This window comes from Coenobita brevimanus, chromosome 78 (assembly GCF_032717465.1).
Source record: "Coenobita brevimanus isolate Jiangsu-jjx chromosome 78, ASM3271746v2, whole genome shotgun sequence".
In the NCBI taxonomy this organism is placed as follows: domain Eukaryota; kingdom Metazoa; phylum Arthropoda; class Malacostraca; order Decapoda; family Coenobitidae; genus Coenobita; species Coenobita brevimanus.
The window spans coordinates 4,280,674-4,403,894 of NC_137031.1; the positions used below are offsets into that span (position 1 = coordinate 4,280,674).

General features: G+C 42.2%; 1 protein-coding gene across 1 annotated transcript; it reads left to right on the forward strand.

Moving 5' to 3' along the window:
- The first annotated feature begins 60,680 nt into the window (after positions 1-60,680).
- LOC145408641 (organic cation transporter protein-like) lies at positions 60,681-121,569 on the forward strand. Its single transcript, XM_080279326.1, has 12 exons — positions 60,681-60,768; positions 71,417-71,555; positions 95,875-95,986; positions 104,372-104,475; positions 108,266-108,420; positions 109,288-109,456; positions 111,073-111,220; positions 111,425-111,519; positions 112,028-112,287; positions 119,506-119,690; positions 121,220-121,368; positions 121,479-121,569. The coding sequence occupies exons 1-12, from the start codon at positions 60,681-60,683 to the stop codon at positions 121,567-121,569; spliced, it is 1,695 nt and encodes a 564-aa protein (XP_080135452.1).
- Positions 121,570-123,221: the final 1,652 nt, after the last annotated feature.

Here is a 123,221-nt window from a genome sequence, read left to right on the forward strand (position 1 = left end):
CCTATGCCAGTTTTAACTACTCCAGTGTACTATCAAGGTCACTTATTTCTTTACCTCCCTGACGAGATGGAAGTGGATGACATGGCTGGAAAAAGGTCAGGTGAGCAGACATTGGCGTTACATCAGCTGTACAGACACACACATATACATACACACTACTGAACCCTCATTACCCATTAGCCTGGCCATACATCAACCCTGCCTTCAAGCTCCTTCTGGCCAGGGGGTAACGAGACTAGTGGTCTTATAGTACCGGTGAAGGGAAGCAATATAGTGTTTGTTCCATATTTGTCTGTGGAGGTTAATGTTTTTTTTCTACTTGTGGTTTTCCTTTAAGACTGCACTGACTTTAGACTTATGTTGCTAGAATCAATTAATGTAGCCAATCAACCCATCACCTTGTCAAACATAAACATAAAACAATATTATGTCCTCAACCAAGAGACCATTTTCTCAGTCTCTCAAATCAATGTCATTCTGTGCTATAATCTTTCTGTTTTTACCAACAAAATCCATGCTCCTTTTTTTAGTTTATGTTATGGGCATTTTTTTCTCTCCCACTTTTTCTCCTCTGAATGAGAACAAAAATTTTTAAAGGAAAACATTCCAATACGCTGATTGAGCTGAAGCAATTCCGTGTTGATATATTGTATACACACACACACACACACACACACACACACACTCACACACACACACACACACACAACATATATATATAAATATATATATATATATATATATATATATATATATATATATATATGTATATATATGTATATATATATATATATATATATATATATATATATATATATATATATATATATATATATATATATATATATATATATATATATATATATGTGTCCCTCTAATATCCGAACACCCAATATCCGAACATCCCCACTAACCGGACATAATCGTCCTGGGATCCAATATTCCCAAAATGGGCCAAAAACCGCAAAAAATTAAAAAAAAATCTGACTTTTTTCCCTCCCGTAATTTGAAATTGCCACCTGGCGCCAAACATCTGTTACACCATGGTCCCTTCACCCCTTCCTTCCTTCCCCCTCCCCCCTCCCCTGTCAGAGTTGCCATTTGGTATTTTTCATTACCAAGTGTGGGCCAATTTGGTAATGAAATATTCGTTTGGTAATGAATCAGAATAATGCATTACCAAATGGATTTTTCACATGTATGAGGATACACAGGATGGAGATGGTGATTGTTTGCTCTCTCTGATTAATCTGCTACCCTACATAGCGTGAAAATAATCAACATGGTGTTAATTATAAGGAGAGTGATTACATCTATTTCCACTTGTATATATAATTAGAGAAGAATAAATGCTAGCTTTACGAATTTGGTAATGAAAAGTTAAATTTGGTAATGAAAGTTGAGGAGATTGGTAATGTGGCCATTGCGATCTGGCAACTCTGTTACCCCGCCATCATCAACAGTCACAGCCTAACTCCGATCGAGAGCAAATGCTCATAGCAGTGCAAGCCATAGGTACTTGTTTTTTGTGAATAAACAGTGAATAAACTGCAATACCTCGCCACTAGAACACAGGAATTTACAGTGTTGTGCAGTGTTAAGAAATTAGAATTTAGAGTGCAGAGGATTAGCTGTGGACTGCAAACTGCCGGTTCAAACCAGTCCAGGAGCCAGGGACTTGTAAGTACCCAGAATGTTTAATATTGTATAAACTCACCTCTAAAACCTCATTTTATGGTTCTTTTGCATTTATTTCAATCTTTTATGTGCCTTATTGGTATGATTTGGGTCTTAAATAGGTGCTATGCATGTCCAGAGGGAGTTGTATAGGTGTTTCTCTGAGTTAGGGTCCATAAGTATAAGTCCATAAGCTGGGGCCCAATATCCGGACAGGACCACTATCCGGACCTGCCTATGGCTCTATTACGTTGGATATTGGAGGGATTATATATATATATATATATATATATATATATATATATATATATATATATATATATATATACATAAATATATAAAATGTGTGTGTGTGTGTGTGTGTATATATATATATATATATATATATATATATATATATATATATATATATACAAGCACCATACATATTGCTTGTAACAGGCAGGTGGATTGGTAAGTTGGTCACTGATAAAACCTATGAGCAACGATAACAACTCCGTAATAACTTTTCACAACAAAACAACACCAGGGAACACCACCACCTGTGTCACTGGACGAGGGAGAAAGCAAAGGAATACGTGAAATGGTGAAGACGAAAAGCAATACGGCTGATAATATAACTGTTTCAGTTTCTATGTCACCAGAAAATTTGTTTTAGCATTTTTTCACTCACTATCCCTATGCACTTCTGTATGTACTCATTTGTTACACTGCCTTCAGTAAGAACGCCACTGGAGAGGGACATCTTCACGCGATGACACCGTATAAATGAACTGCTTCAATACCCAGTTTTGCAAATGTTCATCTTCCTCCATGTCTCCCGAAAGAAGGATGGTGGACTGGAGGAGGAGTGCAGCTTCAGCTCTCTGTCTCTAACATGGTTTTCACAGGTTCTCTCAGTTCGTCAACTTGCTTCCAGCGGTTTGGTACAGTTCCGATTACCTTAACCCCACGTTGTGCACATACCCAAGATTAATTACTGTTAAATAATTGAGTTACCCGAAAGACGAGTTTGTAAGGAACTGCTCGACTGGTGGAAGCCTGTGAAGCTTGGAAGGATTTCTTGATGAGTCGAGATTTTTATTAGTTGCTCTACAGACCGATGTATTAAAATGTTACAATACTGCAGTGGAGTCTGACATGAACAGCTAATCTCCAGCAATTGTACAACCAAATTGATAGTTTATGTTACCTGTTTAGCATACTGTTAGTTCTCTGAGTTGTTACAATATTTTTTAGTTTTGCGGAGAAGTTTCCATAAAGCTTTCCACAAATCCTTATATTAGCACATCGCCCTTAATTCTTCGAATATATATTTTATTTATTGTTATGAATACTACAATTTTCAGATGTAGATACTAAATAAGATTCAAAGAGAAGTACCTGCAGTGGCTCGGATTTTAACCCGCCCCATCCCGACGTTTTTGGATCTTTTTTGGGGGGGCTCAAACATCCGCTTATGGTGAAAAACATCGAAAATTCATAAAGAAATCGCTCACCTGAGGTTTAAAATACCGGATTTAGGTGTGAGTACTTCCTTACCTGACTGGGTTTTCTAACAGGCTGGCACCAAAGAAAACGAGTTCTATGGGAGGGTAACTATTTTATCCACTCATAAACAGTATTTATTTATTTACTTGGTACGAATTTATATATAGTACAAGAGTATATTGGTTTTCAAACAGTAATATAGGCATTATAAGCATTGTCTCACTCACTATCTCATCACCATTCATGACCTTTTTTCCCCCACATTACCTGATCATCATTTCTGACTGTTTCTTCCTCTAATGCTATGTAAACTATGTCCTCCACATTGTCATTGATTGGGGAATCACTCTGGCCCTGAATGTCTTTATTGGCCAGGTCACTGGTAACAGGTGAATTGCCGAGACAATGACGTGCAGGGCGGGGGGGAGAGGTTATGCGGTGTAAGGCATTGTTCCTGCTTGGCATCTTGTAGAGGAATAGAGGAAGGTGTCCCGTGTATACGTCCCAAAAATCACTCGCGAAATCACTCGCGAAAATTGAAAATTGTGCAAATTAGGGACCTTGCAATGTTGCCGCGTTAATTCACGTCGCCGGGACGGTGCGAGTTAAAGTACACGTCTCATGATGCTATGCGAGTTCTGTGAATCTAGGAAGTTGTGGCGGACATTTAAGCTGGGTGCTAATAGCATCTCCTTCCCTGTGTCTGCACATGTTCACAGTCTGTCTGTTCTACCAGTGACATACAAACACAAACTAACATAGTCAAAACAACACATCTAATTTCACATGCATCACACTCATGACAGGTACCCCTTCCTCATTCGAACTTTGCCAGCATGGAGAAGGTCAGTTCCGCCTATCAGTCTCTCATCAGGGAAGTCCTTTCCTGTAGCGGTCATAGCATGCACTGTGGCAGTTAGAGGAGATTGGAAAGGGAGATGGGAATGATGTAGAAGAGTAAAGACTAGACTATGGATGGTTGAGTGCAAGTGGAAACATAGGCAACGCAACGCTGTTACAACCTTTCAACTGACCAAGCTAATACCCTCCACCTCCCTGCACACCTAACCAAGTGCATAAAGGCCCTCACCCCCCACCCCTCCCCAAACTTTTCATTTAAAGATAGGCGTACGGAGAACGCCTTATGGACACATAACCTGGGCCCTTCGGATTCCTTACGTGGGTTGCATTGAAATGAAAAATTATTTTCTTTATTTTTAATTATTAAGAAAAACACTTCTTAAGACACAGCACTCTATGTACCAAAAGGCACCAGTTTACTGTAAGACATATGACTATGTGAAATTTCATGACTCTATAATGAATACTTTCTGAGTTCTGGCCCGGAAATGAAATCTCTACGCCCAGCCAGCCGCCCTGCCGCCCAGCTCTATGGATGGACACCTATTGATCCCAGTGATATCAACACCCTCCTTTGACTTTGTCAAGTGGAGGGTAAAAACGTGATGTAGAGAACGAGAGATTTTTTTTTCTTTTTCTGGCAGTTACTGAACATGTGGACAGAAAAGTTGTGTGATACAAGTAGGAGATGCAGTGAATGGCAAGGTCAGGAGGAGAAGGGATATGAGCGGAGAAAGAAATATGTTAAATGGAGGGTTTGTTCTGAAGTCAAGTATTAGGACACGGAAAGGTCTCAGTTACGGTTGGTTTGTGGATGTGTGGAGAGAAATATTGTGAGCAGGACAGATAGTAATGGAAGGGACCTGGAATACTGAATATTACCAGGAATACAAATGAGTGCTCAAGGAGTGGAAGGCATCAATGAGGGAACATTAGAAAGGAAAATGTACGATTTAAATAATATCTACCTGTTGAGTTGTATGGAAAAACTTTGGCATTGATCTAAATATGGAACAAAAATGATTAAAGAAGAGTTAGTATGGGAACAAGAAGATGGTACTGATGAGGGCAGAATGTCACTGAATTATGTTTATGCCATTGATTGATATGCAGAGAACTTTAATGATGAAGGTAGATGATTGGTTTGTAGTCTTCATGAATATGGAAAGCGTGCAATAGGAAAAAAGTCATGACTTACACTTGCTCTATTCCTCGATCACGTCAGTTTTTATGCAAGTGTTGACAGGTATGATTATATCGGGTAGGATTAGAGGATGAATACCAACTATATATAACTGGCATGTGTACTGTACATGGTGTTTCATATGTTATCAGTGTGATATAAAAGCATTACTGAAGGTGATAACCCACCAACCATGTACTCTGAGACTGATTAGTTCCATTGATGTCCTGATTTTATATGGGCTGAATAAAACTGTTCATAGTTAGCTACAGTGTGATAGTATTCTTTATTCTCTAACAAAACTGTGAACAAGAGAGTTGTTATTCTATTGAGTACAGTAAAATGAAAGACTGACTAAGAGAGTGTATGTAGGTGAGGTGGAGGGAGGGAGAGAGAGGGGCAGACCAAGATGAGGTGGAGGGATGGAGTTGAGAGGTATATGAGGGAGGGGGGGGTGAGTTGGGGGAAGGGTAGTCAAATGGTGGGTGACAGAGCGACTTGGAGGCGTTTTGTCTGCGGCCACCCTTTGCGGGATTAGGGCGTCGGGCTATAGATACATAGATAGACAGTAAAACTGCCTGACGTTGGCCGAGATAAATAACAAAATAGGTATTTGGCAACTAAAGAATCGAGACAACAAGGTATGGACTAGACCGGCCTTCTGTCAAACTTCGCCTGCTGTCTAGATGGGAATGTGTGTGTGTGTGTGTGTGTGTGTGTGTGTGTGTGTGTGTGTGTGTGTGTGTGTGTGTGTGTGTGTTAGAGAGAGAGGAGGGTTAAGGAAAGCATAGCTAGGGAAGAGATAATATTGAGGATAATGAAGGAAGGGTGAGTCAGAGATTGAGCGCCGAGGAACATGTGAAGCAACACTTGCCGGCACTTACTACGAGTAATTGGATGTGTAAGCTGGAAAGAGAGTAAAAGTTCTACACGAAGGTACTTTATTTACAGTAAGCCCATAGCATATTTTCTCTCTCTCTCTCTCTCTCTTGCCTTGGAAATATATAGGCTGGTCCATAATGGACTAATCGTTAGCGCCTGGAAAGAAGTTACCAATTAAGCAGCTGTATGGTTCCTGTGTAACAATAAGTCCCAGTATTTATTACTACGTTTTCATTATGTACATATCGTTAATACTGTACAGTGGTTCACAAATGTACCGGTGCACACTTTGTGGGAAATAATCTGACACAACAGACGATGACTATTGCAAAATCCCTGATAAGTCTGCCCCATATTTATATACTTGCTTTATTAAGGATGACATATACAGAGTGGTCGATGTATAACGCTCCTCTTCCACTCCGCCGGGAGATTCCTTGTGTTTTGTTGGGACGGCTCGGGCAGTGTTTACCCTACATCATTTATCAATTTCCTACGCCAGCTGTCACACCCACGCCCGCACAAGCAGACTGAGCCGTCCCTGCAACACGTAAGATATGATTATGTGATTTTCTAATGAAACCCTGTACCAAGTCAGTGCAGTTAACATATGCACATTAAGATGATATTAGATTAATTGCCTCGCAACTTTATGAGATATATTGATCATTTAGGATATCATCAAACCTCACTTGCCTGATGCTCTCATTTAATCGACTGCACATTCTTACCTGTGTTTTTGACGCCAGGTATGTGGCACGTGTTTACTTTTATCTTACACTTACACCTCGCCACAACCATGTCGGATAACCTAGTGCAGCTGTAGACCCAGGTTCATCTGAAAATGAATCCGGTGAACTGCAGGCTGAATCTGCTCTTCTTCTGTAATCCACCACCCTCCTTTCGGGGGAATGGGAGAGAATTAATGAACATTTGTATAGCTGGGCAGCTCCACCACCCGCCAGCATCGGCTGCACAACATGGAGGCGCCCCTCTCCAGTATCTACAACACCCACATCCACACAACGTAGAGCCATCGTCCTACCCGCACAACTAAATCCATCCCAACCCGCCCTGCACACTCCTGTCCACTCCTAACTCTTTTGCATCGAATATTTACTTAAGAGATTGTGACTTAACCTTTCCCCCATCAGTGATCTCTTACACAGTACCAGCCATTACTTGGTGTGCTATAACAAGGTAACCATTTCCTTTCATCTCCACATAACTAACTTTTTTATTTTTATTTTATTTTTTTACTCCCATTTTATCTATACCTTCTTAGTCGACCTACGACGTCCATCTTCACAGGATGTGCTTCTTCAATCATACCCGTCATCATTCTTGTCCATCTCACCCACTGCTCTCTGCTCAGCTCATTCATTTTTGCTCAGGGGTTATGTATATAATATAAAACGCTGTCCGCCGACCTGCAACGCACCTCTTCACAAAGATACACTTCCTCCTTCGTGCAACACAACCCTATACCACCCCAGCCTATCCCGCCCACTCTTCTCCTCTAACTCCACCAGGCATGAAATACTTGAAATTTCTTATGATAAAAGCCACAGTCATCACTCCTTACTACAACAACCTCCACCTTCACCACTGCCTACCACAATCACCATCATCACTGCCTGCTGCCCCAACCACCATCATCACTTCCTGCCGCCACAGCCCACTATCATCACTGCCTACTACCACAACCACCATCATCACTGCCCGCCACCACAGCCACCATCATCACTGCCTACTACCACAACCATCATCCATGCCTACTACCACAACAATCATCATTGCCTACTACCACAACCCACTAACATCACTGCCTATTTACCGCAACCATAATCACTGCCTATTACAACAACGCACCCTCACCACTGCTTACGATCACAACCCACTATTACCATTGCCTACTGCCGCAACCATCATCATCACTGCCTACCGCCACAACCATCCCTCTTATCACTTTGTACTCCTTCAACCACCTCTGTCATCCCTACAAACTACAGCGACCTCCAGTAGCCCATTATCATCGTTGCTAACTACCACAACCACAACTATCATCACTCGATACTATCACACCTATAGTCGCGGCGCGCGACTCTGAGGTTGTTATTATCGTGCCCCGGCAACCTACTCCTCAACAGTGCGTCCCATTTCGTGTATAATATGAGACGCAAGTGATTCGTGTATAATATGTTCGTGTATAATAATACTCGTGTATAATATATTCGTGAATAATAATATGATTCTTGTATACTATGATACGAAATCGGACGCACTTTTGAATGGTAGGTTTCCAGGGTACGATAATGACAACCTCAGTCGTGTGCCGCGACTATAGTACTAATATCACTACAACATTTTCCTATTTTAATTCACAAGAATAAGTGTAACTTTTCACCTGTGCTGATATTCGTTCATAATGCACCAAATCAGGTTAAGTTCGCCACATCTTCATCTTGGTTGACCGATCACCGTTGGTGGCAATAGGGTAAGTATGTAAGATTATTTACCACATGTTCATATGCACATTCAGAAACCCATGATGAATTATACAGTACTAGCGATATAGTAAATATGATTTAGACAAGTTTAGTTACAAATTTTACGAGTAGTTAGGTATTGATTGATAATGTACACTTATCACTGCGTTGCCAGAACCCCAATGGCAAGGAGCCCATGATGACAAGGAGATTCAGCTTTGTCGATCTGTCCGTCACTGGAGGCAATTTTCCCATGATCAGCGGTGGCAGTATTGTACGTGCTCAGATGGCCATTCGGGAGCGCTAAAGCATGTACTCCATGATCACCAAAAGGATCGAATTGGTCCGAAAATCAGTATTGGAGGCAATTAGTCCAGCCATTGAGGTGCGACTGATTTCTCTCTCTCTCTCTCTCTCTCTCTCTCTCTCTCTCTCTCTCTCTCTCTCACACACACACACACACACACACACACACACACACACACACACACACATTTACTCACTCACATGGACATACACGTTCACTCACCCACATAGAGACACACATTCTCACATATTCAGGAAACACACACACACACACACACACACACACACACACACACACACACATGTACACACATACAAATACAAACACACAACACACACTCACACACAACATTTAAGAAATTCCTTAGTTCTGTTGTTAGACGTGTACCATCTTCTTATATTATTAACTTGTGCGTATAAAGGGCTACTAAAGGCTTAGGAAAGCAGGACAAATTATACTGCACAGATTATTAAATCAGAGAGAGAGAGAGAGACAGACAGACAGACAGACAGACAGACAGACAGACAGAGACAGAGAGAGAGAAGGGGGGATATCTAAGTAGGACATAACAGTGACAGAGGCCTGCATTACTGGTTTAAAGGCTGATAGTAAGCGAGTGACCCAGGCGTGAAGATGGTATGGGTGAGAATGGGGAAAATCAGTGTGAGTGGGGAGGTGAAGATGAGAGTGGTGGAGGTGAGGGTGAGAGTGATGGAGGTGAGAGTGAGAGTGGTGGAGATGAGGGTGAATGATGAAGATGAGGGTGAGATTGGTGAAAGTGAGGGTGGGAGAAGAGGGTACGGTGTGAGTGACGGGTATGAGTGAGAGTATTGGAGGTGAGGGTGAGTTGTGGAGGTGAGGGTGAGAGTGGTGGAGGTGAGGGTGACAGTGGTGAAGAGGTTGAGAGGTGGAGGGGAGGGTGAGTGTAGTGATAAGGTGCAGGTCAACATGAAGGTGATGGAGGTGAGGATGAATTGTGTTGAGAGCGAGTGGTGATAAGGATGAGTGGTGATAAGGATGAGTGGTGATGAGGATGAGTGGTGATAAGGATGAGTGGTGGTGGTGAGAGCTGATGAAGATGAGCAATGATGAGGGTAAGGGTGGTCGTGGTAAAAATGACAGAATGAGAGTGGATGGGTGTGTACGTGAGAATCGATGGGTGTGTGCGTGAGAGGGGGTGCGTTTTTGAGTGAGAGTGGACGGGTGTGGGAGTGAGAGTGAATGGGTGAGGGGTTGAGAGTGGACGGGTATGGGGGTGAGAGTGGGCAAGTGTGGGGCTGAGAATGGGCAGGTGTGGGGTTGAGAGTGGGTGGGTGTGGGGGTGAGAGTGGATGGGTGTGGGGGTGAGAGTGGGTGGGTGTGGGGTTGAGAGTAAGCAGGTGTGGGGTTGAGAGTGGGTGGGTATGGGAGTGAGAATGGGCGGGTGTGGGGGTGAGAGTGGGCAGGTATGAAGTGTTAGAAAGTGACAATGGAAGGTAGGAAAAAGACCACGAAGGGCCATGAAGAAGAAAAGATTATTGGACTGAGAGCTGGAAGAATAGCAGTCATGAAGGAGAATAAAGAGTTTGGCAGAACAAAATTAATGTAGCAGAGAGAGAGAGAGAGAGAGAGAGAGAGAGAGAGAAAGAGAGAGATTCTGTGGATACTGAGACACCTAAGATGAATGTGAATATACCAAAGAATAAGAAAAAAATGTCAGGAGTGATCAGGAATACAGAGAAGAGTAAGACAGAGAGAAGAAAAATAATATTTTTGCTGGATTTTTTTTCTCTCTCTCTGGGTCCTCGTCTCTCACTCAGCTGTACAAAATCATCTGGTCTCAGCTAGAAGGAGAATAACATTCCTTTCCTGACCGTATATTTGTTAATGGTGACAGTATTACCTCTCTTCGTTTTTATAGCGCACACTAACCCAGACCAAATAATCTGTTGTGAGGCTTAATAGAATACAAAGGTTTTTCTTGTCATGAGAAGGTTAAGAATAGACAGCGTTCAAACTGACGAGAAAAAGTAAACATTCAAAATAAATAAATATGTATTTTGGAAAGAAATAATGGAAAAAGGGTTGTTGTCGTGTTAACCTAGTCTGTCTAAACAAGCAAACCCATAACCAGGAAGCATGCAAACAACCAACCGACGAGCACATAGTGCCCATTTAAATGGGCGTAAATTAGGCAATTATTATTTTCCTATTCTATCATAGTTTGCCATTTAATTTCAGTTTTCATTGTTTCATCCTTTAGAGAAAACGTTACTCTTTTGTCCTGCACCACCAGTTTTTCATTGTGGCTGTAAACAAATGCAGGTGGAGAGGGAAAAGAAGCCTCTTTGAGAAACTTCCTCCAAAATGTCTGGCAATAGGTAAGTTTTACAGCACTGCTACATAACTGTACTTCATTTTCTTACAGTAGTGGTATTTTAAAATAGGCAAAAGTTAATTTCGATGATATTAGATCATTTTGCATATCTAACTTGCATCTAGTCACTTTTATATGGTCTAGAAATTTGATGCCCATCCAAATGGGCATCATGGAGCCCAAGGACAAAGGCCTTCACTAAAAATGAGTATCATATCAAACCAGGATACATACTTAATGATATATTTTGCTTATATATGTAGCATTTATATTAGCTAGGTACTCTAAGTTATATGCACCTCTTATGTATTCAGGATGTTTTATTTTATTCTTTGCTGATATTAGATTTTAATCATATATTCTAAAACTATATTGCAAAATAATGTGTGAACACCTTTGTTTATCTGACTTTGTGTATTCACTCTTATTTGTAGGTTTCTCAAGAATGTTGAAGATGCAGTTGCATACTTATACTCAATACCTGATGAGGAAGGTGCTACTGGTATTGACATAACACTGGAGCCCCATGATGATAGTGCAGAGTCAGATGCGGATGATCCAAGTGAGGATGTGGTTGATGTTGGGGAAGAAAATGTAAATCTACTGGGAGCAAAACTTTTAGCAAAGCCTCCTCATATAGAGTTTACAAACAGAAATTCCCGAGCTGAGCCTTGTTCATCATGGAACAAGCCAATAATCGTTAATGAGGATCCCCAACCAAGTAAGTCTATGGAAAATGATGGAGTTAAGAAGCCTCCAAAGAAGAAACAGAAAGTGACAAAGCCTGCATATATATGGAGAAAATGTGAGATTGCAGACAATATTAATAATTGTGAATCAGTGCCAGAGCTGCATAAACCCTTCATTTTGAACAGGTGGGCAGATGAAGGATTAGCTCCGGTTGACATTTTCAAGGTGATGTGGAATGACCAGATAATGGAAATTATCCAGACGGAAACTAACTGTTACCATCTCGTTAAATTTGGAAAGGAGTTAGGAGTTACAGTATAAGAGCTCTACCAAGTCTTTGGCATATTCCTTTTGTCTGAATATAACACTGTTCCTAATCAAAGGTTGTTCTGGTCAAGACAAGCAGATACTCGGAACATTGCTGTCATCCAGAGTGAAATATCCATCAACAGATTTGGAGAGATTGTTCAGAGCTTGCACTTGGTGGACAACCCTAAAAAAACTGAAAATGATAGGGATATTAAAAATTCGACCACTGTTTGACCACTTCAGCAAGATTTTTATGGAACTAGCTCAGCCACTTCCAATGACATGGGCAATTGATGAAGCAATGGAGCCTTATTATGGCCATCATGGGTTCAAACAATTCATTCGGGGAAAACCTGTGCAATTTGGCTACAAGTTCTGGTGTCTGCTCTTCTGAGGGTTTACTCATTTCGTTCCAACTCTACGAAGGAAAGGATTCTGAGCATAAGGTAGGGCTGACCATTGGTGAGTCGGCTGTGGAAACTTTGGTTAAGGGTGCTGTTCCTACAGAGAGTAATGGATACATTGACAACTTCTTTACAACTGTCCCGTTACTTCAATCATTCAGGGAGGCCAAAGTCAACCTTACAGGAACCATTCAAAAAGACAGAGTTAGAGATGTGGTTCTGTCTGATGTGAAGAAGAAAGAGAAGGGATATACAGAGTTGTTCAGAGACAAAGAAAAGGGTGTTGCTATTTGTCACTGGAATGATAATAATGATGGTAGGATGGCAACCAACAAAACTGACAATGGAGCTCTGTCTATGAGTAAATGCAAGTGCTGGTCAAGAAAGAAGAACGAAGTAATAGTTATCCCACAACCTGTGATGATTCAACAATACAACAAAGGAATGGGAGGAGTAGACTTGTTTGACCAGTTTCGAGGAAAGTACAGGGTTTCATTCCGAACGAAGTAATAGTTATCCCACAACCTGTGATGATTCAACAATACAACAAAGGAATGGGAGGAGTAGACTTGTTTGACCAGTTTCGAGGAAAGTACAGGGTTTCATTCCGGAAGCGTGCTTGGTACTTTCCCCTTTTCAGATTTCTACTAAATGCATCAGTTGTAAATGCTTGGCTTCTCTACAGAAAGATACACAAGGTCACAGAACTTGATTTTTTGAGAGAAATTGTCAATGTCCTCCTAAATCCTTCTGAAAATCTTCGCAAATTTGTGTAACGAAAAACCCCTGATGTTGTGCGGTATGATGGAAAAGACCATCATATTGTGATGGGTGACACACAGCGTAGGTGTGGACTATGTAAAAAAGAATGTCAAGCCAAAGTGCACAAAGTGTGATGTAGCTCTGCATATTCAGTGCTGGGTCCCCTATCATACAAAAAAATAAGTGTCAAACAAATGATCAGAAAGCATAGAACCCCATGAATATCTAGTATATTACGGTACTCTGTAGTTTGTATTACTTACTATATATTCAGAGAGAGAAAGAGAGAGAGAGAGAGAGTGTCTAATCAGGTTTTGGTTTTGATACGTGAAAAATGTAGGAAGGAGCTTATTTTAATGATGAAAAATTATGATTTTTTAAAACTGAATGTAGAATTTTGGCAACAACAGCAAATAAAAAACAAAAAACAAGCAAGAGTGCTTAATAATCCTTTGTAATATAAAATAATTTTGTTCATGAAAGAGAATGGTGCCCAGTTAAGTAAGCTGGCTCAGCCAGGCCCTCCATGGTGCCCACTTAAATGAGCAGGTTAGATTTCTGCTAAATATGGATAAAATAATTTTTCCTTTGTGTATAGATATCCATTTTATGCCTTAATCTCATAAATATTGAAAAATAAAATAATTATGCAAAAAACAAAAGGTACCATGCTTTCCTGGGTTAAGGGTCGTCCTGTGCAGGGAAGAGATGTTCCCGTGCGACTGACAGCTCTTCGCTACAGAGGGGATCAGTGGTTAGTGTGAAAGTTTAATTCCTGGACAGACTCTGCGTTTGTCTTCACCCAGTTATCAAGGGCACTTTAGCAGTCCCCACGTTACCTCGTTATTTGACTATGTGTTTTCCACCCAGCTTTGTAAATGGTTTACTGAGTTCCAGGAACCCATTTGACTTTGTCAGTGAGTGTCGACCACCTGAAGTGGAAAGATCATTAATAAAAGGTGATTGGAATAATCTGAGAAACTGGAAGAGATGAGTGCAGGCAAAAAGAGAATGATAGGCATGAAGAAAGACATAGCCAGCACTATATCATGTGAGTGAATGATGGTCGCCCCCACCTACCACCTTGGAATAAGGGTGATGTGATAAAAGAAAATGCAGTCTGTCCACGGTGAGAGCCAGTAGATAAGAGATGAAAATTAGAGGTGGACGCAACAGTGTAGAAGAGTGTGAGTTTTGTGTGTCACAATAAGAACACGATTTTGCTAACTAGGCCTATCTGTACTGTGCTACCACCATTTCTGAAGCCAAAGTGGCTCGAGCGAAGCGAGTTTGTCCTGTGGTCAGCACTTGCCTCATATCTACAGTAGGTTAAAACACACATGAAAAGAGATAGCTACAGTATATATATCAAGTGGATGGTGTTTGTATGTCCTTTTATATGTCTGCACATGTCCACACATTTTTTTTTTATATACTATTGTTTATACGGGCTCCAACACACAGTCAATACAGCTTATTAAATCCATCTACATCACTCTTACTGCAGACACCATTTCCCTACTCGTACTTCGTCTGCGTGGGGAAGGTTTGATTCCTGCTGCTATCTTTCCTCAGTCCGAGAAGGAGTTCCATTTCGAAAATGGACTTCATGTAGGCTGTTACAGTTAATACAGTCCTATGAGGACACTAAACCCCGGTTTCTTAAGACGATACTGTGAGTATTAACATCATCATTAGCATCTAACCGTTATTTTCAGCTTGAGGATGAGGTGAGGCCCATAATAAATAATAGAAACAGTAAAAAAAAGTAATAATAATAATTTTAATAATAATAATAATAATAAAGTTGAGGATAAAAAAAATGGCAATTGATTACAGAACCAAAGTGGGGGAGGAGTTTGAATCAGTGAATTGGAATGAAATGAAATTGGACAGCTTGTGGAATGCATATAGGGACTGCTTTGTTAGAAATGCTAAAGTAGTGTGTGTGGTGTGGCAAGAGTAACAACAGAGAAAAAAGGTATGACATGGTGGGATGATTAGGTTAAGAGAGCAGTGTAGGAAAAAAGGAAGAAGTGGCTAAAGTGGTTACAGGACAGGGATTTCAGTTGAAATAAGAACTGAATATATTGAGAGCAAGAAGCACGTAAAGAGACTAATGAACAGGAAAATTAGGAGGTAAATCATGATCCAGGAAGAAAAATGAATGCAAAGTACTCCGAAAACAGGAAGTTATTCTGGACAGAGGTACGGAAATGTAGACGTGAAAGCAAAATGTGATGGTGTGAAGGATGTAGGTGGGAGATTATTAACCCATGGGGATGAAGTAAGGACAAGATGGAAAGAATAATTTGAAAGCCTGATGAATGGGAATAGAGAGTGCAGAGTGGCTGCAAATATGATTGATTTTGGGGGTGTGCAGAGAAGGAATGCAGTACCAGGAGATGTGACCCTCACACAAGTGAAGAATGCTGTGAAGCGGCTGAAAAATAGGAAAGCAGCAGGGGTTGATGAGGTGTATGCAGAGATGATTAAGTGTAGTGGAAAGAGTGGAATGAAGTGCTTGTTGGAGGTATGTAAGAAGGCATGGATGAGTGAAACTATGCCACCAGAGTGTAAAAAGGATGTGATTGTACCCCTGTACAAAACTAAAGGTGAGCAAAGTGAGTGCAAGAATTACAGTGGCATAAGTTTATTTAGTGCGGTCGGGAAGGTATATGGAAGAATAATTATAGAGAAAGTAAGAGAGATATCCGAAGTCTTAGTGAGTGATGAACAGGATGGCTTTAGAGGTGGCAGAGGATGTGTGAATCAAATATTTGCAGTGAGACAGATAGCAGAGAAGGCTTGTGAGAAGGACCATAAGGTGTTTCTGGCATTCATGGATCTGGTAACACCATATGACAAAGTAGATGGAGAATGATTGTGAAAGGTTTTGCGAATGTATGATGTAGATGTTAAGCTGCTAAGTGCCGTCAAGAGTATTTATGATCGTAGTGAAGCATGTGTAAGGTTTAATGGGCCTCTAAGTGAATGGTTCACAATCAGTGTGGGCGTGCGACAAGGTTGTGTGATGTACCCATGGTTGTTCAATATGTATATGACTGTATGGGGTGATGAGAGAAGTAAAGACACGGGTATAGGAGAGAGGGATGTCGTTGGTAATGAATGGTGGTGGATGGAATATCTCAAATTTGTTGTATGCTGATGATGCAGTACTACTTGCAAATACCGGACAAGAATTTGGTAGGGTAGTGCAGAGTTTTGCTAACGTCTGTGAGCGTCGTGCCTTGAGAGTAAATATAGAAAAAATAAAGTGATTGTTACTGACAGAGAAGGTGACTCCCAGTGCGATGTTACAGTAAATGGAAAGTGACTGGAATTGGTGAGGTCTGGTGAGGTCCGGATGATGATGATGATGATCATGAAGGTGATGATGATGATAATAATAAAGATAAAATTTGAATGATCATCAGTGGTAGCAGTAATACTTTCAACAAGGTCAGAACCAATACAAACACCATTATAATACTTTTTTACATCAGCACATAAATTCCTCACAATTACCCGGCTGAAATCATCGCCAATCCTCCGTGATATTTTTTTTGGTTACATTTCCTAACACTATGCGTCCAGTTGAACGCCTTTTAATCTGACTTATGTCTCAATGTACATTTCAGTCAAGGTTTACAATGATTAGCTTTTGATTTACGAGTAATTTTAGGATCAGTTCCCAAGTCGGATTTTTTCTTTTCCTATCTGATGGAAATGGGCAGCCCCCACAACTTACATACTGAGTTGTGGTTGCATGAAACTCAGCGAGTCTTGGTTATCAGGCAGCAATGAGTTTCTCTGGATACTGGTTAAATCGGTCCTCCTGCCTGACTACGCTTCGCCATCATCAGAACTGAAAGCATTTACTTTTTTGTTTTTGTTTTTTCTGGCCTACCAACCATTGGGGCCGAAGCCCCGGGTCATTAAAGCCGGATATACTGTATATATATATATATATATATATATATATATATATATATATATATATATATATATATATATATATATATATATATATATATATATATATATACACACAAACACTTCCATGCATACATACAGACACAGTTTCATGCAAACGTACATATATATATAATAATTTTTATTTTATTTTTTTGTATTTTTATTTTTTCAATTTTTCCTTGGTTTTATATTTTTTATACCTTATATTATAGAGAAAAACTAATCTAAAGACCCTAAAACTAATCACCTAACAGACAAATCGCTAACCTATACTAAATCCTACAGAGACAAATAGCTAGACCTACACTAATGGTAAAAATACCTCAACTAACAGAACACCATCGACTGCAGATATGTAATGCCTTTCTACATGACATACCTGCACTTATCACCTGGTGACTGTCAGTCGAGGCACAACCTAATGTAGGGGACATCAATATATGAAAGGGAACCAGACAAGTCAGGAACATTTCCATAAACGTCAGCTGTCGGCCCTAATTAGAATAACTTAAGCAAGATGGTATAATGTATTTACATAATTTGTACAAAAAGTGAAGAACCTCGCCTAACAGACCACCATCGACTGCAACTGCCCAATACCTTTCTATATTGAACACTTTCACTCATCACCTGGTGACTGTCAGTCGAGGAACGGGGTTTAATGTAGGGGACATCAATATTAGAAATAGATCAGTGGGAAGGAGGAACTATTTCAAATATGTCAACTGTCAACCCTAATTAATAGTACAATATATACATAATTACAGTCGATAAAAATCAAAACAACATAGTAAAAAATTCACATCACTCTGATCAGTCCGGTCTCTCTCAAGAAAGCCATCAATTTATCAATCATAACAATGTCCCCATCACCCAAGATGGTGGAAAGGGTGAAGGGGACGTCTACTGTGCCGCAGTAATTTATAAGTGAAGCACGTTCATGAATAAATCGCCGACAGCACAGGATGATATGACTGATAGATAACACCGCATTACAGATGTCACAGTGCGGTGGGAAGCGTCTTTCCATATATGGTTTCATGTGAGTTAAAACGGTGGCATTGAGCCGTATTCTCGCCAATACTTTTTCTTCCAGGCGACTGGGGCGGTTGGCGGTGTCTCAGTCGCCCAACGTGCGGCTTACGAGTTGGAATATTTAGTCTGGTCCACTGACCTTGCCACAGAAGATTCATTGATTTCTTTGTGAGAGAGAGACTCGACCGTAGATCACGAGGAACGTCCCGAATCTCCTAGAGCTCTACAGCCGACTTTGCAAGTAATTCAGCCTGCTCATTGCCGTAGATACGACAATGACCAGGCACCCAGATCAGCGTGAATGACTTGTTGCATGAATGCAACTTATTAACGATGCGGCCCTGGACCTCGTGAGAGTCCGTAGTGCAAGATGTAATTGCCTGAAGGGCTGATTTTGAATCCGAAAATATGACAAATGAGTCATGCCTAGAATTGAGAGCATAGTCTATGGCTTTGTCAATAGCAAAAAGTTCGGAGGTAAACACAGATGTGTGAGTCGGCAACCGATACCTGAGGGCACATTCAGTCGACCACACACTTGCACCCACACATTCACTCAACTTGGAGCCGTCAGTGTACAAGTGATGGGACCCCAAGTGACGAATGATGATGTTACGAAACAAGTGGTGGACCTCCGCCTCTGGCACCTTGGCCTTTGGTGCTGGGAGCCATGTAACATCAACAGTAAAGCCAGGTGCTCGCAAGGCGCAATGTTTTTTAACACCAACTTGTCACAGTCACTGGGGTCCACACCAAGCTCCTGAGTCAGTAAGTGGAGGCCAACGGCAAGTGGCCGACGCACCCCCCCACAGAAGGTGGTGGTATTGACGCAGGGGGGGTACAGGCCACATTGCCGATATTACTTTTCCTAAATGTTCGAAGTCCATAGGACCAAGCCAGGTGGTCACGGCGAATATGGAGGGGAGGCACATTCGCCTCCACTTCCATACGAGCTACACAGGTACACCAGATGGCTCTAAGAAACATTCGCAAAGATTTATTCTGTAGCACATCCAATCCTTTCAGCGTGGCATTGGACGCTGAGCCATACACCTGTGCGCCATAGTCTAGCTTTGATCGTATGAGGGACTTATACACCATTAATAAAGATTTTCTGTTGGCACCCCATGTAGTACCCGCTAGGTACTTCAGGACATTTACTGGCTTATTGCAAAAAGCAAGCAAAGTATTAACATGAATTTTAAAGTTGAAACAACGATCAAAATGAATTCCCAAAAACTTTATAGAATTTTGAAAAGGTACCGCCTGATTATCCAAAGTTAAGCACAAATTAGGTACGTTATGAGTTGTAAAAACTACAGCGGCACACTTACGGATGGAAAACTTAAATCCCCACTGTAAGGCCCATTGGTGGACAGAGTCAAGGGCTGCTTGAAGCCGCCCAGCTGAAAATTGTGCATTACGGGAGGAGTGCCATATTGCACAATCGTCAGCATACTGTAGAGTGAATATTTAAGATTCCTGGGGATGGGAGCTGATGACAGAATATCATTGATCATAATACTAAATAAAGTAGGACTAAGCACACTTCCCTGTGGCATCCCGTTTTCCTGGACAAATATATCCAATGTTACGTTACGGGGCAATTTGACAGAGAAAGTCCTGTCCCCTAAGAAATTTGAAATAAAAATAGGTAAATTTCTTCTTAAACCATAAGCATAGATCTTCATTAGTATACCGTGTCGCCATGTCATGTCATAGGCTTTATGGATGTCCAAGAACACCCCTATCATGAATTCTTTATTGGCAAATGACTCTGAAATACAATGCTCCAAATTCATTAAATGGTCTAGTGAACTTCTGTATTTACAGAAGCCACATTGTTGATCATTTAACAAATTCTTTGACTCTAAAACAAAAAGAAGTCTGTTGTTTACCATTCTTTCCATGACCTTACATAGAGAAGAAGTCAACACAATAGGACGAAATGAAGTGGGATTCATAAGACGACCAGGCTCTTTGGGTATCGGTATGACGTGCGCAAAGTGCCATGAGTTTGGGAATGTTCACGACACCCAAATCTCATTGTACAATGCTAACATCTTAATCAGGTTGTCCTGATTAAGATACTGGATCATACCGTACATGATGGTGTCTGGTCCAGGGCTGGTGTCTTTACAGGATTTAAGGGCAAGGAGCAGTTCATCTAGTGTAAACTCTTGGTTGTACGGGAAGTCTACGTCTTCTGTGGCAAAGTCAATGACTTGTAGCTCAGCTGTGCATTGATGATGTTGGAAACGCATAATTGACTGAGCTACTTACATGAGAAAAACTCCTGGCGAGGATGTTAGCAACGTCTACGGGCTCGTTATAGATGGTATTATTGACCTGCAGGGTGGTAATAGGGAAGTATGGGCCTTTATTATTTAATATTCTTATGGAGGACCAGACTTTACTTAATATTGTTGTACGAGTCACCGTGGACACAAAGGACCGCCAGTAGTCACGTTTGGCCCTTCTTATTATTCTCCTTGCATCAGCCTGTGCCTGTTTGTATGCAATAAAATTTTTCTCAGTGGGCTGACTATCAAAAATCCTGTATCTCCTATTGCTTTTTCTTAATGCTTGTCGGCAATCCGGCGTCCATCACTGTGCTCTATGCTTCGCATGAACTGTAGAAGTCTTGGGAATAGCAGCCTCAGCTGCATGTAATATGGAAGTAGTTACATTTTCGACCTTAATATCTATGGTCTCCCCAGATATATCTAAATTGACGATCCTTGAGAAGGATCCCCAATCTGTTTTCTTATACTTAAATTTTGGAGGTGAAGGGTCCGAAACAATGTCGCTTGTATAAGAAAGACAGATGAGTAAATGATCACTTCCCAAGGAGTCGTCATAAGGGTCCCATGAGAAATCTTGATGTATACCAGGGGAGGCCAGAGATATGTCAATGGCCGAAAAGTTACCAGTACGATCATCTACACCAGTCGCTCTACCATTGTTCAGAAGACAGAGGTTGGACTGTAGTATTAGGTTGGCTACTTGCTCCCCACGACCATCGATCCTCAAGCTACCCCATTGATAGCGATGGGCTTTAAAGTCGCCCAACATTAATTTATTCTCAGGTAGATGTTCAACTAGTGAATTTAAAGCATCACTATCAATGGGGCCATGTGGAGGACAGTACAGAGAGCAAATAGAAAGATTCGTGTTATTAAATTTTACTCTGCACGCGACCGCTTCCAGAGTAGAATTTAGAATCACTTCCATTTGTGGGTGTGATTTGTGTGTGTGTATGACGACTCCGTGACCTTCATATCTTCTATACGAGTGGTAGTGTTTTAACTGTGGAGGATCAGGGTGATCCTCCAGGCGCATCTCCTGTAAACAAATAACGTCTGGCCTGTGTATTGACAGCAAGATTGCTATATTTGGTAACTTATTCCTGACACCTTTACAATTCCACTGTAATACAGTGAAAGCGACACTTTAAGATTTATGAGGGTGGCCAGTGCTCTTAGTTTTTTTATACCGCCCGCCACCAGGCGAGTAGCTACCGGGGGACCTTTCCTGGTGCTTGCTCGTGGAGGTCTCCATATTCTCGTCAATAACAAGGCTCACAGAATCCACCGAGGAAGTGCTATTCTCTCTCTCCCTCGCTGGACCAGGAATGGGAAGGACATGAGGACGTGACTGTTTGGTGAGGGTGGTCAAGTTAATCTTGTCAGACTTGTCACACTTCTGTTTAGGCCGCACTGACTGCGAAGGAGCAGTGGCAGCCTGAGAGTATGAAGTGGCAACAGGGATGTCTGTCAGAGAGTTGGAATGTACAGGAGGCTTAGACTGAGAGGTAGGGCGTGGGGCATGAGGAGCGAATGTAAGGTTAGTCTGTGTCTCCACGGTGCACATCACAGGACGGGACACAACCGCCGATGCATTAGGTTTGGGAGTTGCATGCAACTCCTTCACCTTCTTCCTAGCATCATAAAAGGATATGCCCTCCATCGCTTTCACTGTGCAGACCTCTTTCTCCTCCTTCCACTTGGGACAAACCCGAGAGGAAGTAGGGTGAGCACCCTGGCAGTGAAAGCAACATTCATTCTCTGATGTACAGTGTTCAGCAGAATGGCCTACGGCCACGCACTTGCCACATACTAGGTTAGATCGACAAGCCTAATCATGGTGTCCATAGGTCTGACATTTTGCTCAACGAAGGGGGTTCAGGATGTATGGTCTGACATTGAAAATTTCGTATCCAACTTTCACATTGGCTGGAAGAGATACTTTACCAAAAGTCAAAACAACTGTTGCAGTCTTCGTTCTTATGCCTTCCGAGAATCTGGTAATAAACCTTTCCTCAATTACATCTTGCTGAGCAAGTTCCTGTACAATTTATTCTTCCTCCATAAGCGCAAGATCCCTGCAGGTGATAACACCCTTGCAGGAATTCATGGAGTGGGAGATCGTAGTTTGGACATCATAACTGTGGAACTTCCTCAGTTTCAGCAAATCCTTTAACTGGGTTGAATTTCTTGTCTTTACCAGGAGATCTCCACTAGCAAGTTTTTTTACTTGTTCCACCTCACCTGCACACCCATCAATCACCTTCTTGATGATGAAGGGATTGAGGCTGGACAGGGGAGTGGAACCAACTGCATGGATCATGACAAACAATGCATTATTTACATTTATGTCTTGTGGTTTACGTGTCTGGGGCCGTTCAGTCTCGGGGCAGTCTGTCCGTGCAGCAGTCGGGGGTTGGTCAGGACTACCTCCCCCCCTGAAGGGGGGGGGGAGGCAGTAGGGGCGTCCACCATAGTTACCACTTCCCCCTTTAGGGGGAAGTGGGAAGATGGAGAACAACGAGCAAGGGACTAATGACCGGGGTCCAAACACCTAAGTCTGAGGTTGCCCTCTCAAACCACTCCAGGGAGGCCCAACCGTGTTTATTCACGCCCCAGAGCGATCAGTGGGGGGGACCCTCCGTGGGCGAGTAAGCAAAGGTAAACTCAGAAAAAGACACAAACACATATTGTATCTCTAAATAGGGAGAGGAGAAAAATGAGTACTACCTACCCTAACTTTATTTTAAAAACGCCCTAGTGGCGAACAAAATCAAAGCTAATGCCGGTGAGGCAACCCTGCAGCTAGAGGAGAGCTCAGAAACACGTCTTCCCTCTCCTCGACCATTCATCAAAGTCCCAAGCAGTAACAGATCTTCGTTGGGTTAAAAAGTAAAGACTGTACAAAGAAATAACTGAATCTGAGGCTTCGGTTTGCAGTCGTGGCATCTCAACTGCTATGCACATAAAGGATGAGCCTAGACTCAAGATCATATGCTGGAATCACCGATAACGAAATTTTAATAATGAGTGGCTCTGTCTGTCTGCTGATCTATGTGTTTCGCCTAGTTCCAGAAGAGATGGGAGTAAATAACTGAAGACTTCACATGTAATTACATAAAATATGATCCGAGTTTTTCCCTGTGCTTATCTATCTTCTTAAGTAATGGTAAAATATCCATCAAACTAATGCACAGACCAAGCTTGACCTGCAGGTGAGCCTAAGTTACTTTGGTTTGTGATTCTAAATGTGTATCTTTGCATCTGCCTGCGAAGGTAATGGAGCAGTTCTCTTCAGCGTTATTGCAGTGGCCAAGTTTGATCTGATAAAAGATAGATTTTTTTCCTGCGCACCTATCCATACCAGTACGCATATTATCCTCCTGAATCCAGTTGCATCTTATACTTCATTCTTGCTAACTACTAACGATGTTTGGTTCAGAAACGTCATTTGGATGTAAAGGCATTAATGAAGACTATATAATATAAACCCTCCAGTCCGAAAGCTCACCCAGGCTCGTCAAAGTCGTGAAGAGGTAGCAGGATTAACCCCTCCTGTCCAACAGATGTTGTCACGAGCACTCCCCACAGGGGGGCATTCCCAATAGAAATCGACAAAATCGTCTATCTTTAAACCTTCATATCGCTGTTAATACTTAACCAATTGCAACAAATTAGGTTTCATATTACTCAACAATCCTTCGAATTCATGTTGATGGCATCAGATGGTCCTTAAAGTGCAGATACGGAGAGTGAGTGAGTGGGGAATGAGGGCAATTTTTGATGTTTTTTTGCCGGTGTCCACATGTGTGCCATAGGTTCGGTAACACAGCAAAGGCTTACGCTAGCCCACCACACTGATATCACTTTGATGACACTTCCAGGTCACCGAAATACACTAGAAACACTGTTTCTGTGAATATTTTTCCATAATCGGTCGTACTGGGTTAATGAAGACCAGTCACAGTAGCAATGACCATGAACTCACACTGGTCATCTTCCTTGTTACCAGTGCTGGGCAGGTGCGCAAACACTTGCGCAAAGTTCAATTGCTCACCGTTGCGTTCCGGTGAATATCGTTTGCGCATTGCGCACCGCACGAGACCATGCCCAATATTTAGCTTTCATACATGAAAAGGCAGGTGCACAAGTGCAAATTTAGCTGCGCTTGCACAACTAAATTTGTGCTTTCACACCAGTCCTGTCCTGTGGATTGTGCACTGTTCAATACAAGGGTCACGTGGTCTTGGGAGCTTCCCGTATGTCTAAGCAAGGGATGAGGGAGGCTCAGGTGGGTTGCAAGGGTTCGGGGGAAGGCGGGAGGGACGGAGGGTAGTAGCATTTCTTTAAATGCTTCAACAGAGAAATTGTATTTTAATATTTTTAAAATTATTATTATTAGTAAATAATAATAAATTAAAAATACATTATTTATTAAGAGTAGTATATGCTACTCCTTACAAAAAATTATTAAAACATTATTTAATTCGAATATCCACAGCCTAATAATTTATTAAGCTGTGGATATTTGATTTAAATAATTTGTTTTAATGATTTTTGTAAGAAATTACACATGCTATTGTATATCTATAGTGAAATATTAAATAAAACGGCTTGCGAAAATGAAGATAAAAGTAACACTGGCAACATCATATTTCCCTGTCCCTCCACTTCGCAGCCCGCTCACTCCTCTGTTTGAACTTCCACAAGTGAAAAAGTACTGTGATACCAACTCCAATGTATGGAAGTGAAGCTCTGACCTTGTTGGAGGAAGAGAAGTCAAGAGTGAGAGCTGTGGAAATAAATGAGTTATTTGAGAGGAACATGTGGAGTTACATGGAGAGACAGACTGACAAATAAGGAAGTGAAGGATCGTTGTGATGTGGATGTGGATATGATAAGAAGAGTTAGGAGAAACACACTGAGGTGGTTTGGTCATATGGAGGGGATGGAGAGTGAGAAACGAAAGAGGAGAGTGTATGTGAGTGAGGTGGAGGGGGGAAGAGAGAGGGGGAGGCCAAGGATGAGATGGAGGGATGGAGTGAAGTATATGAGAGAGGGGGATGTGAGCTGGGAGCAGGGCAGTGAAATGGCGGGGTACAGGGTGACATGGAGGCGATTTGTTGCTTGTTTGTGGCCAGTGGCCACCCCTTACGGATTTAAGGCAGTTAATAGATAGATAGAATAATAACAAATAAAAGTATGCTAATATATTTAAATATCTCAATATTTTCCAGTAATTCCCACAAATATATGCAAATGGTAGTAGTAGTAGTAGTAGTAGTTGTTCCCTAGGCAGTCTGGCCGAACAGCCCCAAGTCCCTTAGGAAGGCCATGGCCGAGACCGGGCTTTCCCACGCGCTGTCAAAGAGTGTATGTTGTGTTGTTGGCGTAGGTGATTGTGTGCAATGCAGTCTTCCATAATGTGCTTAATAGTATGGGATGCTGTGCTGCATCCTGGACAGGCCTCAACGACGGAGTCATCCAGCCTCTTCTGGTAGCTTAAGAGGGCTGGATGGTGCCCACATCTCAGCCTGGGCAGGTGGACCCTGTCCTCACGAGGAAGATAGGATTCAGAAGGGTGGATGTCAGGAGGCCGTGCATGCAGCTGTGTGTTGTCTTTAAGTGACTGAATGGAGCGGTGAGTGATCTGAGTGTGGATATGCTTCTGGAAGCTGATCTGAGGTGGGCGAGGGGGTAGAGATGACAGTATTTGGGTACGGTATCGTGTGCAAATGGTTTGCGCTAGTGCTTAGTGACATTGCACAAGCTAAATATTAGATTGCGCACTTGCGCAAATTACAAATAATTGAAAATAGTAATAAAAGTAAGTATGCTATTTTATTTAAATATCTCAATATTTTACGGTAATTCCCACATATATATATATATATATATATATATATATATATATATATATATATATATATATATATATATATATATATATATATATATATATATATGCAAATGGTTTGTGCATGCGCTTTGCGACATTGTGCAGGCTAAATATTTCTCAGATTGCACACTTGTGCTTGCAGAAGGTAGTGATCTGTGGTTTGTGCATTGAGCTTGTGCAAGGTCCTACTTAGTTTGCGCTGCTCACCACCGCTCGTTACAGACAGACAGACAGACAGACAGACTCTCTCTCTCTCTCTCTCTCTCACACACACACACACACACACACACACACACACACACACACACACACACACACACGGAAATGTATGTTTGGCTAGGATTGATGCTCGATTCTGGCATTGGTGATCGAGTAGAAGTCTGGGTATTGCAACTCCTAGAAATTTTACTAGTACTACAAAAAATACAAGTACAACTACCACTACAACAACTACTACTAATACTGCAACTACAACTACTACAAATACTACTACCACTACCACAACTACTACTAATATAACTACCACATCTACTACTATTACTACCACACCTACAACACATACTACCACTACAAGTACTACTGCAAAAAAAAAAAAAAAATGTGAACCAAGTACCGGTAGTCATTGACATACTGCCCACAAACGGAAATATCACTGTGACTTTCTCTTTCCTTTGAGTTATAATTTTTCATCATAAATATGTATAAACAAATGATTCCCAAATATTATAAGGCTGCGAGTTTATCATGAAACATACTTTCCGCCTCCATTATTCACATAAATATACACAGAGCAGTGAAATCATATTATCTCTTTCAACAAAAAAAGACATACTGGCATGTACAAAACTAACTTATTCATAATATCCAGACTCCTACCACTCGGTCCTTGCGTGGAAATCAAAGAAACAGTCAGTACACTGTGCAACCTCACATTCAGCACACCACCACTTCGTCATACGGCGTTGCTGTGGTCGGCGTGATGAATTGGCACAAACATAGCAACGCCGGAACTTCTTTGCCTGCAGTTGAGTGAGGTAATATTTCCATGAAATGCCTGCTGAGGTAGTCCCTGCACTGCAGGCTGTCAGGCAGTTGCTGTACTCTGCGCCTACGTTTCACGGAAGGATTGACCTGTCCATACCTCTCCAGAAGGCCATAAATCATATCCTTCTCGAACAGTCTGAGGGATGTGCTAGTCTGTGTAACATCCTTTTACAAAATGAAGGCATTCAGTACACATATGTCCAGAACATGTAGAAATGCCTTCTTATACCACTTACAGCACCTCCTCAGATAGTTGATTGTGCCGATCTGCATATCTGATTTATCGACGAGTCACATGTTCACATTATAGTCCAGAACAGCATCAGACCTGAAGACTGGCTGCCTCGTTCTTCTGTCGACCCTGACTGTGTCAATCAACTTACCCTCATGGACCACCGAGAGAACATTCACCTTTTTCTTATCATGCCAGTGAATTGCCAGGAGTTTACCTGATTGCAAGGTCCTGCACTCCCCCTTCATGGCGCCTTTGGGAAAGGATGGCCAATGCTTCCTCTTTGCATGGACAGTGCCACACAATCTAATTTGATGTTCTTGTAGGTACTTTGCAAGACCTGGTGTCGTGTAATAATTATCAGCGTAAAGGATATGATTGCCACCGAGATACCTGTCCATTAGTTTCTTGACCACAGAGCCAGTGAAACCATGGGGATCATCCTTTGACAACACCGCATCACACACTGTATACGCAATGATATCAAGCACGTACCCAGTCTTGCAATCACACAAGACAAAGAACTTTATTCCAAAACGATGTCTCTTAGATGGAATGTACTAAATGAAGGCAAGACGTCCCCTGAACAAAACAAGCGACTCATTGATAAAAACTTTCTGAAATGGCCTGAAAAATGATCAGAATTTCTCCTTCATCATCTCTAGAATCGACCAAATTTTCCGCAGTCTATCGTTCAGATGTGGGATCATATTCGTGGAAAAATGTAAATACCTCAAGATGTCAAGATATCAGCCACGTGGCATATACTTACTGAATACTGGTGTCGTAGCAATATTGTCCACGAACCAGTAATCGTGTATGTTATGTTTCCTAACATGAGGCATCAACACTGTCAATGCTATCCAGACATATATTTTGCTAACACTTGTTGCAGTCCATTCCTTCATTTTCGCACTCTCTCTCACGTGCTAGGTTTCAGCCCAACTGCAGCAGAAATCCCTGAAACTGTTCACTTCTTTCACAATGAACTCCATTACTGCTGTTGTGAAAAAAGCAAGGAAGAACTTCACTGCAGAAGAAGCTCTGTTACAGAGAAATTCTGGCTGCACACTTGCATTTGTGTCATCAAAAACAGGAATTTCAGGCTGAAACACCATCCCTTCCTGCCACACAAAGGTTTCAAACCTACCAGTCTATGGTCCCTGCCTTGCCTGCCGTGCACGTGGCCTGCTCCATGCCCTGCCATGGCCCCTAGCATGGCGGCGTGGTGGCGATTCTGCCAACTCACTACTAGATGAGGCAGGTGATGATGCTGGTGATGGTGATCATGTTGGTGAAAGGTGAAGGCTGGGAGGTGCCTACCGGTGTGCACCTGCACCAACATAACCAGATGGGCCAGGCTGTGGTGAAGTGCCACATGGTGAGGCAGGTTGGGATGGCACACCACGTGGTGAGGCAGGCTGGCATGGTGAGGCACGTGGTGAGCCCTGAAGTGAGGCAGGTAAGTGTGGTGATGCAGGGGATAAGGCAGGTCAGTGTGGTGAGGCACATGGTGAGGCAGGTCGGCATGACAAGGCAGGTGGTGAGGCCTGAAGTGAGGCAGGCCGGCGTGGTGATGCACGTGGTGAGGCAGGTCGGCATGGTGATGCAGGTCAGCGTGGTGAGGCACATGGTGAAGCCTGGAGTGATGCAGGTCTGCGTGGTGATGCATAAAGTGATGCAGGCTATGTGGGTGAACGTGGTGGTGATAGTGTATGGGTGGAAAATTCCACCCTATGCCGCTCTAGTGCCCGGCGGCTCAGCCTGTGGTGTTTTCTCCTCCCAACAGCCTCTTCGCTTCCTTCACTCCCTACCTCCCCCGCCACTTTCTCCACTGTGTGTATATCACCCTCTGCAGGACCATCAACTACATCTGCTCCTTCATCGCCAGAAAAGGCTGATGATCTTGCAGACAGAAAATATCGCTGCACAGTGGAGAATTCACAGTCACTCTCCTCCTCTGACATGTATTTTCCCATACTCAACTTGGCTAAATCTGGTTCTTCAGAGGAGTAGTCACTTTCCCCACTCACAATTAGCGATAATGGTACATTTAACTCCCTCCCTGTTGCACTATCACTTAGGCCTTTCCTCTGAGGGCCTTTGGACTTCATAGGAGTGAAAGTTGGAGGGCGTGGGTGGGCGGCTGAGGGTTGGGACAAGGGAATGTCTTCATGCATAGGCCTATCCATCACGGAGGTATGCAGTCAACTGGAGCGTGACTGGGATGCATGTGGGGGGTTGCCAGCAGGTGCAGGTGGTGAAAATAATCAGCTGAGTATTCAAACAATGGCGGAAATTACTAGATCAGGTATACATGACCCCCAGATGGCCCTGGGAGGACATGTATACATGTCACCCGGACAGGATGGGTTAAAATACAGAATGCATCAACGGACTGATTGGTTTAATATCTATTTTGATCATACACATTCATAGTCAAGACGCATATCAAACCCCATGGACGTTGGATAATTTTACTTTTTTTTTTGTAATTAGTTTCATTTATAACACCACTCTCATGACAATACTTCTATTATCATTAGTAGAATCATTGTCTTTTGCCACTGGGTGTAATAAGGTTAAATGCTGGAGGCAAATATATGTGGCAATTTAAAATGAATCACAGAGTATACACTTAAAGCAGATATGCTTACTGTTAGTAGATGGGGGCACGAGGGTACAAATGAGGTGTTTTATCAATACAAATGTACAACCATTCTGAGAACATCCATTTTATGACATGTATGCTATCCCAGAGGATTTCACTCAGTTTTCTATATATTTTTGAACTGAACGAGTTAGATTAGTTGACTTAAATGTACTATATTAAAAAAGATGGATGCAGGTGCTTTAAGCCAAAAGAATAATTCCACCAAAATGAAGGGCTTAAGGTGAAAATAAGCAAAAGGCAGACCTTTTGGTTGCTGGCCACTGACATTGACGCGTAAATATTTTCCTCGTCAAGGTTTTTTTTTTTTTTTTATGCGAGGAAGAAGGAACCAAAGGCCATGAGCCTGCAGTAACAGTTCCCTCCAAGAGAAAAACAAAATACAATAGAGAGCCAAATTCAAGATCCGATCATTTTGAGATGCCTGGACACACTGCGTTTGAAAGACTGGAGATCATAGGCAGCTGGAAATACAGACAGAGGGAGACAGTTCCAGAGCTGACCTGTTGCATAAATGAAAGACTGGGAGTAACGGTTAACTCTTGCATTAGAGAGTTGGACAGAAAAGGGATGAGAGTTTGCTGCCAGTCGGGTGCTACGCGCCTGTCGTAGAGGTGGAGGAGTGCAAGCAGACAGTTCAAAGGAGCAGTGACCATTAAAGTAGCGATAGAAAAGAGATAAAGATGCAACAGTGCGGCGAAGAGACAGAGGTTGAAGGGAGTCAGTAAGAGGAGGAGAGTTTGAGACGAAAAGCCTTTGACTCCACCCTATTGAGAAGAGCTGTATGTGGGGAGCCTCCCTACACATGAGAGTTGTACTCTACACAGAGGCGGATAAAACCCCTGTATAGAGTCAACAATTATGCAGGGGTAAAGAAAGAGCGGAGTCGGCTTAGCACACCCAATCTCTTGGAAGCAGATTTTACCAGAGATGTAATATGATCTTTCCAAGATAAGTCCCGAGTAAATGAAACCCCAAGCATGTTCAAGGATGATGCAGGATTAGGCTGAATATTATTAAACATTAGTGGGTATACCTGTGGAAGATTTTGTCGGGTTGATAGGTGTAAGAACTGAGTCTTAGATGCATTAAAGACAACCATATTATTTTTACCTCAGTCAGAGATACGAGCCAAGTCAGACATTAGGTGTGCCATAACCTCATCCCTTGTTTCTTGAAGTAACTGTTGAGATGGGCGTTGCGGGAACCGAATGGAAAGTTGAAGGGTGGAGTCATCAGCGTATGAGTGGATAGGGTTAGATGTACAGCTTAGAAGATCATTGATGAATAAAAGGAAGAGAGTTGGTGATAGGACAGAGCCCTGAGGAACACCACTGTTGATAGAACAATGGCCGTCTACAACAGCGGCTATAGAACGACCAGAAAGGAAGCTAGCGATGAAGGCACAGATAGAAGGATAGAAACCGTAGGAGGGCAGTTTGGAAATTAAAGATTTATGCCAGACTCGATCGAAAGCCTTTGAGATGTCAAGTGCAATGGCAAAGCTTTCACCAAAGTCCCGAAAGGAGGATGACCAGGAGTCTGAAAGGTAGGTGTGAAGATCACCAGTGGAGCATCCCTGACGGAACCCATACTGACGATCGGAAAGAAGGTTGTGATAGGAAAGATGCCTTAAAATTTTTCTATTAAGAATTGACTAGAAAACTTTTGAAATACAGGACGTTAAAGCAATTGGACGATAGTTGGAGGGTTGGGAGTGGTCACCCTTCTTTGGGACTGGCTGAATGAGAGCAAACTTCCAGCAAGAAGGAAAGGTACAAGTTGACAGACAAAGGCGAAAGAGTTTGCCTAGGCAGGGTGTAAGCACAGAAGCACAGTTCTTGAGAACAACAGGAGGGACCCCATCAGGCCCATATGCCTTGTTAATACTGAGGCCAGTGATGGCAGAAAATACATCAACTGAAGAAATTTTAATGTCAGCCATGAGGAAGTCAGAGGGGGGAAGTGATGGAGGAACAGCACTGGAATCGTCTAAGGTGGAACTGGAGGAGAAAGTCTGTGTGAAGAGATCTGCTTTATCAGTAGAAGAAATAGCTACAGAACCATCAGAGTAGAAAAGAGGAGGGAAGGATGATGAGGTAAAGTTGTTAGAAAGATTTTTGGCAAGGTGCCAGAAGGAGCGGGAAGAATTCGAGGTGGAGAGTTGAGAGCATTTAGTATGGATGAAATTATTTTTAGTAGAGCGAAGAACAGATTTAGCGCGATTCCGGGCAGAAACGTAAAGATGATGTGATTCAGGGGTGGGTTGGCTCCGGTACCTTTTGTAGGCCCTTTCCTTGTTGCGGACAGCATTAGAACAAGCGTGATTAAACCAAGGCTTTCTTGCGTTAGTCAAAGGATATGAGAAAGGAATGTATGCTTCCATGCCCGAGAGAATAACCTCCGTAATGTGCAAGGCACATTCAGATGGCTCACGGTCATGGAAGCAATAATCATTCCAAGGAAAATCAAAGAAGTACTGCCTGAGAGCCTCCCAGTCCGCGGCTCCAAAATGCCACAGACGACGTTTCCCTGGAGGGTCCACAGGCCGTACCGGAGTGATAGGACAGGTTAAGGTAATAAGGTTGTGATCAGAGGAGCCCAACGGAGAGAAAAGATTAACAAAGTAAGCAGAAGGATTAGTTGTGAGGAAGAGGTCAAGTATGTTGGAGCTCTCTCCAAGGAGGTCAGGGATACGGGTAGGGTGCTGTACAAGCTGCTCTAGGTCATTAAGGATAGAAAAGATGTAGGCTTGTTCACCAGGTGGATCCGTGAAAGGAGAGGAGAGCCAAAGGTGGTGGTGAACATTGAAATCTCCAAGAATGGAGATTTCAGAGAAAGGAGAAATGGACAGAATGTGTTCCATCGTAGAAGTAAGATAGTCAAAGAATTTTTGATAGTCAGTAGAATTAGGGGATAAGTAAACAGCACAGATATATTTAGTCAGAGAATGACAGGAAAGCCGAAGCCAGAGTGTGGAGAATTCAGAAGAATCAAGTTCAGGAACACGAGAGCAAGATAAGTCGTTGCGTATGTATACACAACAGCCACCTTTGGCTTTGAAATGAGTATAGAGAAAGTAGGAGGATACAGAAAAGGGTTTGCTGTCAGTTGCCTCAGACAGCTGAGTCTCCGTTAGAAAAAGAAGGTGAGGTTTAGAGGAGGAGAGGTGGTGCTCAACAGAGAGTAAGTTAGATGAAAGGCCGCAAATGTTGCAGAAATGAAGAAGAAGAGAGTCAGACAGTGGTTCCAGGCACCTCGAGTCGTCACCGGGAGAGGGGCAGATGGCGGGGGCATTTATGGTCCCCCCCCCCCCTGGGGACTCCGAGGCTTGATGAATCGACGCCATTTTTGGTGAATTTTGAATAGGAAGTGTAGTGTGTACTGTGCATGTAGTTTGGTGAAGATAGTTAGAGAAATTTGTACTGGAGAGCATGCTGGCCTACTCTCTGTGTAACTGAGACACTGAAAAAGTTCAGCAAAAGGGGATGGTCAGGAATTAGTCCTGAGGGCTGATGAAACGGGAGCTCCAGCACTCCCTGTCATCAGCTTTCCATGCAAAGGAACTCAAATATCGCAATACCTTTACGAGATATGCTATAGTAACTACTGGCGATGGAGAAATGTGGATACTTCAGTACAACGATAAACTTATACAGTACAGCATGTTAATGGTGTGCTACTGTCCCGTCACCATTGTCTTAATAGCACAGGAGACTTCTTAGCAATGTCCTTTTAGTGATTTATTATCCATTGCACACCTTCTCATTATCTTTTTTATAATCTATGTATTTGTACTATCGACATAGATTGCCTCAGTAAAGTCTATCTATCTATCTATTGCCAGACGCCTCAATCCCATTCGGGGTGGCCACAAACAAATTGCTTCCACGTCGCCCTGTCCCTCGCCATTTCACTACCCCGCTCCCAACTCACACCTCCCTCTCTCATATACCTCTCCACACCATCCCTCCATCTCATCCTCGGCCTCCCCCTCCCTCTTCCCCCCTCCACCTCACTCACATACACTGTCTTTGTCAGTCTTTCACCCTCCATCCTCTCCACATGCCGAACCCACCTCAGTGTATTCCTCCTAATGCTTCCTATCACATCCACATCCACACCACAACGTTCCTTTATATTCTCATTTGTCAGCCTGTCCCTCCATGTGACTCCACAGGCTCCTCTTAAATAACTCATTTCCACTGCTCTCACTCTTGTTCCAGCAACGTCCAAGCTTCAATTCCATACGTTAGAGTTGGTATCACAATACTGTCATGTAGTAACTTTTTCACTTCCATGGTCACTTCCCTGCTTCTTATCACTGCTTTCAAGGAACCAGCAACCTTTCTTCCCTGCTGTACTCTTTCAAGCACTTCACCCTCCAAACCTCCATCCTTACTCATCACACTACCCAAGTACTTAAACGTACTCACATTTTCCAATTCCTCACCATCCAACCTCGCTGTACATTCACTGACTTCACCTCTCTCAAAGACCATCACTTTACTCTTCCCTACATTCACCTCTAGATTCCGTTTCTTACACACTCTCCCAAACTCATCCACCAAGCCTTGCAGCTCTCCTTCGTCTTCACTCAACAACACAGTATCATCTGCAAACAACAGTACAGGGAGTAACGTACAGTTGGATAAATTGGTGTAATATGCAAAAAGTCACCAAGGAAGAGATGACGTGAAAGGACTTTTTTTTTAAGTGGCATTTTCTAAAGCAATGATGTTGCTTTAAAAATTACAAATTATTTTTCTGTGTGTATTAAATCTCTCTATTTCACTGCTGAATGTACTCTGTACTGTGAGGCGGAGACTAGTAAGAGCTAATAACCAAAAGTGAATCATAAATGTTAGTCAAAAACTAGAGGCTGGTCAACACCATGTATCCTGTCAGTTTTACTCTGGGTGGCAGGAAATTTCACAGCCCCACTTTTTAAAATATATTTTATATAATCTTATTTCCTTCAGCTTTTTTAAAAATCTTATCGTACCTTACAAATGCAAAATATGTCAACATTAGGATTGAATCACAAAAGTACTTGATGTAGTATTATCAGTATTCACAAAAGAAAAGGTGTTACGAATCTCCAGTGCCAACTAGAACATGACCCTCAGGGTCACGGTGACAGAGTATGTCCCCAGAAGCGCTCATAAAAAATATTCTCAGCATAATTATGTGGGAAGTACACCCGCGAACCAAAGTTTCGGTACCCCCCTCGGTGGAAGCAAGTGGAAGTCAAGGTTAGAGAGAGGGCAGGTGAACGGACAACCGTGAGTGGTACTTTGGAACTGAGCTACGAGGCGAATAGTGAGAAACCTAATGACACTGGATTCGAAACATTTCCATGCTATTCACCTGCAAAACATTATGCGTTCGTAACATACATACTGTAAAATATAACATAGACTACTGTGTTATCATGGTGTCCTGTGATACTGACCCATCTGTTTCGGATCCTCATCACACAAATAAAGCATCGAGCCAGTTGTATATAAGTTGCAACTTGTCAATATAACTGCAGTCATAATTTTTGTGAATGTTAGCCCTGGATTATCTATAGCTATAATAAAGAATGATTGTGAATTTAATGTTGATTTTCACAGTAGTTGTGCAGATGGTTATAAATGTAGTAATTATTTTATGTGGACGACTAAACCACATTGTGATGGACGGCGGAGAGCATTCGCCAATAATTAACTATAACCAGATGAAATTAGATGCAAACAACACAAAATATTATGAGATAATGAAGACACAGCTGTGGTATCCTGCTCCGCCCTGTTATCAAGGCCTTAACTGTGGCTTCACCTCTTACGTGCATTATTTTCCTTCAGTTTCTGCCTCTTTTATTACTCTTACTTCCCGGTATCCTCTTACTGCGAGTCGTCATATTCCTTGGAGGGTTTCTTGTCGTCCGGTCCTATAACCCCTACTGTATTACATTATTCCTCGCATCATCACTCCCAGACAAACAACGTTAGCCCAAGACTGCTGAATCTGTTAATACTATTATTGCCACTGCCACTACTACTGTAATCCCCCTTTTCCTATTGTGTCTAATATCCCTCACAGTAAAACTACTGCTGCTCCTATTACTACTCCACTATAAATCTGTATAATAATAAATATGATTGTCCTTATGTCTGTGTATCTGTTAATCATAATTATTGTCCCTGTCCCACCGTCGACAACTCGTCACTGACCCGGCACCGCTACTCCAGTTCCCACCACCATGTATTCTACTCCTCCCCCACTCCGACACCACATTACCCTTCACCTCATCCTTGGGCCACCAGGCCTGTTGTTCACCCTTTACCGGTGACTATACGTGGCATGAATTAATAATAAAAAGGAAGGCATTTGAGAGCTAAACGGTAATCGCCCTCTAAAATTTCTGTTTGTCAAGTCCAAACTTTAGGCAATATTTTGATACCATGAAGGTTTTATGTTGATAGCTCAAGCCATTCATGAGATTTAACGGTGCTAAAGGCAGGCAATAAAAACTAGTTGACCTTTAGCAGTTAGTTTGGTGACCTTGACTCTGACCCCGAGTTGCCATTTTCGAACTCCTCCAAGATTTTGGCCATATCTTGATAAGCTGAAGGCTTCATGTTGATAGCTCAAGCCGTTCATGAGATATAATAGGAACACACGCACACACACACACACACACACACACACACACACACACACAGATGCAGTTAAAAACATGATCGCTCAGCCTTCTAAAGGTTGGCGATAATAATATAATAATAACAACAACATCGTAGATGTGTACTGTAGTGTTCCTAACATTACACTTGATAACTGCAGACCCAAACGTGCCTATATTACGAAGCACTGATATATTAACTACAAAACCGACCACAGACCGTTCTTATCATTACCACTGCACCTTCCTTATAGCACTTCACCATGGTAATACAACCCACTGTAGTCCTTTGTGAGATCGCTACACGTCTTTGGGAAAAATAACAGTGCACAACATGCCTACAAACCACTAAAATAAGCATATGATGTTTCACTGACATCCATCAAATAGCCTAGGAGAAGTTAGTGGACAAACAAACAAACGACTGGACACAGACAGACAGAAGCAGAATGTCTCGCATCGGTATGTAACGACCTGACAAAACTCTTGTGATCCTGCATTGCAGGTGTCATCACAGTAATAATAATAATAATAATAATAATAATAATTAATCACATGTTATTAGGCACGATACTGAGAAGGACACACACTGGAATAGCATGTGTCGACGCAATGCAGAATCTGTTTGCCATGACAGAAGGTTGGGTTGCGGTCAAACATTAATTTAGTATTACTATAACCCTACCATTACAGCATATTATGGCACTGTTTGGTTTTATATGTCACAGCTGTTTTCACTTGTTTTATCAGGGAGATTATGGTGTTTGTCCTCCTCTGTATCATGGATATTAACATGTGATTACTACTACTACTACTACTACTACTACTATTACTATTACTACTACTACGATTATTATTATTATTATTATTATTATTATAACTATGATGACACCTACAAAGCAGGATCGTAATAGTTTTGTCAGGTTGTCATATACCGATGCAGGACATTCGGCCTCAGTCTATGTCCAGCCGAGTGTTTGTCCGCTAACTTCTAGGCAATTTAATGAATGTCAGTGAAACGTCACAGGTGTATTTTAATGGGTTGTAGGCATGTTGTGCGCTGTTTTTATTCCCAAACATGTGTAGTGATCCCACAAAGGACTTCAGTGGGTTGTATTACTATGGTGAAGTGCTACAGGTAAGGTCCAGTGCCAATGATAGGAACGGTCTGTGGTCGGTTCTGTGGTTAATATATCAGAGCTCCGTAATATAGGCACGTTTGGGTCTACAACTTTTATAATTATGTAATGTTCGGAATACTGCAGATGTATGTTGTTGCTGTCAATTTTATAATTATTCTTATTAATGCATGCCACGTATATTCACCGGTAAAAGGTGAACAACAGGCCTGGTGGCCCAAGAAGGAGGTGAGGGGTAAAATGGTTCGGAGTGGGGGAGGAATAGAGCTATTGGCGGGTGGGAGAGAGGGGGGTGGGGTGCAACTGGGGTAGCTGTGCGGGGTAAGTGACGAGTTGTCGACGGTGGGACAGGGACAATATGATTAACAGATACACAGACATAAGGGCAATTATATTTATTATTATACAGGTTTATAGTGGAGTAGTAATAGGAGTAGCAGTAGTAGTACTATGAGGGGAATTGCAGTAGACACAATGGGGAAAGGGGGAATAGTAGTGGCAGTGGCAATAATGGTATTAACAGATTCAGCAGTCTTGGGCTAACGTTGTTTGTTTGGAAGTGATGATGCGAGGAATAATGTAATACAGTAGGGGTTATAGGACCGGACGACAAGAAACCCTCCAAGGAATATGGCGACTCGCAGTAAGAGGATACCGGGAAGTAAGAGTAATAAAAGAGGCAGAGACTGAAGGAAAATAATGCACGTATGAGGTGAAGCCACAGTTAAGGCCTTGATAACAGGGCGGAGCAGGATACCACAGCTGTGTCTTCGTTGTCTCATAATATTTTGTGTTGTCTGCATCTAATTTCATCTGGTTATGGTAAATTATTGGCGAATGCTCTCCGCCGTCCATCACAATGTGGTTTAGTCGTCCACATAAGATAATTACTACATTTATAACCATCTGCACAACTACTGTGAATATCAACATTAAATTCACAATCATTCTTTATTATAGCTATAGACAATCCAGGGATAACATTCAAAAAAATTATGACTGCAGTTATAATGATAAGTTGCAACTTATATACAACTGGCTCGATGCTTTATTTGTGTGATGAGGATCCGAAACAGATGGGTCAGTATCACAGGACACCATGATAACACAGTAGTCTATGTTATATGTTACAGTATGTATGTTACGAACGCATAATGTTTTGCAGGTGAATAGCATGGAAATGTTTCGAATCCAGTGTCATTAGGTTTCTCACTATTCGCCTCGTAGCTCAGTTCCAAAGTACCACTCACGGTTGTCCGTTCACCTGCCCTCTCTCTAACCCTGACTTCCACTTGCTTCCACCGAGGGGGGTACCGAAACTTTGGTTCGCGGGTGTACCTGCATAAATATTACAGAATGCCCTCGCTGCAAAACAGGTAACTAAAAAGATAAAGAAAATGGGCAACATGGAGTTGATTTGTTTGTGGCCACCCCTTACAGGATTAATATGCATCTCTCTATAGATGGATAGATATGTGGGAGGCAGCAGCACTGATTCAGCTGTGGGTGACATTAGCAGGAGAAAGGTAAAAATATTATGGTACTTGCCTACCACACACACACACACACACACACACACACACACACATGGAGGTAAACTGATTACTTTCATTGTGCTAATAGACCTTTTCCACGCAACGTCATGAGTCATGTGACTTTTGTTTACGGCACCATATTGGACGGCAAATTGTCATATGTCTAGAGAGAGAGAATTGCAGAATCCAAAATTGTATTCCACTGTTGTGCCTTTGGCTGTAAGACAAGGCAGAAAACTGGAAGTGGGGTAACCTTCTACCAGTTTCTAGCCAATGAGGAAAGGAGAGAGAAGTGGATAGCTGCCATGAAGAGGGAGAATTGGCAGCTGACGGCCTACTCCCGGTTCTGTTACAACCATTTCATATCAGGTGAGCCGATGATTTGTGATTAGATACAGGCGTATTTACCATTCTTAGCAGTTGCAGGTGTCGTGGGATATCTTAATTGTGTTAATGTCAGAGCATAAGACCCAAACGGCCATGAGTGTGCGCGGGAAAAGAGGGGAAAGGTCCATGTCACAGGCATTGTTTTGATATTATTCCAGAGTTTCACCTAAACTAAATCTAACATAGTAGTGATGATCAAGAATGTTAGATGCGTAAGTAAAACCAATTAAATTACAGGTTAGGTCATACTTGAAGTTAGGTTAAGTTAGGTAAGGAGGTTAGGTTACGTTTGGTTAGGTTAACACATATATTTTTATTCAATGTTTTTCACTGTGATTTATTTGAAACTGATATTTGTGTCATGGTGGATGCTTTTAATAATAGTGCAGTACAGAATATTGTTCGAGACTTCAGTATAAAACTTAAATACCACTGTGAGCCTGTGTGCTAAACAATGTTGCAATTAAAACTGAAGCAGAATTACTAGTACTACTATATATATATATATATATATATATATATATATATATATATATATATATATATATATATATATATATATTTAAAGAATGTTGCTCCACAGAAAGCAAAACTTTCAATATATGCTCCAATTAAATGTACATATTCCACTTAGTACAAAAATACTTTAATTACAAAAAAGAGGATAAATAATGTACTTATATCAACAGCCCCCTGTATTTTTCTTTTACGAGGTATGTACCTACTAAGATTTTTTTTTAAATATAAAATGTAAAATCATAAAAACTATATTGTTGAAGTCTTTTAGTTTTATGTTGTGGTACTCATAAACATGAAATTAATAACCTTAATTTATATTTGTGCCAGTGTTATGTTTCAGTTGTAATGTAAAAGTTAACTTCAAGAGTAGTTTTGACAGTTTTGGCCTATACCATCAATTATGCATTTTATGTAAAATTACTTAACCCCAGAATGCTTACGTTGTTATCCTCACAGTACTGCTTTCGCTGGGAGATTTTTTTTTTTTTCGACATTTTCTTTCAGTTTAGTCTATTTTAGTCTCTGTACACTTTAGTCTCTTTGATATAATCATACAGTAATTATACACCTGAAAAAAAAAAATAAAAAAAGGTAACACAAATGCTTTTGTCGGGTAAAAAACACTTATTCCACATTATACCAGTGAAACACCTTCTTTATCAATTTAGACTCTTTTAGATTGTTTTCACCCTTTAGTCTGTTTGATTTAATCAGAAACTAATTATACACCTGGAAAAAAAGGAAAACACAAAAATAAAAAAAATGTAACACAAATGCTTTTGTCGGGTAAAAAACACTTTAAACCCAAATATCATGGTGATAAATGCGAGATGAAACCACACCGCTACCTATGTAGGTAGGGGATACGGTGGATTGAAGGTATAGGGAAGGACAGCTCCAAAGCTCTTATCATAACAAAATAGCAAATAAATAAATCGCCGAACAGGGAAATTAACCCGACGTAAGAATTCTAGGGTTAAGACATCAATCTATAGGCTGTGTGTATGTTTCTAGGTCTATAATTACTGAAATTTCCAAAATAAGTAAATTTTCCTGGTGAATTTCCAGAATTACACCCGTCACCTTGAAGCTTAAAGTTTTCATTTTTAAATGTTTTATAGTGTGATTAATTTGAATCTGATATTCATTTCTTTTGGAAGTTTTTTTTTTTATTCCAAACCAAGCTAACCCAATCAACTTAACCTACCCTGACCTAACTTAGGACCTAACTTTAAGATTAAGAAGAGAGGATAACTGCAGTAGGCCAATAGCCCCACGCTAGACAGCTCCCACAAGAGTGTGACTAATTTCCCCTGCCTGCAATAGCCCATGCAAGGCAGCTCTTACAGGAGTGTGACTACAAGAATGACAAATTTTGTACGCAACCCATACCTGTCATACGCTTATCTAGCCTATGCTTGCAACTTTCTAAATAGGGGGCAGCCGCAGCAACTAGGGTACATCACAGGGAAACCAAGTCATCAACTACTCGATTCCCAGTCAGTGTAATACAATCCCTACCCCCTTGGCCCCACGTGAATAATTTGCTGAACACCAAGTCGATTTACATGTACTATACGTCAATCCGAGCCATCTACATTACATATACACAATATGACATGTCTGTTTACCTTGAAGGATGCCCCGGTGAACTTTGATGGAGTGTTTGCTAAATAGTGATAGCGATCGCCATAACTGAGATCTGGTTTCGGTCCCCAATCATTGAAACAGATGAATTTCTCCCCAGATTTGGTGTAAAAATCTAGCCTCAAACAATTTATCTTGTTCCTGTATAGATCTTGGTGGCTTTGATTCAGATTTCTGTATATATCTGACAGTTTCATCCCTGACAGCCCTGTCTGGACAGCCATTATTGCGACTCTGCAAGGAGTTTGCCGTCCAATATGGAGTCGTAAACAAAATCATATAATTTCTGTGACGTCACTGGAAAAGGTCTATATGCATACAGTTGAGCTTTCGTTCATCAATTAGCCAAATTCCTGAAGTTCATGGAAGAAAATTTTTATGTTCTTGCATACTCAAAGTTTTCTAATACAAACAACGAGAGGGAAAAAATATACCTGAAATATTTCGACCTGATAGCAGCTCCACAAAAACTAAAATGCGTAGTACTTAATCCAGACACGACACTGGTAACCCAGCCTGCTTCTAGCGCCCAGTGCCATGTATCATGTTATGTTGCCAAGATCAACTATACTTCAACCCTTACACCGCGGGCTTGTTTCGCTTTGACTTGCGGCTCCCACGGGCATATTCGAGCTCCGACAGACTCTAAAAAAATATTTGCCAAAAATTAGTTATTAGTCCTAGATTATTAAAATCACATATACTTATGGTACATACCTTCAGCTTTCTCCTTGGCTGTTTGTTGAGCCTTCGTCGAGTACCGTAGGACTTGTGGAGACCTCTGAAGTTGGGTAACGAAGTCTCCACTTTACACTTCCCGACAACTAGTAATATGATTACCACAGCCTGATATTATCACTAGAATCTATGATTCTCAAATAGTTTGGAATCCATACTTCCCAAAAAAAACACTGTGAAAGCAATGAAAATTACGAGGTCGTATGACCATCCCACTTCCGATCGTTTGCCGCTAGTGTTGTCTATTATTCATAATAACACTCACAGTTTATATTTCTGTTACTATATAACACTTATATATATCTACAGTCTTTATCCATAAGTTTCCTTCAGTAATAGTAGTTTAATGTCACTGTAGGGATTCAATTTCTTTCAGTAAAATACGTAGCATTCACTTTCTCGTCCTGTATACTAGCATTGAGAGTGAATGTCACTTTCACCTTCACTCTCATAACTCATAGTATTCATACATGCTAGAGTGAAACTTTCACTTTCATTACTCCTAGTATATTCGTATTCTTATCATACCACTCATTTACATTTCTATTTACGTTCTCTACTTTATTTACATTAGTTACATTTCTATTTTATTTACATTGTGTTATGCACTGTCACTTGAAGTAACTTATAAAACTATTTTCCACTGTTCACTTATATTTACATTCATTGCTTTCTTGCTGTTTACACATTATATACACTTTATTTACAATTCCACTTGCACTGTTTTACTCAATAAAAAGATCATAGTCACTCTCTAGCAATTGTCAGCCCGTTAACTCTTTCCACACGAGGTGTAGTAGGGGGTAAAGGTCACAGGGCCCTTTGCATGGGGCTTTAAAGCGACGGAAGTTAGCAGGAGCAAATCAGACATACTCCCACTCAGTGTTGCCGGCGAGGTTCGGCCGCAAACCATTCTCTCCTAACAGCAACCATAGAAAAGTAACACTTTTATGGGAAACAAAAAAAAATCTGCTTTGGACATTATCGTACCTTGCATTCTATTTTACGTATATATTGTAGGATATGTAATGCTAACAATCAACAACTGAGTTATATACTTTATACAGTGGTATGTATATAAGTATTTACATACGGTTATTATACAATGATACAATGTACACGTTTAACCATTCTCTCGTCAAAGCTACCATAGAAAATTAACAATTTTATGGGTAACCAAAAAATTATGCTTTGAACATTATCGTACCTTGTATTCTATTTTACATATACAATGTTGGCTATGTAATCCCAACAATCAACGAGTTACTTTATACAATGATATGTATAGAAGTATTTACACAGGGCTATATACAATGATACAATTTACACATTTGCATCGTGCTGCACACTCTCGCTCATATCGTGTGTTGGGCTGAATGCAACACATCCACCTCTAGCACGTGCTGTTTTAGATGTTAATACAATATTTGCTTGTGTCCGAAGAGAGTTTATTCCGAACTTTAGTTTTATTGATATTTACCTTTGAGAAAATTCTCTCAGCATCTGCATTACTCGTAGGTAATGACAATATTCTCAGAGCAAACACAGGAAGGGATTGAAATATCGGTGTTCCCTCGTCACTCTTCACAGTTGTAAGCCATTCAAAAAACACCTCTGGGTTATTCTGTGTTTTCACATTTTCAGGGACATTCAGATCTGGGAGATTCCTCCACTCATCATCGAGTTGTTGCACATCACCCTGATATACTCGAGGGAGCTCCTGCACTAAATCTGAGAGAGATGGTGTATCCTTCAAGACATTTTTATCAACACATTTTGTGACGCTTAGCTGTGAGCACATTTCCAACATTTTAGAGTCAAATGGAAATCTCTTCTTTATTTCCATGCAAGCTGTTATTAGAAACGTCCTACAGCGACTTCGCACATCAGAGATCAGCGTAGTGTTCCCTCGGTGTTCAGGTGACTGGAATAGTCTATGTAGTTCAGCACCTAAGTATATGTTGGTCTAATTGTGCAAAGTGTTTCTCCTCACATGAATCAATGAATACTATGTCTCGTGCAGAATTTATTATCTCTTGTTTATAATAACACCTAAGTATGTCCTTGTACAGAGTTTTGCAAGAGTCGTACAATTTTTGAACTGTTGACTGTCTTCTGGAACATGAGGTTCATCTGTGTAAACTTAGGCAGTACGAATGACAGGAATATGAAGTACATAAACACAAAAGGATCTCTTAGGGCTTCATATATAGAAGATGAAGCTGAGAGCCTGTCCTCAAGGTGCTTTTGTGAAAAGTACAGTGTGAGGGGCTGCCATTGTTCCACCACACGATTTATAGCCATCTGCAATGACAACCATCGTGTTTGTGCAACGTGCAGTAATTTGTGTGACTTAACGTCACAGAACGACTGGAATCCTTGAAATTCATTTTTTCTCTTTGCACTGTGAGAAAAATATGTGTGTATGTTTCTAATTAGATCTTCACATACACGAGGTAGGGTCTTTGCTGCCTGTGATGCGCACATGTGTACCGAGTGACATATACAGCTGAGAATTGTCACACCTGGAGCAGCCTCACGAAGACGGCTAGAAAATGAATTGTATGTACCCATGATATTGCTTGCACCATCCGCGGCAAATCCTATCAGATTGTCAATTGGTATGGAGTGTTCCTCAAAAAAGTTCATTAGCAACTGAAACAGATGCTCTCCAGTTGATCCCATTGCCTTCTCTTTGGTGCTATCTGTTGTGTCATTATATACAGGCAACAAATCAAGAAATCGTGTTTCAATTTTGCCTGTTCCTTTGTTGAACATTTTAGTCACAACTGCACAGCTCTTACAAATGCCGATATCTGTTGTTTCGTCAATTATCACAGAAAACTTGTTTTCTTTCATATCATCAATTACCTGGTTTTGAGATACCTTACTTATGTCATTAAGTACACGTGTGGCTTTGGTTCTTTTTAGTGATAATTTGTGTGAAATTTATGAGTCAGGGAATATATCTTTCAAAAGTGATGTGAGGTGATCAATGGAACTTATAGCAATATTATGTTCAGCCAAAAATGCTGTCAACTTAATTTCAGCACGAGTCACAGAATCATCACAATCATTAGCAGGAGAAGGCTGGTCTGTTGAGGCCGTTTGAAGTGCAGGAGCCTCTGTGTGACGCCGTGATGTTCTGTGACGTTTTAGAGCAGAGATTTCGGTGACCATGGTGGATCTACAAAAGACACAGTAGGCCTTATACTCATCATCATCCACCTTCCTGATCCAGTCCCTAAAGTGTTCATCTCGTAGCCACTCTTCTCGAAACTTCCGTTTTCGCATTGTCACATTCAGGCCGGATATTTCGCAGCTGCTGTAAAACAGGTTGATTTGCATTAAGTTTCCCATTGACAAATCCATCGATAACTCGTAAAAGAATGGCCACCACGAAGTATTATGTATGAGAATGACCTTACCACCTGTGACCATACAACCATGTTATCATGTCTTATTCCATAACTTGGCATATGGGGTTATTAGAATGAATCTCACGTTGTGAATGGAGTCAGATTACAAAAGCATAAAAGGGTAAAAAATGGGGGTGCCTCATACACGTAAGGTTCAGCAAAGGAACAGTAATTATTGAGAACTGTTACACCAGTATAACAGCATACATATAACAAGGGTAGGGGCAAGCTATATTACGTCTAACATTAACACTAATTAACTTACTCTACTATTTGTAGTCCGAGATGAGTGCTGAACATCCGTCACTCATTACTGCCTCTATAGAATAGAATTTAAAGATGTTATGGTACTGCTCATCACAGTAGGAAAATGTTCATCCCACTTATATGCCACTATAGAATAGTATTATTTACACAATGTCTGCATTAATAACCAAATCTTTCTTTTATGTGGAGATGCGGGAGTTTAAGCCGCTCCCGCGGCTGCGGCTTTCTTGGCCGCGTTCAATCGAGGCAATTGTGACCGCAGAGTGTTTGGGCCGCATAGCAGACGAAAAAGCCGCCCTTCGGCAACACTGCTTCCACTTTCAAAGTGAACTGATAATGGTGGCCTCCTGCCGCCTGGCTAGGGTAGGTCCAATACTACTAACTTCAGTCCTATGAGACCTGCTAATATATAGCAATGAAATGATTGGCAGGAAACCAAGACAATACATAATAAATTAGGTAGTTCCAGGTGAATGTAAATATCACTTAGGCTTCTCCCTTCCCTCCTTATATGTATATTTATTACGAAAATAGATTATACGGCATATTTCAAGGGGATATAAACAGCGAAAATTAGCGAACGAGTGCACGTGAGGTATTGTCAGGTGATAATTAGACAATTCCAGGTGTATGGCACTATCACTTACCTTACTTCTTTTTTGTATATATTATTTGGTATAAGAATAGGGCATAGGGCTTATTTCAATGGATGAAATCAGTGGAAAATTCCAGGGAAGATTTACTTAGCGTAGAATACAGTGTGGTGGCCTGCAATAATTAGGTAGTTCCAGGTGAATGTAAATATCACTTAGGCTTCTCCCTTCCTTTCTTATATATATTTTTATTACAAAAACAGATTATACAGCATATTTCAAGGGGAAATAAACAGCGAAAATTAGCGAACGAGTGCACGTGAGGTGTTGTCAGGTGATACTTAGCCATTTCTAGGTGTATGGCACTCTCACTTACCTTATTTCTTTCTTGTATATATTATTTGGTATAAGAATAGGGTATAGGGCTTATTTCAATGGATGAAATCAGTGAAAAATTCCAGGGAAGATTTACTTAGCGTAGCACGGCCGGGCAGGCGAGAGGATAGGGTAATGGAGGGGAGGTAGGGAGGGGAGTCAAGAACGGGGAGAAATGGCTAAATTGTCAACAATGGATGGGAGTACAGATGAGATTAGGAGTGCTGACTAGTGTTGGACATTGGCAGTACTGATAGATGATACAAGCCACCACTTCAAAGCCTGGGCGAATTCAAAATAACACAGAATCACAAAAGTGTCGCCCTGCGGTATGATCCCTTGCTCCCAAGCATCACGAAAGTGACGCCCCGCGGTTAAGGGGTTAATCAATTGCCGTCTAGGATTTCTTTTGTCGGAACAAAGTCATCTGGTTTAGCCTTCACAAAGTTTGTAAATATGAATAAAAAAGACACAAATATGAATAATCGTGTTGATTTTAGGCACTGTATTATACTTCCTCTTATCAATACCACAAATACTATTCGTTATTACTGCAAAGTTTTGCTGCAGTTTACCTTACGGCGACTGTAACTGATATTTTGTTCAGCGTCTTCCACCCTCTGAAAGACATAACGAAATGTACCATCGTTCAGGCAGTTGTGTCTTTATTGTACCATATATAAGATATATAGTGGAGTTCTGTTAAGTCATACTTGAATCGTAAAACAACTGAAATCGCGCAGTCCCTGACCTTTTATTCAAATTCTCACTCATCAAGTCTGAGACTTTGTTATTTATACCCCGGGATATCAGTGAATGTTATAGAAACTTTGCTCCCCATATGTGCGATTTATAGCTGCCAGTGTACCAAGAGACGCTGTGAGTTTGTACTGCCTCTCACAGTCATCCCACCATTAGAGTACTGCTTGCCCACGCCTATCTTGAGCTTAGGGAATACCATACAGTATGATACATTGTAAGTCCGGATTTTGGGTGGGGGGGGGGTACGTTGGGGAGTAAGCCCCTCTCTAACTGTGGTAGACAAATAATTACTTATCTTAGAAGAAAATGATTATATACCAAAATGTATCCAATAAACATCTTATTGAAGTTGCGTTTTCCATGTACTGTAATTGTACTTCAATGATTAATGCAAGAAAAATATAAATGCACTTTGATTCTTTTAATTGTTTTAATGCAGAGTGGTAATGTTACAAAGACCCCCCCCCCCCATTTTCATCGTGTTGGATGTGGTCCTGTACTGGCGACAACAAGGAAGCTTTTATGGCATATCTGTGAGCTTATGGAGAACCAATGAAACCACTTACAGTCCAAGTGACAGTGGATTATCTCCCCTTGACACAGTGGGATTCAAGTCGGTGATATTAGAATAAGAATCTCAGTAACACCTCCCAGCCCCACCTTCTCCTGCAGTTGTTACTGAGAAAGAGAAATTTCCTGGGGACTGACAGTGTGAAACCACTACCTTCACCGAACTGTGTGAGTTTCTTTTCTGGGGAACCAGCCATGTGACTGTTGATCTTAGCTGCAACTTATCTTGACTGACCTCTGTGTTGGAGCTTGGAGAATCAGTGATAAGGATCAGCCAGTGCTGAATCATGAGGACGTAAATGAGACAGAGCCAAACTCAGGTGGTGAGGATCACCCCCCATAGAAGGCAGTAGCCAATCCTATTAGAATGACCTGTCATAACTGCCCCCCTTAGAAGTTGATTGGAATTAGAGTGCTGCCGTCAGAGGGGTCAGTGAAGGAAAAGAGGGTGGCTGCTAGGATTATACCAAGAGTGGCTAGTGGTGGAGGAGTCACTTCTCTCAATTCCAGACTCCAGCAAATCCCTCTTTTAGTTTAGAGTGTAGTGTATGAAGTACCCCAAGACATGAAGTCTTAAGATTTTGTATCTAACTAACTGTACATAGCAGCCTAGAAAGTATCTGATTCCTTGCACAGTCTCTGCTTCTGCCTGAATCATCACAAGACTCTGAGGCCAGAATAATAATAACAGTACCAGCAAAAACAATAGTCTCCACCTGTGTAGTACGTGGTGACTAATAATACCAGAGAAAACAGTCTCCACCTATGTAGTAGGTGAAAACTAATAATAAAATGAAATAAACTCTTAGAAATCAGTCTGCCCAGTTTCATCTACTGTCCTCCAGACAGTCACTAGACTCCTGCTGCTGTTTCTTACAATGACCTTGACCCCATTGGGGAGATTTGAATTTCTTTCTATCAGCAATGGCCCATACCAGGACACATAACTTGGGACCTACAGATTCCTTGCACAGTGTCCAGTTCTTCTTGAATCATCGCAAGACTCTGAGGCCAGAATAATAATAATAATAATAATAATAACAGTGAAAACAGTAGTCTCTATCAATGTAGTAGGTGAAGACAAATATTACCAGTGAAAACAATAGTCTCCATCTATGCGATAGGTGGAGACAAATAATAATGTTAATAATACCATAGGTGATGATGTCCAGCTCTAAGCAGACCAAGCTTTGAGTTTCAACACTAAAAGTTATTTATGTATGGAGGGATCCCAGTTCAATTTTCCATCCAAGAATCATCCCCCTGGCTTAATAATCTTCGGAACCCTAGCATTCCGCACAAGGTCGTAATTTTAGCACTTTTCATATTTTCTGCACTTGATGACATTTCACCCCTGACGTGGTGGACATAGGTCATGCATGTGTGAAGCACACTTGTAGTACTCATTAACATCTATCAGCATGCAAAGTTTCATTCGATTCCATCCACCCACTGGAGCTAGTGACTGGAAGTAAGTTTTCGACACAATGTCATTTTTGTATGGAGGTACTCCAGTGCAAAATTCCACCCAAGAATCATTGCCCTGGCTTGATAATCTTCGGAGCCTTATCATTTCATGCAAGCATGTTCGTAATTTTAACTATTTTCTCCGTTTTCACAATTGATGACCTTTGCCCTCTGACCTGGCCAATGCAGCATATAAGTGTACAGTAGAAATTTGTAGTACTAGTTAGTGGCAATAAGCATGAAAACATTCATTCATTTCGATCGTTTCACTTGGGAACTACGGGGACATTTTTGAAAACTGGTACTGGTTGCTAGTGATGCTGCGGCCAATCTTTGCAAAGTTGTCACATGCAAACTGGAGGAGAGAAAGGAAAAATGGATGGCACACTTCTGATAGGGAACAACCTCAAGATTACACCTAAAGGAGTCAGAGCTTTCTACTCCCATTAGTAATGTTTCTACAGTTCAAACGGCGAAAAGTATGATAAAAGCAAGTCTTCAGCCATTGCCAGGCAACGAGTAGTTGCCTAGTAACCAAAACCTTGCGGACACAACTAGGTCATAGGCTGGTCGATGTATCCAAGTTTGGTTGGAAGCAGTTAATTCTGAAGGGTAGAAGTGCCTGTCACAAACAAGAGAGAAAGAACAGAAGAATACAAGAAAGAAAGAAAGATAGAAAAAGTGACCTACAGCAAGGGCAGCATGGGCTGGCCAGTAAACAATCCGTGAATGGACTGAAAACTTTAAATTTATAGTTAACATATTTTAACTTTACGGAATTTTTCGTCCGTAGCCCAGTGGCAAAATAAGACATAACTAAAACCCTACATCCTTTCCATAGTATTTCTTCGTGACCAGCACCGTATTCCAGTGTTACTACTCTAGCCACAGCACAGTATTCAAGACTGAGGGATGGCAATTTTATGCCTCCTGAAAGTGAACAGAGTATAGATAATCTGTAAACCCTTCACCCTGATGACTCAAGATTATACTACAGAATATGTCTCCTTAGTTATAATGTGAAAGATATACGGCCTTTTATAGAGAACATTAATTTTATGGGATTATTCATCAAAGAAATCTTGAGGATTTAGGGGACAGTCGCTGATATCTGCATTTATGTTCCACTTGGTCCTATTGCAAAGTTGCGAAGTATCTGAGTCGGTAGAGAGGTGGCCTGCAGTCTTTAATGGACCCAGGCTCGAATGCCGGCTGGGACAAGGAACATTTTAAGAATTTGAATTTCACAAAGCAGACTTTACTGACCTGCTGTACAAGAAGACCCACCGACATGTCGCAAAAAGACCCCCACTAATACCAATACACCAGTCCTGTATGAAGCAGCCCTAACATGTATTTAGTATGGACGGTGGGTATTAGCACCGAAGTGGTGACATGTGGAGGTGTATGGTATGTATGACTATTGGGCCTTGGGAACAGGCTGTGAACCCTATGCCCAGAATCAGACACACACACACACACACACACACACACACACACACACACACACACACACACACACACACACACACACACACACAAATTTCCACCAATATTCTTCCTAGCACCCCTCTTATCGCTTTATCTCTCATCTTCCGTTCTTCAATTATCCCTAGCCTAGATTTCCCTATTCCATTCCATTGTTCTTTACGTTTATGTTGGCATATACGACTTCGTAGCATCTCTGCCCAAGTGATTTATTTCTCCTGTTAATATTATTTTGTATGTTTGTTGATATCTATTAAATATCGACATTAGTCTGCATCCATAACATACAAGAGGATATTAAGGGCTATTGAGATGTAACAGGCAAAACTAATTTCTTGAAAAGAGATGTAACGCGGAAACTCCTAGGCTACAGAGAATTTGGGCCACTGTGACTTGTAACTTCAGAATGATCTTTCACCTCCATCGATTTTTGCTACACTCACAGAGGTGTCTGGGATATGTCTGAGGTGTCTTTGGGATGTGTCTGGGGTGCGTTTGGGGTGTGTCTGGGGTGCGTTTGGGGTGTGCTTAGGGTGTGTCTGGTGTGTTTCTGGGGTGTGTTTGGAGAGTGTTTGGGATGTGTCTGGTGTGTTTCTGGGATGTGTTAGAAGTGTGTGTGGGGTGTGTCTGGGATGTGTTTGAGGTGTGTCTGGGATGAGTTTGGGGTGTGTATGAGGCGATTCTGGGGTGTGTTTGGGGTGTGTCTGGGGTGTGTCTGAGGTGTGTCTGGGGTGTTTCTGGGGTGTGTTTGATGTGTGTTTCGGGTGTGTCTGGGTTATGTTTTGGGATGTGTCCTGGGTGTGGTGTATATCTGGGGTGTATCCTGGGTGTGGTGTATATCTGGGGTGTATCCTGGGTGTGGTGTATATCTGGGGTGTATCCTGGGTGTGGTGTATATCTGGGGTGTATCCTGGGTGTGGTGTATATCTGGGGTGTATCTGGGGCGTGTCTGGGGTGTGCTTTGGGATGTGTCTGGGGTTTGTCTTGGGTGTGCTTTGGATATGTTTTATGGTGAGTGTGGTGTGTCTGAGGTGTGCTTTGGGGTGTGTCTGGGGTGTGTTGGGAGTGTCCTTTGGATATGTTTTGGGATGTGAGTGTGGTGTGCACCTGGGTTGTGTTTGGAATGCTTTTTCGGGTGTGTCTTGGTTGTGGTTGGTGTGTGTTAGAGCTGCGTTTGCTGTGCATCTGCGGTGTGTCTTGGGTGTATTTGGAGTGTGTTTTGGGATGTGTGGGATGTGTCTGGAGTTTATTTGGGATTTGGCTGGGGTTTGAGGTGTGTCTGGGTTTTGTTTGGGATGTGTCGTGAGTTTGAGATGTGTCTGGGGTTTGTTTGGGGTGTGCCTGGGGTTTGTTTGGGGTGTGCCTGGGGTTTGTTTGGGGTGTGCCTGGGGTTTGTTTGGGGTGTGCCTGGGGTTTGTTTGGGGTGTGCCTGGGGTTTGTTCGGGGTGTGTCTGGAGTTCGTTTGTGATGTGTCTGGAGTTTGTTTGGGGTGTGTGTGGGGTTTGTTTGGGGTGTGTCTGGGGTTTGTTTGGGATGTGTGTGGGGTTTGTTTGGGGTGTGTCTGGGGTTTGTTTGGGGTGTGTCTGGGGTTTGTTTGGCGTGTGTCTGGATTTTGTTTGGGGTGTGTGTGGGGTTTGTTTGGGGGTGTGTGGGGTTTGTTTGGGGTGTGTGTGGGGTTTGTTTGGTATGTGTGTGGGGTTTGTTTGGTGTGTCCGGAGTTTGTTTGGGATGTGTCTGGGGTTTGTTTGGGAAATGTCTGGAGTTTGTTTTGGGTATGTTTGAGGGGAGAGTCCAAAGACAGGACACCTTTTGGGATGTGCTGGGGTGGATGACTCCGTTTGGGTGGATGTGGTTATCAGAGGTATCCTTTGTGTTGTTTATCAGTCGTTTCCACTGCTCCATCCCTAGTACTGTTCCCATCCCCTTCTCTGTTTATCATACCTACCCGTATCCAAACGCCTCTTCCTGCCCCTTCTATACTTTTTGCCAGCTGTCCTCCCACTCACTGCACGTCCCTGCCCAATACCTGGCTCTAAGCGTCACAAGTGTTCTATTCATTACCCACTTCCTCCTCATTGCTGCGTTGATACTCCGACTTTTTTTTTATATTAACAGAACAGAGGAAGGGAAAACAAACAAATAAAATAAAATAATTTATACACCACATTACTGGTGTCCTCCATTCATAAAAAATCTGTAACAGTTTGACATGAACAGCAGTAGGTTGAAGTTTGGGGGGAAACAACGATCTGGGGAAGCAAGTTCCAATGAGATGCAGTTCGAGGAAAAAAGGACTTCTGATAGCCGGAAGTTCTGCAATATGGCTGTGTGGCAGTCCAGTCATGAGCAGTAATAGATGCCCGTGTAGCACGGGGGAAGGCGTGGAGAGGTGGCACAATAGATGCAACTTCGTCTGAGCATTTCCCACTAAAGTATCTGTAAAATATTGCAAGGGAGTCAACATTCCTTCTTACCTATAGGGAAGGTAGTTTATTTGTAACAGCAAAGTTATTAGTAGTTTTAACAGCTTTCTTCCGAATTTTGTCTAGTCGTTTTGGTGCAACCTCGCCACATCCATTCCACAAGGGTGAGCAATATTCCAGTTGCGACCACGCGTGACCCTTATAAACTATACACCAGTCCTGTATGAGACAGCCCTAGCATGTATTCAATATGGATGGTGGGTGTCAGCGCCGAAGTGGTGACATGTAGAGGTGTATGGCATGTAGAAGGACTGCTGGGCCTCGATAGCAGGCTGTGAAGCCTATGCCTAAAGTCGGACAGATAAATAAATAAATATACCCATATATATATATATATATATATAGCTTGCTTAGTTCCTCTCCTAGGCTTTTTCAAAAAGTATTATTTAACTTATTCTCATACTTTCCGTTCATTTTGCGCTCCTCTGATATACTTATTATTCCTTTTCACTTCTTTTATCTGCTTATCCCTCTTCAGTTCTTTTTACCCTTTTCACTTCATTTCTGTTCCATTCTCACGTCTCTCCACAACCAAACATTCCCTCTGCTTAGGGGTCATCATTAATCTTTTTTTTTCTTTTTATAATTGTAGGTGCTTGACTCCACAAGTGTTACCGACTCTACAACTGTGACTTTCAGAGAGTCACCGATAATCGTATAAGATAAACATTAAATAAATGTTGCAAAGCTATGGTCTGTGTTGAAGGGGAGCCAATGAGAGGCTGGGTAATGCAGAGAGAATCTTTTTGGTTGGCCAGGTAGAGCACTGTAGCATATGACAGAGAGAGAGAGAGAGAGAGAGAGAGAGAGAGATGCTGGTGCAGTGGAGTGAAAGATGGTGGACTGCAGGAGAAGGTTAGCTTAAGCCCATATTCCACCGGGTCCCACAAAGGAAGGTGAACACGGGAGACCACGGGGCTTATCTTGTCTCACTTGTGTTGGGAACCGACAGGACGAAAAAGGCCCGGAACCACTGATCTATGAGAAGAGCAATACACCAAGGCCAATTTCCTCGTCGGTTAAGGAAGCTCCCTAACACTTTTTCCTAAGCAATTTATTTTGATTATTACACCATATATTCCTATCCTGTATTACTGTATATAAATCCATCCAACATCGCCGTACAATGCATAAACGATGTGCAAAAGGATATTAACCACCCATATCCAAGAATAAGTCACCAAAGAAGAGGTGCTCTGGTGTCTCGTTCACAGTCACCAGGCAGAACACAATTGCCATGGCCAAGCTAGCACCTTTAGGGGTTGGTGGTTGTTATTACCTTGCCCGGATGGAGTCCGCCGAGGTACTGTTTTTGGTTGAGTTTGTTTTTTTGTTTCATTGTTTGTTAGCAACATTACGGAGAAACGATTGAATTGAATTACATAAAACTTTCAGGATATGTGGGCCCTGGTTCCAAAAGAAAATGATAAACTTTTGGAGGTAATCAATTGACCCTGGAAGGTCAAAATCAAGGTCACGGGTTTTCAAAGGGCTACAACTTGGAACCGGTTGAAGATAGATATATTTTTTATTAAGAACATACAGGAACTCGTAATATCGGCTTTCATTTGGAACCAAGACCTTCAGCCTTGAGTGACCTTGGAAGGTCAAACTCAAGATCACGGATATTCAGGGGGCCATAACTTGAAACTCGCTGAAGATAGATATTTGCTATTATCAACAGATGGCCGGGAGCCATCTGAGTGTGCCATGCGCATTACGGAGGTTATTCTCTCGGGTTTGGAAGCATACATTCCTTTCTCATATCCTTTGACTAAATAAAAAAAGCCGTGGTTTAATCACGCTTGTTCTAATGCTGTCCACAACAAGGATAAGGCCTATAAAAGGTACTGGAGCCAACCCACCCCTGAATCTCATCTTTATGTTTCTGCCCTGAACTGTGCTAAGTCTGTTCTTTGCTAAAAATATTATTTCATCCGTATTAAATGCTCTCAACTCTCCAACTCGAATTCTTCCCGTTCCTTCTGGCACCTTGCCAAAAACCTTTCTAACAAGTTTAGCTCATCATCCTTCCCTCCTCTTTTCTACTCTGATGGCTCTGTAGCTATTCCTTCTACTGATAAAGCAGATCTCTTCGCTCAGACTTCTCCAATTCCACCTTAGACGATTCCGGTGCTGTTCCTCCATCACTTCCCCCCTCTGACTTCCTCATGGCTGAAATTATTATTTTTTTTTTTCACCTGATGAATTTTCGGCCATCACTGGCCTTAATACTACCAAGGCATATGCGCCTGATGGGTTCCCTTTTTTGTCTTCAAGAACTGTGCTTCTGTGCTTACACCCTGCATAGGTAAACTCTTTTGCCTTTGTCTATCAACTTGTATCTTTCCTTCTTGCTGGAAGTTTGCTCTCGTTCAGGCAGTCCCAAAGAAGGGCAACCATTCCCAACCCACTAACTATCACCCAATTGCTTTAACATCCTGTGTCTCAAAGGTTTTCGAGTCTATTTTTAACAGAAAAATTTTAAAGCATCTTTCATATCACAATCTTCTCTCTGATCGTCAGTATGGGTTCTATGAGGGACGCTTCACTGGCAGTCTTCTCACCTACCTTTCAGACTCATGGTCATCCTCCTTTCGGGACACTGGCGACAGCTTTGCCATTACATCTGACATCTCAAAGGCTTTCCATTGAGTCTAGCATAAATCTTTAATTTCCAAACTGCCCTCTTACGGTTGCCATCCTTCTATCTGTGAGTTCATCTATAACTTCCTTTCTGGTCGTTCTGTAGCTGCTGTTGTAGACGGCCACCGTTCTTCTTCTAGATCTGTTTATAGTGGTGTTCTTCAGGGCTCTGTCCTATCACCAACTCTCATCCTTTTATTCATCAAAAATCTTCTAAGCTGTACATCTAACCCTATCCGCTCGTACACTGATGATTCCACCCTTCACCTTTCCATTTGCTTCCCGCAGCGTCCATCTCAGCAGTTACATCAACAAACAAAGGATGAAGCTATGGCACACTTAATGTCTGACTTGGTTAGTATCTCCGACTAGGGTAAAAGTAATGTCGTTGTTTTTAATGCATCAAAGGCTCAGTTCTTATACCTATTAACCCAACATAATCTTTCACAGCAGTACCCACTAATGTTTCATAACATCCAGATCAATCATGTATCATCCTTAAATATACCTGGGGTTTCATTCTCTCGGGATAAATTTTGGAAAGATCATATTTATTACATCCCTTGTAAAATCTGCATCCAAGAAATTAGGTGTGCTAAGCTGACTCCATACCTTTTTTACCCCCTGCACAGTTTTTGACTTTATACACGGGTTTTGTTCGTCCCTGTGTTGAGTACAAGTCTCATGTGTGGGGAGGCTCCACACATACAGCTATTCTTAATAGGGCGGAATCAAAAGCTTTTCGTCTCATTAACTCTCCTCCTCCTACTGGCTCCCTTTACCTCTGTCTCTTTGCCGCAGTGTTGCATCTTTATCTCTTTTCTTTCGCTGCCTCAATGGTCACTGCTCCTCTGAACTGTCTGCTTGCATCCTTCCACCCCTACTACAGGTGCATAACACCCGTCTTGCAACAAACTCTCGACCCTTTTCTGTACAACTCTGTAATGCTGTAGTTAAAGGTTAACTCCAGTCCTTCATTTTTGCAACAGGTCAGCTCTGGAACCGTCCGCCTCTGTGTGTATTTCCTACTTCCTATGATCTCCAGTCTTTCAAATGCAATGTGTCCAGGCATCTCGAAATGAACGGACCTTGAATTTGGCTCTTGTATTTTTTTTTTTTTTTTAAGGAAAAGTTTGTGGGCTCCTGGCCTTTGGCTCCTTTTTCCTTGCATTAAAAATATATATATATTTATAGGAAGTCCCATATAGGTTTTTAATTGGTACCATGACCTTTGACCATAAGTGACCCTGAAAGGTCAAACTCAAGGTCATGGGTATTCAGGGGGCTGTAACTCGAAACTCCTTGAAAATAGAGATATTTACTATTATCAAGATACAGGTAGTTTCATATGGACTTTCATTTGGCAGCATGACCTTTGACCTTGAGTGATCTTGAAAGGTCAAATGCAAGATCAGGGATTTTCAGTTGGTCTAACTTGAAAATATTTGCCCTATTACCTTAGACTTTAATTGTATACTGACGCCAACTGGCAGTAACGATAAAGTATTTAATAGTAAGAAAATAAAATGCTGTCGGGCAAGGTTTGTTGTGCCTGGCACTACTTGTTATTGTTTTGGTCGTTGTTTTTGTTGTTTTGGTGGTTATTATTGTATTGCAGGTTATTCTTGTTTTGGTGGTTGTTTTTGTTGTTTTGGTGGTTGTTATTGTCTTCGTGAATATTCTTTTTGTTAAGGTGGTAGTTATTCTTGTTTTGGTGGTTATCATTGTTTTTTTTGGTGGTTGTTATTGTCTTGGTTGATATTCTTGTAGTTTTGATGGTTGTTAGTGTTGTTTTGGTGGTGGTTTTTGTCGTTTTGGTGGATATTATTGTTGTTTTGGTGTTTTTCTTTTTGTTTTGGTTTATGTTATTGTTGTATTGATGGTATTGGTATGCGGGGGTGCTCACCATCCACTCACTCAATGTTGTACTGCTCTCGGGTGACTGCCCTTTCCTCTCCTCCTTCATTCCTTCCTTGCTCTTCTGTCTTTCTTTCCTTCTCTCTTTCCTCTTCCTTCTGTCCATGGATGACTCTACTCTGAGTGACAAGCCAAATGGTTTTCTGTACACCAGAAAACCATTTACTACACTGAGCAGTATCGATTGAACCAAACTGTGACGCCTTGTGGTTTGGTGGGTAATTAAGGGGCACCAACCGGATTGATCCTGTGTAGGTTTATGTCTAAGGGGTGGTTGGAATTTATTGCTCACGTAATGCAACTCAGGGATGTGTGAGGTTGGTCAGTCTAATCTTGTGTCAGGACCAACTTGCCTAGCCCCGGACTTCTACGCTCCTCATGGGGCAACAGAGGATTAGATGATGTATGTATGCTTATCCGCCCCTGTGTGGACTACAACTCTCATGTTTGGGGAGGTTCCCCACATACAACTCTTCTCAATAGGGTGGAGTTAAAGGCTTTTCGTCTCATTAACTCTCCTCCTCTTACTGACTCCCTTCAACATCTGTCTCTTCGCCGCACTGCTGCATCGTTATCTCTTTGCTATTGCTACTTCAATGGTCACTGTTCCTCTAAACTGTCTGCTTGCATTCCTCCACCTCTGCGACGGGTGCGTAGCACCAGTCTAGCAGCAAACTCTCATCCCATTTCTGTCCAACTCTCTAATGCAAGAGTTAACCGTTACTCCCAGTCCATCATTTATGCAACAGGTCAGCTCAGGAACTGTCTCCTTCTGTCTATATATCCTGCTTCTTATGATCTCCAGTCTTTCAAACGCAGCGTGTCCAGGCATCTCGAAATGATCGGATCTTGAATTTGGCTCTCTCTTGTATTTTGTTTTTCTCTTGGAAGGAACAGTTATTGCGGGCTCGTGGCCTTTGGTTCCTTCTTCCTCGCATTAAAAAAAAATGTATGTATTAGTGGTTGTTATTATTGTTCTGGCTGCTGTTATTGTTATCATGATTACTGCTGTTTTGATTGTTTTTGTTATGGTGGTTATTGTTTTTAGTGGTTGTTTTTGTTGTTTCAATGGCTGTTATTGTTTTGGTGTTTTTTTTTTTTTTGTCTTGGGGGTTGTTGCTGTTGTTATGGCAGTTGTTATTGTTGTTTCGGTGACATATTGTTGTTTTGGTGATTGTTATTGTTGTTTTGGTAGTTGTTCGTGTTTTTATGGTGGCTATTGTTGCTTTGGTGGTTGTTTTTGTTCTTTTGGTGATTGTTTTTGTTGTTCTGGTGTTGCTTTTTTGTTGTTATGGTGGCTGTTCTTGTTTTGATGTCTATTATTGTTGTTTTGGTCCTTGTGATTCCTTTTTTGATCATTGTTCTTGTTTACATTTTTCTTGTCATTTGGTGATCATTCTTGTTGCTTCGGCGATCATGCTACTAACCTCTCATGACCTCAGGTGGTGACCCCGTGACGTAGAGGGCGACGCAGAAGTGGGCAGGATGATGACCACGGACAAATTTGATGATCTCCTTACCAAACTGGGCACGGGATGGTGGAATGTTATGTTCATCTTCGCTACTGGATATTGTGAGTATTATAGGTATGTTTGTCTGTTCATCTGTCTGTCTTTCTGTTAATCTGTTTATCTGTCTGTTCAGACATATATATCTGTCTATCTTTCTGTCTTTCTCCCTGTCTTTCTGCATGTCAAGCAGCCAAGTTTGTTGATCAGTCAGTTAATCAAATAAACAATCAATAAATCATTCAACAATATCTGTCTATCTATCTATCTAATTATCTTTCATTCTATCTACCTATCCAGTCACACATTAGACCCTTAACATAATATTTCTCCCTTATTAATCCATGCATTATATAGCTTATATATATATATATATATATATATATATATATATATATATATATATTTATGGTAAAGTGTGCTTTTTCGTACACGGGAGAGAGGGTTCGCGACCCGCCAGGTTAATAAACTTTGGACGCGTTCTCCCGGCCATGTACTGCTTTGGCGGACACCATGGGTGCTGTGGTTGAACCAATGTCGCATACTGTAAAGTACGTTTGCACCCAGTCGGCTTGCGCGGGCCGATTACACTTGGTTCACAGACTACACACACATCCAAAGCCACTAAAACACTACAATCACACTTACAAGCACTTCTCTCCCTACATACAATCTCTACCAGACAACCTAAGCCACTTGGTAGAGATACATAAGCTGTATTGTCCCTGCTTCGGTCGGGATAGGCCGGTCCTGCAGTGGATACTCAAGCAGCTGATGATGATGATATATATATATATATATATATATATATATATATATATATATATATATATATATATATATATATATATATATATATATATATATATATATATATATATATATAAAATCATCATCATCATCATCATCATCAGCCATTACAAGTCCACTGCTGAACAAAGACTTCCCTCAATCTTCTCCGCGAATTCCTTGACTGAGCCAATCTTTGCCACTTTTTCCCTGCAAATTTATCTATCTCATCTCTCTACCTCCTGTCTGGCCTTTTCCTGCTACGCTTACCATCTCTTGGTGTCCAGTCAGTCAACCTCTTACTCCATCGATTATCCCTTGTTCTTGCTACATGGCCTGCCCACCTCCATTTCTGTTCTTTTATAACTTCTATAATATCTTTGACTTTAGTCTGCTGTCTGACCCAAGTTGATCTTTTCCTGTCTCTTAAAGATATTCCCAACATTAACCTTTCCATTGCTCTCTGAGAACTAATTAATTTATTTTCCATTGATTTTGTCAGTTTCCAAGTCTCACAACCATACATCATAGCTGGAATTATACATTCGTTATATACTTTTCGTTTCATACAAACTGGCAAGTTATTTTTCATAATGTCTCTATGTTTACCGAAAGCTTTCCATCCAATTGCAATGCGTCTTTTTATTTCTCTATCATTATCTTTCGTTAATTTTAGTATTTGTCCCAGGTAATTGTACTCTTCAACTTCTTCAAGAATTTCTCCACTTATTCTTATGACGCTCTTTGGTGTTTGAGGATTAAACATTACTTTAGTTTTACTCCGGTTCATCTTTAGCCCTACTTTGAGACTTCTCTGTTCAGGTCATTTAGCATTTCTTGCAATGTCTCTGCTTTTTCTGAGATTAGGACAATGTCATCTGCAAATCTTAAATGGTTTAGCTTTTCTCCATCTATGTTTACTCCTTTGTTTTCCCAGTCTAGCTTTCTGAAAATACTTTCTAGGCATGCTGTAAATAACTTTGGTGAAATTGTATCTCCCTGACGCACGCCCTTCTCAATCTTAATTTTCTCCTAGTCCTTATGTAATTTAACTGTAGCAGTTCCCTCTTTATATATGTTTTCGAGCAGTTTTACAATGTTCTGATTCACTCCTTGTTCTCGCTATGAATTTATAATTGCTATGTGCTCCACTGAGTCGAAAGCCTTTTCGTAATCAACAAAACCTAAGCACAGTGGTTTATTATATTCTGTAGTTTTCTCAATTAGCTGATTCATTGTGTGCAGATGATCAGTAGTCGAGTATCCACTTCGGAATCCTGCCTGTTCACGAGGTTGGTTTTCCTCCAAATTTGTAGCTATTCTGTTTGTAAGGACTTTAGTGAAAAGTTTGTAAATGACTGATAGCAAACTAGTTACTAAGGTCTTTTGAGTCGCCTTTTTTATGAAGTAGAATAACAATTGCATTACACCATGTTTTGGGAATTTTCTTCTGTTTTATACATTGGGTAAATAAGTGAGCAAGCCTATTTTGTACTTCTGCTCCTGCATCCAACAGTAAATCTTCTACTATTCCATCTTCTCCCGGAGCCTTCCCTCTTCTCATATTTTTAAGAGAAATATTTACTTCGTCTGGTGTTACCTCAAGTATTTCACTTGTGTCAACAGAAATGTTAGCTATTGGTACTACTGTCTTTGATGCATACAGTTCTTTGTAAAATTCTTCAATTCTCTGCATTTAATCTCTGCATTTAATGGCTTCACCGTTTTTGTCTTTTAGTGATGTAACTTGTTGCTTTCCAAGTGCCATTTTGTTTCAGACTTTTTCCTTTTTCGATGGTTTCTTTGATTTGATCCATGTTTCTCTTTCTTTTTTCTTCTCTTTGTCTTTTGTTGATAAGCTTGTTTAATTCCGCTCATTCTATTTCATCTTTCTTTGTTTTTACTTTCATTACCTTTCTTTTTTTCATAAGCTCAAGTGTCTTCTCTGAATACTTCCCGGCTTTGGTTGTATTAGGTTTTCCTACTACCTCCGCTGATTCTTTTAGCACTTTTGTTAGTTTGTCATTCAGGTCATCAAAGTCACATTCAGCATTACTGAGAGCCTGAAATCTGTTCCTTATTTCCAACTGAAAAGCTGATTTTTTTTTTTTTTGCTGACTTTTCTTGGGCATATCTTTTTGTCTTCAATCATCTACTTTCTTTCACTTTTGAAATTGAATCTTGCTGTGCAACACACCATTCTATGGTCACTTCCAATATTTACTTTGTTGACAACTGTGACATTTGTGATTGTGTTATTCTTATTTGCTATAATGAAGTCGATTTCATTCTTTGTTTCTCCATTTGGGCTTCTCCAGGTCCACTTTCTCCCTCTTCTTTTGTGAAAGAATGTGTTCATTATTCTCATGTTAAACATTTCTGCAAAGTTTACCAACATTTCTCCTCTTTCGTTCCTTTCTCCCACTCCAAATTTTCCCATACATGCTTCTCCATTTTTTGATTTTCCAACTTTTGCATTGAAGTCTCCCATGAGTATAGTACAGGTGGTCTTTTCTTCTTCCATAATCTGAGAGATGTCATCACTGAATGTTTCAATTTCTTCATCTGAGCTCTGAGAAGTTGGTGCATATACTTGTATCACTTTCAGGGTACATTTTTTCCACAGTCTAATTACAACCACTGCTCCTCTGTCAGATGCACTGCTGAATTTAACAATGTTGTCTGCAAGATTTCTGTTAATTAGAAATCCTACACCACTAACTCTTTCATTTTCCCTTCCTCTGTGGTAAAATAGGTGGCCACTGTCATTTAGCTGAATTACTTTTTCTTCTTTTCTCTGGGTCTCACTCAAACCTACAATATCCCAACTAATGTTTTCCAGTTCAGCTATTAAGTTATTAAGTTTGTAATCTTCAGCAAGGCTTCTTACATTGTATGCATAGATCTTCATGGATTTAAGAGTGTTTAATATCCCAGTCTCTATCTTGTCAACACAGTGCTTACTCACTTTCGGTGGCACACTGCCCATAAGCACAGGAGGCAGTGAGGTTGGACCTTTAATAGACGATGATCCAACAGGAACGCCCATCAAATACTTTGCAATATAACTCATGTTTGGTTGGGAGGATTGTGGCAAATAATCTCACCTCCCTGCCACATAGTTTCCGGTGAGATGTAATTTTTTCTGCCACCTTATTCGTTATATTCGGTGGAGCCCTATATATCTATAGGGGGGCCCATGGTCCGTGCCGTCGAAGATTGTACCTTGTATATCTACAAGGCCTTCCCCTATCTGCCACCCGTGGACGCGCCAGGTAGCAATGAGATCCTGCCCCTGGATATATATATATATATATATATATATATATATATATATATATATATATATATATATATATATATATATTGTTACATAGCCTATGATTTCATCATCCTTTGTGTAATTTTAACGCACAGTATGCTGCATGTTTGATCACGAGCGTGTTCTGCCTCAGTCCCCCCTTTCTACCGTTATAGTAGAGTAAGTCGTCCTTTCTGTTGTTCAGAGCAGGATTGGCAGCTCTTTGTCCCCTATGGCTTCATTTGCGCGTCCTTCTTACAAGATGTATCAAGCTCTGCTGGCCCCTATATAATGAGCTCAGTCTCTGCATTATTGCCACTTAGATCTACTCCTCATTTTGCTCACATCTCTGTCCTCCCCTGTACAGTTGTTATTATTGTGAGTGCTCAGGAAGTCTCCAACCATCTAGCAGCTGTGTGTAATTTGAGTATAACTGTTGTTGCATTTTTTCTTGTACTGTGTAGCATAGGTTAATTCTTAGGCCTAGTAAGGTTTTTGTAATTTATGTAAGGTTCTTATTGTCAGCCATCATTAATAATATTTTGTATCTGTAATAATATATCTGGCATTCACTGAGTATTATCTGGTATCTCATTTTAACAGGGCTGACTTAGATAAATTTACTCATGCTAATTTCGTGTTAATAGAGGCTATTGCAGTTAACCATATATTTAACCTGTTTTTTGCCATTACATTATCCTTATGAGTCCTGAATGTTTTGTTGTTAGTTTGAGCATTGAACTTTAACTTGTGATTTTACCAAACTTTTTTATTTTGAACCTGGACCTTTACGGGACAGTAGTGATTATTAGTAATCTCACTTAAAGTGTACATTATCTTTCTCTGTTCCGTAACATAAATTTGGCGACCTCTTATCAGGATATTCAGGATATTATCATAAGGATATTGCTTGATATTTTGTGACTGTGATTTATTCATGATGTCTACTATTACTACACTTGATGAAGCCAAAGATTTTTGTCAAATGTGCAAACAGTGTGTGATGTAGAAAACAGAACAAAGAATGAACTTAAGCTTGTTGCTCAACAATTGGGAATTGCAGTTCACTCTCATCATTCTAAAGATCAAATTGTTGGCATGATTAATAAAAGCTTGTTTTATGTAACTCCTCCAAATGAGCAAACGCAGATTGATAGCTAAGTTACAGCTAGCCCTGCAGGAGGCTCGTGTTAAGAAGGCTGAATTTCAAGCACGTGCTAAGGAGGCTGAGTCTCAGGCTAAGGAGGCGGAGTCTCAGGCTCGTATTCAGAAGGCACAGATACAGGCACAAATTGAACTTGCCAGGATTCAGGCAGACCATGAGTATGGCATGAAACAAGGTGGAACTGGATCATCTAGCTCTGATGATTTTGATGTGGCTAAAAATGTTAAACTTGTCCCTCCTTTTAATGAATCTGATTTAACAAAGTATTTTCAGTTGTTTGAGAGGGTAGCTACAGGTTTTAATTGGCCCAAAAAGTATTGGCCAGTACTCCTTCGAACTGTTCTCACCGGTAAAGCTCAAGTAACTTATGCATCTTTGCCTCAGGATCAATCTGATAATTATGATGTAGTTAAGAGCTTGATTCTTAAGGCCTATGAGCTTGTTCCTGAAGCCTATAGAGTAAAATTTAGGACAACTTTCAAGCAAGATAAGCAATCCCATGTTGAGTATGCAATAATGAAAGAAGATCTGTTAGAGCAGTGGTTAAATTCTAAGAATGTGGATTCTGATTTTGGTAAATTTAAGCAGATGATTTTGCTGGAGGACTTCAAGATGTGTATTTATAAAGATGTAAGCCTATATCTTGATGAGAAAAGAATAGATAATTTGTCTAATGCTGCAGTTTTAGCTGATGAATATGTTCTCACTCATAAGAGATATTCTAGAGAAAAAGGGAAAGCTGAGAGTAAGTACGTTGCCTCTACTCAGAGTACAGGTAACAGGAAAGAGAATAAAGATGATGTTTCTCAGGAAGTAAATACCAGCTTCACCTCTAGATTTCAGAAAAGTAAATGTACTTATTGTAGTAAGCTTGGTCATACTACAGAGAAATGTTTCAGGAGACAGCGTGATGTGAACAAAAAGGAGTCTTTAAATATTCAGTCAATTGGTCTAGTGTCCACCCTTGAGAGTTCCCAGAATTCTTTAACTGAGTTAACTGAACCTGCTTTGAGGGGTAACTTAAATTCTCATGATGGAGCTCCTCTTTTGAGCAGTAACGTGGGTGACACTCAAGAGTTCATGTGCTAATTTCCTGTCTGATGGTTTTGTCAGTCCTCTGGTGACAGGAAATCAGTTAAAATATATCGTGATACAGGTGCTTGCCAATCCCTTATGCTGACCAGTGTTCTAGGCTCTAATGTTGATTCCTCTGATGAAACTGTAATCTTACAAGGTGTAGGGAATAATTACTTCTCTGTCCCTCTGTGCAGAGTGAATTTAGAGTCTGGTTTTGTTAATGGTTCCGTTATGGTTGGGTTGGTTGAGACACTCCCAATGTCAGGTGTAACTTTCTTACTTGGAAATGATATTGGTGGAAGTCAAGTGTGTCCAGCTCCTCAGTTGTCTAGTAAGCCAGTGGCTGCGGCCCAGGATTGTGATGTCCCTGATGTGTTCCCTGCATGTACTGTCACTAGGGCTAAGTCTAAAGTTACTGGTGACTTAGAGGATAATGATTATGATGATGTTATCCTAGCTGACACTTTTCTTGCTAATTTGGACCACTCACCAGATGAGGCAGTACCCCGTGGTGTTGATAATTTGTCTCGTCAAGAGTTGGTTGAGTTGCAGGTTGCTGATCCTGAGTTGAAAGGTCTAGCTAACTCTGCTTGCAGTGAGGAAGAGTCAGCTGGTGCTTCTACTTGTTATTATATAAAGTCAGGAGTACTTATGAGGAAGTGGAGACCCCCAGCAGCATCAGCCGACTGTGAATGGGAGGTTGTACATCAAGTTGTCATCCCTCGTGTTTGTAGGCAGGATATCATTAGAGTGGCTCATGATTCCAGTTTGGCAGGACACCTTGGAGTGAGGAAGACTGTGGCACGCATTTTGAAACACTTCTACTGGCCAGGTATCTTCAGGGATGTTTCCTGGTATTGTAAGTCTTGTCACACCTGTCAAGTTGTGGGGAAGTGTAATCAGACCGAAAAGGTTGCACCTCTAGTTCCCATTCCTCCTTTTGAGGCGCCATTCACCCGTGTGTTGGTGGATATTGTGGGCCCTCTTCCTAAGACTTCTTCAGGATTTTCTTATGTGTTGACCCTGATTGATATGGCTACTCGTTATCTTGAAGCCATTCCACTTAGAAGTATCTCAGCAAAGAACGTGGTTAAGGAAATGCTAGGGTTCTTCACAAAGTTTGGTCTGCCCAAGGAGGTACAGTCAGACCGGGGAAGTAATTTCATGTCAAACGTTTTCAAGCAGTCTCTGAAAGAGTTGGGCAACACCCAGATCACGTCTTCAGCTTACCATCCCCAGACCCAAGGAGCGTTGGAGAGATATCATCAAACACTCAAATCGATGCTCAAGAAATACTGTTTGGAACATCAGAAAGACTGGGATAAAGGTCTTCCATTCGTTGTGTTTGCTGCAAGAGAATCTCCAAATGAATCACTGGGCTTCTCACCTTTTGAACTACTGTTTGGCCATGAAGTAAGAGGACCCCTTAAGTTACTCAAGGAATACTGGCTGTCGGAGGAAGATGACGTCAACCTGCTGGAGTATGTGATGAAGTTCAAAGAACGGCTGTCCACTGCTTTTCGGCTGGCGAGAGAGAATTTAGGAGCTGCTCAGGAGAAGATGAAGACTTGGTATGATAAGAAGTCCAGGTTACGCCAATTTCAGCCAGGAGATCAGGTTCTGATTCTGCTACCAGTTCATGGGCAACCTCTTCAAGCCAAGTTTAGTGGTCCTTATTTCGTGGAGAAGAAACTCAGTGGTGTCAACTATGTCATCGCCACACCAGATCGTAGAAAGAACAAGCAACTATGTCACATCAACATGCTAAAGTTATATCACAGGCGGGACGAAAATAATCCAGTTTGCACTGTAGCTGTTCCACCCGAGTCTGCAAGTGAAGCTCTCCCCTGCAGTATGAGCCTGAGTGATAGTTTGGGGAAGAATCCTGATATCATGAATGATCTCCAGACTAAGCTTTCTCATCTAGCTCCCGAGGAAAGGCAGGAGTTTTCGGCATTACTGCAGGAGTACCCGCAAGTGTTCCGTGTCACTCCAGGAAGAACCACTGTGTTGATGCATGATGTCGATGTTGGAGACGCAAAGCCAATTAAATTGCCTCCTTACCGTGTGAACCCAGTGAAAGTTCCTCTCATCCAGAAGGAGCTTGGCTACCTGTTGGACCACAAGATGATTGAGCCCTGTCAGAGCGAGTGGAGTTCTCCTGTCACTCTGGTCCCTAAGCCGGGTGGGTCACAGCGGCTTTGCATCGACTACAGACGTGTTAATCAGATAACCAAAACAGACACTTACCCTCTCCCTCGCGTGGAAGATTGCATAGACAAGATCGGAAAGGCTAGGTACATAAGTAAGTTTGATTTGTTAAAGGGATACTGGCAAGTACCTATGACTGAACGTGCTAGGGAGATCTCATGTTTTGTAACACTAGGAAAGACTTTTGCATGTTCTGTAATGCCATATGGTATGAAGAATGCACCAGCCACATTTCAGAAGCTCATGAATGTTGTAACAGAGGGTTTGGCAGGGTGTGTTGTTTATACTGATGATGTATTAATCTTCAGTGACAACTGGAAAGATCACCTATGCCATGTCAGTAAATTTCTTGAACGTTTGGTTCAGGCTAATCTTGTAGCTAATTTATCAAAGTGTGAGTTTGGTCAAGCTAAAGTTCAGTACCTTGGGTATGTAATTGGTGATGGACATGTTGCACCACCAGGAGCTAAGGTTCAGGTTATAAGTGATCTTCCCAGACCTAAAAGTAGGAAAGAGCTACGGAGATTTTTGGGAATGGTAGGTTATTACAGGAGATTTGTTCTTAACTTTTCAATTCTTGTATCACCGCTTACAGACCTACTGAAAAAGGGAGTTAAATTTGTCTGGACCGGTAACTGTGAATCCTCTTTCAACAAACCAAAAGCTATCCTATTAAGGCAGCCAGTGCTCGCTACTCCAAATTTTGCTAAGCCTTTTAAGATGGCTGTTGATGCAAGTGATACAGAAGCTGGGGCTGTTTTGCTGCAAGAGGATGATCAGGGTATTGAACACCCTGTATCTTATTACAGTAAGAAGTTCACTCCACCTCAAAAGAACTACTCAACTATTGAGAAAGAGCTTTTGGCCTTCATTTTGGGTTTACAGCATTTTTCATTTTATTTGTGTTCTGGTTTTGACCCCATAGTCATTTATACCGATCATAACCCACTGAAATTCCTTAGTAAGTTTAAAGATAAAAATCAGAGATTGACAAGATGGAGTCTACTTCTTCAGGAGTATTCATTAGACATACAACATGTCAAGGGGAAAGAAAATGTTATTGCAGATTGCTTATCTAGACTTTAGACAGATTGTTTTAGAGTAATAAGAAATTTCCTTTGTAAATTTTTTTTCTTTGTGGGGAGGTGTTACATAGCCTATGATTTCATCATGCTTTGTGTAATTTTAACGCACAGTATGCTGCATGTTTGATCACGAGCGTGTTCTGCCTCAGTCCCCCCCTTCTACCGTTATAGTAGAGTAAGTTGTCCTTTCTGTTGTTCAGAGCAGGATTGTCAGCTCTTTGTCCCCTATGGCTTCATTTGCGCGTCCTTTTTACAAGTTGTATCAAGCTCTGCTGGCCCCTATATAATGAGCTCCGTCTTTGCATTATTGCCACTTAGATCTACTCCTCATTTTGCTCACATCTCTGTCCTCCCCTGTACAGTTGTTATTATTGTGAGTGCTCAGGAAGTCTCCAACCATCTAGCAGCTGTGTGTAATTTGAGTATAACTGTTGTTGCATTTTTTCTTGTACTGTGTAGCATAAGGTTAATTCTTAGGCCTAGTAAGGTTTTTGTAATTTATGTAAGGTTCTTATTGTCAGCCATCATTAATAATATTTTGTATCTGTAATAATATATCTGGCATTCACTGAGTATTATCTGGTATCTCATTTTAACAGGGCTGACTTAGATAAATTTACTCATGCTAATTTCGTGTTAATAGAGGCTATTGCAGTTAACCATATATTTAACCTGTTTTTTGCCATTACATTATCCTTATGAGTCCTGAATGTTTTGTTGTTAGTTTGAGCATTGACCTTTACTTGTGATTTTACCTAACTCTTTCATTTTGAACCTGGACCTTTACGGGACAGTAGTGATTATTAGTATTCTCACTTAAAGTGTACATTATCTTTCTCTGTTCCGTAACAATATATATATATGTACCTCTCTCTCTCTATATATATATATATATATATATATATATATATATATATATATATATATATATATATATATATATATATATATATATATATATATATATGCGTGTATCACCTGTTCTTAACTACACCTACTTATATTTTTAATTACTTATTTTTTATCTTATATATCCATTAGCATTCCGTCATTATTTACATATTTCCCTTCGTCTTTACTCCCAGGGCATATGGACGTCGTCTTCAATGCCCTGTCCATTGTCTTCGTAGCCCCTGCCGTCAACCACACCTGTGTACCGCCCAATAATGGATACACGCTCACCTCTACCACCTTTAACCCCTCCGGCAGCAATACCACCACCGTGTATGTACTTCCAGGCATGAGTAGATAAGATAGATAGATAGATAGATAGACAATATGGACAGATTGAATGATAGATAAGGAAAACAGAGCTCATCTTTTCCACCGTCAACCTTTCCGGCACCAACATTACCACCAGCGTGTATGTATTTTCCGGGCATGAGTAAACAGATAAGTAGACAGTTAAGCAGTAGATAGGTCGACAGGTAGACAGACAGATAAGAGATAAGAATGAGGATACACGGTCACCAGAACCACCTTCAATCCCGCCGACACCAATATTACCACCGTATACCTACGTTCATGGAACTGAGAAGAATAAACAGATAGACGGATAGACAGACTGATAAATAGGAAGATGGATAGATAGAGAGGTCAATAGATATAGACAGATAGGTAGGTAGATACAAGATACACACGTCAACTACAGCCAACTACAAACACCGAGCCACAGAAACGGAATAGGTATTATAATCTACATGTGATAGACGAGACACAGATAGGGCAAAAAGGGAGGGACAGACAGAGGAAGGGTATTTCTCCTTAGACACCAGACAGATAAGACACAGACAGGTTAATGAAAGGAAGGATGGACAAAGGAATGAGAATTTTAACATACAGATATGACGATAGGATAATAGAGGTAGTGACAGACAGAGAAATGCATATTATAACTTAGAGATATGAGAGATAAGACAGAGATACTTAGATTAACCCTTTCACTAGGAGGTTGAATTATTTAGATTATTCTTCCTTCCACCAGATATAATCTTTAATGAAGGGGAGACATCCAGCAGTGAAGGGTCTAATGAAGGCTTCCAGGTCGAAAACTCTCCCGTAAGGTCGGGTGGAAATAGTAAGAAGAACTAAGCAAGATGTTCTTGGATTCAAAGGGTTAACTCCTCCCCGATATGGGTAACGGGGTCCTAACGTTACCTTATTTGACCTCTGCCTCGACTATATTCAACCCCATCCCCACTCCCACTGCACCCCCTTTCCCACTGCCACTGCCATCCCATCACCCACTCCCACTGCATCCCCATCCCCCACTCCACACCACGCCAAACCCCACTCTACTCCACCCGATCTCCACTTCACCCTACACCCACCCCAAATCCATCCCCACCCCCATCCCCATTCCACCTTTCCCGATTCCCTTTCCACCCTACTCCAGCTGTACCCAACCATGACCCTCATTTCACCCCATCCACACCTCCACTCCTCTCCGGTCATAGGGTCTAAAATGGAGGATAGTTATATAAGCAAATAGGAAGAGTTAATGAAGTCTTTAGGTAGTGAGGGATGCTTTAATAAATATTGTAAGCGAAATTACCATGAAAATATATTCACACCATCAGAAAAAAATGATGATCTAGTAAGTTGGCTATAAAAAATATTCATACTTTGAGAGCGTGTATTGGCAGTCATCTTTGTGTGTCACTTGACTATAATATGAAAATCCCAAAGACTATCCTAAAGACACACATTATAAAGCTGTATCTGGATTAAGTACTTTCTGAAAAATCTGTTTACCCACTTCATGATTCCCTGTAACCATTCAGCTATGAGATCCCTAGGTTATACACATACATACTGAAATAATGACATGAAGCAGCAGCACGACATCCCCAGGAGGCGACAGTGGAGGGTTAATCGGAGCAAGCAGGACGTCTGTGCTGTATGGGTGTAAGACCCTAGCAGCCGTGTGCCCCTACTTCCCGGAACTGACCCGACCCAAACACTTCAGCCCAGGTGCATTACCCTCTCACCAGCCCGGCCTGTGTCAGGATCGGGGTGGAGTTGAACCTTATGCTCCATACAGCACCCCAGAGACGGCCTCCAGCAGCTCATACCAGGAGATGGCCTCCAGCCGCTCCCCGTTAGAGACGTCCTCCAGCCGCTCCACCTGGACCGCCCACTCCACTTGCAGAGCCTGTGACGGCCTCCAGCCGCACACGGGGTAAGAAGGGTAAGTCCCCTCTCCATCTGCAATAGTCATGGAGAGCATGACACCGGCGATGGTCTCCAGCCGCTCCACACCCGCACGTCGCCCTTCATACGGGACTCAGGCGACGGCTACAGCTGCACCTCATCTGTGGTCCCATCAGGAAGTCGGGCTCCAGTGATGGCCTCCAGCTGCCCTCCTCCTGTTGCCCAAGGGACCTCAGCGACGGCCTCTAGCCACGCCAGGGAGGGAAGCTACCAAAGCCCTCACCCCCTGTGACTTCGCAATGCCCTTCCCCCTCCAGCTGCAGCAGAGTCGAGTGTGGCAGTCCCCAGATGGAGAGTTTCCTGCTAGTGGACTGGTGGCAAGGCCCTGTGTTATCCCCGGGGCTATTATGTCTGCAACTGGTGCCTGAGGAAGACCTGCCCCTGACGGACCCCTCCCCAGGACAATGCCATAGCCCTGCCCTGACGGCAGAGCACCAGGAAGGGGACCGCAGCCTCCGGGATCCCAACGGCGCCTCCAGCACCCTGGTGTGAGGCCTCCCCAGCTCCCGGCCCAAACAGCATTGCTCTCCCACCAGGCTCATAAGGGAACACCTGGAAAGGCTGTTTGGCCCATGCCCTGTGGGCCAGATCCCTGTTCACCGCCCCCAGCATGAGAGACCCCTCACCACCCCCAACTGCAGTCCGTGGAAGCAGATGAAACCCACCTGTGCCCAAGAATAAGTACCCCAGTTTGTGTGTAAGTGACTTATAGTGAAGTACAGTGCCAGCAAAAAACGTGAAAACTCCCATCTAGTGTAACAGTGTCAAGACATACCTAACCTCCCCCCTATCTTGTTATTGTGCCAACCTGTCGTTAACGTTAGTTCTCCCACCACCACCCTCCCAGTGATCAGATCCACACTCGATAAGACTCCTACAACGCGTTAATAACAGTTAATCAATGAACTCCCATAGAACCAGGGGCCACTAAAGTGAGAAACTGTGTACAGTGGAACATCCGGATCTAAACTCCCACCCTTAACCATATGGCACTGGAATAGAGCTAGTGAATTGTTACTGCATGCACTCACCCTAATATAATAATACCTATTGTGGCTATCCCGTATCCTGCGAGATACGCTCAAACAGATCAGCAGCCCAAGGATTAATGTAACATAAATAGTGTGAGATTGTGTGCCTGTTCCTGTAATTAAGAATTTGTGAATAAACGTGTAGGTTGTTGCCCAGAGTTTTTATACCCTGTTCCTCTTATGTTTGTGTTCTAGCCCTGGTCTAGAAAAGGACCCAACTATAAGCCAGGCATTTCTAGGATGGGAAGCCGTCCTAAAAACACCTAGCATAACACTGGTGGAGAGCGGTGGTTCTTGCCCCGGGCAGAATTAATATTAAGAGAGGAACAAAACAGGGAAAATATCAAAATGGCAACAAAACCACACTTTCAGTTACCCAAATTCGACCAGGAACAGTATGACATCCATACATATTTATCCATCATCAAACCACTACTTGATATCGGATTTGAGGAGATAGACAGAAAATAGCTGTAACCTTACCCCTGCTGGCCAAGGCAGCAGCCAGCATTGCGCACAAAGTCGTCCCCGAACTAACACGGGCGAATTTCACGAAAATAGTAACACAAGTCATCACACTTTCCCTGGGAAAAGTAGTGGCACTGTTGCAATTGGACGGTTTAACATACGACAGTAATCTGGACGACACACTGATCCAGGCAAGGCAGCTTGTCACCGCTGCATACCTGGAAGCAGACACAGAGACCCAGGAACAGCATACATTCAATACCTTGCTCAGAGTCCTCCCCAGCATGGTCAAGGAGCACTTCATCATACATGACCCAACGGGGGATCTAGACAGGGACATCCAGCTGATATGACAACTCCTAACCTCCTGCTCCACCCCCCAACAAAGCAACGCAGTTAGCAAGTTCCCGACTAACAAACCAGCACCACAGGGCAAGCCATAACCATCACCAGCCTGCATCACCCCCACACCGGCATCCCGCTTACCTAGGGCTTACCCCCTGAGCAAATGACCCAGCCAGAAGGAGAGCCAAAACCTCATCCCAATCAACTCCTGGGAGTTCTCCGCATGTAGCCACCGATGCCCACTCCACGACATGTGGGAGCAACTCAAGGCTGCCAGGCAGAAACTAAAAACCCCAGGCTGATGCCAAGTGTCATCGAGGGCCTTGAAAACAACACCTCATCCGCAAAAAAACACCAACCTGGGGAAACCAGAGCCAGAGGAAGAGGAAATTCCTCAGCAGCTGGATTTTTAGGCCGCCCCCGCACCTCCCCACGGTGGCAGGGACCACTTCTCACAAATGCCACCCCCCAGTCTACGTAAGATGAGACTGAATGGGTTAAAGGCGAGGCTGCTGGTCAACACTGGAGCTGCAAGATCCTGCCTATACAGCCACTTCTACTCTCATCACAAGTCGGCTTTTGGCCCGCATTTCCCTACATTGACTCATCTTGTAGAAGGTGGGGATGGCCCCTGCCCATCCATGGGGAAACCCGGGCCCTACGCACCGACACCCACCAGCGCACTTCCACTCAACATAAGTTTATTATCTTTGATTCCACCTGTTGTAACTACGATGGATACCTGGGGCTGGACCTTCTACAAAAACTATGAGCCACCATAGATTGCCACAAGCAACAACTTCAGTTCAGGAGATCTCCAGCCCCTGCCCCCAATCCTCCAAAATCAGTATGCACCTGCACCCCACCCCTCCCCCCTCCTCCCCCTTCCCCTCCCCTCCACTCTCCCCCACCCCTCCCGACCCCCCTCCCCCACCTTCCCCACCGTTATCACCTCCACCATGACAATTCCCCCGCATCATGAAACTTGGCTCCCATTGAATGGGCCCACCGGAACATCAGTCCTCTTCTCCCCTGACCTGCCACCCAGAATGCTTTTGGCCTGTCTCCTGTCACCCATCTTCCTTCCCCTGCACATTGCAGCAGTCAAGATTGCCAGTATCACCACGACCCCATTCACGCTACCAAAGGGGCTCGTAGTGGGAGAGATGGAAGAAACGGACCCATGCCCCACCACTGCCCCCTCTGCCCCCATCCCCCTGCCCCCTGTGCCCGAGCATCTCTCACCCCACCAGACTGACACCCTCCGCCACCTCCTCCTTTACTTTCAGGACCCCTTTGCGTCAGGCCCCTCCGACATCAGCCACACCATCTACCTGATGCATCAGATACGCACCACTGGATCAGCAATTTGCCAACCATCCTGACTGAAAAACCTGAAACAACGGGCAGGCAAAGACAGGCAGGTCCAGGAAATGCTCAATGCCGGTGTGATCTCACCCTCCACCAGCCCTTGGTCCTCTCCCATCATCCTCGTCAAGAAAAAGGACAGCATCATGTGAGTCTACGTGGATTACAGCTGCCTCAATGACGTGACCATCAAAGATGCCACCCCATTTCCCAGGATTGACAAGTCCCTCGACTCACTGTACGGCGTCTCCTGGTTCGTCACACTGGACCTCCAATTGGGGTATTGGCAAGTTCTGGTGCACCCGGACAGTCAGAAGACTGCGTTTTCTACAAGCAATGGAAAACACTATGAACTCAATGTCCTGCCCTTTGGCCTCTGCAACGCCCCCGCCACCTTCTCCCGGTTGATGGAGTCCATCCTCAACATCCTTACCTGGGAAATTTGTCTGGCATACTTGGACGACATCATTATTATCAGCAACACATGGGCCGATCACCTCCAATGCCTCAGGAGGGTCTTCCAAAGTATCCATCAGGCCGGCCTGAAGCTACGCCCCTTCAAGTGCACTTGAAGGGGCGTAGCTTCAGGGCACCCAGACCGTCTCCTTCCTGGGGCATGTAATTTCGAGAGATGGAATAGCACCTGACCTGGACAAACTTTTTTTTTTAATGCGAGGAAGAAGGAACCAAAGGCCACGTGCCCGAAATTATTGTTCCTTCAAAGAGAAAAACAAAATACAAGAGAGAACCAAATTCAAGATCAGATCATTTCGAGATGCCTGGACACACTGCGTTTGAAAGACTGGAGATCATAGGAAGCAGGAAATACAGACACAGGTAGACAGTTCCAGAGTTGACCTGTTGCATAAATGAAGGACTGGGAGTAATGGTTAACTCTTGCATTAGAGAGTTGGACAGAAAAGAGGTGAGAGTTTGCTGCTAGACGGATGCTACATGCCCATCGTAGAGGAGAAGGAATGCATGCAGATAGTTCAGAGGAGCAGTGACCATCGAAGTAGCGATAGAAAAGAGATAAAGATGCAACAGTGTGATGAAGAGACAGAGGTTGAAGGGAGTCAGTAAGAGGAAGAGAGTTAATGAGACAAAAAGCCTTTGACTCTACCCTATTGAGAAGAGCTGTATGTGGATAACCTTCCCACACATGAGAGTTGTACTCCACACAGGGGCAGATAAAACCCCTGTATAGAGTCAACAATTGTGCAGGGGTAAAGAAGGACTGGAGTCGGCTTAGCACACCTAATCTCTTGGAAGCAGATTTTACAAGAGATGTAATATGATCTTTTCAAGATAAGTCCCGAGTAAATGAAACCCCAAGCATGTTCAAGGATGATGCAAGATTAAGCTGAATATTATTAAACATTAGTGGGTATACCAGCGGAATATTTTGTCAGGTTGATAGGTGTAAAAACTGAGTCTTTGAAGCATTAAAAACAACCAGATTATTTTTACCCCAGTCAGAGATACGAACCAAGTCAGACATTAGGTGTGCCATAGCCTCGTCCCTTGTTTGTTGAAGTAACAGCTGAGATGGATGTTACGGGAACCGAATGGATAGGTGAAGGGTGGAGTCATCAGCATATGAGTGGATAGGGTTAGATGTACAGCTTAGAAGATCATTGATGAATAAAAGGAAGAGAGTTGGTGATAGGACAGAGCCCTGAGGAACACCACTGCTGATAGATCTAGGAGAAGAACGATGGCCGTCTACAACAGCGGCTATAGAACGACCAGAAAGGAAGCTAGAGATGAAGGCACAGATAGAAGGATAGAAACCGTAAGAGGGCAGTTTGGAAATTAAAGATTTATGCCAGACTCGATCGAAAGCCTTTGAGATGTCACGTGCAATGGCAAAGCTTTCGCCAAAGTCCCGAAAGGAGGATGACCAGGAGTCTGAAAGGTAGGTGAGAAGATCGCCAGTGGAGCATCCCTGACGGAACCCATACTGACGATCAGAAAGAAGGTTGTGATAGGAAAGGTGCTTTAAAATTTTTCTATTAAGAATTGACTAGAAAACTTTTGAGATACAGGATGTTAAAGCGATTGGACGATAGTTAGAGGGTTGGGAATGGTCACCCTTCTTTGGGACTGGCTGAATGACATCAAACTTCCAGGAAGAAGGAAAGGTATGAGTTGATGGACAAAGGCGAAAGAGTTTGCCTAGGCAGGGTGCAAGCACAGAAGCACAGTTCCTGAGAACAACAGGAGGGACTCCATCAGGCCCATATGCCTTGTTAATATTGAGGCCAGTGATGACAGAAAATACATCAGCTGAAGAAATTTTGATGTCAGCCATTAGGAAGTCAGAGGGGGGAAGTGATGGAGGAACAGCACTGGAATCGTCTAAGGTGGAATTGGAGGAGAAAGTCTGCGCGAAGAGATCTGCTTTATCAGCAGAAGTGTTATGAGTCCATATTATATTTACAAATCATAATAGATAGATAGATAAATAGACAGATAGACAGCTCTATGCGAGCCTGGGAAAGGGAAAGGATCTTGCAAGTTAACTGAGGAATTGCTGACGACAGATTAGGAAGTAGCAATGGCAGGAGATGATGCAGGTAGTGTGTCAGCGAGATGTCAGGGGAACAAAGCCTAGTGACATACACACATACTCACACACAGGTTTCTGGAACTTTCCAACCACAGTGTAACACACGTGACACGACCTCTGTTTCACCAGAATTTAGGAAAGAGAGCTCAGAAGGAGGCTAGCGATTGAACTGACAGGTAGTGGAGAGAGTGAACAAGAGAAGAGGGGCTCAACTAGACTTACTTATTATATTGTCTCTGTAAGACATACCCTGCTCAACTTAGATTTCTCAGAAGATAATAAATGAAGATCAACTCTTTGTATTCATCTTTAATTCCTACTACAAGAAATCGAGAGTGAGAACTAAACCACAAAACTTCTCTACAAGTAACTACAAAGTCCTTTTTGTGACATTTGGTAGCAGCGAAAGTTCGCACCTCGTCTTCGAATCAACAGTGAATTTCTACAAAAGCAGGCGACACTCTACAAGATTAGCTTCAGTTCTACAGTGAATTCCTACAAAATACAGCCTACAATGCAAATAGCCTACAAGTCTACAAAATAACTCTATAATCTTCATGTAACTTCAAGAAGCAGCAAGAAGAATAAAAAACAAAGCAAGTAAAGAAGAGGAAACATTAAAGCAACAAGCAAACATACCTCTACCACTCTCTCCCGACTACCTCCATCGCTGACGCAGAGGTCAAGACACGCAGCAAAACACCAGAGCCACATTTATAACGCGACTTACTCACATTTCTTCACCCAGCTTAAGCATCGCTCAGTATTCACCACAGCTACCAGTGTGGGAAGCCGACGTCACCATGTGCTGAGGGACATCACAACGTGCTTTGCCACGCCAAGCAACGTGTGACTGACACCAGGCACCTCTCACCCACTACTCATTACTCATTATTCACATAGCTCCTACTCATACTCATTTATTTCCACAGTATTGAGTTGGAAATTCGATGTTGTATGCTGAGGTTTGCCTGTGACAGCTGTTAACCACCACAAGCACCAGGCCATGGAATTTCCTGAGTAATATCGTCCATCAACACAGAACTAGAATTATCAAGAGATCTTCAATCAACCCTGCATTTTTCTTCCGAGATCGACTTTTGTATCGACACACCTCTACGATCTGTATCAAGTGGGTAAAATTATACTTACTCATTTCTTCTCAGTGCTAAAATTAGCTATATTAAACTTTTTACTTATTTCCATATATACACTTATACACTCACTATCTATCATTTATTTCAACTTATTTACTCATCTATTTTGTTAGGACATAAATAAACAAAAGGCGTATTTCATAACACCATATCTTAATGACAGGAATATTTTTGCCACCACCCACGTTAATACCAGATGACACACAATTAGCCACAACAACAGACTCACAATTAGGAGAGCACCAAGGCAACACACCCCTTGTACAAACCTCACCACAAATTAAAGACCAAGAAATAAATACTACAGATTCAGATGATGAGTGGGAAACCCCCTCTGACGTAGCAAAGACTTTGTCGCTGACTTGCACACGTATGCCAATATACTTAACAGGGTTCACCGGTCCGGTCGTACATATTCCACCATTCCCTCACACAACGATAAACACGTCCAAGTTGAAATAACAGAGCAAACAGTGAAAATGAATCAAGAAATAAATACCGCTGATCTAACAACCACACCTCAAGTGTTTGTGTATCACGAGGATAAAACTGCCCCAAAATTCTCTGGCACAGACAAAGATCGCATTGATGTCATTTCATTAGTCAGTCAGTGCGAACAAATGTTCATCAAGCGCCACATACTAGATGAACAAGAGAAAATTGCTATTTTTTCATCTTGCGTAAGCCAGCAAGCAATTTATTGCGATCGGATAAGCTCCGTAAGGCTAGGACAGATGATGAATTTAAAACTGAATTTTTGAAGAAATTTTCTGGAGGTATGAACATCTTGCCAGGTATAATTCCAGAATTACATAAAATTGTAGATCTTGTAAGGGAGCACACTACAAACCATGTGCTCAGTGAAATAACTGCTGATGTCTCCACAATCAAAAGAACATTGTTAGTTACTTTGGAAAACTCGAATTGGATAACAGATGATGGAAAAATGTCCCCAGACCTCGTCATGGACATCATTGGTTATGTAGCTGCCTTGTGTAAATTACCTGATAGGACCCTTAAGATCGCCAAGACGATCGCGTACACCCCAGGCATGTGCTTACTAGCCTTAATGAACAAGGTAGAGATGCAATGCAGTAAAGCAGGTATGGTCGACACACCCGCACATTCTAGTAGAATGAGGGTACCTGAGACAGTATCAGCTGTGAAAACATCTACACTGACACCAAACAGAGAACAAAATCGATCGCGACCCGAAAGCAGGCAGAGCAAACAACCAAATCTGACGAGGGCTGGATCACAGACACCAGGCTACAGGCAGTTTCATAAGTTTTCGCGCAGCCCGAGCAGGTCTCGCACCAAAAACAACACTACTTATGGGAAGTCACCTCATAGGTCACAGTCAAGGGATAGGTCCATTCTATGTCATTAATGTGCAAAACCAGGACACACAAGGTATGAATGCTTTATCAAAGCAAAAGAGGACAAACAAAAGACACAAGGATTTGGTCCTTACTGTAGGCATCATAGATACCAAGGGCACTGGACCAGTGATTGCAAAACAATAGAAAAAATTGTGTCCATGTTCAAATCGGGGGAAGACCAAGTCATGACAAAAAACGAACAAACGTAAAGAAAAGCAAGTCTAAAATTCACATAGGAGGCATGTTGGGAAATGAGTGTATCTTGATACCAGTGGTATGTGAGTATCAAAACGTTTCCTTATTTTTAGATACAGGCTCTCCAGTGAACTTAATAACACATGAAGAAATAAATAGAATTCTTAAAAATAAGAAGAAAGTAACTTTTCTGGATGAAGCTGATTTAGATTTATACACAGTAGATGGAAAACAAATTACAGTGAAATGTATGATAAGATTAAATATCAGTTTCACAAAGACTACAAGATCATTCTCTGCATTTTTCTATATCGTTGAAAACTTAGCAATTAAAGCTCATATGTTACTGGGCTTAAGATCCATGAGAGCAGAGAACATAACTATACTCCCACAAATGAATGGAATAGACTTTGACAATGAATTCATAGAGGAAATACCTTCAGAGCCCTCACTGATTGGTAAAAGAGAGCCAAAAAGAATTGGTAATATTAAAGGCTTAAACAAACATACACAAACAGATGAGTGTATAGATCCACTCCCACCACCAGCCCCATCATCCAGAATTAGTGACCCAGATAACAGTACTGATTTATCAATTTTTCCAGCCCATCTCACTTATGATTTAGTTATACCACCTAATTCCTACATGAAAGTTACCATAAAGAGCAAATTACGGAATAGTACTGTTCTTGTCTTAGAAGAATTATGTAAAGTAAAGGGATTGTCAGTAGAAAACGCATTATGTCATATGAACGACGAAGGGCAAACTCAGATATTCATAATTAATCACATGAATGGGGAAGTTCAGTTGAAAAAGGGGACTTGCATAGTTAATACTGAAAAATGTCCTGCCCCTGTGAAGGAAATAGTTATAGCTGGAGTGACAAATGAGATAAAATCTACGGATAGAGAAAGAATAAAAGAGAATTTAATTCACTCAGGTGAATTTGATGAAGAAAATGATTTGTTAACCCTGCTGGAAACACACAGGGACACCGTAGCATTACCCGGAGAACAATTAAGGTGTACTAACTTGATTAATCACATGATTAATGTGCACCCAGAAACACCACCAATTTTCGTACCAGCTTACCGCATACCACACTCCCAACGTACACTTGCAAATCAGTATGTCGATGGAATGTTAAAACTTGGAATTATTGAGCCTTCAGTCTCCCCGTGGAATGCCCCATTATTCTTCGTGCCCAAACGAAATGGAGAAATGCGTGCGGTAGTAGATTACCGTAAACTAAATAATCACACAATCCCAGACAGATTTCCCATGCCATTGCTAAGCTACGTTCTACAGAATATTGTTCCTGAGAATAACATATTCTCAACCATCGATCTCCTAAACGGCTATTATCAGATTCCGGTTTCGGAGGAGTCACGTAAATACATTGCCTTTTCCACAAACAGAGGCCATTATCAATATACAAGAATGCCAATGGGACTGAGGACAGCCCCAGGCACATTCCAGCGTCTTATGAATTACGTATTGTCCGGAATTTTAGGACAAGGAATATTTGTTTATCTTGACGATATTATAATCGTAACGAAGAATATTAAGGATCATCTCAGGAAATTAGACTTACTCTTACAAAAGCTTAGTGATGCTGGTTTAAAAATTAAACTTTCTAAATGCAAATTTTGCTTTAAGGAAATAAATTTCTTAGGCCACAAATTAAGTTCTAATGGTATTCACACCACTGATGACAAAACACAGGCAGTGAGAGAGTTTCCTGAACCCACTACGACTGACGAACTTAGACAATTTTTAGGTCTGGCTGGGTACTATAGGTCATTCGTACCACAGTTCTCTCATATAGCCTTTCCTCTATTCCAACTACTCAAAAAAGATGCTGTATTCCAATGGGAAGAAGAACAAAAAAGGGCATTTAACAATCTACAAATTAAACTAACAAATGCACCTTGTTTAGCATATCCAGATTACACAAAATCATTTCTTATTTGTACAGACGCATCAGTTAAAGGATTAGGGGCTGTACTGATGCAGGAAGATAAAAGAGGAAAAAATCAACCAATTGCATTTGCCAGCAGACAAACAAGAGTTGCAGAGAAAAATTATTGCACTACAGACTTAGAGGCACTTGCAGTGGTTTTTGCATTACAAAAGTTTCGAGATTTGGGTTATGGTTACGAAATCCACTTATTAACCGACCATAAACCACTGGTGGGTATGTTTAAAGAAAAACTCCTTTCTGGGAGGAGAGCAAGATGGAAATGCACAGTTGAAAACTACAATGTACAAATTCATTATATACAAGGTAAAATGAACATAGTAGCTGACGCATTATTTAGGAACCCGAACACAATTCAGGTCGCGGCATTAGATCTCAAAGGAAATATCCCGAACCACGATGATATCGCAAAGGCACAAAGACTTGACCCAATATGGTCTAAAGTTATATACAAGTTAGAAAGTGGAGATGACATACAATTACCCAAACTGCATGTCCCACTTGAACAATTCACAATGGTCAATAATACACTATACAAGATTAACTCTAAACAACCAAAACGCCAAAGAAATTCTAACCAGTTGTTAGTACCTAATGACATGATACCCCAAGTATTACGAACGATACACGATAGCCCACATGCAGGACATCCTGGAAAGGATAAGACATTCAACCAAGCCCAGCTGTTATATTACTGGCCTTCATTACGAAAAGATATAAACAATCATATAGTCAGATGCGAATCATGTGCGAAACACAAAGGATACCCAATCACACCTGCACCGATGGGTAATTACCCTGTACCACATCAACCATGGGACGTTGTCGCTGTTGATTTACTGAAGATGCCATTATCATACAATAATAACCTATACTTATTCATAGCAACGGATCATTTTTCCCGTTATGTCATTTTATCTCCAATTAAAGATAAGACAGCAGAGACAGTAGCTAATGCAATAACAGATAATGTAATATGTCGCTTTACTACCCCAATGGTACTAATAAGTGATAATGGAGGAGAATTTAATTCTGAGATCTTACAAGAAATATGTAAACAATACAACATCAAAAAGGTTAACGTTTTAGCCTATCACCCAGCATCGAATGGGTTCGTAGAGAGACAAAATAAAAAAGTACTAGATGTCCTACGACACATCTAGTGTCGTAGCACATGATTGGATTCCCAGAGTAGAAGCCTCAATTAATGTATCTATAAATAAATCCATAGGTGACACACCACATTTCATTATATATGGAACACATAAAAAACTACCATATGAGTTCCTAGAGGGTGACAGTATGCCCATATACAATTACTATGATTACTCTAAACTCCGTTTACGTGAATTCCAGGACATACACAAGAGAGTCAAAAGACAATTAACGATGTCTAAGGAAGAAATGACGGAGGCATTTAACAAGAAGGCAAGAGAGTCACCTATCAGCTTAGGAGACATTGTTTATGGTATCATTCATACGAGAGACAATAAATTATCCCCAAAATTTGAGGGCCCATACAGAGTAATTAACATAAAAGCAAACAAAGTTTTAATCAAGTCACTGTCAAGTGGCGAAGAGAAACAAGTTCATATTGACCATTTAAAACGAGTTTCAAGGGAATTATCCAATAATTATTCAGCATCGGATACAACCGAACAGGATAACGTACCTCAAGAAACCAAGCAAGAAAACAACAATGATTACAAAAAGAAATTAAGGTCATATACCAAACAATCGAACATAGGTGCAACTGTTCCAATAAAATCTACAGTACATCATTTACGAGAATTAAATATCGATTTAAACTCCTTCTATAAATGAAATAACAATCAACCGTAACGCACATCATCATTATCATCGACCACACCATGACCATATTAGGAAATTAATAGATTTTTTTTTTTCGGTAGGTTACTATGAAGGACCTTATGCTCTGGATTCTCCTCTACGTAGCAAGAGGATATGCGCACTTAGACCCCCAACACATAGTACGACAAGGATGCCTCATAGCTCCAACGGCCACGACTACAATCGTTAAGGACGTCATGAGTACTGAAATAAGTCTAGATTACTTGTATGAATTACCTACTTATCTAGACAAACTTGCGAAGCCTATGCGAACTCTGGACTTCATGATAGGAAACTATGTTTCACAAGCACATAACACAAAGGAAGTGAATGAAATGGTAAAGTTAGCGAAATGGAAACTAGAACAGGCAAAGTCAACTATGCTCATCATGATCCAAGATCTCCCATCTTATGGAACGGAGGTACTGAGCGACAGGAACAACATCACACATACTCGCCAAAAGCGCGGTTTGTTCGACCTGGGTTCTTGGGAACATCTTTGGATTGGCTACAGAGGATGACCTTAAAGAAATAAACAACAAATTTAATAAAATAGCTCAGATACTAACATACCAAGATAAATTCATCACAGGACAGAACCCAGCAATGAAGACAATTGTGAAAAATCTGAAAAAGGCAGAAAACATAGCTCTCGAGAGTGTAGATAAAATAAATGAAATGGAAGGAAACATTACACTTTTTCAACACTTCTCCATCATCACAGAACATATTGACACGATTCTACTACAATTAGACAACACTAGAGATCGTTTCAGGGCACTTATGCAAGGAATTTCGAATGCTGGTGATGGCAAGATCACAATTGACTTACTTCCAGTTCATGAGCTACGTCAGATAATTAGTCAAGGCATATATAAACATAAATTGAAGCCGTTGTTCCGCAGTAGGGAATTCATGCAATATTATCCATATTTAGAAGCAACACTAACACCAACATCAGTAGCAGTTCATGTACCATTCATAACTGAAGACCTGTTCACAGTATACCAAATACATCCCTTCCCCAATAAAAATAACAACACTTTGGTCATCATCAACATCAACACAGACACCGAACTCATCATGGTCTCCAAGAGACAGGACACTGTCACTTTCGCAAGTGAATCAACGATTGAACGAAAGTGCCGCACATCCTTACATGCTGTTCATCTTTGTCCTGCATACATTTTCACGTTTCAGCCTACTGATACAGTCCCTTGTGAAATGGCTATCATCAGAAATGACAATATTCATAATCATTGCAACTTCACTTTTGCTCCAGATAAACTTGTACACCATCAACGCATCGGACACTCACAGGTTTTTTTATTTCACTCATAACACATCAGTTTACATAGTCTGTCCAGATATACCACCATCTCATACTTCAGCCTCAGGATTATACATAGCACCAGACTACTGTGCGGTATTTACACCAGCCATGTCTACTTTATCCACCATCAATCACTACGCCATTCTCAGTCATACAAACATTTCCACCCACTGCCTGATATGGACTTAAACATGAGCACAAGTATTAAGTTAACTTCACCTAAGTTTGAAACTATGCAGCTGATCAATGAAACAATGAAGCCCTGGGAAGATTTGAGTTTGAGTATGTTCAACCCATATTATGTGTATAACCCAGCACCTACTGTCTTCATAATCTTCTGCATTGTATTTGCAGTACTGCTGTTCGCAGTGCACAGAATGCATGCAAGAATTGCAAATTTGGAGTCAGTATTTAGTGGGGGGAGAGTTAACATCCAAGTTAACCCCCCTGAATGAAGTGTACATATTTTGTATATAGTATTATATATATATATATATATATCTATATATATATATATATATATATATATATATATATATATATATATATAAAAAATAAGAATGGCTCATGTATGGCATACCAGTACCATTATCTTTAAATGAAATATTAATAACTCTTACCATAATCTTAATTTTAAACTTTTTTTTTTCTTGCATGTATGCATTTCACTACAATAACCCAAGTACATACTGTATTACAGTTAAATAGTTTACTCTTAATGCATTTATTCAAATATGTATACAACTTGTTTAAAATGTAATATTACTGGATAATTGCTATTTACTATGAATGTTATATGTATACAATATTATAATCAATATTATGTATTAATAGATTAGCATATGTCAATGTTAATTGCTGTCGGAGGACCTTCAGCGGAGTGGCCGAGCAATGTTATGAGTCCATATTATATTTACAAATCATAATAGATAGATAGATTAATAGACAGATAGACTTCTATGCGAGCCTGGGAAAGGGAAAGGATCTTGCAAGTTAACTGAGGAAATGCTGATGACAGATTAGGAAGTAGCAATGGCAGGAGATGATGCGGGTAGTGTGTCAGCGAGATAGCAGGGGAACAAAGCCTAATGACATACACACATACTCACACACAGGTTTCTGGAACCCAACCACAGTGTAACACACGTGACACGACCCCTGTTTCACCAGAATTTAGGAAAGAGAGCTCAGAAGGAGGCTAGCGATTGAACCGACACGTAGTGGAGAGAGTGAACAAGAGAAGAGGGGCTCAACTAGACTTACTTATTATATTGTCTCTGTAAGACATACCCTGCTCAACTTAGATTTCTCAGAAAATAATAAATGAAGATCAACTTTTTGTATTCATCTTTAATTCCTACTACAAGAAATCGAGAGTGAGAACTAAACCACAAAACTTCTCTACCAGTAACTACAAAGTCCTTTTTGTGGCAGAAGAAATAGCTACAGAGCCATCAGAATAGAAAAGAGGAGGGAAGGATGATGAGGTGAAGTTGTTAGAAAGGTTTTTGGCAAGGTGCCAAAAGGAGCGGAAAGAATTTGAGTTGGAGAGTTGAGAGCATTTAGTATGGATGAAATTATTTTTAGAAGAGCGAAGAACAGACTTAGCACGATTCCGGGCAGAAACGTATAAAAGATGTGATTCAGGGGTGGGTTGGCTCTGGTACCTTTTATAGGCCCTCTCCTTGTTGCTGACAGCATTAGAACAAGCGTGATTAAATCAAGGCTTTCTTGCATTAGTCAGAGGATATGAGAAAGGAATGTATGTTTCCATGCCCATGAGAATAATCTGCGTAATGCGCAAGGCACACCCAGATGGCTCCCGGCCATGGAAGCAATAATCATTCCATGGAAAATCAAAGAAGTACTGCATGAGGGCCTCCCAATCTGCAGCTCGAAAATGCCACAGATGTCGTTTCTTTGGAGGGTCCACAGGCCGTACCGGAGCTATAGGACAGGTTAAAGTGATAAGGTTGTGATCGAAGGAGCCCAACGGAGAGAAAAGATTAACAGTGTAAGCAGAAGGATTAGTAGTAAGGAAGAGGTCAAGTACGTTGGAGCTCTCTCCAAGGCGGTCAGGAATACGGATAGGGTGCTGTAGAAGCTGCTCTAGGTCATTAAGGATAGAAAAGGTGTAAGCTAGTTCACCAGGTGGATCAGTGAAAGGAGAGGAGAGCCAAAGGTGGTGGTGAACGTTGAAATCTCCCAGAATGGAGGTTTCAGAGAAAGGAGAAATGGACAGAATGTGTTCCATCGTAGAAGTAAGATAGTCAAAGAATTTTTGATAGTCAGTAGAATTAGGAGATAAGTAAACAGCGCAGATATATTTAGTCAGAGAATGACAGGAAAGCCGAAGCCAGTATGTAGAGAATTCAGAAGAATAGGGTTCAGGAACACGAGAACAAGATAGGTCGTTGTGTGCATATATGCAACAACCACCTTTGGCTTTGAAATGAGTATAGAGAAAGTAGGAAGATACAGAAAAGGATTTGCTGTCAGTTGCCTCAGACAGCTGAGTCTCAGTTAGAAAAAGAAGGTGAGGTTTACAGAAGGACAGGTGGTGCTCAACAGAGTGAAAGTTAGAGGAAAGGCCGCAAATGTTGCAGAAATGAAGAAGAAGAGAGTCAGACAGTGGTTCCTGGCAGCTCAAGTCATCACCGGGAGAGGGGCGGAAGGTGGGGGCATTTATGTTCCCCCCCCCCTGGGGACTATGTGTAGTGCTGCCATGACTTTTTTTTTTAATTTTGGAAAAGGAAGTGTAGTGTGTACTGTGCATGTAGTTTGGTGTTGATAGTTAGAGAAACTTGTATTGGGGAGCATGCTGGCCTACTCTCTGTGTTACTAAGACACTGAAATACTAAGACACTGAAAAAGTTGAGCAAAGGGGGATGGTCGGAATCTAATCCCGAGGGCTGATGAAACGGGAGCTTCAGCTCTCCCTGTCATCAGCTTTCCATCCACCTTGGGAGTACTTCCCTGCTTGACTGGTGCTACAGTCTACTCTTCATGCAATCGCCGACATTCCCCTACCCCAAGATGTCCACAAAGTCCGGGCCTTCCTGGGCCTTACTTCATATCACCAACGATTCGTTAAGGGGTTCGCTGATACCACCAAACCTCTCTATGAACTGACCCGGAAGGGGGAACCCTTTACCTGGACCAATGAATGACAGGAAGCATCTCAGGAACTGAAGCACAAGCTCACTACTGCCCCAATCGTCGCCTTCCCGAACTACACCCTACCCTTCTGACTATGTACGGATGTTTCCCTGATAGCCATCAATGCTGTCCTTGCACAAGTGCAAGGAGGACGAGAGCACATCATCGCCTGCATCAGCCACACCCTAAATCAGACGGATCGGAACTATGCCGCCACCAAGCGGGAGTGCCTGGGCATCATCTGGGCCATGGAGCATTTCCGGGCCTATCTTTTCGGGACCCACGTCACGATTAACACTGACCACCAGTTGCTCCAATGGCTCCACTAGTCTGACACTCACAACACCCAGCTTATCAGATGGAGGGAGACCTTAGAAGAATTCGACTATGAGATCTCCTATCACCCCGGCAAACTCCACACTAATGCCAACGCACTCTCCCATCTCCCCATCCATGCACTCCAGACTGGATTGGAACTCCTTGCCCAGTAGTGCAACAAAGACTGGCCACCCTGGATCCCACCCCACTTGTTCACCAAGCTCCAACAGCAGGGCAACCATTTATTCACCCCGTTGGGGCACATCGTCCTCGCCCCCAACACCGCCCTCGATGCCATGAAACTCCTCCACTCCAACAACGAGATCCACCTCGGGACAAAAAGGCTCCTCCAAATTTTCAACGATATTTATTGGACCCTCAACCCCTCCCAACTAGCCAAGCAGATCACCCAATCCTGTTGGGCATGTGCACTGGGCAAGGACATCACCCGCACCTCTGGCCCTTCAGGGAGCATTACTGCCCACAAACCCTGGCAGCTGCTGTCTGTGGACGTGGTAGTGCCCTTGCCACCTAAGGCATGCTACCGATATATCATCACCTTTGTCGATACCTACTCCAAATTCCTCAATGTGTGCCCAACCAAAGAACACCACACCTTGGCCATAGCCGATACCCTAGTCCACTATGTCTTTCCTTATTTTGGAATCCCTCAGGCCCTGCACCCGGACAACGCCCCCGAATTCACAAGCACCATCTGTTAGGAGCTAGCTGACTTACATCTCCCACTCCTCCCCGTATTGGCCACAAGGAAACGGAATTGGTGAAAGGAGCCACCGTACCCTTATGAATCAAGTACGGGCCCGAATCGAGGAAACGAAAAATGAACACTGGCCATCCCACGTTAAAATCATCCAATGGGGTATGAACTTCTGCCCCAGGGGAGACAGCATCTCCCCTCATGAGCACACGTTTGGGAAAGCTCCTCTCCTCCTTCCCCTACAATGACACCTGCAGCAACCTTCTACTCCTCCCACGTCCGATCCCTTTCACCACCTCAAGAGACGACACTCACCACCTCCAACACGGCCTAGACCTCCAACCTGATGCTGCCGCCTCCAACCCCTACAAGCCAGGTGACACTCTGATGGTGGCGAAGCTACCAGTTCCCCACAAGCTTGCCATGTGCTTCATGTACCCCTACACCATCACCCACATTCCCAACCCCTACCAAGTGACTATAGACTACAATAACACTCCCCACACCTACAGAAATTATCATCTCCACCCCTTCCGTACTCCCGCCTCTTCCCCCATTTACCCCACCCACCCCAACACCTCCCCACCATCCCTCGCCACCTCAGGCTCCCCTTCCAATTCCTACAATTGCTATGTCACTCCCTCCTCCTCCCTCCCCTCCTCCCCCCTCCCCATCATTGCCGACGTCTCCCCTGATCACATCACATCTCACCTCACTGCCACCCTCACCAATGCCCCAACCCCCCCCACCTCTCCATCGCCTCCTTCCCCCGCTGCCTCACCCACCCCCTGCCCACCAACCCCCACCCCAGCAACACCCACATCACCCAAGATCACGAAGCCCTCACCTGCACACACACTGCCCCCTACCACTGCTGCCCCCGCACCATCACCCCAAACTCCCTCACCCATCCCCACCATCCCCCACACCACATCATGCATGACCATAGCAACGTGAAACCATTCGCCTGCATCACCGCCCACACCAACCCTCAGAACCAGTCACCCACTTGGGCTGCATTTCACACCCTCCCACCAGATACACTGCCACCCCATCCCCCAACCCTCACTCCCACCCCAACATCCAACTACCCCGAGCCCTCCCACTCCTAACACAACTCCTATCACCCTCATGATACACCAGGCTCAACCTTCTCCTACCTCTATCCCCAGGGAGAACCTATGCGCAATGCCCTGTCAAAAAACCACCACCACATCCCCACTTGCCAGCACTCAGCCAAGGCTCCTAACAAGACAACAACCTCCAGCCATGAAAGTAAGACACGCCATCTGGCCACCAGCCTTCAGGGAGAAGCACCGCATCCGCAGGCCACATCACCTACTCATGCTCCTCCAAATAGCTGCCCAACCATCCACCCTCTTCCTCACCTGCGCCCCACACAGAAACAAAGACAGAATGACTGAACACTGGACCACCCTACTACAATACCTGACGCCAGCTCACGACACCAACACCACGAAGACTTACTACCTCCAAGCACAGGAACGTGACTCTTCCCACCTCGACAGTGGTGAAATAACAACATCCAGCAGCAGCACGACACACCCAGGAGGCGACAACGGAGAGTTAATCGGAGCGCAGGACGTCTGTGCTGTATGGGCGCAAGTCCCAAATAGCCACGTGCCTCCACTCCCCGGAACCAGCCTGACCTGAACACCTCAGCCCAGGCGCGTTACCCTCTCACCAGTCTGGCCTGCATCAGGACTGGGGTGGAGCTGAACCTTACACTCATACAGCACAGAGATGGCCTCCAGCTGCTCATAACAGGAGACGGCCTCCAGCCACTCCACCTTAGAGACAGCTTCCAGCCACTCCGCCCTAGAGATGGCCTCCAGCCGCTCCACCTGGACCACCCACTCCACCGGCAGAACCTGTGACGGCCTCCAGCCGCGGAGGGCACAACACTGGCAATGGCCTCCATCTGCGCCCGCAGACGGGAGATGGCCTCCAGCCGCTCCACGCCTGCATGTTGCCCTTCATACGGGACTCAGGTGACAGCCTCCAGCTGCACCTCATCTGTGGTCCCATCATGAAGTCGGACCCTGGTGATGGCCTCCTGCCGCACCGACAGGGTAGGGATGGCCTCCAGCCACCCTCCTGTCGCCCAAGGGACCTCAGTGATGGCCTCGAGCAGTGCCAGGGAAGGAAGCTACCAAAGCCGCTTCTCCCCCTGTGACTTCGCAATGCCCTTCCTCCTCCAGCTGTAGCAGAGATGAGTGTGGCAGTCCCCAGATGGAGAGTTCCACGTTAGTGGACTGTTGGCAAGGCCCTGTGTTATCCCCAGGGCTATTCTCTCTGCAACCAGTGCCCGAGGAAGATCTGACCCTGACAGACCCCTCCCTGGGACAATGCTGCAGCCCTGCCCTGACGGTGGAGCACCAGGAAGGGAACCACAGCCTCCGGGATCCCGACGGGGCTCCCCAGCTCCCGGCCAAAACGACATCGCTCTTCCACCAGGCCGCTCTCCCACAGGACCCGTGCCCTGTGGGTCAGACCCCTGTTCACCGCCCCTAGCACGAGGGGCCCCTCACCATGCCGAGCTACAGTCTGCAGAAGCAGACGACACCCACCCTTCCCCAAGAATGAGTGCCCCAGTGTGTTTGTAAGTGACTTATAGTGACCTACAGTGCCAGCAGAAAACGTGAAAGCTCACATCCAGTGTAACAGTGGCAAGACATACCTAACCTCCCCCCCACTTGTGATTGTGCCAAGTTGTTGTGAACGTTATTTCTCCCCCCCTCTCCCACAGTGATCAGATCCAGACTCGGTAAGACTCCTAGAACGCATGCATAAGAGTGAATCAATGAATGCCCATAGAACCAGGGGCCACTGAAGTGAGAAACTGTGTACAGTGGAATATCCAGATCTAAACTCCCACCCTTAACTTTATGGCACTGGAACAGAGCCAGTGAATTGTTACTACATGTACTCACCCTGATATAATGCCTATTGTGTCTATCCCGTATCCTGTCAGATACACTCAACCAGATCAGTAGCCTAGGGATTGATGTAACATAAATATTGTGAGATTGTCTGCCCGTTCCTGTAATTAAGAATTTGTGAATATACGAGTAGGTTGTTGCCCAGAGTTTTTATGCCCTGTTCCACTTATGTTTGTGTTCTAGCCCCAGTCTAGAAAAGAACCTAACTATAAGCCAGGCGTTTCTAGGACGGGAAGCAGCCCTAAAAACACCTCTCATATCACATACATACATACATACATCACTTACATCATTTCAACTCCGATATATGTACTGTACAGTAAATTATTCAACGCTGACCTGCCAACAATAAAAATTTCTTATGTGGTTTTCTGTTTTCTGAAGGCGAGTGCAGACGTGTGAATTATTAATGTAGATCGCGTTGTTTAAGGCTTTAAAAATTCTACCTTCTTGTTCCTTCAGACACCCCTTTATCTCTTAAGGCTGTCCTCTCACTTCCATATCTTTTTATTATTAGACTTATTTTTATACCTTTGCTTCCTGTTTCTTTCTCTCTCTCTCTCTCTCTCTCTCTCTCTCTCTCTCTCTCCCTTGAAGCTTATCGTACATGTACAGCGTACGATACTTCTGTCCATTTTTCCTGCATCTTTTTTCCCTTCCTTTATACAGCCTTTTTTTTCTCTTCCGCTTATGTCATTTTATCATTCTCTGCCATCAACGTAATTTCTTTGTATATATTTCCCCTGACATTCTGTTCCAAACATTCCTCTGCCTCCCTCCCCCCTCCCCATTTCTTTTCTCTGTCTCTAACATTCCACTTTCTTCTTTCTCTTAAAATCGAGTAACGTTTCCTTTGTTTTCATTTTTTGATTCCTTCATGCCGATGACTTATTTTTAATATCTGTAGCTACTAGGAAATTCTGTATCGCTTCAGAGAACACATTAGTCTTGGTGGGATTGATGATGGATGTATCTTTTGACAAGCCACTCCACGGCTGAATAAAACTGACATGAAGAAGCTTAGAATTATCTTTAAGAAGCGTCACTGTAGTAATTGCGATATTTATTTTTCTAGTCCCCCCCTTTTGTCTGTTTCTCCCATTATTAAGGGATTTGGACAAGAAGGAGATTATGGCTATTTTTTGCAAAGTATACAAGACAGAGTACTTCACAACACTCAGAATTCTGCAATAACAGTTTGAGTGCTGATGATATATCTCAGAGAACGAAGAGCTACCAAAAGAAAAAGAAAAAATAATCACCGTATTTAAATGATGAAATATATGATAGTCCTCTGTGAACTCTTTGCCTATATCCTGTCGCTGCCTAAATGCCAAAGGTTATTTTATATATAGTTGGTTTAATGAAGGACTATCTAACTCTTCTTCCACAGAGACTGAAGGTTGTATAGCCCCTTGGTTCACCTTGATAAATACTGCTTGGGCTTATGGCAGTAGAGATAGCCTAAATGCAACTCTGCCATTTCAGAAACAACTGCCGCTACTACAAGAATGACACTGAAGGAGGCGTATTTGAGGAGAAGGCCTGCAGTGACTGGATATATGACAACTCCATATACACCCTCACGCTCACCTCCCAGGTACTACACACTCTTCATTACACATTAAACATGCCCATGATAATCTCCGTGTATACTGGATATAGTTTTTGTGATTCAGTTACCGAGAGTTTTCTTCCTTGTACTAATGCAGGCGTATACATATATGACAGAACTTGTAAACATTTATTTCATTTTTTGCAACTTTTTACTGTAGTACAGTCAAAAACAGAGTTCATTTATTGTTCTATGGTTCCACTATGTCTACTTTGTACATAAGGCATGTCCATTTCTTTCTCCTTAATGCATCGTACTAGAGAATCACCTATGGGGAGAAAAACATATCGATCCTTCCTCAGTTTAAGAAATATTAGCCAACAGAGGTAAGTTAGCAGTAGCAGAGGTGAAATCTTTGGTGATCTTTTGTACCTGATTTACATAATAAACCCTCCCAGGCACGTTAACGCGAATCACGATCTTTCTGGTTTGGCATAAATGCACAATGATGCGAATCACATGAAAAAGCAGAACAAAACGCCATCAAAAGAAAAGTTTTCAGCCGATTTGCACCAAATTTGGAAGCTTTCTAGTCAGCGCGTCCCTCTTCTGAGGTAAACACTTGGGAACACTGTAGAGCCTTCTCGGAGCCTGACCATAGCGAGAAACCTCAGTACCTCAGAAGGAGTCAGGCTGTAAGCCCCTATGGACTGAGTGTAATAATATATTATTTCTGAGCATATTTTGAAGTGATTTTGTCAATGGAACATAGATATATATCTTGAGAAGAAATGGTGCCCGTTATCAGTCATTAAGCCTAGGGGCAAGATGTGTGTTCACTGTAGTGGGGTTTCACCACTCTGCCTCCCCTGGTCACTATGTTGTGACTACATTTACACATATAGTGAAGCCAATGCCTAAACTGTATAGTGTGTGAAAGCCATAGTGGCTTGCTTTGTGATATATTGGAACTGGCATGTGTTACGTAAGCCAAAGCCATAGTGTGGAATGAGGCAGGTGTTGCCTGTACGCAGTAGTCAGGAAGGGATTATTAAAAGCATTTAGGGATGGAATTTGATAGTGATATTGTATATGCATATGAATTTGTCTGAACTATAAGGCCAACATGCTGCAAGTGTTCGTGAAGGAGTGTGGTGTGTGCCAATATAGCAGTATGTTATAAATCTCGAGGCGAAGCTGCTGCGTCACGGTCATGTTGTACCGTAGTAAGGAACATAAATAATTGCCGAGGTAAGGTTGGAATCATCGTGGTAGTCATTCTTTATGTCAATTCATACGGAAATACATATGTAAATTGAGCTGAAAGTGTTCGTGAAGGGATAATTTTAGGGTGTGTAGTGTATGTTAGTGATACCTTAGTGCCAGGTGTGTGGGGACGAAAGGACACCTAGAAACCACAGACGTCATTGAACAGGTACTGTAACTTGCTAAGACGTTTAGTGAGAACTTACACTTTATGTACAATGGACGTGAAATGTGCAGCGTGTATTCGTTGTGGGATATTGTAGGTGCATAGCATAGGTTAGCGATACCTTAGCAGCAGGTGTGCGGGGATGTAAAGACGCCGTGCAATGACAGACGTCATTGAACAGGTACTGTAACTTGCTAAGACATTTAGTGAGAACTTATACTTTCTGTACAATGAACGTGAAATGTGCAGCGAGTGTCCATGAAGGAATTCTGTGGGTGCATAGCATAGGTTGGCGATACCTTAGTGGCAGTGTGCGGGGACGTAAGGACGCCTACTGTAGGAACCATGGACGTCATTGAACAAGTACTGTAATTTGCTAAGACATATAGTGAAAACTTATACTTTATGTACAATGAACATGAAATGTGCAGCGGGTGTCCGTGAAGGAATACTGTGGGTGCATAGCATAGGTTAGCGATACGTTAGCGGCGGGTGTGCAGGGACGTAAGGACGCCTAGGAACCACGGACATCATTGAACAGGTGCTGTAAACTTGCTAAGACATTTAGTGAGAACTTATACTTTATGTACAATGAACGTGAAATGTGCAGTGAGTGATGATTGCGGGATATTGTGGGTGAGTAGCATACAGTAGGTTAGCGATACCTTAGCAGCAGGTGTGCGGGGATGTAAGGAGGCCTAGGAACCATGGACGTCATTGAATAGGTATTGTAACTTGCTAAGACATTTAGTGAAAACTTATACTTTATGTACAATGAACGTGCAATGTGCAGCAAATGTCCGTGAAGGAACTCTGTGGATGCGTAGTGTAGGTAAGCGATACCTTAGCGGCAGGTGTGTGGGGACATGAGGACGCTTAGCACCCTCGTGCGTAATTGAACAGGTACTGTAATTTGCTACGACATCTGTTGATTATTTATGATTTATATAAAATGTTTGTGATATGTGTCACGAGTGTTCGTTGTGGGATATTGTGGGTGTGTAGCATACGTCAGCGATACCTTAGCAGCTGGTGTGCAGGTGACGTAAGGACGCCGGGCAATGATGGACGTCAGTGGACAGGTACTGTACCTTGCTAAGACAATTGTTGATTATTTATGATAATTTTTGTGATATAATATGTCATGAGTGCTCGTCAAGAGATAGTATCATGTGTTGGGGGAACCTTGGCGAAAGAGGAAAATATATATATATATAGGGCCTATATATATATATATATATATATATATATATATATATATATATATATATATATATATATATATATATATATATATATATATATATATATATATATATATATCTATATATATATATATATATATATATATATATATAAATATATATATATATATATATATATATATATATATATATATATATATGTGTGTGTGTGTGTGTGTGTGTTTGTGTGTGGCACACACCCACGGACGACAGTGGACAGGTATTACACTGTGCAAAGACACTGAAAAGTTATCGTTTATGTGAACTGTTCATAAATGGTGCAACGATTAGCCATATGAAAAGATATAACATCACTTGTGTAGTGCTACTCTCAATGGAAGGTGTTGCATGACAGTGAAAAATATCTCTTGTTTTTCAGCTGCGAACCTAAAGCTCATATTGGACTTTGTGTGTGTCATGCTTGCCACAGTGAAGAAGAAGGGTTTGTCTTCTGAGAGGTGGCAGAAGGCTCTCTTCGAGGAGGAGACCGAGAGCGAGGAGGAGGAGCAGCTGAGCGATGCTTCAAATGGGGAGGTCTGGGATGATGTCCCGCGCTATTCCCACTGGGAGGCTTTGCCCCGACCCCTACCACCAAGGGAGCAGAATCCACCACCAGTCTCGGGACCATCAGCCCAGCCATCGTCTTCACTTGGATGACAGGCATCGCATTTGCTCAGACCTCTCGCTTCAGCAGCCATCACGGTCTCTCACTTCTAGCCTCAAGTTCCCCCTTGGCGGAGCCCATGTCACTGGTAGCAGGGCCTAGTTACATGACACTGGTACCTGCATGCGGTGCAGTGTCTGCAGTGCATTTGGTGAAGGATGTGACTGTGTCGTTGTCCCCTGCCCAGTTGACAAGGGCACTGTCTCCGACAGCATTCATACCCCCCCACGTTTTGCAGCAGCAAGAGGCAGCCTTTTCACTGTCATTGTCGGAGCCTTCACCACCTTGACAAGGCTGGCGTGGTCCATGGCCCGGCTATGGGGGGTGGCCAAGGGGAGGCTGAGGAGGCAGGAGGATGTCAGTAGGCCGACTCACTGCCACCACTGCGGGCTCATGGCCTTTGGTTCTTCTTCCTTGCATTAAAAAAAAAAAAAAAGGTTCCTGGGGCTCTACTTCTTCAGGGGGGTGGTCAATTTGCCGACCATCAGGCACTACTGTATCCATAACTACCCCTTTTTCCAGCGAGTGATGAGTGAGAGGCATTTCAGGGCCATCCTGGACCATTTCCATGCCTTTAACTCACTTGCTATACCCCAGGACAATCACGATCGGCTCATCAGGGTTTGCACGGTGATGGAGTACCTCCTTCAACAGTTCCAGGACACATACCTACCCGAGTAGCACCTCAGCCTGGACAAGGGCTAGCTGGTGTGGAAGGGGTGCCTCAGCTTCTGCGTCTGCAACCCCATGAAGCCCTCAAAGTACTCCATCAAGTTTTATATCCTGGTTGAGACTTCCTCGGGGTTCATCTGGAACTTTGAGGTGTATGTGGGGCAGAAGGAGGTGCTGGAGACCACCATTTGGAGCCTCGTAGAACCGCTAAAAGATCAGGGATACAAAGTTTACATGGACAACTATTATAATTCTGTATCCCTGTGTGAACACCTCTTCAGTGCAGGAACCGATGTGTGTGGGACCCTACACCTGGCAAGAGGAGCACCAAAGTGTCTGCAGGACATTGCCAGGACCAAGAACCTGCCAGAGGGGGGCATGGCAGCAATGCACAAGGTCAACATGATGGTGTTGCTGTGGAAGGACAAGCACATCGTCAACATGGTCTCCACCTTCCACAGCACAAGCACTGTCCAGAAGCAGGTTCGAGGGAAGACCAGGGATCCTGACGCGCGGACAACCTATGTCTAGAAGACCACGGGCAAGCCCATTGTGGTGGAGGACTACAACTGAAACATGGGTGGGGTGGACCACTTCGACCTGATGGTCCAGTATTACCCCATCCAGCAGTGAACCGTGAAATGGACCAAGAAGATCGCCTTTTATTTCATCCAGATGGCCGTTTTCAACGTGTTCACCCTGTACAAGAAGGCTCACGTGGGTCAGTCAGTCTGCTGGAATTTGTCGAGGAGATAGTTAACAAGCTCCTCCACTTTGATGAAGCAGAGTGGCCCACTTCAGGGTACGTCATCCACCATGCCCCTGACCTTCCAACCCGGCGGCAGCAGCACCAGCACAGGTGCCAGCACCACCCTCTGCTGGGCCAGCACCGTCTCCTGGACCAGCACCAGAACAGATGCCAACACCACTATCTCAAAGAGAAGGATCAGCACTGGAGCCAATCCCACCATCGCCTGCAGGACCAGAACGGATGCCGAGACGACCATCTGCAGTAGTTTCTGGTCCGTTGGGAGAACCTGCTGCCACTGCCATGCCCGGCCTTGCAACTGCACCTCCAGGACGACAGGACTGGGGAAGACTAGGAGGACATCCAACTAAGCATCGGAGAGTCATCAACAACAGAGTGCAGCTGGATCACAGACTGGGAGAGGATCCCCAACTGGAGGAGGCTTCAGTGCTCCCTGTGTGCCCTGGCGAAGGCAAAGAGAGTCACATGTCACATGTGCCCTGTTTGTTATGTGCTGCTTTGCGTGGGTGAATGCTTCGAACGGCACCATACCAAGCAAAGTATTCCCTAGTGGAGCATACACACACACACACACACACTCACACTCACACACACACACACACACACACACACACACACACACACACACACACACACACACACTACATAACTCCTCACGTTCAAAGCCCACAAGGTCTGCAGCTCAACACCCCTGGAGGAAGAGAGTTTTCCAAATTTTGTTGATTTCTATATTGACCCATGATCAATACCCCTACATTTTTCACACAGATAACCATTTTCTTCTATATATTACACATATGACAGAAAGTACAGCTTCATTAGCAGTAACTAGAAAAAAGTAGTGTTCATGTCTAGTAGGTTATAAAACAACCCTTGAAGATTTTACAGTCTGTACATAAAAAAAAAAAAGAAGAAGAAAAAGGCTTTGGGAGCATAGTCTTCAGGCAAAGGGGGGGGGGGGAAGACTGTTTTTATTTTCAAGCTTGAAGTAAAACTAGGTAGCGATTTGAAGAGTAATCTAGCTTTGACATCCTATTACTTGAAAACTATTGTACGTATCAACTTCCTGTAAGAACCATGATAAAGATCAGTGAATTATATGTATGTTCATTACCAAAATATAAGCCTTTGGGAGCATATTTTGTAGGAAGAGGTGGGGGAAGAGAGTGTGTTTTTTTTTTTTCTCGCTTGCGGTAAAAGTAGCAAGGGCTTGGAGAAGTAATCTCACTTTGTCGGCGAATTACTCGAAAATTATTGGACGTATCGATTTCCTGTAAGAACAATGATAAAGAGCAGTAAATTCTACATATGTACAGTACATAACAATGTAATATGTATGATAAAAAGTCGTTGTTACCTAGACGGGAATACAGTGTTTGCTGTGTGTTCATGACAAAAGTGCCGCATGGGCGTGAGTACCCAGTCGTTTTTTGTGAATTTCTCGGAAACTATGAGGCCTATCAAAAAACGGTGGTTACCATGAGAAAGTTCATGAATTTCTACACAACATTAAGAAATAAAAAAATAAGGTGTATAAGAAAAGTTTTGTGGTAGAGCTGCCTGTACAAAAATCATTTATTTTATGGCTTTCAGTTTTTGGCTATTTTCTCGAAAACTACAAATCGTATCACAACCGGATATTTTTCTGTTGAAAGCTGACGAAATTCCCTATCAAAATTTCTAATAACATTTTTCGGTATGATGGAAAGCATTCGAATGGTGATGTTGGGAAGTGGGAATGGCGTTGCAAAATGTTTATTCACTGCCGCCTAATGTAGTTTTATTTATTTATTTTTTTGTGCTTACCAGCTAGAACAAACATCGACGAATAAGATGATATAGGTTTCATGGAAGTACTGAGGTTTGGGTAGCGACAATAAGGCGAGAATACGTGTTTTCAGCGGCGCGTGGGCGAGCTGGCCGGGTGGCCAGTCGAGTAAAATCATGTGCTGTGAAACTTACTGAAACTTATGCGTGCGCGAGAGGGTAAATATGACAGATTCTTACTACCGTAAAGGATAACATATAATTTTTCATTATTAGCTAATTGGTTTTGTGATACTTGTCTTGGAAATCCCTCTTAATTTATGTACGAACAGTGCCGCATGTTCATTATATATATATATATATATATATATATATATATATATATATATATATATATATATATATATATATATATATATATATATGGACAAAGCTATGCTGTTGCAACCTTCCAACTGACAAAACACATACCCCCCCATCTCCCTGCACACCTAACTAAGCACATAACTGCCCTTACCTCCCCCAGCCTTGGGTTAACAAATAGGCATTATAACTTAAAAATTGCAGTAATTTGTCCATGATCACAATGAAGTTATGAGCAAATCTGATGAAATTATGACTTGTGCTTTTTTTTCGTTTAGGCAGCCATTTTTTATGATTACATCATAGCTACAGTCATGAAACTTCATACAAAAATGGATATTCATATAAGGACTTGTCATTACAATTTCTGCCTCGTAGGTGTAATAATTGCAATGTTATAACAGAGAAATGCATTGGGCCCTTCAGATTTCTTGCGCAGGTTGCATTGAAATCCCCGAGAATTACATGTGTTTTCTTTTTCATTTTCTTTATATATATATATATATATATATATATATATATATATATATATATATATATATATAAGTACTTAAGAAGCAGCATTCTATCTATGACAGTAAAAGGCACAAGTTCACTATGAGACAAATAACTATGTGAAATTTCATGACTCTATAGCGAATACTTTCTGAGTTCTGGCCCAAAATCAAAATCTCTACTCCACCTATTGTTGTTGGTCCCAGTGATAACAGTACCCTCCTCTGACTTCGTCAGGTGGAGGGTAAAAATTCATTGGGCCTTTCAGATTCCTTGCACAGGTTGCATTGAAATCTCTGTGATTTTTCTTTTACTTTTTGATTATTATATAAAAAAAAAAAAAATACTTAAGACTCAGCATTCTACCTATCAAAAGGCACCGTTCACTATAAGACACATAACTATGTGAAATTTCATGACTCTATGGTGAATTCTTTCTGAGTTCTGACCCGGAAAGGAAATCTTTATGCCACCTATTTTTGTTCATCTCAGTGATAGTAAAAGCCTCCTCTGACTTCATCAGATGGAGGGTAAAAATGTATATACAGAGTGGTCCATAATTGGCATTCCACTAGAGACTCAAATGGCGGTATCGTACGTGTTGTGGGGACGGCTTGGTATGTCAGAGTGAGCACGGTTGTGACAGTGGAAGAAGGATGTGAATAAATGATGCAGGGTAGAGAGCAATAATGCTGACTTAACCGAACCCGCAACACACGAGAAATCACCCGGTAGAGTGGTAAAAGGAGCGTTATATATGGACCACACTGTATATATAAGGTATTAATAACGTACAGTACAGTGGATTTGTGGTACTGGAGAGGGACGCCTTCAGGTGTCAGCACCAATATGGCTGCTTCTACAAACGTACCCCAGCTTCCTCCCTACCCACTGAAAGGGGGATTGCGGACTGCAAAAGGGCAGCATTAGCCTGCAGTCCACTGGCTTTACATCCACATGAGCCAGAGGTTGCAGGTTGCAGCTACTAATACTATAGGTGATTTGTGTCCCCCTCTTCCGTCAGTTCGATCTGGTGTGCTCCAGAGAGTACATCCGAGCCACCTACCACAGCCTCTACATGTTTGGCACCTTCTTCGGGGCACCCATCAACGGCCTCATGTCAGACAGGTTGGCTCATGGTTCCACGTCAAGCTTTACTTATTTATTGTACAGTTGCGGACATATCAAACAGAAACACCCCTTCCACCAGCGAGGTGGTGTAATGCTCTCCGCATCTGGTAACACTGAAAGCTATGGAACTTCACCAGGTTTCGTTCGGTCACTTGGACGAACCGAACACGGTGATCATTGCCGCCGTGCGCAGTTTTTGGTGGTATATAAACGATGTGCCACCTGACAATATACTGATAATAACAACGTTTTGTGAATATGGTAATAAAATAATATTACACCATACATATTCATGTTTTAATCACATTAAACACTCAGGTTTGGTAAGTGTGACTTTCAACAAATTTCACGGATCAAAAAAATTATTTGCATTCCCGCACCTATCATAATGATTACAAAATTACCGTGACCCCCCTCCTCCCTGGCTGTGAATCTGAAACTGGTAGACCTCTTTAATATATGCAATTTCATAAGACGGGGCGCCACAGGAGAAGGCATGGTGGGTGCCTGGGAGACAGAAGGAGGGAGGTGGGTGAGCGGGAGGGGACTGGTGGGAGTGGGACTCTGCAAGAGATGAGTTATGGGGTAATGGAGAGTGGACTGTGGCAAGAAACTAAGATGTGGTGGATAAATGATACCCTGGTGACATGGTGCCCAATCTGCTATAGTTTAACGTTGATTATGGAATTTGATAGTCAGGCCGTTAAACGTTATGTAGTCTACCAGCATTTTTTTTTTTTTAATGCTAGGAAGAAGGAACCAAAGGCCACAAGCCGCATTCTTTGTATATCGTCCATAGGATGACCAACTCCCCACGGGGTGGCACATCACTCACACCCTGCATTATTAGTGTATGGTGACGACTATATCATCACATGGTGATATATGAAATGCCCCTAGAATGTTTGCATGATGTCACACCTGTTGGGTTGTCGTAAGGGATTATTCCCCCGAGCTAGATCTTGATAGATCATATAGCCCTGCTAGGTGACAGGAGAGAGCTACCTCTCCAGCGAGGTAGCTAGCTGGGCAGGAAGCAAACGTCACACCTGTTGTCACTGTGACTGGGAGCTATTCTTGTTACGTTTACGTAGCAACATCATGGATGACGACTGTAATATCGAAAACAGAGAGGGGGAAAGGAATTTTCTCTTGCCACAATAAATAATAGTTAACAGTAATGACTCGTGCCTATGGTTCTCGGTAATACCAGCATGGCACCAATGTAAACGAAAACGTGATTTACCATGGGGGGAAGGGATGGACTATGTTCCAGAACATAGAGTGGGCTAATAAGTGGGTAGAGAGATGCCTTAACAGCTGTATTACATGATCTTTATGTCGGATCACTGCAGACCCCATACTAAGAGAGTAAATCGTGGTATGACGGACGTGTAACTTAAGAAATCTGATTCACAACCTCAATATCCAGTTCCCTGTTCGCCCATCCCTCTTCCCGACACTGCGTGAACTCAGACATGAGTACAGACGGGGAGGGGAGATGGCCTTAATGACTACTATACCATGAACAGGGGATCACATGGTTATACATTAACGACACTGGTTCACAAGTCCTCCTTCATGGATTGCAATATACACCGTTACTCAGCCAGGGCAACAGCTCCATGTTAGGAGACTTCTGAGATGTGTGGCTTAATAGTTGCTTTCCGTGAACAGAGCAATGGTCCTCGTATTCGTCTTAATCCTGTCAGTTGCATACAATGTGAACGCTACTCGGTTGTTTAGCATAACAAAACACATTGCAGATAAAGCGTGTGTTTGCATTTAATACAAATGATTTCTGTAACTAATCGCATATTTGATGTAATATGCACGTGCTCAGACTCGATAACTACAAACATTACAACCTTGTTCCACCATTATTGGCTCGAGGATTTGTGAAGGAGTTCTTGGGGCATACGACAGTTGCTCAAAATGAACCTAAATATAACAAATAACCACTGGCAATGTGTAAAATCAACAGCCAAACACGGCATACAGAAACGGTAAGATAAACCTGGGTTAAGTAAATCCACCTTTATTTTACACTGGTGCCATACACATATTAATGAGAACCATAGGGATCATCAATATGGTCAGACTGTTCATATTTATTGGTGATAGAGGAAAAATCTACACAGGAATATCCTTACTTTGTTTGCGATATCAGTCGTCATCCATGATGATACTATTTAATAGGCTACGAGAGTAATTCCCGATCACTATGACAACAGCTGCAACATCTGACAGACTGTAGGGACGTATCATATATTTGCACATTAACAAATAGTCATCCTTCCATCCAGCATCCAGTCCTACGTTGCCCCATGAGGTGCGTAGAAGCCCGGGGTCAGGGAAGTTGGTCCTGACATTTAAGATGAGAGTGACCAGCCCCACTCATCCCTGAGTGGCATTACGTAAGCAATGAACCCCAACCATTCCTTGGATATAAATCTTCACCGGCTCAATCCGATTGGAGCGCCGGAGTTACCCACTAAACCACTAGGAGCCAAAATTTGGTTATACGGTTACCACCCAGCGTAGTAAATGGTTTCCTGGTGTACAGGAAACCATTTGGCTTGTCACTCAGTGTAAAGTCACCCACAGGCAGAAGGAAGAGGAAAGAATGAAGGAATGAAAGACAAGAGGGAGTGTAAAGTCACCCATAGGCAGAAGGACGAGGAAAGAATGAAGGAAAGACAAGAGGATGGAAGGAATGAAGGATGGAAGAGAGGAAAGGGTAGACACCCGAGAGCAGCACTACATCGAGTGAGTGGATGGTGAGCTCCCCACCCTACCAACAGTCACCATACTAACAAATAGTCACCATACTCAAAATACAGGAGTACTGAACCACCCAGTGGAAAGTGTGTCGCAAATTGTTACAAACCATGACGGTCAGTTACAACACGTGGCAACGTCAACATAATGTTTCATGGTCTGACTGAAATTCCATTTTCTCCATAAAATAATTACCTAGTCCAGTCATCACCTTGCAATCTATCTCTCCCACTGTAGCTCCTGTCGTCTATCAAAGTCCACCGTCCCCTACCCCATCACCCCTTTCTTTTAGCCTCCAGTACAACTACTACTGCCCCCCTGCTTACACACATCCCCCCTCCTGTCTCCCAGGTCCCCCATCCCCACCCTGTCAGAGGTCTACCAGTGTCACGATCATGGTATGGAGGATGGGCGTCACGATAATTCACTGTTCAGTGAAAGTTGTGGGACAGCTATTAACTATGACTTATATGATGAACTGTTAACGGATGCATGGTTCATGACTTGAAACTAAACCACTCAAGAAATCCGTTTCATTCATAATAACTGCCATTATCTTGTGTGATATAATAATAATAAAAAAAAAACAATCATGCCATGCTATTATCAGTAATTTTCTGGCGGAACATATCTTACATATACCACCAGTAACTGCGCACAGCGGCAATGATCACCGGGTTCGGTTCGTCCAAGCGACCAAACGAAAACTGGTGAAGTTCCATACCTTTCAGTGTTACCAGATGCGGAGAGCATTACACCACCTCGCTAGTGGAAGGAATGTTTGTGTTTGATATGTCCACAACTGTACATGCGTCCAGCAGCGTTTCTGTGTTTTCATTAGCAGACATGAGTATTACAAAAGAAAATGTAGTGATCCAGTATGCCCATGCACACGTTGTTTCGGACAGGGAAGAATGTATATCATCTTCATTTCTTTCTCTTTTTCTCCTCCTTGTGGGTATGGAGGAAAACAAAAAATCCTATTCGTCGTCTTCTTTACACACAGGTTCGGGCGGAAAACAACGCTAATCCTGGGAGTACTGACGTATTTCTTGATCGCCATATCCAGCTCTTGGCTCACTTCCCTCCCGGCCATCCTCACCTTCCGTTTCATCCTCGGTTTCAACCATCCTGCCATCCTTCAGACTGGCTATATTCTCGGTTAGTTCGTATCTCCAGTACGTTATTTATCTGTTAGAAATCCTAGAACCAGTTTATTGTCGTCATAACCCCTTCACTGCTTTGACGTATTTGATAATTTTTCTTCCTTTCTCCAGACAGATTTACTAGACTTGGAGGAGACTTTTGGAACTGAAACGGTAAAACACACACACACACACACACACACACACACACACACACACACACACACACACACAATTAGAATCCAATATCGTTTACACAACGAGGGGTCTTTCTGAAGCTGAACAGTCTAATAAAAAATAAAGTCATCGGAGTGAAGTGGCAAACAGATCACACTTCTAAGTTGCTTACACTGAGTTAACACCCTTGCTCAGATCATTATATTCTTTACAACTATTAAAATTTTAGTAATGTATTTCTTGATCACTAGTGCTCTGTATAGCACTAAAGGTATGTGTAAGTCCAAGTACATATCCCAGATTGCAGATCCAGAAAGGTGAGACATATTTCATCTTCATTATGTGCTTTACAAATTATCGAAAAAAGATGAAATTAATAATAAAAATAATAATAATAATAATAATAATAATAATAATAATAATAATAGGGGTTATCTACACCTCCACGCACGCAGTTTTAGCAATACATACAGCCATGAACAAAAGTTTGTTGACACTCCTCTGACGTGTGAGTCAAGGGAAGGTGTTACATGAATTATTTTGATGTGAGAGCAAAATGAAACAGAGACAGACTGGAAGAAGGAAGGATGCTCTCTATCGTTTGGGGAGGAATGTGAAATATGGAAGGCAGGAGACAATTCTGCCAGAGGAGTGAAGGAGAATATTTGCTCCTGGCTGCATCTTAACCTCTCGTACTTCTATACAGCACTGGAGGTATGCGAACCCAAGTACCGATCTATCCTGGGCGTGCTGGCGAGTTTGCCGTGGGCGATCGGCACTATGATTTGGGGCGGAGTGGCCTACCTCATCAGGGACTGGCGATGGCTCCAACTGGCAGTAAACATACCTGGCCTACTCATCCTCCCCATTTTCGTGTAATTTTCTCTTTTCTTTATTATTGGGTCAAGTTTTCCTCTAGACCTGGTTAGGGTTTAGGCTTTGCCTTGTATTTAGTTCCTCGCCTTCTCATCGTCCCATACTCGATTTAGTTCAAGATTTAGTTAGAAATTAGCTTTTGACACGCTTTTAGTTTTTACCTTTTCTTCTTGATTCATTTAAGTTTTTGGCAACGTATTTAGTCTCTAGCTGGGTTTAAATAAGCTTTAGATTCGACCTTGGTTTAACGTTTGGCACGTATTTAGTTTTAACTGAGCATACATATTTCAGAATTAGTTAGGGTTTAGCTCTTGGAATACTCGTATATTGTCTAACTGGGCATAGATATGTTTCAGATTTAGTTACATTTTAGCTTTTGACACGAATTTAGTTTCTATTTCAGTATTTTTTAAGGCTCAATTCCGGTTTAGCTTTGTCATTTATTTTGTTTTGGTATGTCACCCAGCCATGTAGCAGAACTTCTGCCTATCAGAATTCTTTTGTTCCCTGAACTGCATCTCTCTGGAACTAGCTTTCCCGGAGTTGTTTCCCCCCAAACGTCAACCTACAGCTGTTCAAGTCCATCTGTTACAATATTTTATGAATGGAGGACGCCAGTAATCTGGCGTATACATTATTTCTTTTTATTCATTTGTTTTTCCTTCTTCTGTTCTGTTATTTTGAAAAATGTATAGCTAAATTCAGGTCAGTTATGCTTTCGTTTTGGTAAGAATAGAGGGAGGTATAGTTTTATTGCATAATCAGTTATGGTTGAGCTTTGGCATTTATTTAGCCTTGACATAGGTTTATTTTAGATTCAATTGTGGTTTAGCTTTTGACCAACACTGAGTTCCTGTGGTTTACCACAGCAGTGCCAGTTAGCCAGAAAATATCATTGTAGCTGAGTAGGTTCTTCCTCCCTTGAATTTTCTGCCAAGTTCAGTACTCTACATTCCTTGATAAATTTGACTTGCCATGCACTGATTTTGTAAGTATTTTCTTCAGTAGTAGTAGTAGTAGCAGCAGCAGCAGCAGCAGCAGCAGCAGCAGTAGTAGTAGTAGTAGTCGTAGTAGTAGTTTCAACCCTGTACTAAGCTGAATGTGAACTGGTGGGCTTCGGTCTTAAGGTTGTCTTCTGCAGTCCACCATTATCATATCGGGGGATAGTGAAGTAACTGAGAGACGTTTGTATAACTAGGTATTTGAACCCCCTGGTTATATCCTATATCTCTGATTGAACCATATATCATATATTGCTCCATCCCATCCACTCTGTCCTCTGACATTAGGTTCCCCTTCCTGTGACTCACGCACCCCATCTCTCTCATATAGTTAATCTCTCCATCCAGTCCCTCCATCTCATTTTTGGTCTCCTCTACTCCCTTCCTCCTTTCGTAGGGAAAAGAAAAAAAATGTCACGATCTTTTTTGCAATAAACAATTCTCCTGCATGTCACCTTGTCTTTCAACGTTTGGGTGACTTCCCTCCAACTCACACCACTCCTCTCTCATGCATCTCCCCACTCCATCCCTCCATCACAGCCTCAGTCTCCCCCTTCCTCCTCGTAATTAAAGGGAAAAAAGGTCTATCATTTACCCTTCTTTGCCACGCACAGGTTTCTGGATGAGTCTCCCCGTTGGCTTATCGTGCGAGGGAGATTTGAGAAGGCGACCAAGACGCTGAACAAGGCGGCTCACTGGAACCATGTCACCCTTCCGCCCCAGGAGGAGCTACACTCACTTATGCATGCTATTAGACAAGAGGTGATTGCCAGGGGTATATGAATAAAACACACACACACACACACACACACACACACACACACACACACACACACACACACACATACATACAATCACACACACAGCAGAATGTATGCATGTAAAATTAACTAAACGTCATTAAATTCCCTTTTGATCCCCATTCGAAAACAGTGTAAAATAAATTTAAACTTCTTTTCCTGGCAGGCTAACATGGGAAAATCTGGGGTGGAGAAACAGGTGAAGAGAGCCTACAGGGAGAAGGTGACGCACTTCCTCCTGCATCTGCTCATCCTCTTCAGGTAAGTTTCAGGAGTGAGAAGCAAGAAAAGCAAATGAAACATGAGCAAATGCTTGTGCATTATTTGTGCTTCTGAATATTTCTCGCTGTACAGTCAGGGACAAAATTTCTTCTATTAACCGTTCAGAATGCAAAGATTTTGCGTAATGTGTCATAATCCAAGCAGCAGCAGCGGCAGCAGCATCAGTAGTAGCAGTGGCAGCAGCAGTAGTAGCAGTAGTAGTAGTAGTAGTAGTAGTAGTAGTAGTAGTAGTAGTAATACCAGCAGCAGCAGTAGTAGTAATCATAGTAGTAACGTCAGGTTCATCTGAAATGTTAACCCAGTGAACTGCAGCCTGATGCTGGCCTCCTCATGCAATCCACCACCTTCCGTTCAGACGAATAGGGTTGAACTTGAGGGACATTTGTAGAACCAGGCAGTGGAGCCTGCCTGTTATATCAGTGCCACAGAGTGAAAATGTCTTTCTCCAGGACCTATAATTCAAGACACTCCTTCCTTGTCTCCACAGAACACACAAACTACGCATCATCACTTGCATCCTGTGCCTCAAGTTCTTCCTGATCTCCTTCATCTTCTATGGGATTGCCCTCAATGCAGTCAACTTCAGCGCCGACCCCTTCCTCTACATGGTTCTCTCAGGTGTGGTTGAGGTGGCTGCCTACGTGGTCTTGGCGCCCATTATGGCCCGCTGTGGGAGGAAATGGCCCATCATCATCCTCTACTTCATCAGCGGAGTGGTCATTGTGGCTGTGGCATTTATTCCTTCAGGTATGGTTGGAAAAGGGGGAGAGGGGATCAAGTATAGGCTAATCCCTTTAGTTTGGTGACATATAGATTTTTAGCTTCTGTTGTGGCATTTTTTCTATAATTCATAGGGTCCTTCACAATTTTTTCCTGCCGACTTCGGCTGGCTGGAGGGTTTGATGGGTGAGGGTAGAGCCTTCTTGCATTATTATCCTTAACTTTAGCTCACCGAATTAGCTGTCATAGTCATAGTCTTCTCTGTAACAAACAGTTACGAAAGAACTATTAGGTCTGTTGCTGTTGTCAGGACTCTAAAAGATCTTAATACATAATACCTAGCAACATACATATATAGTTTAGAGGTTAGATCATTGACAAACCTAGGGGCCAAGAGGAAATGACATTAGCACCTCTCCAGAATGTTTTCCACAAACAGCGCCTCATGACCATACACACACATACACACACACAGGCTTCTAGAACATTTCAACAACAGTATAGCCCACGTGACACGACCCCTGCTAAACAAGAATGTAGGAATCAGAGCTCAGAAAGGGACTGGCCATAGAACCGGCAGGTAGCAGGGAGAAGGAGGCTAGCAACAGGGGAGAGAGTGTGGCAGAGAGAGAGAAAGAGCGAGAAAGGGAGGTAGCTAGTGGGACTCTTCTCTATACTTCACTCGTGTGTGAGAGACTTTGTTAATATTTCTAAGGAAAATTAAAAGTCCCATACTCATCTTTACCTCTCCTGTCATTACTTGACAAAAAGGAACGAAGATTACCTTCTTGCAAAACCACTCACGTATAGCAACCACTCGTTCACGAGTCTCATATATTTATAACTGATCTACAAAACACACCACAAGAAGCTACGAAGTTTCCACAAAATATAGTGGCAGCAGTGGGATACGAACCTCGTCTTCAAATTACAGTGAATTTCTACAAAAGCAGGCAAGACTGTAACCAATATCAGCTTCAGTTCTACAGTTGATTGTGCACTATCAAGAAACTACAATTCTATGATCAAGTAACCACAAGCAAGTATACAGCAAGAAGAATGAGTTTAGGCTGCGAGTCTACAAGTTCACGAGTCGGCGAGTCTACGAGTCTACAAGCCTAAGAGTCTATGAGTCTACAAGCCTACGAGTCTATGAGCCTATGAGTCTACGAGTGTACAATTGAGTCTACATTATCAAGATAGAAAACAAACAATACCTCTCACAACCAACAACTCACAACCAGCTCCTAACAGTATTCTCTCCAACCCGCCTCCGTCTCCCCAATCATCATGCTGATGCAGAGGTGAAGAGGTCACACGACGCCTTCCCAGTAGTTTAACAAAATATTGATACAAACAGTCTTCCAGTTTCTACGACGAGCCAACGAACTACAACCATCTACGATCAACTACAAGTAACAAGTCTATAAGTCATCTCTATAATCTTCTACACACACCTACAAGTAGCGGCAGTCTTCATCCCACAACGAGTAAATCACAAGAGTAAAGGACCGAGAATACATTGAGAAAGAAAAAATAAACAAGCAAACGAAAAGCAAGACCAAAGCAACAAGCACCTACGAAGTTTCTACACAACCCACAACTACATCATCCCCGTCCTGATCCCACCCTTCTCTCCAACCTACACACTACCTCGCCCAACGTCCACCGCTGACGCAGGAGTATGAGAAGGTCAAAACGACAACATCAGATACCAAGCCCATATTCACAACTCATCTTACTCATCTTCACTCAAGTTACTCGTCGCTACTCATTTACTCACCACAGCTACCAGTGTGGGAAGTCGACGTCACCATCCGTGTTTGCCGAGACGACGCCACGCCTATCAATGTGTGTTTGACACCCCATAACACGTCAATCAACCCTTGAAGGACAACACTATCACCACGTGCAACACCACTCACACCTTTCCCACCGCGGTAAAAATTAGTGAGTTACACAGTTACTTCATTTATACAATACACAGTAATAGACACAGTGTTAGACACCTTCTGCACAGACATATAAAACGTGCTGTATAGTTACAACTTGCGTACACATACTTCAGTTATCTGCATAATTCAACCACCAAATAGTCACCAACAATAAATATTCTAGACTGTTTATATTCATTAATTTATTATAGCATTTATTTACTACCAACGAGTATTACCATTTATACCTACATAAAACACGTGTTTCATACATACAACTATACATCCACAAAGTAATAAAGAAAATATACTATCACAGTTACTCAGTGAGCGATTAAAAGAACTGTATTAAACATTTATTAATTAAAGCTACATAATGGAAACACATTAAGTTACCAAAAAAAAAAAAAAATGGCCAACACAAATGACATTAGTAAGAATGAACAACATCTTCCACACGATCGTGAAGACAAAGATTTCCACACAGTGCTGACACATATATTGCCCACGATAGGTACAAGTGAACAACATGTCAGTGTATATAGTTAATACTGTATATAGTGTGTATGTATTTTTTATATAAAATAACAAAATATGGGGCTATATAATATCATTTTCAATAATGTCTGTGCAATATAAGCTAAACTTAAAAAAGGGTCGCAAGGATAATAACCAGCAATTATGCAACCTTGGACAACACCGAAAAAGCTTAGTCAAACGAAGAAAAACAAACTATAGAAAATCAATACATATAAAAAAAAGAAATAAAAGAAAAATACAGTCAGATCACATAACAGACAAATGAAAATAGGTGTAAGTGTTACTACAAATGCCAAAATACCACATAAACTCCCATAAGTGAAAAAAAAAAAAAAAAAATGTTCTCCACGAGCCTGTGGCAAGACACATCATCACTATCATCGACCGCAGCATGACAGGATTCGATGTCAGGACTGCAGTTATTACAATTATTTAACGACAAAAGATTGAATTATGTTACACTTGCTACAATTATGTAACTACAAACGATATGTAACAATTCATACAATGATACAGTTATGCATTACCACAATGTTACTACAATATTATGTAACAATTCATATGATGTTACAATTATGTATTACCACAGTGTTACTACAATATTATGTAACAATTCATACAATGTTACAATTATGTATTACTACCACAATGTTACTACAATATTATGTAATAATTCATACAATGTTACAATTATGTATAAGAGTAGACTGTAGCACCAGTCGAGCAGGGCAGTACTCCCGAGGTGGATGGAAAGCTGATGACAGGGAGTGCTGGAGCTCCCGTTTCATCAGCCCTCATGACTAGTTCCTGACCATCCCCCTTTGCTGAACTTTTTCAGTGTCTCAGTTACACAGAGAGTAGGCCAGCATGCTCTCCAGTACAAATTTCTCTAACTATCTTCACCACACTACATGCACAGTACACACTACACTTCCTATTCAAAATTAACCAAAATGGCGTCAATTCACCCAGCCTCGGAGTACCCAGGGGGGGGAACCATAAATGCCCCCGCCATCTGCCCCTCTCCCGGTGACGACTCGAGGTGCCTAGAACCACGGTCTGACTCTCTTCTTCTTCATTTCTGCAACATTCACGGCCTTTCATCTAACTTTCGCTCTGTTGAGCACCACCTCTCCTCCTCTAAACCTCAACTTCTTTTTCTAACGGAGACTCAGCTGTCTGAGGCAACTGACAGCAAACCCTTTTCTGTATCCTCCTACTTTCTCTATACTCATTTCAAAGCCAAAGGTGGCTGTTGTGTATACATACGCAACGACTTATCTTGCTCTCGTGTTCCTGACCTTGATTCTTCTGAATTCTCCACACTCTGGCTTCGGCTTTCCTGTCATTCTCTGACTAAACATATCTGTGCTGTTTACTTATCCCCTAATTCTACTGACTATCAAAAATTCTTCGATTATCTCACTTCTTCGATGGAACACATTCTGTCCATTTCTCCTTTCTCTGAAATCTCCATTCTTGGAGATTTCAATGTTCACCACCACCTTTGGCTCTCCTCTCCTTTCACGGATCCACCTGGTGAACAAGCCTACATCTTTTCTATCCTTAATGACCTAGAGCAGCTTGTACAGCACCCTACCCGTATCTCTGACCGCCTCGGAGAGAGCTCCAACATACTTGACCTCTTCCTCACAACTAATCCTTCTGCTTACTCTGTTAATCTTTTCTCTCCGTTGGGCTCCTCCGATCACAACCTTATTACCTTAACCTGTCCTATCACTCCGGTACGGCCTGTGGTCCCTCCAGGGAAACGTCGTCTGTGGCATTTTGGAGCCGCGGACTGGGAGGCCCTCAGGCAGTACTTCTTTGATTCTCCCTGGAATGATTATTGCTTCCATGGCCGTGAGCCATCTGAGTGTGCCTCGCGCATTACGGAGGTTATTCTCTCGGGCATGGAAGCATACATTCCTTTCTCATATCCTTTGACTAACGCAAGAAAGCCTTGGTTTAATCACGCTTGTTCTAATGCTGTCCGCAACAAGGAGAAGGCCTACAAAAGGTACCGGAGCCAACCCACCCCTGAATCACATAATCTTTACGTTTCTGCCCGGAATCGTGCTAAGTCTGTTCTTCGCTCTACTAAAAATAATTTCATCCATACTAAATGCTCTCAACTCTCCAACTCGAATTCTTCCCGCTCCTTCTGGCACCTTGCCAAAAATCTTTCTAACAACTTTACCTCATCATCCTTCCCTCCTCTTGTCTACTCTGATGGTTCTGTAGCTATTTCTTCTACTGATAAAGCAGATCTCTTCGCACAGACTTTCTCCTCCAATTCCACCTTTGACGATTCCGGTGCTGTTCCTCCATCACTTCCCCCCTCTGACTTCCTTATGGCTGACATTAAAATTTCTTCAGTTGATGTATTTTCTGCCATCACTGGCCTCAGTACTAACAAGGCATATGGGCCTGATGGGGTTCCTCCTGTTGTTCTCAAGAACTGTGCTTCTGTGCTTACACCCTGCCTAGGCAAACTATTTCGCCTTTGTCTGTCAACTTGTACCTTTCCTTCTTGCTGGAAGTTTGCTCTCATTCAGCCAGTCCCAAAGAAGGGTGACCACTCCCAACCCTCCAACTATCGTCCAATTGCTTTAACGTCCTGTATTTCAAAAGTTTTCGAGTCAATTCTTAATAGAAAAATTTTAAGGCATCTTTCCTATCACAACCTTCTTTCCGATCGTCAGTATGGGTTCCGTCAGGGACGCTCCACTGGCGATCTTCTCACCTACCTTTCAGACTCCTGGTCATCCTCCTTTCGGGACTTTGGCGAAAGCTTTGCCATTGCACTTGACATCTCAAAGGCTTTCGATCGAGTCTGGCATAAATCTTTAATTTCCAAACTGCCCTCCTGCGGTTTCTATCCTTCTATCTGTGCCTTCATCGCTAGCTTCCTTTCTGGTCGTTCTATAGCCGCTGTAGTAGACGGCCATCGTTCTTCTCCTAGATCTATCAACAGTGGTGTTCCTCAGGGCTCTGTCCTATCACCTACTCTCTTCCTTTTATTCATCAGTGATCTTCTAAGCTGTACATCTAACCCTATCCACTCATACGCTGATGACTCCACCCTTCACCTTTCCATTCGGTTCCCGCAACGCCCATCTCAACAGTTACTTCAAGAAACAAGGGATGAGGCTATGGCACACCTAATGTCTGACTTGGCTCATATCTCTGACTGGGGTAAAAATAATATGGTTGTCTTTAATGCATCTAAGACTCAGTTCTTACACCTATCAACCTGACAAAGTCTTCCACAGGTATACCCACTAATGTTTAATAATATTCAGCTTAATCTTGCATCATCGTTGAACATGCTTGGGGTTTCGTTTACTCGGGACTTATCTTGAAAAGATCATATTGCATCTCTTGTAAAATCTGTTTCCAAGAGATTGGGTGTGCTAGCCGACTCCGCTCTTTCTTTACCCCTGCACAATTGTTGACTCTATACAGGGGTTTTATCCACCCCTGTGTGGAGTACAACTCTCATGTGTGGGGCGGCTCCCCACATACAGCTCTTCTCAATAGGGTGGAGTCAAAGGCTTTTCGTCTCATTAACTCTCCTCCTCTTACTGACTCCCTTCAACCTCTGTCTCTTCGCCGCACTGTTGCATCTTTATCTCTTTTCTATCGCTACTTTAATGGCCACTGCTCCTCTGAACTGTCTGCTTGCATTCCTCCACCTCTACGACGGGCGCGTAGCACCCGTCTGGCAGCAAACTCTCATCCCTTTTCTGTCCAACTCTCTAATGCAAGAGTTAACAGTTACTCCCAGTCTTTCATTTATGCAACAGGTCAGCTCTGGAACTGTCTCCCTCTGTCTGTATTTCCTGCTGCCTATGATCTCCAGTCTTTCAAACGTAGTGTGTCCAGGCATCTCAAAATGATCGGATCTTGAATTTGGCTTTCTATTGTATTTTGTTTTTCTCTTGGAGGGAACTGTTACTGCGGGCTCATGGCCTTTGGTTCCTTCTTCCTCGCATAAAAAAAAATATATATATTACTACAATGTTACTACAATATTATGTAACAATTTCTACAATGTTACAATTATGTATTGCTACCACAATGTTACTACAATATTATGTAACAATGTTATGTAATGACCTAGCAATATTACCATTGCACAATCATATGCGTATGTCTGTTATACATACACATCTTACAATATGTCATACAATAACCAATTTAACCATATTGGATTTGTTCAGTTATGTATACAACTTGTTTAAAATGTAATATTACTGGATCATTGGAATATTAACATGAATATTATATTTGTACAATATTACAATCAATGTTATGTATTAATAGGTTAGCATATGTCAATGATGATTGCTGTCAGAGGACCGCCAGCTGCGTGACCAATGGGGAGAGGGGATCAAGCATTTGTTAACCCCTTTAGTTTGGTGACGTATAGATTTTTAGCTTCTGTTGTGGCAATTTTTCTAAAATGCATAGGGTCCTTCTCAATTTTTCTTACCGACTTCGGCTGGCTGGAGGGTTTGATGGATGAGGGTAGAGCCTTATTGCATTATTATCCTTATCTTTAGCACACAGAATTAACTGTCCTAGTCATAGTCTTCTCTGTAACAAACAGTTACAAAAGAACCATTAGGTCTGTTGCTGTTTGCTATCCTTTGTACTCCTTTACAGACAAACAGACAGGTTAATAGATAAACAGACATACAGGTAAATAAACAGACAGAGAGACATATAAAAAACATTCCTATTCACCCAATCTATTCCATGGCAGATATGAAGGTACTTGTGCTGGTGTTGGCACAGATTGGGCGTATGTGCATCAGCGGGGCCTACGTGATCCTGTACCTGTACTGTGGGGAGCTCTACCCCACTGAGGTGCGCATTCAGGGCCTCGGCTACTGCACTTTCCTCTCTCGCATCGGCTCCATGATCTCACCATTCATCACAGAGCTGCTGGTTGGTATACTTCCACGCACATCTTGGCCCGTTCACAAGTATCCCACATATGTTCACACACTAAAATAATTATCGACACCCCATGCTTCGATACCCTTTGCAACTATCACTGGCACAGAAGCTGTGACTATGCTGTATGGGTTGGTACACCTGACTCCCCACTGCCCTCTCTCTCTCTCTCTCTCTCTCTCTCTCTCTATGTATATATATATATATATATATATATATATATATATATATATATATATATATATATATATATATATATATATATAGTATAACTTCCACAGTTTCATGTCGTGTATAATGAGTATTTCATGGCAATGGCCATAATGCTTAAAGGAAAGTCTCAAAGCATTGTGAACTAGATAATATAGAAATCAAAGTGCTATGATTCTGTTTGGCACCCATCCTATCCGAGGTTACCACCTTAGGATTTTCTGACACGTTTTCATACAGTGACAACCACCATTAGCATTTAAAGAATGGGTTGATGGCAAACTCATCACGTCCCCTTCCAAAGAACTATACGGCAGTGTTATATCTCTGAGCTGCTTCATGTTCTTTCTTACATCTGCAGCCTTCCCCTTTAGGAATTTATTGTTCTCTCCTTACTACCAGTTTTTACAATCTATTCTCTCTTATCAGCCATTTCTCTTTTAATGTTCTGTCGTATTCTACTATATAACAGTATCGTATTTTTATTGAAAGTCTGTGACTGAAGCCAAGCTTTTTATAGTGCCTGTCTTTTATCCTCATTCACACCGAAGATCCTGCATCGCACCCTGTTGTAGCGCTAAGTTTTTATTAGTCAATTATACTACTTCACTACATTAACCTGGAACAGATCGGACATCTCTCAACCATTAACGTAAAGTCATGACAAGAAATCACCACAACAGTACAGTATTAGCCACAAAGAAATGTTCTGGAAACTATGGTGAGTCATCTATTAATTATGCCATTAAGGTGAAGGAAATAAAATTATTAAAATGCCGCGAGATGAAATGAATGAACATCAGGTTTACATACGAACTTATTGCATTTTTCCTTTAATTAAGTAGCAAGCCAAAGGCGTGCAGTATGGTAGTCTTGTTTCGTTAAGCATTCAGCCAACTAAAACGCAGGTATTAGTTAAAAAAGTTGCGCAAGATAACGCGCTAGCCACAGTTTCACATATGTGTAAAATACGCTAAATGAAGTTTCAGTGTGCTAGAAATTGGGATTTCCGAGCCAATATGGCAACACTTCCAGTTACACAATACGGAGTACTCGAACCTAAGGCTCATATTGAAAGTGGCTTTAGGTTCTTTTGTAACACTTCTGATATAGGGATTCATTTTGCACATTACACAACATCCGGGTTTATAATATTTATGAAGATGATGTTGCTACTCAAACTCTCTAAGTAAGGCAAAATACCAATAATTATAGACAAGACAAATTACTTAGTCAACAGTGCTACGAAGCCTCCGATACCACAATGAATAGTGACAAAGGCTCAGCAGATCTCTCCCCTCTCTCCCCAGGGCCCAGTCTACCGCTCTGCCCCCTCTCTGGTCTTCGGTCTGGGTGCCCTGGTGGCTGGTCTGGCCACACTTCCGCTCCCGGAGACCCTAAATAGGAAACTGCCAGACACTATCGCGGATCTCGAAAATAATCCCTCCGAGCTCATAAGGTATAAAAGAAAAAAAAAAAAAAGATCATGGTGATGACGGTGACATATTTATTGATTCATTGACTTGTTTATTTATTTATTTTTATTTATTATTTACTATTCATTTGCAGGCTGGAGAACTGTGGAGCGGAGAAACCGGAGGAGGAAAGGGAGGAGGCGTTGGAGGACGAGGAATCAGAATTGGCCAAGTTGCGGGCTTAGGACAGAAGGAGCTTCTGTCTCCATCTCTCTCTCTCTCTCTCTCTCTCTCTTTCTCTCTTCATAACTCCCTGCCGTTAACCTCTTCAGTCCCGTGGCGTATTTTTTTTTCACTGGTAGGATAAAGGCTAAATTAGTTTTTTTTTTTTTTTTAATCGTTCCTTAAGCTGATGAAATTCGTCTGAAGGCAGACAGGATGCTTAAAAAGTATATATACATAATTGGACTGAAGGGATTAAGTGATTTAGCTGAACATTTGTATTAGTATTAGTATTAGTGGTAGTAGCAGTAGTAGTAGTAGTAGTAGTAGTAGTGGTAGTAGTAGTAGTATCCGGACTCTTACACGTTAAAAAGGGGTGCCAAATCCCTGATCATGCACTTCTCCTCACAACATTCATCCAGGCAGCTCGATCTCTTGTCAGTTCCCTAACCTCACCGACTTTCAAACTTCTCTTCCTCACACACTTATCCACCATATCTCTCCACCTTCTCCTTGGCCTACCTCGCCTCCTCCCTCCTTCAAATTCGCTCAGATATACCTTTTTCAACACCCTACTGTTATCCATTCTCTCCACATGACCATACAATCTCAGTACACTCTCTTCGATTCTGGTGTCCACTGACTTCCTCACTCCACATCTTTCACGAATCACATTATTTCGTATCCTGTCCACCCGCTGCACGCCATATATATTCCTCAGCAGTCCCATCTCCACTGCTCTCACTCTTGACTTTTAATTTTCATGCCACATTATAGAATTCACAACCATATGTTAAAACTAACACTAGCACTTCATGTAAGCCTCATGCAGCTGCAACACTCAAGCCCCTGTTTCTTATAAAGGCCTCCATTGCACCAGCTACTTTTCTTCCTTGTGTCACTCTACTTTCAACCTCTTTTGCACATTTTCCTCTCTTTTCTATCACTGTACCCAGATATTTGAACTCTCACCAATTCCAGTCTCTCTCCATTCACTGTAACATCGCACTGGGAGTCATCTCTCCCAGTAACCATCACTTTACTCTTTTCTACATTTACTCTCAAAGCATAACGCTCACAGACATCAGCAAAACTCTGCACTAACCTACCAAGTTCTTGTCCGGTATTTACAAGCAGTACTGGATCATCAGCATACAACAGATATGAGATTTTCCATCCATAACCATTCTTTACCAATGCCATCCCCCTCACCATTACTAGTGTTTTTACTTCTCTCATCGCTCCATCCATATACAGTATATATATTGAACAACCATGGGAACATCACACAGCCTTGTCGCATGCCCACACCAATCATGAACCATTCTCTTAGATGACCATTAACCCTTACACATACTTCATTATCATCATAAAAACTCTTGACGGCACCTAGCAGCTTACCATCTACACCGTACATGCGCAGAACTTTCCACAATCCTTCCCTGTCCACTTTGTCATAATCTTTTTCCAGATCCAGGAATGCCATAAACACTTTATGATCCTTATCACAAGCCTTCTCTGCTATCTGTCTCACCGCAAATATTTGATCCACACATCTTCTGCCACTCCTAAAGCCACCCTGTTCATCACTCACTAGGATTTCTGATATCTTTCTTACTTTGTCTATAGTATTTCTTCCATATACCTTCCCTACCACATTCAATAAACTTATGTG

Bases quoted from the DNA above. Each gene is read 5' to 3' on its own strand.
- LOC145408641 (XM_080279326.1), top strand. From the start codon at position 60,681: ATGATGACCACGGACAAATTTGATGATCTCCTTACCAAACTGGGCACG. The intron at 71,556-95,874 runs GTATGTACTTCC...CTGCCATTTCAG, and splicing joins GGCAGCAATACCACCACCGT to AAACAACTGCCGCTACTACA. The intron at 111,221-111,424 runs GTGATTGCCAGG...TTTTCCTGGCAG, and splicing joins TGCATGCTATTAGACAAGAG to GCTAACATGGGAAAATCTGG.